The sequence below is a fragment of the Euleptes europaea genome, chromosome 4 (assembly GCF_029931775.1).
Source record: "Euleptes europaea isolate rEulEur1 chromosome 4, rEulEur1.hap1, whole genome shotgun sequence".
In the NCBI taxonomy this organism is placed as follows: Eukaryota; Metazoa; Chordata; class Lepidosauria; order Squamata; family Sphaerodactylidae; genus Euleptes; species Euleptes europaea.
Window position 1 is genome coordinate 29,671,518 of NC_079315.1, and position 144,179 is coordinate 29,815,696.

The following is a 144,179-nucleotide window of genomic DNA, read 5'->3' on the forward strand; positions in this document are numbered from 1 at the left end:
GCGGAGCAGCCTAGAGGGCGCATAAAATTTGGTAACTTTGTGAAACTTTGTATTTCATCTGAAGGTCTGCATTTGAGTTTGTATCCAACATTATGTTTTTAGAGTAATATATGCTTTTCAGAGTATTATATGCTTGTTAGAGTATTATTGACTTGATTGTATTTAGAGATTAGAAATTTATTATTATTGTTTTTCCATCTTGAAGGAGCTTTGACTCCAACTTGAATAGAGAGCTGATGAAGCTGTCCACGTGGTAGTGAAAACGCGAAGCATCCGGACGGCGTTCCTCCATTTCTTGCCAGTCTTCTTCTTCCTGCGCCTGTGGGATTTATAAGCATATGAACTGTACACAAGTCCTAAGGGATTACAAGTGATTGAATGAGATAAGAACTGAATCCTTGCCTGTTGTACATAGTTGTATCGAGTTTGTACTCTTAGCATTTTGTAAGTTTCCTTTGTTAATTTTTGTAGTTTTCACTTTGGCACTAAATTCACTTTTTCATTGAATACTTGTTTGTGTACATTTTTTAGAGCCATTACTGCTCTTTTCCTTTAGCTTGACTATTGTAGTATATGTGCAATTTCTGCTCCAGCCGAAACAGGAACCATGGCTATTGTCCCAAGAGTTTTGCCAATGCTAATATTTGCTGCCACTCACGACCACTTGTCAATGAATTTGATAAAATCATGTGGTACTATGCAACCAATAAAGGGGAGGTAATCTTGACAAATCTCAACAAACATTTTAGAGGGAAGGTGTGTGAGCAGAAACAACTCTGAGTGGATTCTGTAAACCTTCTTGTACATTGATGGCACTGTATAAATTAAGGAATAATAATTGTTGTAAATGAGGATATCACAGGGGTCAGGGGGAGGGAAAACAAGAGATGGAGGACCCTACCTCCCTTGCCTTGAGAGCCAGCATGATGTAGTGGTTAAGAGTGGTAGTTTGGCACAGAAAAAGATAGACTTCAAAATAGCAGCAAGGGAAGTATATTGTGTAAAAGACAACATAGGTAAACAAAGATAGACAAAGAAAGCCAGAAAGTACATCACGGAAGTCACACAGGGGTGAAGGAGGGGGAGACACATGGGTAAGGAAAAGGGAACTTTATTTTCTTTCTTTTTTTCCCTTTTTTCTGGGGGGGTCTTGATTTGATTGATATGGTTATTTGTTTTTGTTGTGTTTGTAGTTAGTATTCTGTAAATATTTGAAAAAATAAAAAATGCACTAAAAAGAGTGGTAGTTTGGAGCGGTGGACTCTAATCTGGTGAGCTGGTTTGGTTTCCCCACTCCTACACATGAAGCCAGCTAGGTGACCTTGGGCTAGTCACAGTTCTCTCAGCCCCACCTACCTCACAGGGTGTCTGTTGTGGAGAAGGGAAGGTGATTGGAAGCCAGTTTGATTCTTCCTTAAGTGTTAGCGAAAGTTGGCATATAAAAACCAACTCTTCTTTTTCTTCTTGCCCCTCTGAAGCTGTCTGGCTGTTGCTTGCCCTGACACAATCGCCCGCTATGCTCTATGGGTAGCTGCCACCATCCCTGTCACTTTAAGATCTTAGGCTGAATATGACGGGCCCATTTTTGCCTCTCTCTCTGTCACGCACACACATCCCTTCTCCAGCGCAACAAAGAGCTGCTGGCATACATATAACCTAGTTGTTTTGCATGCAAGCAATCTGTGGATGACCCAGGCTTTCTTAAACAGATTAACTTTATTTGGAAAAGAGAGGAAGGGAGAAGCTGCATATAATTATTTGCATGAAAAAGGGCGTTGGGGTAAGATTTCAGTCACATGGGAGAATGCAAAACAGATAACAGTAAGCTAATGCAACCTGACTAAACCTAGCTTAATAGCATACAGTTCTTCATAGATCTTAAGCCATGTCGGCCTGACCTGGGGCTATCCTACAAGAGTCTCCTCTTCCCTTGCTTGCTCCTGGAAAAGGCAATGCCAGATGTTCAAGATGGATTCAGAAAAGGAAGAGGCACTAGAGATCATATTGCAAATTTACATTGGTTACTGGAGCAGATGAGATAGTTTCAGAAGAAAATCAGCTTGTGTTTCATAGATTACAGCAAAGATTTTGACTGTGTAGATCATGAAAAGCTATGGCTGGTTTTAAAGGAAATGGAAGTGCTGTAGCATCTGATTATTTTGATGCACAACCTGTACTCCAGACAAGCAGCTACTGTTAGGACAGAATATTGAGAAACAGAATGGTTTCCCTTTGGCAAAGGTGTCAGACAAGATTGTATTTTATCTCCCTATCTCTTCAATCTATATGCATAACATATCATAAGGAAGCTGGATTAGATTTAGATGAAGGCAGAGTGAAAATTGGTGAAAGGAACATTAATAATCTGAGATATGCTGATGACACCACATTACGGGCAGAAAATAGTGAAGAGTTGAAATGACTCCTTCTGAAGGTTAAAGCAGAAAGTGCCAAAGCAGGATTACAGCTGAACATCAAGAAGACAAAAGTAATGACTACAGGGGAATTACACAACTTTAAGGTTGATGGTGAGGAAATTGTTCAAGACTTTCTATTCCTTGGCTCCATCATTAACCAAAAGGGAGACTGCTTCCAAGAAATCAGAAAGAGATTGAGACTGGGAAAGGCAACCATGAAGGAGCCAGGAAAGATTCTTAAGTGTAAGGATGTGTCACTGGCAACCAAGATTGGGTTAATTCATGCCATTTTATTCCCTATTACTATGTATGGGTGTGAAAATTGGACAATGAAGAAAGCTGATAGGAAGAAAGTAGATTCCTTTGAAATGTGGTGTTGGAGGAGAGTTTTACAGATACCATGGACTGTAGCAGTCCATGCTACAGCAAAAAGACAAATCAGTGGGCTCTAGATCAAATCAAGCCTGAATTCTCCCTATAAGCTAAAATGACTAAACTGAGGCTATTGTACTTTGGTCACATTGTGAGAAGAAAAGGGTCACTGAAAAAGACAATAATACTAGGAAAGGTTGAGGGCAGCAGGAAAAGGGGAAGACCCAGCAAAAGGGGAAGACCCAGAGATGGGTTGACTCTATAAAGAAAGCCACGGCCCTCAGTTTGCAAGACCTGAGCATGTTAACGAAAGGATGTTTTGGAGGACATTGATTCATAGGGTCGCCATGAGTTGGAAGCAACTTGACAGCACTTAACACACACAACTCTTCCCTCAGCCTTTTATCAGTTCTGTAATAATCACTCCCCTTGCATGGATAGGTGCTCTGTTCTCACTCTGGCTGATGCTCAGCCAATCAGTTGATTTCTTTTGAAGGAGAACCCCTATCCTTCTCTCTGGGGCTTTATAATTCACTGTAGCATTCCCACTCTGACTAGAGACACTGGGGCATTTTTCACGGTAGATTTTGCTTCTGTTTTGCCACGGACTAAAAAAACACACACGATTTAAATGTTTTTTTCATGGCCGTGATTTATCCCTGTCAATCTCGATGTTTTTTTGGTTTTTCATGGGAACAAAGCACGCTGTATTTGACAACGGTTTGGTCTGTCCCTTTTGCAGGAGGCCTCCCCTTCCAACAGGCTCATTGTTTATGCCTGCCCCCAACTCCGCCCCAACTCCGCCCAGCAGATTACCTTGTGCGGTTCACCAGCCCCAGCGCAAAAAACAAGCACCAGTCCCTCTGGTCTCCTCCATTTTTCTTCCACCCTCGCTCTGTTCTTCTTTTGGAACAGTCAGATTCCAAATTGGGGGGGGGGGGCAAGGCAGCGCTTTCCTCAAAGCTTCCCTCTATTTTCTATAGGTGTGGAACCCATTGCCCTTTAATGATAGACAGGATTGGGGGGGCAGGGAATCCATGTTCCCAGAGAAGTGTTTAGCTGAAAGTGGGAATGGCGGGGGGGGGGGGGAGGAAAGAAGGCCCCTGGATTGCGCGCCGGCCATGATCCGGCCACATTGCATCGTGAGAGACAGGAGGGCTCCTAGCTTGCGCACCAGCCCCAATCCAGCCAGTGGGCATGGCGGGGGTGGGGAGAGGAAAGAAGGCCCCTGGATTGCATGCCGGCCATGATCCAGCCACATTGCATCATGAGAGACAGGAGGGCTCCTAGCTTGCGTGCCAGCCCTGATCCAGCCAGTGTGCATGGCGGGGGGGGGGGAGAGGAAAGAAGGCCCCTGGATTGCGCGCCGGCCATGATCCGGCCACAGTGCATCGAGAGAGAGGAGGGAGATAAGAGCAGGCTGGCCGCCACTCTTCAGAAGAGTGATGGGAGGGAGTTTTGCCTTGGGTTTTCCGCTCTCAGGATGCACATTTTTCCCATCTGATTTCTCAAAAATCCCCCCTCCCCGCTGGGGTAGAGGGGCCAACAGCCCCTTCCCTTGAAGATCCCCCCCCACGGGTCCAGCTGCCCTAAACTGAGCTGCCACCACCACCACCCCCAAGCGCGCGAGGAGCACATGGCGTGGCCCCGACGGTCTCCCCCTGGAGCTGTCCGTCCGACGTCCCCCTGGGCTTGGAGGTGTGGGCCCAGCTCCAAGGCCCATCCCGGGCAAGGGGCGGGGAAGGTGTGCGGGAGCAGAGGGAGAGAAGTGCCAGGATTCTAGGCAGGCAGGCACGCAGCCAAAGTGGCGGTATTCTTGTCCGAGCGCGAAACTCCCCCAGCCAATCACCGTTCTTGGGGGAGGAGAAAGGAGACGTCCCGGGGAGTGAAGCAAACATTTTTTTCATGGGCATCCGAGCAACAAAATACGCATCTACAGGAAAGATCGTCTCAAAAGTGGTTTGGATTGCCTCTCTTTTAATGCGGCTTATTTTGCTCAGTGGGGGAAAATACGGATCTCCAATGAATAACCAAAATTTGACTCCGACACAAATCAGCGTCGAAACAGCAGCAAATCTCTGTGAAGAATACCCCACTGCCTGAAGGCATAGCCTAGTTTTGGAGCTTAATTAGAAACAGAAAAATCATGGGGGCCAGGATGGGGCTTCTGCCAGGATTACTGTCTGCTCAGCCTAATTTTAACCAAGCATTCCTGTCTCTCCATTTTCACCCAGTCTCCAGCTAAGTACTGCAAGTTCTTCAAAGTGAGTTTTGAAAATAAGGGAAAGAGCCCAGTGAAATCAACACTTTTTTCCTGGCAGAGGCTCTGCATCTTTAACTGCTGAATGACAGGCAAAAGTTCAACAGTGACAGCTTTCCCTCCCATTTCTTTGCCTGTCTGTCATGCACGTGATTTGTTAAAGGCATGGATCTATGTCAGAAAACTAAGGACATCCATAATGCACCAAGGACCAGAAAATTGCTAACATGTCCTTTCCCCCAGATGAGAAAGGATTTTTTTTTTTAATTAACTACGCACCCATGAGCCATGTGAGAATGTGCATAGATGAATTATGGCTGACCTGAACAGTTACACCTGCCGTTTCAACAAATGAACATTGGTCGTGCAGGCAGGATGAACTAAGAATTCACTGTGTCGAGACAAATTCATAATTGTGCATACATCAAATACGTGGTGAGGCAGCAGACTGCATATGTTTGGTGTGTGCATGTTGGAGCGATGCTCTGTTTGTCATATATATATCCTGTGGAGATGAAGTGTGGATGGGAGCTGAACAGGCTAGCAGATTCATTGTCCCATGCATTTGATGCAACCACAATGTGTCCCTTAGTTCTAAGAAATGGGCATATTACGGAGGATAAAAGAGATGAGAGGGGATGAATTCTTTTCTGTGATGATTGCAGTCAACTGGTTTTTAATCTTGACATTTGAGAAACCATTTGCTGAAGGCCCTGCTACACTTGACTATTCTATTTTCATCCAGCCTGTGAGATTGTTTATTTCTTCCAAGGGCTTGCTGGGTGAAAGATCAAAGAGCAGATTTGGAATCTGCACTTTTGCTTGTGTGATAGATGCTTCTCCATCCAAGAAAGAAGTGGTCCCTGGGCTGGGCCTTCTCCTGAGATGCCCATCCTTGCTCATCAACTTGACCTGCTTTTCCAAGGGGGGGTCAGCTTCTGGGAATGGAATTTAGAAAATTCCCAAGTCATTCATGCTTGCCTAGCAAAACATAAGCCCCAAACATTCTTCCACGCTCATTCACCCTGGTAAACAAGTGATGGGAAGAACATTCTTTGTGGTTGCTCAACCTGTGCTTTTAACTTCTCTGTGTTTGCAACATGGTAAAAGGATGTCTGGCACATGACCAAGTGAGAAGACGAGCAAATGTGGCTCCTGACAGCTGAGCAAACTCTAGCAAAAATCCAGCAGCTCATAAAAGGGCATAAGAAGAAAGCAGAATAGCACATGCCGCATGGCCCCCACAGACTAGAACAGTTGTCTTGCACTAGGGAAAATTTAATCCTAACATCTTATCTCTGTGAACAGTAAAGGGCATGTATGTAAACAAAGAGAGAGAGAGAGAGAGAGAGAGAGAGAGAGAGAGAGAGAGAGAGAGAGAGAGAGAGAGAGAGACCCCAGTATGATACTCCCCTGAGTTTCAAAGATCCTTTGGATTAAATGGGAGCCCATGTGGCATAGGAGCTAGGGTGGCAGACCAGGACCTGAGAGACCCAGATTCATATCTTGACTTTGCCATGGAATCTTGCTGGTTGACCTTGGAACGGTCTCTCTCTCTCTCTCTCTCTCTCTCTCTCTCTCTCTCTCTCTCTCTCTCTCTCTCTCTCTCTCTCTCTCTCTCTCTCTCTCTCTCTCTCACAATCTAGCCTACTTCATAGGGTTCTTTGTCATGATGATAAAACAGGAGGAAAGAATGATAGTGTAAGCTGCTTTTGGTCCCTATTGGAGAGAAAAGTGGGGATTAATTAAATTAGTGGATGTTGAGAGAGACAGAGAGGCAAGGAGATCAGGGGTATGCTCCTTTAAGGGCCAAGAGTGCTAGAGAACACACCAAAGCTAGGAGTATGGCTTGCAAGCAGAGTGTATGGAAATATATGGCTTTCCAAAAATACGGTTCTAGCTGCCAGCCACGCCCTGGGGAAGACGCTGGAGGTTTTGGGGGCAGCTTTCTGAAAACAGGGTGGGATTGCTGCCCTAGCTAACTGAAAACAAGAACTAGCAGGGTATCTGAAGTGAAGGGGAGGAGGCCTAGTTAAAGCTTTGGCACAAACCTCAGGGCAAGCATCTTCTCTGAATCTTCAGAAAGCCAGCATGTACCCTGCTACTCCTGCCCTGACCCAATCAGGTGGCAATCCTAATAGCAGAGCTGGATTAATGCACAAACTAAGGAAACTACAGTTCTATGCTTTTTGAAGTGCCTGTATATAAGGCAGGGAATCACTAAATTTCATAAATAATTGATTAAAACACACTTTTTTTGGTAATGCTATGGGGCTTTTTCAAGGGAGGGAAAGCAGCATGGCAGAGCCCGATCTCATCAGATCTTGGAAGCTAAGCAAGGCCAATACTTGGAAGGGAGACCACCCAGGGAGATTCTGCAGAAGAAGGCAATGGCAAATCACCTCTGCTTTTCACTTGCCTTGAAAGCCCCTTGCTGGGGTCTCCATATGTCAGCTGCGACTTGATGGCACTTTACACACACGGGGGCATTTTTCATGGTAGATTTTGCTTCTGTTTTGCCACGGATTAAAAAAAACACACTATTTAAATGTTTTTTTCATGGCTGCGATTTATCCCTGTCAATCTCGATGTAGTTTTGGTTTTTTATGGGAACAAAGCATGCTGTATTTGACAACGGTTTAGTCTGTCCCTTTTGCAGGAGGCCTCCCCTTCCAACAGGCTCATTGTTTATGCCTGCCCCCAGCTCCGCCCCAACTCCGCCCAGCAGATTACCTCGTGCGGTTCACCAGCCCCAGCGCAAAAAACAAGCCCCAGTCCCTCTGGTCTCCTCCATTTTTCTTCCACCCTCGCTCTGTTCTGCTTTGGGAACAGTCAGATTCCAAATTGGGGGGGGGGGGGCAAGGCAGCGCTTTCCTCAAAGCTTCCCTCTATTTTCTATAGGTGTGGAACCCATTGCCCTTTAATGATAGACAGGATTGGGGGGGGGGGCAGGAATTGCATCTTTGTGCCCAGAGAAGTGTTTAGCTGAAAGTGGGAATGGTGGGGGGGGGGAGAGGAAAGAAGGCCCCTGGATTGAGCGCCGGCCATGATCCGGCCACATTGCATCGTGAGAGATAGGAGGGCTCCTAGCTTGCGCGCCAGCCCCAATCCAGCCAGTGTGCATGGCGGGGGGGGGGAGAGGAAAGAAGGCCCCTGGATTGCGCGCCGGCCATGATCCGGCCACAGTGCATCGAGAGAGAGGGAGATAAGAGCAGGCTGGCCGCCACTCTTCAGAAGAGTGATGGGAGGGAGTTTTGCCTTGGGTTTTCCGCTCTCAGGATGCACATTTTTCCCATCCGATTTCTCAAAAATCCCCCCTGCCACCACCACCACCCCCAGCGCGAGAGAAGCACATGGCGTGGCCCAGCCGGTCTCCCCCTGGAGCCGCCCGTCCAACGTCCCCCTGGGCTTGGAGGTGTGGGCCCAGCTCCAAGGCCCATCCCGGGCAAGGGGCGGGGAAGGCGTGCCTCCTGCCCGCCCGCCAGCCTCCGGGACGGAGGGAGAGAAGTGCCAGGACTCTAGGCAGGCAGGCAGGCAGGCAGCAAAAGGGGTGATATTTTTGTCCGCGTGCGAAACTCCCCAGCCAATCACCGTCCTTGGGGGAGGAGAAAGGAGACGTCCCGGGGAGCGAAGCAAACATTTTTTCATGGCATCCGAGCAAGAAAACGCACTTCTACTAGAAAGTATGGCTCAGAAGTGGTTTGGTTTGCCGCTGACATAACGCGGCTTTTATACCTCTATCAGGGAAAAGCCAGATCTGCAGTGAATAACCAAAATTTGACTCCGACGCAAATCAGCGTCAAAACAGCAGCAAATCTCCATGAAAAATTCCCCATGGTGTTTCTGCAACTTGACACAGCTTAGGCCCTCAGTATCCTTCCTGACAGCTATATATTGGCTCACCAACTATTTTTTCTAGCATTGTTTCTGTACATTCAAAAAGTTTACTGCACCTATTCAGAGGGCAAAGCTTTCCCCACCCCTGCAACTGCAGATTAGAAAATCTGTTGAATATCTATAGAAGTTCAAAACACACACACAACCTAATCTATATAGGCAATCCCAGCAGAGACTCAGAACCACTGCTGAGAATTTATAATACATGCCATCAACGTAATTTGAAGCACTTTTCATGCTCTGATTTAAAACAAAACAACAGCACTCTGTTTTAATGTTGAAATTCACTGTAACTAGCCCTTGCAACATTACTATACTTTTAGCCTCTACCAGCCTGCTCTAAGGTCAGCACCATCTTTGGAAATAACACAAGCAGCAATAAGCAGAACAGCAGCCTTCTCCCTAGCATTTTAGGCAGACTGAGCTCTGGCTGAGCTGTGTCAGGTGAACCCTCACCACCCAACCTGCAAAAGCTGCACCAGTGTCAATCTATGTCAGCTGGGGTTGGCTGGCCCCAAACAGAGGGACTCGATCAATTACCCTTTGCAGTGTCAACTCCTTATGTTATCTTACACAGGGGATGGCTGGGAAAGTTAGAAGGACACTCTCCTCGGTCATAACTGCATCATGCAATTCAGGCTGCCAGATCTGCATTACACAAATACTGTTGTCGATTAACTTTGCATCTGCTGATTGACCAGAAGAGATGCCTCAGCTGTATGATCTAAGCACTTTAGGGGAGACAGACTTTTTAAAAGGGATGCCATGGAAGAAGCTGATTTTATACATGTGTGTTTGTTTGCAAGGGTCTCTATCACAATCCACCACCACCCATCCCCTGTGTGTGCTGAGGGAGAGAGAGAGACTGCTTGTTTGCCAGAATGTTGTATTGGGAGTTTTGATTTATCTCCTTAGTCCCCTTTACTTATTTTACCTCAGAAGAAATGAGACACCAGAGGCTTTTTCAAGTTAACAACCAAGAAACAGAGATTTATTAAACACTGTGCAAGGGATGGATATGGAGGGGAAACAGTGGTTAGGAAAAGCATAGAACCAGAGCTATTTTATAAGTTTCACTTCAGAGAAGGCATAGATTTTAGATGGCTTGTTTGGTACAGAATTACAATTCTTAACTTTAGTTCACAAATTCAGTTCAGTTCCCAGAACTTCTTATAGATGTTTCTATTCAGATTCTGCTGCCTAGCTATCAGGGAAGTGGGAGATTATACAATCTCCCCCCCCCCCCCCCCCGCCCAAGAAACACAGAAGTATGGAGATCTCTCCTCAAATCTCTCTTCCAGTTCTCACTATAGATATACCCCAATTTTGTGGCAGTGATCCCTTAACAACACCCTGTATCTGGAATATCTCCTTCCCAGAGCCTATTCCCTTTTAGTGACCTGAGAAAGGGTCCCTTTCCTCCCAATCTCTGCCTGTCACTCCACAGGATTTATTTCACATTAGCTTAGGTAAAACTGAACCCTCAGGTTCCCAGAGTCAAACACAGCTACTGAACATGCAGGTTACCAAAATCAGAATCAATTCCTTTCTTCAGAACAGAGAGATCTAGTTCCTTAGCTCAGCCCACTCCCTTTCTCTGAGCTTTTCTCAAAGATTAACTCTTTATTTGTCACAGCCTCCTATTCCAGGGACTGATCATAACCATACAGGTGTCAAAGAATTTCTGAAATTTTGCTGGTATGACTTAAACTTTGATGTGTTGCAGCTGTTGAATGTGTTCAACTTATAGGCAAGTTTTTACCTAAAAAGTAGACAATAATATTGATGTTTAGGGTTTGTGGATTTAGCAGTTTTTCTTCTAACCTGACCTCTGCTGGCTGATCACTCTCTTGTTATGCCAATGACCCAAGAATCATTGGCTACATTATAGAATGGTTGTAAATTAGGAGATAAGTGCATTAGGGTGTAGGTTTCTGGAGCAGGTCCTTGAAGAGGTGGCAAATAATTTTCTAAACAAATTTTAAAAATGTATTAAATAGTTTGGAAATACTGGGTTTAAAGGAAAGAACATTGCAATCAGCCTGGATTTTTCCGACCTTCTACATTATTTGTTTGCATCTGCAAACTTTGTAATGTCTCCTGATGCATAGACTGAATTAGCAATCAATTGGAAAAAATATTAAATACTAAAAAGGGCAGGCATAAAACAAATTGAAAAGGGGTCAGGCATGTTTTGGTCAATAAAAATTCATTGAAGCAGCCAAAGTTGTGTTGGTTTTTTTAAGGCAGGGTGAATTTGGACCTCTTGAACATAAACAAATCCTAAAAGAACCCAACATTTAGAGGTTTGTGCACTCCTAATGCATATTGGTTTCGCTTTAGAATTGTTGCTGCACCAGGTGCTTCCAGGACATTCCCCAGAGTTGAGGCGTAATGTTTGATCTGAGAGTTGCACATATCATGACTGTAGAGGACAGTCTCAGCAACAGAGCACTTGTCACCCCAATTCATTCTTGGGCAACTTCAGTTAAGTGATCAGGGGATGGGTAGGACCCATTTGAGTTCAAGACCATGGAGAGCCTCTGCTAGTCAGAGTAGGTGATATTGGGGCTGAAGGGAATGATGGCCTGACTCAGGGAGAGAAAGCTTCATATGATAGCTTGTCATCCAGGACAGAAGAATACTTTCCTATTCTAGATGACTATTAAAGGTATGAGTACCTTTTGCCTTTCGTCACAAGCTGAGGTTTTTTGCAATGTAGAACCCACATCTTGGATACAGCCACTGCATGTGTGTGCATGCCCCAGAATGTGCTACAGGGCATTGATGTCAATGGGCTTTCCAACTTCCAAGGACAAAAGGGATTTCTGACCAGAGCATGACTTCCTGGCCTCCTTTTTCCTGCTGCACTCCAATATGACCCCTCCCCCTGGGATATGCTACTCCTGGGGAAATGGGAACCCCTGGGAACAACACAATGGGCAAATAGGAGTTCTGTATCAGTTTTGAGCAATGTGAGAAAATCACCCACCCTTCCTTCTAAATGGGTCAGTTCTAGCAACGCTATCCTGCCATCTTTGAAGGAAAGGAAGAATTCCCTTAAAATGTGATATTGTGACCCACCTCCCCACAAAAATCCTATTAACTGCAGTATTAGAGGTGAAATTATATAGAAGAAAAAGAAATTACAAGGAAGTCCTGATGTATCTTTTCCCTCTCTCTCTCTCAGGAATTCCTGGTATTCTAAGGAAGGAAAAAGCTCTTCCGTTTTGGAAAAGAGAGTGTCTTAGGGAGATGCTGCGGCTCACCTTGACAGCCTCCCTTTTAGTAACTACTGCATTCCTAGGACAACATCGTTTCTGGAATGGAATAGCCATTTTCCTAGAATTATAAACAGCTGGTCTTCCCAATCTCCAATGGAAAACCGTCAGCTGTACCAATACCAAGATGTTTAGCATTCCTGGAGACGCCGAACCACATTTACTGAATATTTATGAGAAAAAGTTTATATGATATTGGAGAGGAAGAGAGAGAAAAAAAATGGGGGAAGGGGAATTTGGAACAAGTTAACATGAAGCCATTAACATTCACATCTGGGAGGTGCACTAAATTTCTGAAACAGTGTTCTGACTTCCATTCATTGTCAACATTCGCCTCTAGAGAAAGAGCAGAGGAAAGTTTAGAAACTGAGCTTTTGATCAAATGAAAGGCACCTAATATCACCTTGTAGTAGCCATGGTGGGGGGAGCTGTGGAAGACGCTCCATGGAGAAAAGAGCATGATTCTGCCTTAAAGAAACAGTGAATATGCTGAGTCCGTGGAAGTAGAAAACGAGGAACCTCAACAGGGTGCAGGAAAAGAGGAGGGGACACCCCTCTTTCTCTGACATCACTTTGTGGATCTCTCTGTTCCCTACAGGGAGGGTGGCTACCCTTTTAAACAGGAAGGAGGCTGTGTCTTTAAAAACTGCACAAAAGGCAAATGTCTTACTAGACTGCTTTTGTGGCTCTAAGACAGGGTTACCTGATGCAAAGAGGGATGAGCCTCTTTAGGTGTGCTAAAAGGGGAATTTTAGCTAATGCAGGTTGTCAGGGAGCAGGGAGGAAATCCGCACCAGGTGAACCTACCTTTTATACAACTGGTTAAAGACACAGGAGCCCACCTTACCATCTGGCCTCCCTATTTTAACAGCATCCGAACCAGCACAAATTAAACAGATTAATTTCATCCTGGCATATAGTAACAAAGGAAGTGCTTTACCTGTTCGATTTCTAATGAACCGGCTGCTGCTAAAGGCACAGGAGCAGAAATACTGTATTGATTCAAAGACACAAAAAGAAGCCATTTCAAGTATAAAATAGAATCTGAAAAAATCTCTCTTGCTCTGAAAGACTCCATCTAATGCATACTTGACCAAACAAAGTTTCTATATTTGGAGATGGCAGGTCCAAGCCCTGGAAGAGACCCTGAACTTTTAACGGTTGTATCCAAGCAAAATCTCAGCTGCTTCAACTTTCCCTGTCATTGCAGCCCTGAAAAGTCCCCCCTTCCAGTTACATTGTCAGTTCAGTCCCAAGCTGCTCTTGTGGTACAGGGCTCCTTCTCAGCTCTACAACTGGAAGGACTATTTTGAGGATATACTTAGGCTTGAACTTTTTTATGCCTCTGGAGGAACCGGAAGCCTCTTCATAGGCTGTTATTTTTTTGCAATTGCTAAATTAAGGCAATTACAGACAGGCTGATCTTCAGCAATCTCCACTGGATCAAGGAAGAGCCATTTCTTGGAGAGATGGTGTTATCCTCTCAGTTTACAACTGTGTAGCAAATCTGCAGGAAAAAGACTAGCAAATCACATTGTTTGAAGTGTTCTACCTTAGTTCTTTACTAGGTGTTGGTTCAGATTAGCCTGGCATCTATTCTATAAATCCTGAGGTCTCCATTAGGCTTGATTTGGAAGAGTCCTAAGGTAGAAGGCTAGGCTGTACAGCTCCAAATACCACTTTTGAATGTTCCTCCCACATAATAAACTCTTTGCAAGCAGAAATCAAGCTTGTCTGAGAGGGGGAAAAAACTCTCCTAGCTCTTTGTGTGCTGTGTTGGCTTTCTGCTTTCAGGGAATTTTAAAACACAAAGGAGCGTTCAGAAATGGGCAGACCTACACACCCTATAAGGTTCATTCTACCAATTCAGCATTCTTTCAATCTGCTGTAGGTGCAAAACAGGCCCTGTTCTAAAACGGCCAAAGCTCTGGAACTTGATTGAACTGTGCCTCCAAATGAGCATCTGCTTTCTCTAAATTCGTATTTGCAGCCTACAATTCACAAGCACTGCATGGCTGCAGGCATTGTTTGCTTAGTATTAACGGAGTACAGAATAAATAATTGAACTTGCACAGCAAATGGTGGCTCAGGTTTTAAGGAAACCCCAAAAGTATCACAATACATTTTTATGAGGTGTGATTTATATAGGAACTGTATATTTTGGCTTCCTCGTTTTTATGTCAAGGCAGCTTAGCTTTATGGTGCCATTTGTGTACCAAATCTGGCATGTTTCGGTTTATGAATAAATCTTTGATGTTGACTTAGAAAACATATGCCCTTGATTCCTTGTTTTAAATGGAATATCTACAAAAAGCTGGAAATAATTGTATTCTCTTTTTGCTGAGGGACAGTCTGTAGTTATCAAAATAATAATAAGCTAGAAGAGTAATTCCTTAGTTCTTGTAGGTTATCCGGGCTGTGTAACCGTGGTCTTGGAATTTTCTTTCCTGACGTTTCGCCAGCAACTGTGGCAGGCATCTTCAGAGTAGTAACACTGAAGGACAGTGTCTCTCAGTGTCAAGGGTGTAGGAAGAGTAATATATAGTCAGAAAGGGGTTGGGTTTGAGCTGAGTATTGTCCTGCAAAAGTATTGTCCTTTATTGCAGGACAATACTCAGCTCAAACCCAACCCCTTTCTGACTATATATTACTCTTCCTACACCCTTGACACTGAGAGACACTGTCCTTCAGTGTTACTACTCTGAAGATGCCTGCCACAGTTGCTGGCGAAACGTCAGGAAAGAAAATTCCAAGACCACGGTTACACAGCCCGGATAACCTACAAGAACCAATGAACTCTGACCGTGAAAGCCTTCGACAGTAATTCCTTAGTTTCCCCAACTTTATACATGCTGACAAGCTTCAGACACTGCCCCTCTCTATTTTCAACAGCCTTTCTTTTCTGTGTGTGTGTGTGAAGAAACATAATTTCAGCATACAATAATTGGTGTATTATTGGGATTGCTTTGAATTCATTGGTGGTACTCCTACATTTTACATTAGATGCACCACTGATTTCTTGCTGTGCTGGGGTCCTTAATTTCAGACCCCTTACACTTTAAATGATATGATTCTTTATCAAAACGTGTATACGTGACAGCAAGTCATAGACAATCCCAGCATCCTGGTTCATGGCATGCTTTTGTGTCTTAAATGTACTATTAAACATGCAATGCTTGTTTGTATGCACCTTTTGTTTTTAATTTTTATTTTTTATGCACCTCTTTTTTGATGTCTACGTATTTCAAAAGCGTGCTCAGTGGCTCTTTACTCACAAGTTGACTTCAGCTATTTGTTTGCAGTTCTTTCACTCACATTCTGTCCCAAAATAGTTTCTTTGCTATAACAGTAGTCAGTTATGTTTGTCCAGAATTATACACACATTGTACAGGAGCAGACTCTGTAAACTCACGCAAAAGAATCTCAAACATATTGCTTGAATTTTTGCAGTATTTGGTGGAGCGGTTTTGGGGTGGGGTGGGGTGGTAATGTGCAGGGTGAAGGGAAATAAAATTTGTCCAGTAGCACATTAAAGACTACCGACATTTATTTCATTATACACTTTCATGAGACACAGGTCACTGGAGCTGTGACTCGTGAGAGCTCATCATGAAATAAATGTTGTTAATCTTTAAGGTGCTTCTGGACTTTTATTTTGCTATAACAGACTAATATGACTACCCCTTTGCATTCATCATGAAGAAGGGAAGACAGAGGGAGAATGCAATAGACAGCTGGGAGCACAGGAAACCCAGCAGACTTCAGCGTTTTAGGTTTCTTTCTCCAGTCAAGAGTAGACACATACACATGTGCCAAAACTAGCAACTATCTGCAGCAAATGAATTAGGCTACTGTTTATTCTGGATTGGGCAAATCCTAACTTGCCTGGTAGGAGAGAGATTTCCATTCACCGAGAAACTGTGGAATAGATCAGGAAGAAGGAAGGACGTTGTGAGGCTCAAAATACACAACGTGCAGCACTACCCACTACTGTGGGTGATGTTTAGAATGGTGCAGATATGGTGTAGTGCCAGCATGATGCAGTGGTTAAGAGCGGTGGACTCTAATCTGGAAAACCAGGTTTGATTCCCCACTCCTCCAAATGATCGGTGGACTCTAATCTAGTGAACTGGGGGCGTTACTGCACTTTGTATTCCCAGCGATGTATTAAGAGTTTGAAAACGTTATAAAAAACATCACTTTAAAAGTGTTTTTGGATACCACGGCTTATAAATGGTTGGAAGATGTCTTCACAGCTAAAGGGGCCAAACAAAGTGCAAACAGTATTTTTTATAACGTTTTCAAACTCTTAATACATCACTGGGAATACAAGTGCGGTAACCCCCTGGGTTGGTTTCCCCACTCCTCCACATGAAGCCAGCTGGGTGACCTTGGGCTAGTCACAGTTTTCTTAGAGTTCTCTCAGCCTCACCTACTTCACAAGGTGTCTGTTGTGAGGAGAGGAAGGGGAAAAGATTGTAAGCCAGTTTGATTCTCCTTAAAAGGTAGAGAAAAGTGGTTAAGAGTGGTGGTTTGGAGTGGTGGAGTCTGATCTGGAGAGCCGGGTTTGATTCCCCACTCCTCCGCATGAAGCCAGCTGGGTGACCTTGGGCAAGTTTCAGCTCTGTTAGAGCTCTCTCAGCCCCACCTACCTCACAGGGTGTCTATTGTGGGGAGGGGAGGGGAAGGTGATTGTAAGCCGGTTTGAGTCTCCCTTAAGTGGTAGAGGAAGTCGGCATATAAAAACCAACTCTTCTTCCTCCTCTTCTTCCTGCTCCTCTTCTTCGCTGGCAGGCACAGATACACCGAACTTAAAATACTCATTGAGAAAACTTTATTAGTGGCTTAGCACATAGGGTACTTTTTAAAAAGTTCTAACAGCCTGAATTCAGTTTCATTAGGCAAGTTACACAAGTTAAAAAAACAAAACAACAACAACAACGGGTTCACTGCTTTCAGTTTCAGTAACGAATTCCTACAATATTTGTTACCCAGAAAAGTGAACAAAAATATTAACCTTGGGTTAACTGGCAGGTGGTCCCCTGGATATGTTCTTCAACGATCAGCCACACTTCTCTTTACTTTCATTTATACGGTTGCCAGCTCCAGGTTGGGAAATACCTGGAGACTTTGGGGGTGGAGCCTGATGAGGGCATGTTTTGGGGAGGGACTTCAATGGGGTATAATGCCATACAGTCCACCTTTCAATCGGCTGTTTTCTCCAGGTGAACTGGGTTCTCTCACCTGGAGATCAGTTGTAATAGTGGGAAATCTCCAGGCACCACCTGGTGGTTGGCAACTCTATTCATTGTTCGCTTTTGCATATCACTAAATATCCTATCTTTATACATACCCTTTACCTTTTGACATTGCTATATACGGTTCTTAGAAATCTACATACACTACCCACATAAACATGGTACTATCTCAGATCTTTTCCAGAGTGGTAGAATGGCAGGACAATTTCAAGCATGTGTCTTGTCACTATAGGCAGATTCCCAGCATAGGACTGTCACAAATTTGTTGTTGACGTGGCACACTACACACTTATTACAATGGTCCCAAGATCTGGAAAAAAAAATTATCCTCTGTATTCAGTACAGAGGTCTTTATAGAGTTACAAAGAGAAAAAGCTTCACTTTACAGCAGCCGCTTATTCTAAATTTTCAGTCTGTAGGAATGACATTTTTAATTGTAGTGATTTTTCATGAGATTGCCTGTAAAAAAAAAAAGTAATTGTGACAAGGAAATAGCTGAATTATGTTGAAATGAAGGGAAAGCATTTTATTTTAAAGAAAATCTCTCCCACTCAGTGCAAAACAGTGGACAAGAGTCTATTAAAAAAATCTTTTTAAAGTTTGTTTTTTCTTAAAAAAGCACACTTTCCAAAAAAGCAACATCCCTTTGGCATTCCACAATTAAGCATGAGACTCAACACCACAAACACATTCCGAATCACACATATTATTGTGCTTCACAATAACCAGTTTGAAAGTGGCTCTTTCAGAGCCTTGAAAATAGATTTCCCTTGTGAACAGCCAGCGGTGACGACCTCTGAAGTCCCACTGAGTCCAATATAAACAGTTAAGCACATCTGCATACATGCAACATGCATGTATCTGGATACTGGTAAACCAAGGCAAAGACAGTCATTTCTCACCTATATTTGGACACCTGTGCTACTAAAAAAATCTCTTTTTTTTCATTGTTACTGGCAGTGTAAATAAAAATGAAGGCTAAGCACGGTTCCCCCCCCCCCCCATGCCCGGAAAATGTCCATCACAAAGCATGCTGATGAGGATAATTATTAAATGAAATGTATTGTTTTTAAAAAAACAAAACAAATGAGGAACAAGCCTAAATATCTAAATGAAAAGGCAGTGAAGCGGTTATGAGGCTTAATTAATTGGAGATGATTTCAGTTAGGTGTCATCTGATGAAGGCTTGTTAGAATAGCTTTAAAACGGCTTCCCAAAAAGTATTTCATCTTTCCAATGTGAGCAGCTCATTCTCTACTTTCATCAGAAGAAGAAACAAAGTGAGGATTCTAGCCTGGATAGTCGTGGAGGCAGGGGTACTTACTGGTGCTTAAGTACTATCATCCATTAGTGATTAAGAAAGAGTTCATAAGTCGGTTATTTTCTGTTTTGGAGATCCCCCCAATCAATAGTTTCCTAACTAGTTATAGTTTGCCCAACATTAAATTCTTGTGTGTGTGTGTTTTCTTTCTATTAAAAACAAAACACATTGTCCAGTTCCTTTTCAAACCACAGAATGATCATTACTGTGAACTCCGGCCAAGATGGTGTGATTGAGCGAAGAGGCGGACCGGTCAGAGCCTTCCGTTGGGCCATTGGCATTCTCGCTGCGCTGACAGCAAAGAATCTGTTTGAAGGTGGCGCTCATTTCCTTGTCCCGGTAGGAGTAGATTATGGGGTTCATGGCAGAGTTGAATTCCGCAAGTAACAAGAAGAATTTTTCATACGCCAGGACGTTACACTGTGGGCAGCAAACATCAAGGAGAAGCAAGACTAAGCCTGGAGTCCAGCAGATTATAAAAGCACCTGGAAAGAGAGAGCATATTTATTTACTTTACAGTTTGAACCATCATTTTTCCTACTGTCAACCAGTAATTCCCCACTGTATCCCTAGCTTGGTTAGGGATCTCTTCCTTCCTGTCCCAAACCACTTTAACATATTCTGATCCCTTTTTGGGCAATCTCTTCTCTCTGGGTTGGTTTGCTCTGGGCTAGACATGTGAGAGGAACATTATTTGGAATAAGTGAGCATTTGGTTAGAAGTAACGCAACTATACATTGGATTGGACAAACATGAACGGTTGTTACTGGATCGTCCTTTGTGAACTGCCACAGCTCTATTAACAATTTAGTTTCACTGTCTTGTTATTTTGTTGAGATTTCCCTCTTTCTGCTCTGTATCTTGGATAGTAGTTACTTTCTGGTTAAGTACTGCCCCCTTCTATCCTTTCCTCATCAAGGATTTAGTGTGCCAAACTGGGACCTGTGTATACATCAGACTAAAAGGTCCCTTTTTGCCCCAGGGCTCGTGTTCTAGTACTTCACATGTAGGGCACTCTATATGTGGCAGGCCTGACATGAGGGGTGATTTGGGTAATACTTTCTCCATTTGATCCTCACAGCAAACCTTTTAGGAAGATTAGGCTGAGAGAGAATGACTGGTCCAGTCATAAGTTTCATGGCGAGCAGGGATTTGAACCCAGGCCTCCTTGGTCCTACTTCAGCACAGCACTAACCACTGTACAACATGATCTCTTCTTTAACACATTTTTAGTATTTCCATTATAAATAGTAATCACTGTATTACCTTATCAGAACAAACTGTCGCCCCCTCCCCAGACTTTTCAGCAATATATTAATAAAAACAAAATACAGGAATTTCACGTGTTAGTGTAGTAAAATGACATTCTATAGCTGCCTTTCTTGAAAGTTCTCTTGAATCATAATTGAGAGGCTCTTTGAATCTGCATACACAAAAAGGCAGTATAGTCCCAATTCAAATGCATAACGTCTGCCTCCTCACTTGTAAAGTGGTGGGTTACGATTTAAATCAGATGCTGACATGAAATTATGCTTTTTAAAAGTAATATTTTGGCACCAATATTCCTCTTCATAGAAAGTCTTGCACATAAATAAAAGGAAATTAAGATATTTTCTGTGAATGGGACATACTTAATTTTCTCTGTGCTCAGATGCTGTAGTCTTTTGCTGTTCAACAGTACGTTTTTATTTGTTGTGTTCATAGATTGCTTATATACTTAAAGATAAACACTTCCTTTTCTGAAACTGGAATTATTTGTAACCTCAAGAAAAAGCCTCATGCTTTGGCTCATGCTTATCAAGGTCTAAGAAAGAGGCAGGAAGAGCCTGCCTAGTTGAGAATATCTCTGACAAGTGATATTTCATGAATCTGAATCTGAATAGAGCCGGAGTCCCCAACATTTTTGAGCCAGTGGTCACATTTGGAATTTGGAAATGACCTGTTGGGTGCAGCAACAAAATGGCTGCTGCAGGAGGTGGAGCCAGCCACCAAATGATTGTCAGAGCTTAACCAGTGTCGATTCTTGTGGTGTGGTGGCAGCTGCTACCAAAGCAATATTTTTTTAAAAAAAAAATCTGCACAGCCTGGGGAACCCTAGAATAGAGTCTGACTGCAGACTGCAATTCTGTTAGTGGCAGGCTGTAGCAGTGGAGCAAAATATAGATGTGTGTGAGAAGTGCCGTCAAGTTGCAGCTGACTTGTGGCAACCCCAGCAAGGGGCATTCAAGGCAAGTGAGAAGCAGAGGTGGTTTGCCCTTGCCTTCCTCTGCAGAGTCTTCCTTGGTGGTCTCCCTTCCCAAGTACTGAACCTGCTTAGCCTCTGAGATCTGACATGATTGGGCTATACCATGCCACCTTCCTTCCCACAAGTTATAGATATATAAGATACATTAAGTAAATAAAATAAACAAAACAAATAAAAAGATTGTTTGGGGATAAAGGAATGTGTCTGCTTCTTCCAAATCATACTACTCTGGTGAGTCTACTATTCTAAGCTTCTCTACGTTCCAGAATATTTCCTCCCATCCTTCTGGACATGAAAAGAGGACCGGCACTTTTCATGAATAAGGACAGGAAATATTTGTTTCGCTTGGACAAGGAATCAATGAGGCAAAGCTAGAAGGAATGAAGAGAGGGTGCCAAGGTAATACAAATCTAAAGGTGAGCATAGCAGAAGGAAAGGGAAGGCATTTCAAGGCTTTGATAAGAGACGAAGCATTCGGAAGCCCTCATTTATTGCTGAAGTTTATTTTGTAAACAAAAATCCACAAAAATCCACTAACCCAAAGTAGTGTAGTAGTACTACATTTAGTGATATTTGGATTAGTGGATTTTTGTTTGTATTATTTACAGTCCCGTTTTTTCAGATAGATGTTCATCCGTTGCATTTATGAATTCCCGATAGACAAAGCTTCTGCTAAATGGGATTTGCACTGGGTTCCCATTTCGGGGATTACAGCCTGGATCATGAGGATACCATGGTCTAACCCGATTCTCCAGTTGCGCGAGATCGGGCGTTTTCTTTAGAACCACCAGCTTGGGTAGATGCTGCTCACCCGGAGCATCTGAACATACGTCCTATGCTTCGTTTTCTGCTACTGTGTAAGCACTTGTCCCGTGGTAGTCCCACAAACAGCATCCACAGACAAGGAGTCCAAAAGAACAGGAATTCAGCAGTTAGCAAGTTTGACCTTGAGAGGCACCTGGTGGAATCGAAATTAAAACAGCCACAGTCTGACAGGCTGCTGAGAGCAAAGGAGAGCAGGCCTGACATCCTGCCCCCCTTTAGACCCCCTCCCCACCGTTCCCCACTGGACCATTCGGAGGCGCAGGCCTATCAGGGTAGGCAGTGTGGAACTGGCGGATCAGACGGGGTGCAGACACGTCACGTGCACGTACCCACTCATCGTGGGCGGGTCCGAAATGCTTCCAACGACTAGGTAGTGGAGAGACCCATGATGGATGAGTGAGTCCAGGATCTTTGCAACCTCAAAATGTTCCTGTTCCATGCGCTGTTATGTTAACTATTATCAGGATGATTGGGTTGAATTGAGCTTGTTGTAAACGTTCATTTTCTCAAAGCAATTGTTCCATTTGGTCCTGCAGACAGGCCACATGATCATTCAAGTCCCGGTTTTGGCCCCACAAGAGACGCATCTCGTCCCCAGTTCCCCCATGCGTTGGGACTGGCTGACCCGGAGATCAGTAGCCCAGTGGGGTCCCTCATCATACAGGTCTTCCTCATCCGAGAAGTCCGGCTCAGTGAAGCGGCCTGCACGCCGACGTGTGCGTTGTGCATCGCGAGATGGACCAAAACTTGGGGAAAATGAGGGGATAAATCCGAATCCGGTGCTGTCTCTGGAACGCACGTCCGTGAGCGCGCGGGCTCGAGTGGCTGCCAAACGTTGCTCCTCTTCTTGCGCAGCCCGCGCCCGAGCCGCCGCCGCATCCACAGCCCGCAATTGTTCCTCGGCTCACTGCCGGTCTGCGAGTACTTGGTCGGCCTCGAGCTTGGCGGCAATCGCCGTAGTGACGATCGGGAGGGCTTCGTTCTCCAAAAGCAGAAGGAGTTCAGCGGAATCTGTTATGTCCAATAATGGTTGAACCCGAACTGCCAGAGCAGCAGCGTCTGCTCCAAACTCAGGGGTTAAAAGTTTCGTGAGTTCAGCCACCGTGGCTGTGGTCGAGGTCAGTCCCACAAACAGTAAGGCTGTCTGGGCTGCTACATCCCACGCTTCCTTCAAGCACAAGTTGGGATCAGGAGCGGTTGGGGCCAGAGTGTCCGCCGTCCGTGATCCCGCCATGGATAGGGGCGGAACGGGGCGGATTGGGACCCCTACCGGTTCTTGTTGTTCCTCACGTACAGTCAACCCCGCTAACAAACGGGTCAAGGTTGCTAAATCCTCCTGCGCCAGTCGAACTTCCTCCACCAAACCGTCCAGTATGCGGAGTTTGTGCTGGGCACTTTGATCTGCGTCGGGGTTCGTCCAGGGGGTCGTATCAGCCAGGCGATGCCACTGAACTCGAATGAGTACAATCAGGCGATTGATTTCCGCATCCGTCCGCAGCGCCTCAGCAAGAATGTCATCTAGCAAGGAAGAGTCATCGGGGTACTCGTCCGACAGTTCCAACGGAGGGTACCAAGGTTCAGGACCCTCCAGGGTTGAAACCCTCCACCCGGGGAGCATTGCCTCTACTCCAACCCGGGGCCTAGGCGAACCCTCAGGGGCTCCAGCCACAGGCAATTCACTCGGAGAGCACGTCCTCTGCTCCAATCCGAGGCCCCGGCGAACCCTCCAGGGCTCCAGCCAGGCAGGAAAAAATGGAGGAGGGATTCGTGCCAAAATGTAAGCACTTGTCCCGTGGTAGTCCCACAAACAGCATCCACAGACAAGGAGTCCAAAAGAGAGCTGATTTATTGGAAAACATACAGGTATGCAGAGCTTACAGGTACATTGGCATGAATGGCAATTGGGAGCACAGTGCAGGCCTATAAGGGAAAGTATTAATCACAACAGGTCAAGGCGGCCCCCCCCTCTACCGAGGAGCCGTTCCCACGGGAGATAGCGCTGGAACAGGAATTCAGCAGTTAGCAAGTTCGACCTTGAGAGGCACCTGGTGGAATCGAAACTAAAACAGCCACAGTCTGACAGGCTGCTGAGAGCAAAGGAGAGCAGGCCTGACATACTGTTCAGAACTTTGGAAATTACACTGAATATTTATTCAGGACTTTTCTAGAATTTGCACAATTTGTCTTATATCGTTTGATATTGCCTGTTGTAAGGATATTTAATATATCACCAGTTAGCTATCAGTGCTGGTTTTGTGTTTTGGATAACTACCTGGAGGATGGCAACCCTATGAAGCAGTGTGGTGTACTGGGGCTACACTGAACAAGGACGGAGGATAGCCAGATTCAAATCTCCACTTAGCCATGATGCTAAACATTTGGTCTTGGTTAAGTCTCTTTCTTTCAGCCACACTGCATTCCTCAGAGGAAGGGTGAAATTATTAAATACAGGTGACACCAATAAAATATATCTTGTGATTCCTTCACCACATGGTCGGGGTTGCCTGTCAACTGGGTATGCCTCAATGTGAGCTAACTGGTGATCTGAGCATGTGGTGAAGCAATCAGAGATGTCCTTCCTCCAACAAATGCAGTTTATACTGGGCTGGACCCAAAGCTCAACAGAAAGGAATGTGAACTGACCCCTAACGCTCAGTCATGTGGGAGAAAAAGTGCCAGAAGTTCTTCCAGGAATCTCATTTGGAGTTTCTGCATGTCGCAAACCATTATTTATTTATTTATTTTACATCCTTTGCTACTGGTGAATGAAGCCTCTTAGCGTGTGTAACAGAAGAAGAGATAAGGAAAGGCCAAGAACCTACCAAATGGGGAGGAAGGTCAGTGTGCAAAGTATGTATCACACAGAGCGTTGCAAAAATGCCTCCTACTATGCCACAGTGCTCAGCACAGACCACATCCCGTTCTTCCCTAAGGTCCTCACTGTGGCTTAAACAACACTATGCAAGTCTGACATATTGTATCAAGCCTCGCACATTCCTTCAACAATTAACCGTCACTAGTGCCTGTGCCTTTCTTGATTCTGATGGATGAGATGGCATTAATGTCATTGCAAAATGACAGAAAAACCATTCCTCAAGGGTGCAGCAGAGAATGGACATTTTTATTTATTTGCAACTGGGGAAAAGGAAATAATTTACCTCAAACTCAAGGGCTGCATTTCTCTGTGACTTAAGTCAAAATCAAGTTTCTTTCATTACGTTAGCAAACTGAATCAAGTTTCATTTCTTACAATAACAAACTGAATTGCTTAAACACAGAGTTTTAGCAATAACAGGAAAGTCTTTAGATGAGAACTGTTAGGATTTTCAGTGGTATCTAAAACAAGAGAGAAATGTGAAATTAATGTTATGAATGAATGAATCCCAGCTGTTGCCAAGGCAATTTGAAATATTTATCCCCTAACAAAAGATATGATATAGTCCCTACGGACTCTTACCCTTTCCAATGGCCAGACACAAACCGGAAGTGTTTGTGTCTTTATCGTATTGTATCAATTATACAATGACTTTGCTACTTGAGTTCAGAAAAGAGTCTATTAAAAATGCAAGGGATTTGGCACTGAACTATCGAAGTAATTTGGCCAGTGTCGGGTGCCTAAAAAGGAACTGGAAAATCATGCAGACCACAGTATAACGCAATAAGTTTCAATTTGATACTTCAGGGGTAGTCTGCCGAGGTTACTTAGGAACTATTCTCTTTTGTTGTTTTGTTTTCCCTTCTGATTGAGTTATTATCATGTACTTTAAATGCTTCAAAAAGGAAGATACAGTAAAGGCGGTGTTGTCCTGATATTCTGCTTAGATAATGGCATTTACTGTAGTGCCCTTTTCAAAGCATTTTAAAAGAGTTCAGTTGAGAGAACAGGAAAAAGTGAATGTCACCAATGTCTTCCCATCCCCAATAATGCTCCTTAGAAAATATCCCCCAAAATGGGGAGGAAATATTTTGGGCTGTTGCCAAGACAACTGGGCCATTGTCCCTGACCTCCTGTGTTTCATTTATGCTTTGCCTGCTAGTGCAGCATGGAAAGACTGTAAGAGTCAGTGAGCTTGCTGAGGCAATGGGCACAGTTCATTTCCTTTTCCACCTTTGATTCAGAGAGTGGGCAGATGAAACCTTCATTCTGAATGCAAAGGCAGCGGAAGAGGAAATGAGACTGCTGGTTACTGAAACAATCAGGCCAACACATCCCTTCTTTCTCCTCTACTCAGAGTGCTTCATTTACCCACAGTAACACTGCCACACAGCCAGACCTGATTGGCTACATGGTACTATGATGTCACAATATTCACAATGTGATCCCTGATTGGCTAGGATTGTTTTGGAACTTGTGGTGTAGGGAGGGGTGGAGAGGGAGAATACAGTGCCTGCGAACAGCAATGAAAGGACTGAATTTTGACATGTCTAAGAAGTTGGTCTCACTGGACTCTAGTGTTTTCTTCTGGGTAACATGTTTAAGAGTTGACAATAACTGCTGCATGAAATGTTTTAATCCATTGGCTCAGTTCCGGCTTTCTGGAAGGGGGAAATTACTTTGTCTGCCCAACCTTACCCTATCCCGAGTTTTGTTTTTTTAAGCAAGGAAAAAGATGTTGCAGGTCAGGGTAGTTGGCTAGTCTAGGGTTTTCTTTTGCCACCAAAGATAAGTTAGATGTGTATGCATTTTAATAACACTATTCTGAGCCTTTCAAGATGATCTCTTAAGTCCTAGTCTTGTGGCAAATGGATAGTCTTGGCTGGTTTGCATAGGTGGTATCTTGAGAGCAAGAGGTACCCAGTATGATCATCAAATGCTACCATTCTTAGATGCCACTATCTGAAAAGGGCAGTTGATGAAAATACCAACATAAGAAGATCTGTACAGCACTTTGTGTCATTGGCATGAACCAAACAACATACTGTCACTGAGCAGGCATCAAACAGAATAAAGACAGGCTAATTAAAGGATTCAGATTAAAGAAAGACAGGGAACAGAATGAATTTAGGGCCTATTCAGTCCCTCCCAGTTTAAGATTCAAGGATGAATTAAGCTCATTATTTGCAAATAGCTGAATGAAGCAGGTTGATTTTCAATGGCTCCCACACTCTGGACATTATTTTGGGAAGTGCCATGTCTGTGCAAAAGAGCACAATATCTTATAATTTGCCATCTAAAGCAATTCCTTAACACACTGACAGAGCTAAGACTTCCCCACAGCAAACAATGACTGTGTAAAGAGGCTTGTTATTTTAGAAAATACTGAGCAACAGTTCTTTGAGAACATGCCCTCTTTAAGAAGTACACAGATGGGAAAACGCTAATGTAGGCAAATTGCCTACACTGAAAAACTCAAACGTAGCCAAATTGCAAGTCACCTTTTAAGATCTTGCCCAAATATGTTCAAACTAAAAAAAAGCTTGCCAAATTGGCTTTTAAAACAAAGTTAATTCACTGAATGTCTGTTAACACCTAAATGTATTTTGAAAACAAGGACAGAGCTGAAAGAAATCATTTGGCAATAAAGCTCACACAATTTTCCCTTTAACTATGGAACATCAACTCAAGAAGGTTTATGTAAACTATTGGATTCACCACTAGAGGTCACCTGAAGCATGAAGTGGACAGCAGGGACACATCGAAAGCAACTACTCTGCTCATGACTGATTTCCCAGTGGATGTTTACTTAACAGCTTTCTATTTTTTTTTTTTTACCATGATAGCAAAAAATCCTTCCATATTCCAAAGTGAATTTGGGGCACGCACACATACAGTTTACCTTTTAAAGACAGATGGAAGTCCGTTCCCTAGGGACAGAGAAAGCCGAACCTATGAATGTAGCCTTCAAATATATGTATGTGAAAGTGAACAATTGAGAATTCTTGCACGGAAAACCCAAATTAGGTTGCCTCATTATGACTTAAAAAACACACACCATCCTTCAGTTGATTAGCGGGAATTATAGACAACACAATTCTCTCCCTGCACCGTGGGCTTTGCTCCATGAAGGCCCTAGTTTTGTGTTTTCTTCGCTATCTATGTGATAGCAGCAGAATCACATTCAGTTCTGAGCTTCTGCATGTCTTCCCTCCCTCTGCAGTTTTCTGCACCAGTTTCTTAATTTGATTGGGTTTTCTGTGCGAGGGTACTGTTGACACCAGCGGTGGCACAGCATCACCCGTTCTTTCTTTTAAAAAAATGCGTATTCACAGTACTGATATATCGACCTACCTCTAGAAGAGGAGCAAAGCATGCGTATGCATGAGAATTGCCCTATTGTGAAGAAATGCCCCCCTTCCTTTCCTTTTATTCCCTTAGAAGTTCATTGATTTACAAATCTTGAGCAGCAGAAAAAAAATGTGTTCTTCATTTTTGGGACGCAAGGGATAAAAGACAACTTTTGCTACCACCAAAGTAATCTTAGGATCATTATCTCTAAGCATATAAAACAGAGATTCCAAAGTATAGGGAGGTGTCTGGTCTATAATAATTGGCTTAATATAGTAATCCCTAATATCCTAAATCAAAGGCATTCAAGCAGAACATGAAACCATGTGTCAATCTTATTAAGGCCACAAGGGCAAACTCCCTCAGAATAAGGCCTGTTCAAAAAATGTCCTTGTAAAACCATAGAGGGTAAAAAATTGAATCTTGCTAATAGAAAAGCTCTAAAGTAGCACAAAGTTGCTAAATAACATATATAAGTGGGTAAAGATCTCAGGAAAGAAATAACGAAGGACAAGGGTGAACAAACTCGCCAAACTCTGAATAGCAAACTTCCATAAGTAATTCCTAAAACTCATCTTTTAATCTTAAGAAAAGCTTTTTTTTAAAAACCTATGTCAGTAATAAGAATAGTCATCATACCAACTAGTTGCAGTTTCTCATCGATAGCTTTCATCCAATCTGAAGGTGTCCCATTTCAGGGCAGCTAATAAACCATCCTCAGCAAAAAACAGTTTTAATCTCAGATTAAATGCATAAAGCCATGATCTTGTTTCCAAGGATATTTGACCAAATTCCACTCTTAGTACAACATTTGAGACTTAACATGGTACATTCAACAGTTTTCTTAAAAATTGAGCGAGAGGTTCATCGATATTATCTTAGATAGCTTTCATCCAAATAGCTGAGTCATAAAGAATAAGGGGAACCACTTTCAATGTAAAGGTTCACACAGCTCTGGGATTGTACTCCACCCCCTTATTACAAAAGAACCTGATTATAGCATTAGCACAGGGTTTTGCTTTATTAACCACCATTAATATTCCAGGATTAATATTCCACCATTAATATTCCAGGATAAGTCTGTCAAAAACAGGATCTCCCCAAAGAGAAGGTCTGAACTTGCTCAATATCAAGCCCACTGACCATTATGATGGGCTCAATCTCCTGTTTTTGGTGAAGATTAAAATCTTAGATTTCTGACAGATAATCACCAAACTTTCTCACAGGCAATAGCTGGAAAAGATTCACAAGGCCCTTTGAAGACCAACTTTAGTACAGGACAAAATGATGGCATCATCCATATAGAGCAAAAGTAGAACACTAGTCTCAGCTAATTCCAGTGCATGGCAGCTGTCATCAAAATTTGATGCTAAATCATTTAAAATATGAATTAAATAAAGAAGGAGCTAGTAAACATTCCTGTCTTATCCCCTTTTCCAAGTTGAATGAGTTTGTTAAATGTCCTTCATACCCACAATGTGCTTGGGCAGTTGAACCCAGATAGGACTGTTGTATGCATCCTAAAAGCCTTTTATAAATAGTAGTGTGTCTAAGTTTACTTCACAATTTGAGGAGATTTATAGAACTAAAGGCTCCTTTGAGGACAATGAGGCCCACGTATAACTGCCCCCTTTAACAGATGAGTATTTGTCAGCCAAGTGGTAGAGGACTAAACAATGGTCAAAGATTGAAGAGCCCCACTTGAAACCAATCTGCTCATGACCCAAAACAACTTCCCATTTCATCCTTCCCAGAAGCTTCTTAATTAGGTAAGATGAGTATAGCTTTCTTAATGAAGACAGAAGGCTAATTGGTTTGTAACTGCTCGTTCCAATCTGGACCCATTTTTGAATATTGGAACTATTAAACTGAGTGGCTCCATGAATCAGGCATCTGTTCAGATGAAATCATTATGGTAAAAACTGGGGCCAGACCTGTAGCCAACCACTGTGGGTCAGCCTTGAATAGCTCATTTGGAATTAAATCAGAGCAAGGGGTCTTTCCCAAATCTTAGCCCCTTAATGAGACACATAACCTCCATGATTGACACCTCGGGCCAAACAGCTGCTAAATCAAGAGGGATGATAGTCAAAGATGAACTAGATACATTGATATCGGAGAATGTCATCTTGAAATAACTTTCCCACATCTGAGGAGCAATACAACAGGGAATTTTTAAATTGGCTAATAGCAGAGTTGGTGATGAGGCATTCTCATTATTATTAATAGCTGAGTGGAGGGTATTTCTGATACCTTATCTCGGCTGTCATTAATAATGATACTAAGGCCTCTTCACCAACTCTGCTATCAGCAAATTTTAAAATTCTCTGGAGTATTGCTCCCCAGATGTGGGAAAGTTATTTCGAGGTGACATTCTCCGATGTCAATGTACCTAGTTCATTTTTAACTATCATCCCTTTTGATTTAGCAGCTCGTTGGCCAAAGGTATCAAACACGGAAGGTATGTGTCATCAAGGGGTTAAGATTGGGAAAGACTTTTGGCTCTGATTTAATTCCGAATTAGCTATTCAAGCCACTGTTTAATATATTTTAGTTTTCGTGTTTTAATTGTGTTATGTTTTATTTCACTGTCAGGGACTTTGAACAAATATTTTGAAAAGCAGAACAATAAAAATAAATAAATAATCAAGCCTCTACAATGAAAAGAAAATCTTACTTATCTTACTAGGGTTTCTTGGCAGGCAAGTTAATGTGAAAAGCATACCTTGATTGTTTCCTGTGCTTTAGGGAACCATCAATGCCTTTGGAAACAGTAGCTATTAAACTAATCCTTATTCTCATCTCAAAACTATCTACATGCACAGCAAACAAGTCAGGTCACAGTAAAAAAAGGGGCAATGACTGGCCTGGAAATGAAGGGTCAAAAATTAATGTGGGTATACATGGCTACTATATACACATTCCCAAGATTTGCAGACATCTCTCTAGCACAGAGTGTTAAGTTGCAGTACTGCAGTCAAAAGCTCTGCTCACGACCTGAGTTCGATCCTGACGGAAGTCGGTTTCAGGTAGCCGGCTCAAGGTTGACTCAGCCTTCCATCCTTCCGATGTCGGTGAAATGAGTACCCAGCTTGCTGGGGGTAAAGGGAAGATGACTGGGGAAGGCACTGGAAAACCACCCCGCAAACAAAGTCTGCCTTGGAAACGTCGGGATGTGACGTCACCCCCTTATTGGGGGATCGGGGCCCCAGTTCCTGTAAAGGGAACCCCGATCTTTAATTTATCTGCTACCAAATCAGAGGGAATGGATCGTTCCTCTTGAACTATGAGAATTGAGATCACACACACGCACAAAAGAGGCAAGACGCATTTGTCTTGAAGTAAAACAATCTTTTACTCTAACTCAGGGTAGGGAAAAAGTCACTGGGATACAAAACAAATAATATCTGTCTACATTCTATGTTTCCTATACTTGCCAAAAGCCTTTGGCAAGGCACTAAGCTTACTTACGAGTAGGCACCCTTAGCAAAAGGAGAGCCTCTCTCCATCCTGCCTGTTCAGCAGTCAAGCAAAAAGAAAGTGTGATCAACTACTTTCTCTTCTAACAAAGAAATCGAAAGCAGTTGAACATGCAAAGTAGTTGTATACGTGACCCTCGGGCACGACTGCAATGGTCACTACATTGACCAAATGGTCAGTTACAATATTAACCCTTTAACTGTCTGACATGTAACAAAGCTCGCTCTCTAATACCCAACAATCCCCTTTTCGAGGTTTAGTTACATTCAGACATATAAACACAATGCATCACGTAAGTATTCAAACTGTTGTCTAGGCAGTGGCTTCGTCAGGATGTCGGCCACCATCTCTTTACTTTCACAGTACTTCACTACTACGAGACCTCTTTCTTGTTTGTCTTTTACTGAGTCCATTTTGAGTCGAAGAAGTCTCTTCCCTTTCTTAGAGTTCTCGCCATTCAGTAGTGCTATACACGATTGATTGTCCTCAAACATTGTAGCAGGTGTCAGTTCATCTAATCCAAAGTCGCGTAGCAGTTCAATTATCTCTTCCAGCTCCGTACATGCACACTTGGCTGCTATGCATTCTGCTTCAGTTGAAGATGTTGACACAACTTGCTGTTTCTGGCTGGTCCAGGAGATTAGGTTTTCTCCAAAGTAGAACAGATATCCACTTGTAGATTTGCTGTCTGTTCTAGTACCACCCAGACTAGCGTCCATGTATCCTATCAGTTTCAGCTCAGTATTTGGAGTTATCTTCAACTTCAAATCAATAGTTTTCTTTAAGTATTGTGTGAGGTGTTTGATTGCATTCCAATCATGTTCTGCAGGTGTGCTGGTCCTTCTACTTAGGATTCCAACTGCTGCACTTATATCCGGTCTACTAACGTTGCTTAAGTATAGAAGTTTTCCAATAGCTTCTCTGTATTTGTGATTGTTAGGCAATAGTTCACCTCCGTCTAGATCCATATATGAAGGGTCAAGTGGAGTGTTCCTGGTCTTGCACTCCTTCATATTCATGAATTGTAGAAATTCCAGTATCTTGTTCCTTTGATTGATTGAAAATCCATTGTCTTGGTTTCTTTCAATCTCCATTCCAAGATAGTTCTTTACTTCTCCAAGTAGTTTCACTTCTACTGATTCATTCAGTTTGTTTGCAATTTCTTTTGCAGCTTCTTCAGTGTCAGAACAAATCAGAAGATCATCTACAAAGGCCAAAACAAAGTCCCATCCATCATCCTTCTTCCTTCTGAATAAGCATTTCTCTATATTTCCTTGTTCAAAGCCTTGAGCTTTCAATAATGAGGTTAGTTTGTGGTTCCATGCTCTTGCTGACTGTTTGAGCCCATATAAAGTCTTTTCAAGTTTACAAACTTGATTTTTAGTATTACAGTCCTTTAATCCTGGTGGAAGTTCCATGTATATTTCTTCTGATAAGTCTCCATTCAGGAAAGCTGTTTTGACGTCGAGTTGCAGTACCACTTTATTCCTGGAGGCGGCTATACTCAGCAAAGTCCTTATAGCCGTGTGACTAATCACAGGTGCGTAGGTTTCTGTGTAGTCAGTTCCATACTTCTGGGTAAATCCTTTTGCAACTAGTCTTGCTTTGTATTTGTCAACAGTTCCATCCGAATTCTTCTTGACCTTGAACACCCACTTACATCCCACAGTCCTTTTGTTTGGTGGGAGTTTGGTTAGTTTCCAGGTATTATTCTTCTGCAGTGAGTCTAATTCTTCTTGAATTGCCTTCAGCCATCTCGACCGCTCCCCATCGGGCAACTTTTGCAGTTCGTCCCAACTTGAGGGTTCCACGTGGCTGTCAATTCTAGTGAAAAGACTCAGTTTCTCTGCTGGTATTTCTTTTGTAGTCCTTGTAGATCTCCTTAAGGTCTGAGAGGGTTCCGCTGTTCCATCAGCACCGGGATCAACCCCTTTTGAATCTGCAGTCTCTTGCTGTTCCGCAGGAGCAGGTGGATTGCAATCCCATGCTGTAAATGGAATCTCTATGGTTTCCTCTTCACAAACCTCTGGATCATCAAAGTTATTAATTTGTTGATTATTAATAACATTTCTTTCATCTATATATACTGCATTCAATATTTGTAAATTGTAAGTCTTAATGTCCATTATCCTGTACCCTTTTGAGAAAGGATGGTATCCCACAAGAATTCCAAGTTCTGTAGTAGGATCCATTTTTCCCCTTTTCTCCTTTGGGATGTATGCAAACACACGAGATCCAAATGCTTTCAAGTGTTTCAGACTAGGCTTCCTGCCATTCCATCTTTCATATGGAGTCATGTTGATAGCACTTGAAATTGTCCTGTTGTAAAGGTAAGCTGCTGTATTTACACATTCTCCCCAGCAGGGGTAAGGCAAGCCTGCCTGTAGCATTAAACATCTTGCACTTTCCATCAGAGTTCTGTTAAACCTTTCTGACAACCCATTGTTCCTAGGGGTATATGCAACTGAGGTTGCATGCTCTATTCCTTCAGATTCAAGAATTTCTTTCATTTCTTTATTAATGTACTCACTTCCATTGTCAGTGAACAATAACTTTATTCCTCTGCCATGTTTATTCTTCATCAGGGCAACATAAGCTTTAAACTTTTCAGCTACTTCAGTCTTTGATTTCAACAAATACACATATGCAAATCTTGAAGCGCTGTCTATGAAATGCAGAACATATTTTGCCCCTCCTGCTGAAGCCTTGAGTGGGCCAATCAAGTCTGAGTGCACTTCTTCCAAAATCTCTGCCTTAACACTGCTTGGCCTCTGCACGTGCTTAGGCGCTGTTCCCTTTCCTCTGAGACACACTTCACAACGTTCTTTGTCCTTAAAGCATTCCTTAACTGGCATTCCACAATCAATCAGCAGTTGCTTCACTGACTTAAAGTTTTTATGAGCTAGTTTCACGTGCCATTGGTACAAACAGTCCTTGTGGTTACAATCTGCAGCCTTCTGCTCTGTCAATCCTTTATTAAAAGCAACTAGGCACTTTGATTCTTCCTCAACATTATCCTCATTTCCATCAAAATCACTTTCATCAGAATCAACATTGCTCTCAAAATCACTACAAGCATATTCCTCCAATTGACTTGCAACATTCTCCAGGCAATAGTGCGAGCCTACTGATAGCACTGGGTATTCTCTTCCTTTAGAATCAAATAAGCGACATTTGTCTCTTTTTATAGACACTTCAAAGTCTGCATCCACTAATTTATTCACGGACAGTAAATTTTCATCTGAATTAGGCATTAGGAATACGTCTTGTAAGGTCAAATGCATTACATTTCCACAATAGCTTTGAATTGCAATAGAAACTTCTCCTTTCTGAGTGCATAGAAATCTTTCTCCACAAGCCATAACTAATGTTTCATCACAAGGCTCTAGAAAGTCAAAAGCTGATCTCAAGCCAGACACATGTACATCTGCACCACTGTCCAGAACAAATGTATTTACACGCCTTAAATAATCTTTGGTTGAAGCTGTACTCGAGACTAGATAAGCCTTTGGGTGACTGTGCCATCTGGGCTTCCCTTGGCTTGTACTTGGGCTCCCTCTTGTGGACGATTGGGGCTGTTGCCTCCCATTTCCATCCCTCTCCCTTTGTGAGGATTTGGCGGGCTTTTCTTCCCGGCGAGAGGGGGGGGGGATTTCTCCCTTTGTTTCACGTCTCTCACATTGAAACGACCGGTGACCATGCCTTCCACACAAGAAGCATCTGATTGTGGATTTGTCATTTACACGCAGTACAGACACTCCACGAGACAATTCCCTCTCTTGGCTCCTGTCTGCTTCAAACTGTTTAAGTGCAGTCACCAGCTTAGTAAGGGTTAAGTCCTCCCTACCCAAAAGATTCCTTTTTTCAGCGTTATATTTAAAATGCAAACTTCCCAGAAATAGTACAAGAAACTCTTCTTCACCGATTTCCCCTCCTACAGCCTTTAACTCTGATTCCATATCTTGCATTTTCTTAAGGTGTTGCAAGAGGGTCATATCTCCAGACATTTTGTTTGCATACAGTCTAGTTTTTAAAATCATTTTCTGGGTTTTTGACACAGTTCCAAATTTCTCATTGAGTGCATTTAGCATTTTCCTGGCGCTATCATTATTCAAAATTATTGCAGTTTCTTCGGGATTAATCGCATTGGAAATCAAATTCATTGCCTGGGCATCTGCAATCTTAAATTTCTTAAGGGCTTCTCTATCTGTGTCAGCTGGCGGGTCTTCATTCAAAACGTGATTCACCCCAATTGCTGTTAAAGCATTTTCCACCATTCTCTTCCATACTGGAAAGGAGGCTTGGGTGATATGGGGAACAGAAACGGATTGGGGTTTTGAATTCATACTTCCCTTATCGTTGCTCATTCCAGCGGCTCAGGGCTGCTTTCTTCCTTACAGGATCCAAGCGCGGCGCGCGGGGTTAAGTTTCCTGCCGTCCTTTGCAGACCAGGCTGCTGGCTCCGTCACAGGAAAAATTCCCTCTGGGCGTTTGTAAATCCTTTCGTCTCCAGTGAAGATCCCAAAAGCAAAAAAAAAAAGGTGCGGTGTGATCCTATCTCAATAGCCAAAATAAAAACCAACCGTACTCTGCTACCACTTATTGGGGGATCGGGGCCCCAGTTCCTGTAAAGGGAACCCCGATCTTTAATTTATCTGCTACCAAATCAGAGGGAATCGATCGTTCCTCTTGAACTATGAGAATTGAGATCACACACACGCACAAAAGAGGCAAGACGCATTTGTCTTGAAGTAAAACAATCTTTTACTCTAACTCAGGGTAGGGAAAAAGTCACTGGGATACAAAACAAATAATATCTGTCTACATTCTATGTTTCCTATACTTGCCAAAAGCCTTTGGCAAGGCACTAAGCTTACTTACGAGTAGGCACCCTTAGCAAAAGGAGAGCCTCTCTCCATCCTGCCTGTTCAGCAGTCAAGCAAAAAGAAAGTGTGATCAACTACTTTCTCTTCTAACAAAGAAATCGAAAGCAGTTGAACATGCAAAGTAGTTGTATACGTGACCCTCGGGCACGACTGCAATGGTCACTACATTGACCAAATGGTCAGTTACAATATTAACCCTTTAACTGTCTGACATGTAACAAAGCTCGCTCTCTAATACCCAACAAAAGGGAAGATGACTGGGGAAGGCACTGGAAAACCACCCCGCAAACAAAGTCTGCCTTGGAAACGTCGGGATGTGACGTCACCCCATGGGTCAGGAATGACCCGGTGCTTGCACAGGGGATCTTTACCTTTACCATATACTCTCATTATAAGCTACTTCACATGGTTGATGCGAAGTCAAAATGGAAGAGCGGAGAATATTGTAAACCACTTCGGGTCCCCATTGGGTAGAAGAGGGTAGTATAAATGAAGTAAATACACATATAAATCAGTTAAGACCACACACAAATTACCTACAAACAACTTTCCTCATTTAACAGAGCATGGGGGTTAAGGGGGCAGCTCTACCTCGCCAGACTCCTCTGATACAGGAAGAAGAGGGGAGAAGAGGAAGATGTGGGAAGGCAGAGCAGGGATGGGTGCATCTTGGAAAGTAGAAGCCTCATTGTGGAATCAATGGCAAATGGCCAGTAGCCTTGAGAAGATGAGAAGGATCTTCACAAGCAAATAAGGACCTGTTCACAGGCAAGGCAAGCATAAAGTAGACATGAATGATGCTGAATGTATACAAATTGCACATAGTGCACTAATTTCTCCGTTGAACAGTTATGCCAAAGGAGTTAACAGTTATCTTCAGGAGTAATCATAAACACTGTACAAGGGAAACACTGTATCCTCTCCTCCCATTATGTCCCCCAACGAGCTCTTTGCTCTGCAGGAGAAAATCTGCTGGTGATCCCTAGCCTGAATGATGTCCGGCTGAATCCTCTCCTCCCATTATGTCCCCCAACGAGCTCTTTGCTCTGCAGGAGAAAATCTGCTGGTGATCCCTAGCCTGAATGATGTCCTCAACCAGGGCCAGGGCCATTTCGTCTCTGGTCCCAACTTGGTGGAACCTTCTCTCTAGTGAGATCTGGGCCCTGCAGGATTTAAATCAATTCTGCAGGGCCTGCAAAATGGAGTTGTTCCACCGAGCGTACGGTTGAGGGCAGCAACGGTTGCTATCCTGCTGGCCTCCCTTCTCTTCCTTCCCTCTCTTCTTCCTTGATTGTTTGAATGCTATAAATGAAGGGCCCTGTTGATTTTAATGAATATTTTAGCTTAACTTTTACACCATACTGGTTTTAATTGTATAATAATGTCGTATGCCGCTCTGAGCCTGACTTGCCGGGATAGAGCAGCATAAAAACCTCCTTTCGTACTTCGCATCCAGCTTGATGAAGAATTCTGGGGAATTCGAAAACTTGCACACTATTTTGTAACATTTGAATTGGTCCTAATAAAAAGTTATTACGCAACATCTATTTCAGATATTTTTCTATAAAGTACGCAATCAGCTTTTAAAGAATAGAAGGGCAGAGAGTGAGATACAGAGACAGACAGAATGGCCTAGGTTTGCCATCCTCCAGGTGGGACCTAGGGTTCTCCCAGAATCACAGCTGATATCCAGACTACAGAGATGAGTTGCCCTGGACAAAATGGGAGCTTCAGAAGGCAGATTCTATGGCATCCCTTCCCTGCTGAGCTCCCTGCCCTCCCCAAATTCTGCCCTTTCCAGGCTCAGCTTCATATCTCCAGGAATTTTCCAACATGGAGCTGGAAACCGTAACCTGGGTCAGGTAACAGTCCCCTGTGCAAGCACTGGGTCATTCCTGACCCATGGGGTGACGTCACATCCCAAAGTTTTCTAGGCAGACTTTGTTTTATGGGGTGGTTTGCCAGTGCCTTCCCCAGTCATCTTCCCTTTACCCCCAGCAAGCCGGGTACTCATTTTACCGACCTCGGAAGGATGGAAGGCTGAGTCAAACTTGAGCCGGCTACCTGAAACCAACTTCCGTTGGGATCAAACTCAGGTCATGAGCAGAGTTTGGACTGCAGTACTGCAGCTTACCACTGCGCCACGGGGCTCCTTTGGGTCAGAATACACAAGGGAATAACAAAGTACAAAGAGAGATCTTGCAACTTCTGGACTAACGGCAGGAAGGGTCTCCCTTCCCTTTTGAATGAAGTAGGAACAGTGACCAGATCACAGGAAAAGGTGTTGACTGCACTAGTCTTTTGCTTGACTCTGTGACCGATCATGTGAAAATGAACTAGTGCGAACACTCAAAGATTATCGGATCGCTTCATTGGCCTTTTGGTTTTATTTTGTTTCAGGGCTTGTCGCCACATCCTATTTCCTTCCAAAAAGGTTGACCCTGCACAGCCCTTCATCACCGCAGCAGGGATACTTGGCCTTTCTGCGGCTGAGATTAGCACTCAGTGTTATCACTGGTTTTAAAGCTGACACAGCCCCATGCTGTCAGATAGCAGATCACGCTTATGACCTAATTCCCAGTTTAACAAGCACTTTGACAATCTTGCTGGGAAGTTAAAACGTTCGGCAATAAAATGCTGAGGGGAAGACAAACAAAAAACTAGAGATGTAAAATTTCTGAAAATGTTGAACACATAGGGAGAAGGCAGGTTTTAAAAAAAAGAAATGAGGGGGGAGACATATTGAAATAGACAATATGTTATTTCCTATCAAACCTAAACACAATTTACCGAATTTATAACTTAAAATGCATCCTTTATAACTTAGCATATAAAATTGCACTATTTGGCATGTTTATGGAATTTATGCAATTTAAAAGTTTATTTTTGGGGGGTTTCTATAAAATTAATTGTAAATGTATTGTAATGGTTATATAAACACCCCCTACCAGTGCTTGTTGGGTTAACTTGGACCAGTCATTCTGTCTCAACCTACTCTATTTCACAGAGTTGTTGTGAGGGTAATAAGAAACAGAGGAAATTTATGCAAGCTGCTTTGAGGTGGGGTATACATGAAGTAAATCAATAAAGCAGAGGACAGGGGGCAGATAAAATAAAGATTGGTTGCTGAGTGGGAAAGAGAGATGGAAGAAGGGAAAGGGGAGAAGATCTGGGGGCTGCTAGGAGGAAAGAGAGAGAGTGGACATACTTGTTCCCCACTTGTTGTATCTAATTCTCAACATGATTCCAGATGCAGACTATTAAATCCACAGATTTGGGCCATTTTACCTTTCTACAAACTTGGGGAAATACTCAGGATTGCAGAGAACTCTTTTTTTTAAAAAAAGGGTAAAGATACAAGAAGATAAAAGAACAGAGAAGTGGTGTCTATAGTTGAACAGGTAATGGACATGAAGCAGCTCTTGGGACTCTGCACAGGCAGGAGCAAAGGAGGCTGATGGTAGAGGAGAAGAAACCATACAGACCTAGAATATTGGCAAGAAAGGTGGACAGAAGGAAAGAAATAAAGAAGGTGGATTACTGCTGATGGTGTCAAGACCATGGCCAAGCAGAAACAATGCTTATGGCCAACACAGCAGTAGTAGTGGCCAGAAGCAGAGCAGTTTTCTTCTTCAGTCCCCAGCTGCCAGCCAGCCACGGAGAGAAGGCAAAAAAGCAGCAGTGGATGGGAGGAAGGGGAGGAGAAGGAGGAAGTCCTGCTGCTGTTGTGTTTTCATTCATTTCTCTGGGCACCTCCTCCCATACAGGAGATGAAGTGAGCAAGCAGTGGAGGCTATGAGGATGTAGTGTCAGTAGCTCCCCACCCCGAGTTCCTTGTGGACCCCTGCCTGTCATTATCTAATGCTGCAGATAATTACATAAAATGACTTAAAAATTTTCATACTACACATTTTAAAACCTTTAAAAAGCATTTTGCTCACACTAAAGGGGAAAAAATATTTCCAGTGCCCCCCAAAGCACCAATTTTTCCATGAGAAAAATTGAAAAAAAGTCCTCAAAAAAAGCAGGGGGAAATTTTTTTGTCCTATTTTTTCCATTTTTCTCTAGCCCTTCACTTCTCTTGGAGAACTCAACTTCCAGTCATGTTCAAGCTATAACTCCCCCTTAAATAAGACGTAACTTTTAATTAAAAAAAAATCCATATTTGGGGTGGTGATAAATGTTAAACAGATGAACTGGGGTATAACAGTACACTGAGAAAGGTGTAGGGCAGGTGAATTTAACGTAAGATTTTTTCCCTACTTCGGTTACATATAATGAACTAAGCCTTCCTCCTCAGGTCTACTCAATGTGGCTTTCTCCTAGGAAAGTGCCGGTAGGATTGCACTGTAAGGGACCTGAGTTCAAGATAGGACAGGGCAGAGGGTAGAACAAGGGGGTAAAAAGCTCGAACAAATGCACATTCCTTGAAAGAAGGGGATGAACTGTAAATCCAAATAAAAGGAGCAGAATCTAGAGAACTAGGGCAGGGGTAGGCAAACTGCGGCTCGAGAGCTGCATGCGGCTCTTTGGCCCCTTGAGTGCGGCTCTGGGCTGCAGGATCGTGGCCGCCCACCTGAGAGAAGCCACCTTCCCCGGGCGTGGAGGGGGGGGGCTGGCTTCCTTCGGCAGAGGATCGGGGCTGCACGTCACGGCGGAGGAGAGCCTGGCATCCCTTCCCTGCCCCGGCCAGGCTCTGCGCGCATGCAGAAGTCCCACAAAAGTTCTCCGCCTTTCCGCCAGCCAAGAGCTGCCGCCGCGCCTAGGGAGGGCGGATCTTTGCAACGTGCTGGCCCCAGCACCGGGGAGAAGGAGGGAGGCCCCGATCCAGCACACACACACACCCTCCCCCGCCTTCCTCACCTGCAAGCTCCAGCGCATCCCCCTCGTGGCCTGCCCTTCCCTTCCGCCACTGGAGAACGCCAGCGAGAGGGGAGGGGGAGGACACCCCTCCACCTTCCTCCTCCTTGGAGGCCGAGGCGCTGAGTAGGGGTGGACGGGCGGACTCCAGGCCAGCCGGGGAGGGAAGGAAGGAAAGAGCCCAGGCGGCGGCAAGGAGGAGGCCGAGAGGCGAGCGCGGGAGGCCGAGGCGACCGGGATGCGCCAGGGCGGCCGCCGAGAGGTCAGTGGGGGTCGGGGAGATGCAAGGCCATTGTTCACATTGTTTGTCAGTCATTGTCATGATTTAGTTTTATGGATACCTTACTTACAATTTAATTTTTATCAATAAATGAGATCATTATTACATATGATATCAAGTTTTATTCAGTGTACCTATAGTTTAATTAAGACTTAAAACTTTAATTAAAGTTTATTAAGTTAATAAACAGTGTACCTACCTATATAGTTCTTCACACAACACGTGGTTAAATGGTGGGACTCCCTGCCCCAGGAGGTGGTGATGGCTGCCAACTTGGAGGGCTTTAAGAGGGGAGTGGACCTGTTCATGGAGGAGAAGGCTATCCATGGCTACTAATCAAAATGGATACTAGTCATGATGCACGCCTATGCTCTCCAGGATCAGAGGAGCAGGCCTATTATATCAGGTGCTATGGAACGCAGGCAGGATAATGATGCTGCACTGGTCTTGCTGGTGGGCTTCCTGGAGGCACCTGGTTGGCCACTGTGGGAGCAGACTGCTGGACTTGAAGGGCCTTGGTCTGATCCAGCACGGCCTTTCTTATGTTCTCATGTGTTTACTGCATCTGTGAATCTAGAGAAAAGTTTGCTCACATTGTTCACATTAAGTGTTTGTCAGTCATTGTCATGCTTTAATTTTATGGATACCTTACTTACTTTTTCCCCTCCTCAGAGGCCTTGTCTACCCACTGGCTTTCTTGGCGGTAGACCTGAACTCCGAGGAGGGGAAAAAGTCCCCCTTAAGAGGCCAGGTCTACCAATTGGCTTCTATGGGCCTCCGGAGGCCAGGTTTACTGCCAAGAAAGCCAATGGGTAGACCTGGCCTCCCAATGGGACTCAGCCGGAGGCCAGGTCTACCAATAGGCTTTTATGGCGGTAGACCAGGCCTCCAGACGAGGACTCCGGACGGGGAGGGGGAAATGGCAGGGACTTACAATTTAATTTTTATCAATAAATAAGATCACTATTAAGTATGATATCAAGTTTTATTCAGTGTACCTATAGTTTAATTAAGACTTAAAACTTTAATTAAAGTTTATTAAGTTAAGAAACAGTGTACCTACCTATATAGTTTTAAGTTTAAGAAATTTGGCTCTCAAAAGAATTCTCAATCGTTGTACTGTTGATATTTGGCTCTTCTGACTAATGAGTTTGCCAACCCCTGAACTAGGGCATGGCATCATTCATGTAGGAGGGCTTTCTGGCCTCCTCTTTCCTGTCCTAGCCCTCTTTGACACTTCACAGCTCTTTCTCTCTCAGGAATGTCATGCAGGGGGCTGCAGTTTAAGGAGAAAACCCATGGAAATTACTGGCTCTTCCAGCATGAGGTGACTTTCACTTGCACAAGTAGTAAAGCTTTTAAAAAGAAAGAAAAAAAGAAAGAAATTCAAACACAAGCTGTTTTTGCACAACAAGAAACAGCTCCCTCACCAACATCCAAGGACAAAACCAGAATGCCTAGGTATTTAATACACAATTTGCAGTGATGAGGATAATACAAAAGTTGGATGTACAAAGGTTTGGTTCTCTCAGTGGGGATAAATCAAACATTTGCTTAAAAAAAAAACCCCAAAAAGCACTTTCAGGGAAAATTAAACCCAATTAAATGTGCAGGCTACCTGGCTTATAAATTTGGCATCACAATATATAATGCAGAGACTCCCAGTTCTCTACCATACACAAGGGTCAGTTGAAATCAATATCACAGTTTCAGAACAAGTTGTATTTGTATTACACTATGGCAAACAGATGTAACTGCTGCTATATTGCTAGCTGTAGATTAAACAAGCTCACAAGCCAATTCTTCTGACAAAATATTCTATTTCCGCACTGTGGTTCTAAGGGTCTGTTATTAACATTGATAGAAATGAGACACTTTCCAAAAAGAAACACCTCTACTGATGAATGACAAGACAATTCTTAAAAAGGTTAAAACAGTGGTTGTTAATAATTAATCCACTTCTGTCCCACAAATTAGCAACATTATCACTGAAGGCCCCTATAGCTGGAGATCTCCCGCTATTACAACTGATCTCCAGCTGATAGAGATCAGTTCACCTGGAGAAAATGGCCGCTTTGGCAACTGGACTCTATGGCATTGAAGTCCCTCCCCTCTCCAAACCCTGCCCTCCTCAGGCTCCACCCCAAAACCCTCCTGCTGGTGACGAAGAGGAACCCGGCAACCCTACATCTCAGGCATGTATATTTAGTGAGAACATTGTGTCTGATGGCCTTCAGGGAACTCTACTGCTTCCTATTTCCTCTGTGCTACTTCTTTATGATCCTGGAAGGGCTGCCAGGCTTCCTCCTATATTGGGAGGCCTCCAGCTGGCAGTCCTCTTTATCCCCCATTCTTTCAAGCGGTGGTGGAAGGGGAAAACAAACAAAACCAATGTCAGCGTTGTCTGGAAGTGATGTAGAGTAGCTCTAGGAATCGCCAGAAAGAGTTTCTGGCAATTCCTAGAACTACCCTATGTTACTTACAGGTTTTCCCTGGAAGTGACGTACCAGTACACGTGATATCACAGCCTCCCCATGTCCCTGCCCCCAAGCCTCCTGCCAGTTGCTGGTCATGGCCTGGCGATTGGCCTTCCTAACTTTGTGGGAGGTGAGCAGAACACCACTCCTCTCTCCAGGGTCTGCCTAAAAACCTAAAACCCCACTTTCACCCAATGAATGATCTCCTAAGATTTGTAGCCTGCCTCTGGATAAGGGGGTATCATATATCCCGTTAAGAATCAATGAGTTAAAAAAAAAAGTAGATAAATACAAACAGTTTACAACATTTACAAGCTACTTTCCTAAGAATTTAAAGGCAAGTTGGTCATTGCTGGTGTCGTCACCCACCTTGCAGTATTTCTTATTGAATACATGGCTGCCAGATTAGCTAGCTGCCCTTGAACTGTCCTATTATAAATTCAACAGTGAAATTAGATTTGTAAATACTGTTTTGAGGCATGTACAATCTGGTTTTAATTAACAAAGACCTGAGATACTAGGAGTTCAATATTGGCATAAAAAACTGGATATTGTTATAAAATTATGATAACGGATGAACACCATGCTGGAATACTGTGGATTTGTTCCAGAAGGCGGGGGTACATTTCTTCACAAATCAAAAGAAACTTGGATGAGGGACTTACACTGCAATCCTAAACAGAGTTACACCCTTCTAAGTCTGTGGAGGTCAATGGGCTTAGATGGGTGTAACTCAGTTTAGGAATGCGCTGCAAATCTATTGGCAAGGTAAAGAGGAACAGAACAGTCTGCGAATGTGTGCAAGAGCCATAAGATAATCACTGCTGAGAAACCAAACTTCTTCTCAAAGTACACTGATTTTCAGAAATCCATATGTACTTAAACAGTAGTGTAGGACAGCTAAGACTGAAATACAGATTATGGACTCCTTTGCAACAGCAGTCTTTTCGTTGGGAGGAGGCGGCACCGAGCCCTGGGTGCTCCTCCTGGGTGCTCCTCCCAGCATTGCTCTAGGACAGTGGTTCCCAACCTTTTTTTGACCAGGGACCACTAGGACTTTTTTGTTCGGTGCAGGGACCCCAAGGTTCAAAATAAAAATTCAGAGAATTTGAAAATAAACTTTAATCATAGCTGTTAGTTAAACATTAAACTTAGAATAATATTTGAATATATATTTTTATAATAGAGAACTTTTAATTGAAAATATTAATTTATTATGGTTTTATAACTTTGTTTCGCGGACCTTAATTTAGTTCTTGCGGACCCCTGGGGGTCCATGGACCCCTGGTTGGGAACCAGTGCTCTAGGAGGAGGTGGAGCTGAGCCTTATGTGTCTGAGAGCCAGCATGGTATAGTGGTTAACAGCAGCGGTCTCTAATCTAGAGAACCGGGTTCGATTCCCCACTCCTCCACATGAAGCCTGCTGGGTCACCTTGGGCTAGTCACAGTTCTCTCAGAACTCTCTCAGCCCCACTTACCTCACAAGGTGCCTGTTGTGGGGCGGGGGAGGTGACTGTAAACCGCTTTGAGATTCCTTAGGGTAGAGAAAAAAAACCTTCCCTTCTTCCAGTATTAAAAAAATATCTAGTCACCCTAATCACCCTATAATTCTATATTTCACAAAGCAATTTCATTTCCAGCCCACAAAACAATTTCATTTCTGTACCAGAAACAGTATCATACTATTTTCTTGCCCAATTACATTACGAATTAAAAAAAATCCAATTGTGCTATCTACAGAGCTGTCTCTGGAGGGAAAAAAGTAGTCCATGTTCAAACAATGTTCAATTAATTGGGAAGCCTTTTCAAATGTACAGACAATTTGTAATTAGCTGAACATCAAAGGAGAGCAGATGCAAGGAGATAAAAGCTAGCAGTGGAATCCTAAACACAGTAAGAACCTTTTGAATCCATTGATTTAACTGGGATTAGAAACGTTTAGGATTGCACAATAAGTAGGAGATTCCTGGAATTACAACCAACCTCTGGACTACAGAGATCAGTTCCCCAGGGCCATTTATGCTTGGTAATTAGCAGTGCGTTCCAGGCTGAATTGCCCTGCATATTTTTTTGTTTTTGTTTTTCATGGTGAACCGTCATTCAGGAAGTGACTGCGGAGCCAGCACATACCGTATATACTCGCGTATAAGTCAAGTTTTTCAGCCCAAAAAAAGGGCTGAAAAAGCCGGCCTCGGCTTATACGCGGGTCAATACGGTAGAGGGGGGAGGGAGGGGGGAGGAGGGAGGGAGGAGGGAACTTACCGCCGCCGCTGGGCCCGCGTCGTTTCCTGCCGCCGGGAGCGGCCTCCTGCAGCTGCGCGGAGGCTGCCCCGGCCCCCGCCCGGCCGCACCGCCGCTTCCTGGGGCCAGGAGCGGCCTCCTGCGGCGGCACAGAGGCTGCCCCGGCTCCCGCCCGGCCGTGCCGCCGCTTCCTGGGGCGGCCTCCTGCGGCTGCGCAGAGGCTGCCCCGGCCCCCGCCTGGCCGCCGCTTCCTGGGGCCGGGAGCGGCCTCCTGCGGCGGCGCAGAGGCTGCCCCGGCTCCCGCCCGGCCGCGCCGCCACTTCCTGGGGCGGCCTTCTGCGGCTGCGCAGAGGCTGCCCGGCCCCCGCCCGGCCGCGCCGCCGCTTCCTGGGGCCGGGAGCGGCCTCCTGCGGCGGCGCAGAGGCTGTCCCGGCCCCCGCCCGGCCACGCCGCCGCTTCCTGGGGCCGGGAGCGGCCTCCTGCGGCGGCGCAGAGGCTGCCCGGCCCCCACCCAGCCGCGCCGCCGCTTCCTGGGGCCGGGAGCGGCCTCCTGCAACTGCAGGGAGGCTGCCCCAGCCCCTGCTGGGTGCACCACCGCAGCCACCAGGGCCGCACCGCTTGCTCCCGGGAGCCCGTCAGGTAAGTCTGCGGGGGGGGGAGGGGTTATAAGCCGACCCTCGGCTTATACGCGGGTGCCTAATTTTCCCCCATTTTTGGGGAGAAATTAGGCACCTCGGTTTATACGCGGGTCGGCTTATACACGGGTATATACGGTACCTGCTTCACATTACTTAAGAGCCCCTTTAACGCGACCTTTTGTGTTCGCTACGTTGCTGCTGTGAAGAATCCCAAGGAAACATGCAAAATCACAGCTGCGCATTAGCTATGCAACCGGTGATTGCTAATGGCAATCGAACAAGGATATGCAAACAAGGAGCAGGGGAGTGGGGTGTGTGTGGAATTTCTCCTTTTGCATCGAGATTGAGAATAGTCATTTTAAAGGTCGCATTTTTTTAAAAAGAGCTTTGAGCGAGATTCAAAATTGACCCTGCATAAATGGCCCAAGAGATACTGGCTGCTTTGAAGGGTGGACTCTGAGGCTTTATACCCATCTGAGGTCCCCTCCCCAGGAATTCCCACTGAGGAATGACTTTCATTTTATGTGGTCATATGTATGATCACGAGTTCTTGTACACTGTGAGGGAAAAAATCACACAAAAAAGAATCTTGATATAAAGTTTATCCTATCATATAAATTACTTTCTTTCATTTGATTGATACAAACGTGCACATTGGGGTAGAGGCAAGGACAGGAAGAAACAGAAGTGAAAGCTTTGCAAGTTGTATTCACAATGCACTGTACAAAATGTGGGATTTTTTTTAAAAAATGCAACAGCATTCCTAACGCTTCAATTTCAGTTAGGAAATAAAGGCAACGTGATTTTGAACTCCCCAATCTGGAGAAAATTACTGAAGCATCTGTAGGCCTGTGACATTGTCCATAAGCACTGAACGAAGGATTTGCAACACCTATAAAATGCACTACCTGGGGAATAACTTTGTTTTTCTAGGTTTAAAATAAAATGCCTTCAGCAAAACCCTAGAGCTGCCAACCTCCAGGTGGGGACTGGAAAGGGTTGCCAACCTCCAGGTACTAGCTGGAGATCTCCTGCTTTTACAACTGATCTCCAGCCGATAGAGATCAGTTCACCTGGAAAAAATGGCCGCTTTGGCAATCGGACTCTATGGCATTGAAGTCCCTCCCCTCCCCAAACCCTGCCCTCCTCAGGCTCCGCCCCAAAAACTCCTGCTGGTGGTGAAGTGGGACCTGGCAACCCTAGGACTGGAGTTCTCCTAGAATTACAACTGATCTCCAGATTACAGAGATCAGTTTCCCTGGAGAAAACTGCAATTTTCCAACAGCAAACTGTATGCTACAGTTTATATTCTAGGTGAAACCCCTTCCTAAATTCTCCCCTCCATATACACCACCCCCAAATCCCCAGGAATTTCTCAAACTAGATTTGGCAACCCTACCTTTAACAGAAAAGTCTTCAAGAAATTAGGCCTGGACTGTACATGACAAACAAGCCAAAGCTGCATATTTGTTGTATTCAGTCAGATCTGTGCAATTCCAGGACCTGTGAAATTCCGATATATCTAGGGTCTGGCTGATTTACATAAGTTCAGCATCTGCTATAAGCACATACATGCATAATCTTCATTAACATGACAAGTTTCTATGTTATGATATGTTGACCTTTTGGCAATATTAACTGTTAGAAAAAATAGAAAAACTGTTAGAAAAAATAGCCCTTAACCTTTAGGCTTCTTAATTATGCTTGTTTTAGGGTTTATGGTTCTGGTTTGTCATTGTAAGTTCAGATCCAGTCACAAGGACTAGAATTTTGACACTTTAAAATGACAGCTGGGAATTTAATTCTATCAGCAACTCTACACAAAACTTGGGTGGCTGGCTGCATGTGGATTATCTGCTACATGCTGCTCCTTCCAGCTTGCTGGTCCCCTTTAGATGAACTTTGAAGGCATCAGGTTTCGAGGTTTGTTTGCTTGTTTCTTTGTTTGCTCACCATTTTTTCCTTAGAACTATTTAATTGCAATTTTCTTAGCATCATCTTCACCATATTCAGTAAAAGATTTGGGAGGGGGGAGGGGATATAATATTTTCTATAAGAAAGCATGAAGATCCTTCAGCTGGATAAAAGACATTTTTGGGTGAGTGGTAGCTGAATGACAAGAACAGCTTGCTCAAAACTATTTCATTTCCTTTTAGCTGGGTTTTTCATCATCAGTGCTTGTTATTTCAACTCAGCCTAGCATTAAGGGCCTCTATTGCTTTTCCACATGCACTGCTACTTGTATGCTTGAATTCCTTTCTCTTTAGGAGAAAACATTCATGCTAAGTCCCTGCATTTGCTCCCTTTGGGAGTAATGGATCCCAAAGTATGTACTTTGCCTACTTTAAACTCCTTTAAACACAAAAAGTTAACCTTCCTCCCCCACAAAAAAAACCTTGTTTTAACCTGAGAGGAATACTTTCAAGGTTCTTTTCAAAATAAATGCTGAAGAAGGAATTTAACACAAGGAAAATTATTCCAGGTTCATCATTCATTCTATGCATTCTCAATTATTTTGCTTTAACATATTCCTTCTTACAGAACACATTAATTAATTAAGGGTGAGTACTAAGTGACATTCGTCATAGAGGAGTTGATGTTCTACTCATTGTATTCAGCGTCCCTCCTCCCCACACTATCAACTTCAGATAGGCTACCCCCCCAAGTGTCTTGCAAGTTTATCCAATTAAATGCCTGGCACTTAAAAACATCAGTTTAAAAAATAATGGGAAAACGTAGGGAGAGGAACAGATGCTGCACGACCGTCACAAGCCAATCGGCACTTTGCACAGCTCTTTTGTCTAAACAGGATTTCCCTGAAGCCAGCGCATAGGGGGCTTTATGTAAGGTCTGGGTCCACCTGTCGAATCCCAAACAAGAGAACATCCAAACAGAGTTGTCTAAGAAGCCATTTATTTGGAAAGCATAAGGTGGAAAGCAGCAACTTACAGGAAAGAGAGGCAAGGACTCAAGTGGGGAAACGGCGGGAAGGTTGAATACATATACTTCAGAAAGGCACCGTTAGAAAGTAGGCTGACTCTGGTTACCAGAGTCTCTGTAGAGATTACAGCTATCGGCCGGGGTGCAGATCGTCATAACATAAGAAAAGCTACTTATCCTTGACTCCAGCTGCGCTCCCAGCCGGACCTCACACTTTATGTCTTACCAAAAAGGCCCATACATAATTTAAGCATGTATATATAGTTAGAATAAAACGTGACAAAAATGCCTTTGGTCTATGTAGCAGTGTGGCCCTCTTGAGTATGAATGAAAGCATAAAAATGACGCTCAGAATTACTTATTGTGCACATCTGCTCTCTATTGAAAAGTGCTGTAGAAACTCAATGATAAAAGATGACCAAATTCAATGATAAAAAATGACCAATTTAGTGGGGCCTAGATTAGTAACCCATCTTTACTCAAGCACTGATTAAAGTTGACAGTCTATGCATTTTAAAAATATAGTTATCTTTAAAAAACACCAGAAGACTAAAATACTGCACTTCTTGTTTGCAAACAGAAAGTCATTGATGGAGACGCTCACACTGCAGATGCCAATTCGTTTACAGCCTTGTTTTCCCCGTCAAAACTGAATCAATACACAAACATCATTACTGTTACTCAGGGGTCAGGCAGGGTTGGCAAAATATGAGAAGGCGCTGCACATGAAGATGCCGTGGTGTTTTCCAGTCACTGAAGTGTCGCATCATGAACCTTCTCACTGTATTTTCAGACTGAGTCACTGAACTGATTTCCATGAACTCAGACCTGTTCTATCAAAAAAAATAAAAACAAAGTAGTACCTTCCACATGTATCTTCAATCGCCACTAAAGTTAGGAAGTTGTAACACTCCTCTCTGAAACCAAAATAAAACAGATCATAAAATCTGTTGTTCTTTATGTCTGCAGGGACAGGATGAAAAGCAGAATCCCTGGGGCTCCAAACTGCAGGATATCCCTACCTCCCCGGTCCCGAAGCATCTTTTAACTGATGTGTCACTGGATCATTAAAAATAAAGCTATTAGCAGAGGAGGTCTGCCAAAGTTTAAGAAAGCTACAAACAAGCTATGTCCATGCCTCATGCCAGTCATTTCATCAAAAGCTGCTGAAATGCAGCTATTTGAAATGTAAGCATCCTTATGCTACACTAAGATGGTTTGAAAACTTTGCACTGAACCAATAAATAAACAAACCGAATAAAAGCTGAGAATCCAGAAGCTACAGATACAGGTAAAAATGCAGGTTTTGTGCAAAGAACCCCCTCCCCCCCCCCACACACACAGCGAGAGCGAGAGAAAAGTACTTGGTCATACCTATTCTAAGAGGCCATTTTAGCAGCAGCTGTGCAAACAGAGGTCTGCTCCGCTGGCCATTAAAAGCCCCTTAAAACCAGCTCTTTCAAAAAAAGAAAAAAAAAACCTCAAGGTGCATCAACTTTGGTGGCCAGGGATTTTCTGAGGGTCCTCAGTAGTTTAACAGGCTCTCAGCAACTTCCCTTGCCTTGGTCCTGAGCATTGTGCAGCTAGTGGTGACAGTGACGATTTCATGATGCCACACAGAGAGTATTTGGGGTCTCATAAGCCAAACATAAAATCATGTCATAATACACAAGGGGACAGCATTAACAGTGATGCTATTCCACTCACTGCCTTCTTTACTGTTACTAAATAGAGAGGAAATTAGGACTAGGATTTATGTATGTTGTATGTCATTAGGCATCTAGATATCTAATTTTGAACCTGGCTCCAGAATGCAGATCAAAATATCTTCACAGTGGGGCCAGGGACAGATAGGGGAGACGTTTTTGCAAACTTGGGGGAATTCCCATGTTTGTAGAAACATCTGGAAGTATTACAAGAAGCTGGAGGGGGGGGGGTAAATCCCTCAACAGAGAATGCTGACCAAGATCTCATGAGATCACAGTTGACAGTGCAGTTGCCTAGCAATAAGGCATTGTTTTTTTAAAAAAAGCATAGAGGAAAGGAAAAAGTGCTAAGGAGAGGCTTGAGGAAGGGAAAGTGGCAACAGGAGGGGTGGAGAAAGTAGAAATGAGGTGGATAACAAGAGGGGAGAAAGTGATGGGGATGGGATTTCTCTCCACTGCAAGTTTTGCAGGTGCCCTGCTTAGGAGAACACTGGCAGTGCAGTTCCAAACAATTCTAAACAGAGTTACTCATGAGCTTAGACTAGAGTAACGGAGAAGAAGAGTTGGTTTCTATATGACGACTTTCTCTACCACTTAAGGGAGAATCAAACTGTCTTACAATCATCTTCCCTTCCCCCTCCCTCATGACACCCTATGAGGTAGGTGGGGCTGAGAGAGTGTGACTAGGCCAAGGCCACCCAGCCGGCTTCATGTGTAGGAGTGGGGAAACAAATCTAGTTCACCCGATTAGTCTCTGCCATTTATGTGGAGGAGCGGGGAATCAAACCCAGTTCTCCAGATCAGAGTCCACCACTCCAAACCACTGCTCTTAACCACTATACCACTCTGGCTCAGGTTGCACTGTTTGACTGCAATCCCATGTCTACTTAACAGAAAGTTAAATTCCACTGAACAGAGTGGGACTGACTTCTAAATTCACCTGCACAGGATTAGGCTGCACAGATGGCACTCAAAATTAAAGGGTACAATCCATGAATTGATTAAATCAATGGTATATGAGACAGAAAGGCCACTGCTGCATGAAACACAAAATAGCTCTTCCATTTCACATCAGAAACTGTGGCATACAAACAGGAATTCAATAATGTCATAGGGTGGGTACCATATTAATGACAATGGCCACCAACCAGCCAAAATGAAGCATTTTTTATTATTTCCCTAACATGTACCTAATTATTTCCCAATGACTGGATTTGGTGTACACAGGCTTGCTGTACATGGCTAAGTGCAATCCTTTGCAGTTACTCCAGTCTAAGCCAACTGAAATAAATGGATTTAGACTGGAGTGACCACATAATGAGAGCTAGCCTGGTGTTGTGGTTAAGAGTGGCGGGACTCTAATCTGGAGAACTGGGCTCGATTCCCCACTCCTCCACATGAAGGCTACTGGGTGACCTTGGGCCAATCACAGTTCTCTTGGAACTCTCTCAGCCCATATGGAGGCATGCAATGGCAAACCACCTCTGAAAGTCTCTTGCCTTGAAAACCCCAAGGGGTCACCGGAGGTCAGCTGCAACTTGATGGCACTTTACACACACACCACCACATAACATTGCACACATTAATCTAGTATTTCAACCATGCATATAAGATTTAAATCAGCCGATGCAGCCGTAAATGGATGTCCACTAGTGTAGTAGGTGGGGCTGCCACACTGGCTAAGTGGGTAGGTGTACTCCCCACCATGTACAGGGTGAGTGTATCATCCAAGCCAGCCCAGTAGTGACACAGCCTCAAGATCTCTCTTCCACAAGCTAAAAATTCAACAAGACAATTCTACCTCAGTGATATGGAAGCTACTTCTTTACCGTCAGTCCCATACCAACCAATATATGAAAAAATCACCTGGGGCAGTAACGATGATATGGTTATTTCACACACCATGGTGGCATGGGACAGGGCCATGCATAAGTGGGCTCCGGTTCTGCATAGGAAGTATGAATTTGGCTTAATTCATCTAGGAAATTCCACAATACATGCTGGCAGAATCTGACATTAAAATATTAATCCTAAATATACTTACTTAGAAGGATTTCAGAGAGAATTCTCTCCACAAAAGCTAAAAGCCCGAGTATGCTACACCAACTATGTTCCCATGAAATCTCTCTTCTACAGGCTACTTCAAATATATAAATACATATATGTATATGTAATATTTGTATGTTATATATATATAATATAAGTCCTAATATATTATAATATAATATAAGTCCAAAGAGGAGTTTAGGCATTTTAATAAAGGGAGTAAAATTATAGGAAATCTAAATAGAAATGAAAGGGTGTAGAGGGGGTTGATTGTTTAAATTTATATTGTTGACCAGTTTCTAACCATTTTAAAGAGAGTATTATTTTGTATGGTGTTTTAACCAAAATGTATTGTTTTATACTGCCGGTTGGGTAAGGCAATGTAACTGCAAATATTTTATGTTTGGTCTAAGAACCGTAACTGTATATTACATATAATATATTGTATTTACATTGTATATTATATGTATATTATAATATGAACCACTGCCTGATCTAAGTCCATTTGCATGCCCATGTATGCTTTATAAATCAATTCTCTGTAAGCCCCAGAGCAAAAAAGGAATGCTATGGAGAAAGTGTTTCATGTTCCTTATTACTTTAAAATTTCAAAAGCAGCCTTGTTAAAAAGAGAAAGGGCTCCATCTATGAAATCATTTCCTTCTGTTTAAATTGTTTTACTCAGAGGGGGTAAAAAACAAAAGAGCATGAAAAGAGGGGGGGATATCTTTTCTGACTCTGCCTTAAGATTCAACATTTCAGCAATTCTGTGGGATGATGCAGTGTGCCAGCTCCCGACTGCTCCAGCCAGAGGTTCAAGTCCTCTTAGTCATGTCAAAACAATGAACCCTTTTGTGAAACTCGACTGGATCCCACATCACTCATGCCATCAGAAGGAGATTTTTCCCCTCTCTGGAGAAAGGGTAGCTATCCTATTGGAGCAAATCAAGGCTGTAAGGAGATTGCAGACACAATGTTGGCCATTTATTGTGACATACAAACAAGATTCTGTTTGGCTTTGTACAAATGAAAAGGGGATGGATGAAAATACTTTTCTGTTCGTTGGAAAGATTCCCACACACACACTAGGAAGGCTACAACTTCAGAGGGAGAGGTGGGTTGCTTCAATTATGATGTGCCTTTAAATGGACTTGCAAGCCTTTTGATGATGGCTCTCTGATTTTAAACACATTAATATAGTTTATAGCTCTGTGAATGAAAGGAAGTTATCTCTATACATATTTACCTTCTTTTCTGAGAAACTGTTTAAGGTAAAGGTCCCCTGTGCAAGCACTGGGTCATTCCTGACCTATGGGGTGATGTCACATCCCGACGTTTTCTAGGCAGACTTTGCCAGTGCCTTCCCCAGTCATCTTCCCTTTACCCCCAGAAAGCTGGGTACTCATTTTACCGACCTTGGAAAGATGGAAGGCTGAGGGCGAAAACACACGGTTGCTTTATCCTCCTTTAATCCCTGTTTTAGCCAGGATCGAACACACATTAGGCGAAACGCATGTGTTCGATCCTGGCTGAATCCTGGTTGAAACAAGGATTAAAGGAGGATAAAGCGACAGTGCATTTTCGCCGAGTCAACCTTGAGCCGGCTATCTGTAACCGACTTCCGTTGGGAACTTAGGTCGTGAGCAGAGCTTGGACTGCAGTACTGCAGCTTACCACTCTGTGCCACGGGGCTCCTTGAGAAACTGTTTAGAGTCACCATATTTTGTACCAGTAAATCCAGCACGTATACTGCAAGCATGTTCCTGGCTGTCAATGGATCTCTTTCCCTCCCTTGATCTGTTGAAGTATGTGAAAGGGTGGCTGTAGCATTTTTACTTGAAATTCTTGGCTGTACAAAGTGAGAACTGAGTCACATGTATAGGGTGGTTTGATGAAATGCTGGTCACTACTCTGGGACAGACTTTGGCACATGTTCATGAAACAGAAATGTTCATAAGTTAATAAAAATGTCCCATGTAAACTTTTCCAACACTCAGAATACCACTGATTATTTGAGCTTTCTGTTGTTAGAAGCATCTTATAGCGCAATCCTAAAATTATTTTCCTGAATAAAATGGGGCTTAGTTCTGAGTAGACCTGCTTAGGGTTGCTCTCTTAATTTTTCTACCACTCATTAAGTCAATGAATGAATCAGTGATGTCTAACACTTTTAAACACAGGATTTCAGACCTCCTCAGACTCTTCCTACGTCTTGTAATTTAGTTCTCAGAGGTGAAAGAATTAGAGCACCTAAAACTTTGCTGTTGAGCTAGCTGAAGGAACTTTTCTTTCAAAAAGAATGCAAATATTTTCTTTCCTTTTCCCTTTGAAGTGAGAGACTTTATTTTGTCTCAAATGCCGATGCAATAACTTGGTGCTAGGCCACTAGAGAAGCCTGTGTGCTCCTTTTCCACATGGCGTTGGGTACAAGTTTTACCGATGCACAAAGCCAAAAGTTTAGTTGGAAAATCCATGCAACATGCAGATAAACATTCAGTAATCTTTTCCACATACATGTCTGAGAACATATATTAGCTTTTCCAAGATCAAGAAATACAGTCTTGGCAGAGATAGATTGCTAGCGTTGCCATTCATGCTGTATAGAAATAAATGCCTGAGGTAGAATGCTGAATTTACCATTCATTTGCTCTTTTAAAACAAGGTTCAATGTCAGCCCTCTAAATCTTAAGGATAATTGGAGGTTAAGCTTCTATTTGGGGAACCCTATTAACAACTACATCTGAAAGAACTGCAAACTGTAGTAGAGTTGAGCTGCTGAAGGTCTAAATTTGAAAGTTCAGACAGGACTGTATCCAGTTCGTTAAGTCTGCCACTCTGAGGATCATACATTCAGACTCCTGATACTAAATAAGTATTCTGGAGATACCAGAGGCAAAATAAATATAAGAAATGCGACTCCAATGGAATAAGTCCAAAGAGGAGTTTAGACATTTTAATAAAGGGAGTAAAATTATAGGAAATATAAACAGAAATGAAAAGTTGTTGGGGGGTTGTTTAGATTTATATTGTTGACCAGTGTTTAACCGTTTTAAAGAGAGTAATATTTTGTATAGTGTTTTAACCAAAATGTACTGTTTTATACTGCCGGTTGGGTAAGGCAATGTATCTGCAAATATTTTATGTTTGGTCTAAGGACTGTAATAATAACAAATAAAGGGAGTACCGTATATACTCGCGTACAAGCCGAGTTTTTCAGCCCAAAAAAAGGGCTGAGAAAGCCCAACTCGGCTTATACGCGAGTCAATACGGTATTTAGAAGGGAGGGGGGACTTACCGCCGCCGCCTGCCCGCGCGCCTTCCCTGCGGCCTGCGGGGCCTCCTGCGCGCAGGGAGGGGGCCACCGCTGCCTGCCCGCGCGCCTTCCCTGCGGCCTGCGGGGCCTCCTGTGCGCAGGGAGGGGGCTGCCGCCACCGCCTGCCTGCGCGCCTGGAGCCCGGTCAGGTAAGACTGCGGGGGGGAGGGGGTGCATTTCCCCCTCGGCTTATACGCGGGTGCCTAATTTCCCCCCATTTTTGGGGTGAAATTAGGCATCTCGGCTTATACTCGGGTCGGCTTATACCAGAGTATATACAGTAAGTAGGTAATATAGCACAGTTGTTCTTAAGCGCACTGTTTATAAAGGGAATAGGGTTGTAGTCTCAATGTTCTGTGAAAATTTCAAGCAGTTTTGTTTGTGTGAGTATACACCTTGTATATTGGATATATAATCTAAGAACATTCCTGAAGAGTTTAAAGACCATATAAAGAATAGATTTGCATTACTAAGTTAAAGTGAACATGAACCAGAAGAACTACGGGTTGAAATTAGAGCTATTATCAAGTAAGAATGCACAAAGACTATTCCTGTAGCCAAAAGAAATGAAAAGCTTTGATGGATAATTGAGGAAACTTTTAAAATTGCTGAAGACAGATGAGAAGCAAAAGTGAAAGGTGACAGAAAAAGAATCAAAAGTCTAAATGCAGTGTTACACTGACTGGCACACAGAGACAAAGAGAACTGTTATAAGAATCAGTGTAAAGAAATACAGGAGACAACAAAAAAGGAAGAACAAGAGATCTGTTCTACAAGATCCAAGAAATCAAAGGGAAATTTCAGGTACAGTTAGGCATGCTGAAAGATCAACAGAAATACATTAACTGAAAAGGACAAAATAAACAAAAGATGGGAACAATACACTGAAGAAGTATACAAAAGAGGCAAAAGGATGACAGATTCCTTCCAAGAAGAACCTACAGTTTTAGAAAATGAAATTAAAGTGAAATGCACTGAGAGCAATCGGGAGGGGAAAAAATCATCAGGAGCAGATGAAATATCAATACAAGCTAGTCCGAGCCACAGAAATGGATTCCATCAAAATCTTAACAAGAATATGTCAACAATATGGGAATAAAACATGCATTTAACAACTCAGTAATATAACTGAATATTATATATTACAGATTCCCCAGAAGAAGCCTCTTGAGTGAAATGTGTAGGGAATTTTTATCTGAGTAATAAAATATATTTTTACATATTTTGCACCATCGGCCTTGGCCTTATTTTTTATCTCATGTGACTGATGCTGTCCTTTCATTTCTCCTTGCCTCAGTTTGCAAGACCTGAGCATGACTGTTAATGACAGGATGTTTTAGAGGACATTAATTCATAGGGTCACCATAAGTTGGAAGCGACTTGACAGCGCTTAAACACACAACACACACATGCACAGTTTTAATGTATTGCTCTCATTTTATTGCTTTGTATATATTTGCTGAAGGGTTTTTTGCATTGTTTTCTAATTTTGTTATATGCCCTGAGTCTAATTGAGAAAAGTGAATTATAAATGAAGTCAGTAAATAAACAAACAAATAAATAAACAGAACTACCGCTCTTGGTTGACCATAGCATTTAGATGTGCTTGTCTTAAATAAGAATTAAAAGTAGCTAACACTTTTGGAAACTAGGCAACCTGTTGACAAACTAGCTAAACAAAATTTAGGGTCCAATAGGTTTTTAAAACATATTTTCCTCTTAAAATACATCCTTGCTGATGACAGTAAAACCCCAAATCCCTGCGCTATGTTCATGATCAATACCTTGGGGTGCTATATGCCCCGATGGGGTAAACATGGCAACTTCAATCTGAATCACAATCCCCTGTGGCCACTATTTAGTAATAAGGATGGGAGGTCCCTTCACAGATCTCTCAACTATGTCAAATTGGGTCCTGAGCCACAAAGAAAATGTCTAGTAAAGCATTGTGGATAAGAAATAAATTATTTATTCAGTAGACCTATTTATGGACTTGTTCAGTGGAGTTACATAAAGTGGACTTCTTGCCACGCTGCTGGAAATGGGTAGTACATACAAAATAGCCCAAATTTTGATGAAGAAGTCAAGTTTAGAATCACTGGGTTGGATCCAACCAGCTTTTTCACTCAATATCATGTTTCCCCCTCCTTACTACAGTTCCACTCCCACGTGGCTTTTGTCCATGCAAGTCCTGTGATCAAAGGCATAGTTTTTTGGGGGTGGCCAAATGAGCCCGGTCCTCCCCTTTTCATCAGTGGAAAAGTTGGTTGGATCCAACCCACAGTGTGCAATCCTTCCAAGGCCATTTTATGCTGACAAGTCAGTGTAGCACAAGATTTTGGAAACCGCTACCTAGAATATCTGATATTAGATATCACAAGATAACATACAACGCACCTACAAGTGGATTTAATCCTATAATATGCTGCAAATAATTTATTTCCTATATGTAGGATAACCCTTTGATCCATAAACAGGTGACTACTGCATTCTGGCCAGTGTGCTTAACTTCTGTTCCTTATCCATGTAAGTAGCAAACCTTAATAAATTGCAATTTGAGTTCTACATATGCAATGCAAAGATACTTCCTTTTATTCTGTATAGAAACAAAGCAATAATGTTACAAGAGAGGTTACTAATGAATGGAATTAAAATAAATTTCTCTATATACATTTTTCATGCATTAGATAGAGTGTATGTATAATGAGAACTGATACTGTTGAGAGCTATGAGCATGTTAAAATATTTAGAAAGGCACAGCACGTGCTAGCCGCAGTCTGAACAATCATTATAAAAACAAGTCAAGGCTGTTATCTAGTGAGGTTCACAATGACGTTAGGTGTGACTAACGCTAGTCAATATGCATGGCCCTTTGTCCCATTTTCAACAAAGTGCTGGAGAAAAAAAATTTCCTCCTTAATTGTCAGACTATAGATACATATCTTTTATGGAACCTCCTCAAAAAAAGAGAAGGGTGTTGAGTAATAGCTAGCAAACAGCAGTCACACTTTGCCCAAACCAGGCATTAACTACCAAGCAAAATGTGGTCCATGTGTCTTGCTTTATTAAAACAAACAACTCCCACAATACATTTCAAATAGCTATTATGTAGGAAGCATATGAAGGAAATACCAGTCCCTATGTCTGAATACTTCTAAGAGCCTCTTAGCACATTCTCTCGGGGGCAAGACAGCCACTGAAGAGTGTGCGGAATCTGAAGTCATGTGAAAGGAATACAGGTTGAGTGACCCATATCCAAAAATCCAAAATGCTCCAAAATCTGAAAGTTTTTGAGCTGACATGACGCCACACTTCAAAACTCAGGCATTATTCATAGGGCCTGGCCCTCAAGCAGCGCAACAAGTCTCCTGCATCTGCAATGCCCTGCCCACCTCAGCAGCAACTGCGTAAGTTTGCTGGCAGCAGTGAGTCTTCCCACTCCCTTCGCACAGGCTAAAAATTCTAGCATAGGATAATCAAACCCCGCCCCTTCCAAGCCACAGGTCACAGCTGCTGGCTAGAAGCTGCCAGAAGCTGTGCCTTAAAGGTGCCGGCTGCAAGCTCTCATGGCACTTCGCTCTTTGCCTCATGCTGGGGTACAGTTCAAGGTAGGAAGGAACCAGACCTATGTGCATTATTCCAAAATCTGAAAAAATCTGAAAGACCTCTGGTCCCAAACATTTCAGGTAAGGGATAGTCAACCTGTACTTGATATGTCTCCTTCACATAATAGCATCATCTCTTCCACAAGCTGGGGCAATGCTAGAATGGAAAGAGATGCATTAGATTCCTCCCCCATGACCTTGGGCTGCTGTTATACTGCAGTGGCTTCCACACCTCTGGGGTAATGTTGGGAGGCTCAAAAGGTGTTTCTAAAATTGCTTCCTCTGAATGGTTAGAAAGGAAAGAATGCAGTGAATACAGAACAGGGCTAACTTGGCAACAGGAACAGAATGGGGGTGAGGGGGAATTCACATTATTTTGAACCCTGATGCTGAGTTTTGACCAAGGTAGTATTCTATAAACTAGAAAGCAAACTAGTCAATTTTATGCCAATAAAGGTTTGAATGAATGAATGAAAAAAGTTATTCTTTTCAGATGACAACACTTGGGAGATTTAGTTCTGTCATTGAAGAGGGTGCTATTTAGTTCTGTCATCGAAGAAGGGAAATATTTCTTGATAGATGATCATCTGCACGTCCCTAGAAAAGTAACTTACAGTGTACACTAATTTTAACATGCACTATGAAATGCAACACTGCTAGAGAACTGGGAGAGGGGGGGACACTCAATGTTCTGTCTTCCTGGACAGAATTCAATGGTGTTCCACTGGGGCAGTTGTGATAAAAATTTGGCTAAAGAGACTTACCAAGCACAATGACCACAGTCTTCAGAAGACTCATCATGGTGTCCCGATTTCTACGTGGTCCAGAACTATGTCTAGACATTCTCATAGTCCTCTGGCGGACATAGCCAAAGATATGAGCATATAAGACCACCATGACTACAAAGGTGACCAGGTTGAAAATAGCCCAGAAGACCAAGTAAGAGTCACTGTAGAGCGGTGCCATGTTGGAACAGTGAGTGAGGTCACAGATACAGTTCCAGCCCACACTTGGTATAGCTCCCATGATGATGGCCATAGTCCAGATGACAACAATTACCACCACGACTCGCCGGTTACTCATCCGAGTATGCAACTGCATGCGGAACACTGTGATGTGCCTCTCTATAGCAATTGCCAGCAAGTTGGCAACAGAGGCTGTCAGGCTAGTATCAATGAGACCCTGACGAAGGAGCCAGGTGCTGACAGTCAATCTTCTAGTGTTGGGTCCCGTGTTAAACATTAGGTAGAAGTATGCCAGTCCTGCAAAGAAGTCTGCAGCAGCTAAGTTAGCCATTAGGTAATAAATAGGAAAGTGAAATCGCCGGTTGACATAGATAGCCACCATAACTAAGAGGTTGGCTAGCATGATGAAGACACATACTGTAATCCCAAGCCCCATCACAAGCTTGCTCACAGTGTTCCATTCAGTGGCTAGAGGTTTCCCACTTCGGTTGTAAAAGAAGGCAATGGTTTCATTGTAGTAACACTGAGGTTCCTGGAAAAGAAGAACATAAAGCAGAATTACAAGTTAGAACTGGAAGTATTGTGCTGTCTGAAAATGTTGACTAGGAGAGAAAACTAAGGAAAAGTTCTGGAGGTCTCCAATTATGTAAATATACCTTAGGACTGAATTAAAACTATAGCTGTTAAACGAACCCTTGGAAAATGGCAATGCAGCCATTCTACGTGGGTGGTGGAAGTGGAAGGCTTATTTTGTTCCATTTACAGCAATTCAACACAACTCTTCTACAGGGGCCATCTTGGTGGAAGGCTTATTGTGTCCAATGTATGGCTGTCCAATTTCAGACAATGCAGCCCTTCTACATGGTTCCTTTTGGTAGAAGGCTTATATTGTCTGAAGTAAAAATAGTTTGTGTCAAATTCTTCATTACTGTCATCCATTTAAACATTTGTTCTACATTATATATTTTTCTATAACAAGTTTGTGTAATGAATGTACTAGACGGTATCTGTAAAAGAACAATTAAGATACAAAACCCTTTCAAGGTTAGCAATTTTCCGTTTTGGAAGTTAAACAGCAGCTGAACAGATTTTATATGCTTTGCAAGACACAGTAAGAGACAATGTATTCAGTGGGGGATTCACATCTATAACTCAATCTCTGTTTATTAAAAACAGTCTTAGACCAGCACAGACCTGTGAGTCCCTTCCTCCAGAAAAACGTTGCTTTGTAATTGGCTGTGGTGTATTTTTTTGAAATATACCACCAGTCCTCCAGCCCCACAGTGCGATTCTTTCATTTCATCTGTCCTGAGTGGCCATTTTACAGCCAATGCAGAGAAGGGTCCGGACCCCCCCCCCCAATTCTTTTCTGCGTAACTCAATGCAGGGGTCATAAGAACATAAAACCACTCACACGGTCATTTGTAACATTCATCATCCCATCAGTAGTCTTGCACTCACAAACAAAAAGAAAGGCTTTCATGTCTATAAGAGGTCGAGTATAAGGGGAGGGCGGCAAATCAGTCTGGCTCTGTTCCATCCTGCCCAGAACTGAAAATGACCCACACTCACTGTGAAACTGACCCAAAGCAGCCAGATTAGCCCAACAAATATATATACAAAAACTAAGAATTTTAAAACAAACTAGTGATGCTGTACCTGTAAGAACAGGATGGCAAGGTACATAATATTTGGTAGCCCAAAAATTCATTGTAAAGATTTTATAAGCAGCATACTCTCCAATGATAACCAACCATTTATATTCAGGAGATTGAAGGGTGACAAGGTTTTATATATGTTTAATCTCAAATACTTAACTTTTCTTCACCAAGTTTCAAGTATTTTAAAGCAAATTATGAATACAAAGAATGCAAAAAATAAAGGTTTTAAACAAACAACGTGTAAGCCAAACCAGCTTCCTTCACCCTTGAGTCGTGTGATCCAGCCAAGACTACTGTACTCCATCTGGTGAGGTGGATCTCTGGGCATTTTCAAACACTATCGTTATATTCACTTTCTTAGAAAAAGCAAACAAACCATTACAGTTTGATAAACACACTGGTTTGACCATCTCACTGTTTGTCTGAGTCAGTCTGGCAGTTCCCTGTAAGCATTTTAATTTCAACAAGTAGACGACAATTGTCCAAACCTTCCAGGACCAAAATAAAGATTCAAGAAAATCCTACTATCTATTTCCTCAGTTTGCATTTCAGTTGAAAACCTGAGACTGTTACACGTACCAACTGTTAGAGAAAGTGATCTGAGCCAGACAGCTTGTATGACAAGGGAGATTTCTGAAAAGGGTGTTACCAAAAAAAGGATCTTCAGCAACTGGGAGGTAGTGGAAACAACTGTATGTTAGAAAGGTCAAAGACCTTGTTGGAAGCTATGATTACAAACAGTCAGATACCCTGTTGGAAGCTATGATTACAAACCTCCACCAACTGCCGGTAAAAAACAAAACAAAAACCTAAGAGGGTGTTGACCTTCCCTACTATGTATTCATTGTGAAGTTATTGCAAAGAAATGACAAAATGAAGAATAGCTTTTGGGGGAGGGGGGGATGACCTAGACTATGCACAAGGAAGTCGTGCTGTCCTTAGCTCTCAAGAGAATTTCGTCAAGAAGTACCAAATAAAAACTCTAAATTTAAATGTCAAATTCTCAAAGGACTACTCCCTTTTGTCACCGGAGTTCATATAAACCATATGGTATGCCCTTTCAAAGGATATGTGTTTAAATAGAACCCAATGACAACATTCAAAAATAGTTGTGGGGAAGACAATACACCCATGTAGAAAGCCAGTGTAGTGGTTAAGAGTGTGGGACTAGTATGTGGGAAACCCTGATTTGAATCCCAACTTGTGCCATGGAGGTTCGCTGGATGCCCTTGGGCTAGTCATCTTCTCTCAGGCTACCCTATCTTACAGGGTGTTGTGAGGATAATGTGGAGGAGAAGAGAAAGATGTAAACTGCTTTGGATGCCCATTGGGAGAAAGGCGGAGTACAAATGAATTACGTAAAAATAATAAATACCCCTCAAAGCACTTTGTGTGGTCCATGGATTCAGTGGAGTCACCTGTGTCCATCCAGATTGCTCTCCCAACACCTTACTATACACTATCCTTTCTTCTCTGCAGTGATATAATTCCCCCCCCCCGCCCCCAGCTCTTCAAGCCTTGACAACCATGAAAACTGCAATGTACTATGATGGTGTCTTTATATATGCTGTCCTCTCCTTTATCTCCTTATATCAAGACAAGTCAAGTTTACTGAATAAGGCCGTAGGTCATTACAATCTATCTCCTTATATAATCAACCACAATTGCTAATTAATATCTGGTCAACCGCCTACTAATGTTAAATAAATCACCTCAGCCATTCTAACTAGGGTTAATTCCAAACAGAATAGTAAAAACCATGTCCCTTGAGAAAATGTATAATGTTCCAAGATGTTTTACAATTATCCTGTTTTACTGTGTAAAGGATTTATTTAATTTATGCATGCAGTCGCCAATTTCCTTGTGTTTTAGTCTGCAGAATATAAGGTTTATATACAAACACTTTGGAAATAAAATAAAAGGTAAAATAATTTGTTGCTTGCACCAATTAAAGTTTTATGTGGACGAGGTCACCTTATTGGTTATTTTTTAAAAAGGAGCTATCAGTCCTCAATTATGTCTTTTTTTAAAAAAAATCACCCAGTTACTTATGAGAGGTCCTTATTTCAGAGGCATGAAATTTAGCAGTATGTACTTCATGTCTCAGATTCACTTCTTGTTGTTTTATTAGTATACATATTTTTAATGCTGAAATGCATATACCTCACTTTGCTCAGGATGGAATGCTATAAGGCTGTCTTAAACAATAATGGGAATTCAATCAAAGAAATTCATGTGGAAACGAAGAACCTTACCAATAAACAATGCTGACTCAGTAGTAGAATGGATTTTTCTTTGAACAGGGGAGGGGGGAAAGGTTTTAATGAACCTAATAAAACTACTCAACTTTTTCACTCCATGGGAGCATACAGATGCCATTGACCCAAGGCACTGGTATCACGCCATGGCTTATGGAGAGACACAACTGCAGTGACTATCAACCAGCATGACTACTGTGTTCCGTGTTCATCCCCCTATCAAACACACACGTCCCATAATGTAAGTCTTCTTTTTTTATATATTTTTTTATTTTTAGAACATAAAATAAAAATAAACAAACATAATAATAATAATACAAAACATTAAAAAAATACAAAAGGGTATCTATATAAACTTATCAATACATTTACAATTACAGAGTATATAAAATTGGAAAAACTAAGATACCCCTTTGACCCTCTACCCACCTTAAAAAAGTGACCCATCACCCGACTTCCGTAGAAGTGTCTTAACAGTATTGAAGATATTAACTATAAAATATAAATTTATTAAATCTAATTTCTATAACTCTCTAAGTAAAATAGTAAAATCCATTTTTGCCAGTTTATCCCAATATGTGGCAGCCTTACCCCAAGTTTTTTTTAAATTCTTCCAAATCCTTTCCATGTAGGAATTCCGTTAATTTGGCCATCCTCATATAAATCCATAATTTCTCTCTCCAGTCCCAAATTGAAGGTTTATTTACTTGCTTCCATACTCTAGCTATTACTATTCTTGCAGCGGCAAAACTGTATTGACAAATAACCCTGTCATATTTACCTATGCTGGTTTGTGGAATTCCTAACAAACAAAATGAGGGTTCTCTTTTTACTCTCACATTAATCAAATTGTTAGTTTCCCTAATAACTTTTTTCCAAAAGCTTTTAATTTTTTTACATATCCACCATACATGCATAAAAGTGCCTCTTTCGTTTCCACATTTCCAACATAAATCCCCCTCTTCTTTTTTCATTTTAAATATCATCACAGGCGTTATATGCCACCTATAAAACATTTTTTATAGATTTTCTCTAATTTTGTTAGTTGTTGTAAATTTAAATTCTCTCGTCCATAGGTTTTCCCATATTTCCAGGTCAATATTAGATCCTAACTCCTTCATCCATTTTATCATTACCGGTTTAATTCTTTCTTGTTCTAAATTAATTTTAATTAATAATTTATATATTCTTCCTATCAATCCTTTATTTACCTTTACTAATATATTCTCAAATTCAGATTTAGTTTTATTAAATTGTTGCATAAGCAGAGTTGACTCTGTAGGCTGTTATGATCATTCCTTCCACAATTGCTTCTTCCTCCTGGAGAAATTCAGTCAGCAGCAGTTTCAGATAATGTTTTAAGTCCTTTCCCTCCAGTTTTTCTTTGATGCCACTTATGCGAATCCAGCTCTCCTTTATTTTTAATTCTAACATTGCTGTGTGGTTGTCTCGTTTTTGTTCTCTCTCTTGACTCGCCTCCGAGTTTGTTCAGTCTGCAATCATTTGGCAGTTATTCAAACCCCCTCCGATTTTTAACTTTGTTTAAACAGTTAATTCAGCTGGCAGAGGTGAATTTCCAGTGCGCCACAGCTGGCAAAAGGCCAAGTTTCGATTTGGATTTGTTAGAGAGTCTTAGAAAAAGTTCCTGTATGCTTTTTTATTCTTTAAAAACACTGCCAGACACCTCCGAGGTAGCTGTTTTTAATAAGCTTTAGAAAATGAGAAAAAAAACCTTGTTTGTGAGATCTGGGTCTCCTCGCCGCTTTCCCCCGGCTGCTCAGACTTTAATGGCACTGCCTCCCTCGCTCACTCGTCCAAACGTCCGCCGCCGCTTCTGAGGCAGCGGGCGCTCCTAGGACAGGAAGCTTGGCAGTGCCGCAGTCAGCATCCCCTCTCTTTCAAGGGGTGCCGTGTGCCAGGTGTTGGGGGGGGGGCGGATTCCCTGCCCCCGGGCCGCTTTGAGCACAGAGGACGATTGTTCGCGCTTTCACGGCGTTCCCCCCGGATCCGGAAGCCGATAATGTAAGTCTTCTAAGGTTCAACTTGCTTTGATGGACCATAGCATGAAAAATATGTAAGCAAAATATACAATGGTATAAATTGTGTATCTGTAAACTGTATATCTACTCTGCTGATCTTTAACAGGAATGCCAGGAGTGAATTCCAGAGAAGTAGTTCTCATAGTAAGTTGCTGCATGAGAACTTCTTTGGAGTTGCCTGAACATTTGTTGCTTTCATGTGATAAGCCAAAAGAGAGTATACTCTGTGAACTAATTATCACAAACTCTCACCAGGAATGTCTGAGAGTAGTATGGAGATAGGCTAAACAATTTAGACAGTCCCCAGTGAATGACTCTCTTCTCCGGAACAGCATATGGAAACAAGTTAGAATGGCCTCCGTGAGCAAGTCATATTATGAGAAACCAATTTCTGCTAGAGAGAACAGTGAATTTCAGATGTATGGAAACACATGATTGCATTAACAACTACCAGCCTGGAACTTTTAACTGAGGTGCAATTTAAAATAGTAAGAATTAAGTGCTAGATCAGCAACACAGCATGCTAGATAATAGGAGCCCTAATCTAGATAAACCATATACTACAAAGTGTGGAAACTAATCTGGCCCAAATTGGTAAGGCAAAACAACCTCATCCATTGAAATTACAGCTTAATTTTACTTTGCAGATTTAAGGATAAAAGTTTTCATAGTTTGGAGTTTCACTGCTATTGATATTAACCATATACAACATTTAACACAATAGAAACAGATACATTTTGGGAAGAAATCAAAGCTATTACCCAGTTTCTAAGTCATTGGGGTATGACCATAAAACCATTTAATTAAATACCCTCATGGAAGGGTGCATCCATTCTGAGGGCTGCTAGTCTTCTAGTTGAGGTGATGGCTACTAAGAAAGCTACATTAAAGGATAACAGTGCCAAAGCACAGGTAGCTAGGGGTTCGAAAGGGGGGGGGGCAAGAATCTTAGAGATCTAATGAGAGTAACCACTGAGAGACTAATGTAGGTATTGGTGGGAATATATTGAGGAATATATTGAGGAGACAAACTTTTCAGAAAAAGCTTTGATAAACAATGGTACCATTGACCAAATCATGGTAAGATGACATGGCCACTAGGTGTACATTAATTGATGTAATCAAGAAACCCCTCTGGGTCAGGGATAATAAGTAATCCAGGACGAGGGTAAGGAGGCAGACAAAAGGGGAGATGCCTTGGTTCCTGGACCAATCCTCGAAAAGTTCCCACTTTCTGGCATATGAATATCTAGTAGAGGGTTTCCTGGATTGCAGGAGAACCTTGTGAACCTGGGTAGAGAGACCTAGGGTTTTGGACGTAGCCACCATGTCATTAAATGTAAATGGCCTACATTGTGGTGTAGTAGGTTGCCTCACTTTACTAAATCCAGTTCCAATGGGAGAGAAACAAAATCTAGGCTCGCTAACCTGTTGAGCTCTGAGAACCATATTTAGTGAGGCCAGAAGGGAGCCAACAGGGTGCAGTCTGCCTGGTCTGCCACGATCTTGCCCAGTACCCTTGAGAGGAGGGGAATGATAGGGAAAGTGAAAAAGAGGTGTCCCTGCCACTGAATCTGGAATGCATCTCATAGAGACAAGGGGTTGTCCCCTGCTAGGGTACAGAACCTCTCCACCTCTCTGTTGGCCCTCATAGCTACAGGTACGTGTTCTAAATAGACCATTTGTGGTTTGATGAAATGTGCTTAAGTGGTCTGCTAGAGTGTTTCAAATGCCTGCTATATGGATAGCCCTCAAAGAGATGTTTTTAATTAGGGCCACCTCACAGACCTTCAGGGCCTCCTTGCAAAGAGGCAACGATCCTGTGCCACCCTGTTTGTTAAGTAGTAAACTGCTGACTTGTTGTCCTATTGCATCAGCACCTTTGAGTCTCAAAGCATATCTGAGAATGATGTAAGGGCGTATCTGACAGCACGAAGCTCGAGTAGGTTAATCTGTAAATGTATCAGATCAACCTCCCAAATGCTCTGTACAGAAAAACCACAGTAATGGGCTCCCCAACCCTGAAGGGAGGCATCTGTCATAACTATGGCATCTGGACTCCAATGCCTGAAAGCGGTCACAGGAGTAGGTTAGAATCTTTAAGCCACCAAGATAATGACCTTATAATAGGTCGGGGGACTGAGAGATGATGGTGTTGTGAGCAAGTCAATGGGTTGAAGTGTCGAATGAACCAATTCTGTAAGTCTCGTATATGCAGTCTGGCATGTGCGGTCCTGGCAGTGGTTGAAGCCATAAGGTCTAATAGCCGTTGGATGGCCACTGTAGGTTGCCATCTGGATGTTTCACATGAGGGAACCAAAGCTTTAATGGTAGAAGCCCTTTCTACTGGGAGGAAGGCTCTACCTTTGACAGAGTTCAGTGTAGCTCCCACAAGCTGAATGTGTTGTGAAGGGACTAATTTTGATTTATCCCAATTGATTAAAAGGCCTAACTGAAGGCAGGTAGGAACCACCAGGTCAACCTGGGTATTCAAGTTGTCTCTAGACTGAGCTGTGATGAGCCCGTCATCAAGGTAAGGGAAGATAGAAGAGCCTTGAGATCTGAGGTGTGCAACCACAACTGCCATGCATTTGGTGAAGACCTGAGAGGCCGTGGCTAGGCTGAATGGGATCACAGCGTATTGGAATATATCAGGGCCATACCTGAACCTGAGGAATTTATGGTGGAAGGGGTGAACGGAGATATGGAAGTACACATCTATCAGGTCTAGGACCACAAACCATGTGTTTAAGCGGAGTAACTCTATCACAGCAGGAAGGGAGACCATCCTGAATTTAGAAACCAACAAATATTTATTCAACTCCCTAAGATCAATAATCAGTAAGTGACCACCATCCCTTTTATCAACAGTAAAAATTCTAAATTAAATTCCCCAACAATGAAACTCTGAAGAAACATGCTGCACAGCACCTTTAGTGTGGAGCTCTTGCAGCTGGTCAGCCAATTTGGCAAATGGGTTATCCCGGGCTGAGGAGGGCCCTCCCCAATAACTCAAAGGACCCAGTTGTCATGACAAATTCTGAGCCATTCATCAAAATATTGGGCCAACCTATTTGGGAAGGGAATACCTTCCTGTCTGGCCACATGGCCTAGTCGGAACCTATGTTGAGGTTGCTGATGTTACATGTCCTGGTGAAGGCTAGGAGCCGACCAAGGTCTACTGGAAGACTTACATTTGCCCATCTGGTCCTGCTGGAAATGGAGCTGCTGATATTGTCGCGGTTGAGGATACTGCTGTTGGTATCTGTTGTATCATTGGTTCTTGTAGAATGGGGTGGCTAACCCCTGTTGATGCAGTGTAAAGTGGTCTCTCAGCAGTTGGCTGTACGGCAACACTCCCAGGGACTTGACGGTTTGTCTGTCCTTTTTGATGTTGGTCAGGAATTCTGTAGTGTTAGAAGCAAACAAGGTGTTTCCTTGAAGGATAGGCCTTCTACCTGTGATCTAGTGTCTACAGGTAGTGCTGTGTTGCAGAGCCATGAGTGGCGTCTAAGAGTGATGGCAGAAGCAATGACCCTGCCAGCAATTTTGGCAGAATGCTTTGACAGGCGTATAGCCCCAGCTTGGATGAGGTTAACTAAAGTCTTAGTCTCCTCTAGGAGAGCATCCAGATGGGCAGAGAGTTTCTCCCAGAGGAAGAGAGTTGGTATCTGCCCATTATTGTCTGGAAGTTTGCTATACAAAAATTTAGGGCTGCAGAGGTGTAAATCTTTCTGCCCAAAGAGACCAGCCTTCTCCTTTCCCTGTCAGCAAGCGTGGAATGTTGACTTGGGCACTGCCTTGTCTGCATCTTGCCAGCAACAATAAAGGATGGTGGCAGGTGGATGGTAAGAAATTCAGCTGTATCCTGCTTAATTCAACAGAGATTCTCTATCTTCCTGGTAGAAGGAGGAGCAGAGGCAGGCGTGGTGTGAGAGCCAGCATGGTATAGTGGTTAAGAGCGTTGGACTCTAATCTGGATAATCGGGTTTGATTCCCCACTCCTCTACATGAGCGGTAGACTCTAATCTGGTGAATCAGGTTGGTTTCCCCACTCTTCCACATGAAGCCAGCTGGGTGACCATGGGCTTGTCACAGTTCTTTTCGAGCTCTCTCAACCTCCCCCACCTCACAAGGTGTCTGTTGTGGGGAGAGGAAAGAAAGGAGATTGTAAGCCAGTTTAATTCTCCTTAAAAGGTAGAGAAAATCGACGTATAAAAACCAACTCTTCTTCCACATTGTAGAAGTGAGGTTCGATAGACCCTCCAGTACCGGGAAGGCCTCAATACCTGGTGCAACGGAATAGAGCTTACTGAGTATCTTATCACAAGGCATATTACCCCAAGTTGTCAATCTTGAGTGCCTGTGCCATATGAAGCATTTGCTCCCCGTGTAAGTGAAGATCTTCACTGGGCGAAACCAGGTTGGTGTCACCCACTCACTCATCAGGAAATGTTTCAGGCCAACCCTCCGAGCTGTCAACCGAAGCCTTGGGCTCATACTCTTCCGGCTCCGAATCACCATATGGTGATACCTGGGCAAATATGGGCTGGGAGATTGATGCCGATGGAACCGTAGCGGGTTGGAGTGGTCTACCCACGAGGTTCAGTTTTCTGAGCCAGCAGAAGTCGACCCAGTCTTGGACCTGGCTTGGTAATAGGAATGGTGGCTGAACCCGAACGCACTGATGCCAGGTTGAAGATCTCGGTTATGATAGGGCCTAAGCTAGGTTGGAATTGCCTTCAATAGGCAGGTCCAGTTCCAGGTCCAAGAAAGAATGAAGTGGAGATTTGGAGTGTATCGATGGAGTCTTGGGGATACCAAAATGACATCAGGTTTGGGCGTTAGAACTGGTTGTTCTGAACACTTACGTGTCCTCGGTTCCTTAAACTTCTTCTTATGTTTGGTCTTCTGCCCATGTTTCTTGGCAGGAGATTCTGAGCTAGCTTGACTTGAGTGCTTAGACGTATGCTTCGGATCCAGATGATGGGTCGATTTCATAACAGATGACCTGGGAACCAACCAAAACGAGGCCGTTGTCAAGGTGGGTCTTTTAGGATGAAGCTGTCAGAACCAACTGGGCCAAGGTAGGCCTCTTGGGGGTCCTGGAACTGCTCTCAGGTGGAGGGGAGACCTGTGCTTTTTGCCACAGTGAAGCCTTGAGTCTTGCTGCTCTATTCAAACTCGCTTTGGGGTTGAATTTCATACAGATCTTGCAGGCCTGTACATTATGGGCCTCACCAAGACAGATCAGAAAAGTCTCACGTTTGTCTGAGTGGGTCATTTTGGTCCGACATTGAAGGCCTTGGAAGCCATAACTGCTTTTGTAAGTCCAATGCTGAGACTCCTCCGAGCCACAAAAGGGGGACTGAGAGGTCCGATTTCCTGGTGACAGGGGAGTATGGAGGGGCTAGACCAGCAAGAGCTGTCTCAATCCACTTACAATCAATGAAAAAGAGCAACAGTCGAAGCTCTTACTCAAAGAGGTAGACAACATTAGAACACGTCCTCTCACAGCGGCACAGAGAAGGAACTGAAGGGAAGAGAAGCACGAGCCGGTTTCAACAGGATCCCATCCCGCTCACTCCAGAAGGGAGAGGCGCCCCCTCTGTAGACCTTAAACTAGTTCTCCGGCAGCAGGACTGCACACAGGCACAGTCCCAATCAATGCATCTTTTAGATTTCAGTATTCTTGAGCAATGCATTTTGCAATGCTGTTCAACTGGATTATTGATGTTCCTTCATATATGGTTCCAATCTTGCAGTCTCTGAAATATTTTCAATAGGATAATCCCTCTCCTCCCATCCATTCTATACATTTACTTGTTGTTCCAACAACTCTGCTGCATAATATTTGGCCATGCTTGCTGCATAATATTTGGCCATACTTGCTGCCTTGATAAATGGTTTCTAATTTCTGAAAGTCGAGCTGTATTGTGGGTAAGCAGTCTTGCAGCTTCTAGCTCTATGGCCACCTGAGCAATTTGACGTTGCATTCCCTGAAAATCAAATACACTTTTTCCAAATTGGGTTCTGTCCTTTGTATATGGAATACTGTGATCAAAGCATCCCTGTGCCGGCCCCAACATCTGAGCAGTTAACCCTATTCTGCCAGTATTGAGCATCCCAATGGCATACTTATACCCTTTTCAAACCTGCCCCAGGAAATTGGTCTCAAGCACCTTAATCCACATCATTCATTTATTCATTCACTCATTTATTTAGATTTATAATCTGCTCTCTTCCCAGCCAAGACCGGGCTCAGAGCGGCTAACCATTATGGTCAAGTCATTGTCATTATATAAAATTTCAGTACAACATAATACAGTTAAAAAAACCAATAAAATTTAACAGTAAACCAACAAAAATCAATTGAACCAATTGGTCCACTGATGATATAATAGTTGCCTTTCTTGTCAGTTTAAGTCTTCAAGGAAAATACATCATCGCTAGATCCAATCTCTGAAAGGCAGAAGCTGCCCATCAATATTTTTCCCAGCCTAGGCAAATAATTTCTCATTTGTTCTTCTGTGCCATTTCCTGTAAACAGTTTATTAGCTTAGTACATGTGATGCTCCATTCCAAACACATAGGCATGTTTACTGGAGTACATTGGATAAAAAGAATAGAGATACTCTACTACTGCAAAACAGTCATGGGCCTGTTTTTGATGCCATGTTATCTCTACATATGGCATGGCAGAAAGCCATGCCATCTCTACATACATTAGCAGAAAGTTCCCTATACATGTGGAAAGGAGAGTTCCCTATACATGTGCATACCTGGCATTTAGCATGGCGCATAAACGTCTAACTACAAAAGCTCAGAAACCTAAGCATGATATCTTCCAAAGTTGCTTTAAGCTCTGTCGTTGAACTGTTTCAACTTACCTCAATTAATTCCGTTTGAGTCACCACAGAATAGGGTACCTCTGCTGAAGGGTCTGCCATGGTTACACAACAGAGTTAGTGGTGTATTAAATCTCTTCTACTTTCCACACTTCAAATGTTTAGGTTAATCTTGGGATTCTGGATCAGTTACCAATCATGGTGACATTTAGGCCTAGAAAGAAAAGAAGTGTTTTAGAACCTTTTAAAAAAATCAAAAAACATTTCCTAACTCAACTAAAAGACAGTTTATATGAAAGTCTAAGAAACAATGGGTTGGATTCAACAATCTGCTGAAGCAAGGATTGCAGATTTTTACACAAGGGTTGTGGCTCTTTCCAGCCCTCCTCAACGATTTCCAACTTCAGGAAAGTTGAGTAACTGATGTGAGTTGATGGATTGTAGTGAGTTGGTGGACTTAAGTGAGAAAAGACAAGGGAGCAAAACTGTCCCTCTTCTTTCAGCAGAGCTCTGCTCACAGAAGAGGATGAAGTGGCAAAAAGCACAATTTCCCCTCCTTGCGGTGGCCCACTGACCCATGTGGCTATTACTCTATGCACGCCCCACAACCCCAGGAATCAACTTTCCCAGGGTCAGAAATGGCTGTTGGGAATACACATATGAAATCATTTTACAATGTGAGAACATTGGTCTATCAAGGTCTGTATTATCTCCTCTGACTAGCAATGGCTCTCCAGTGTCTCAAGGAAAGGTCTTCCACATTACTTATACCTGGTCCTTTTAACTGGAGATGACAGGGATTGAACCTGGGATCTCCTGTATGCAAAGCAGATGCTCTGCCATTAAGCCATAGTTTTGCCCAACCTCAGTCCCACAGTTCTCGCAAGAGGGAAAGCAGAGAAGATCTGTGACCATCTGCATCTTTCCCTGATGTATCACTGGACTGAACCCATTATTTAACCCATTTGTATAGATAATCACTGAATCTAAACCAAAATGAAAAAAAAGAAGTTCAGGTACATTTTTGTACACCAAAATATGAAACTTTGGCATAAAATAATAGTAGTTTCAAAAGCTATTTAAATCTCACCAAGCAACATATTACATTTTTCTGTTCCACACAAACAAAATATGGATTAGAAAATGCCAACCTCTGATTGCTCAATCATATCTATAACAGCCTGTTCAGATATGCCTGCTAAACTGTTTCATGTTGTGAAAACTGTATCTAAATGTCCCGCACCATTTTATAGTGTATGGTAGCTTCACAGTTACCAAATACAGAGCTTTAGAACAGTCAGTCCCTTTTTCAGTTGAGATTATCTTTGGGTTACAGAGTCCACCAAATGAATGGCAATAAAGCAATAAAATGAAACAAATTAAAAACGAAACACGTTTAACTCTAGCTAGAACAGCACTTTAGAAAAGACTGCAAAAGAGACTCACTTGTCAACTATAAAATGTTCACAGATACCAACACATGGAATTTTATCCCATAACAGCTGACAAATGATACAGCACTGAATGGAATACCCCCAGAATCTGAAACCAGCTTTAACTATGTAATAGCAATAGCAACTGTGTGCATCTTGCTAGTCTTTCTATGACCTAAAGTCAGTTTTAAAACCAAAATGTGCTTTAACAAACATATGAGCTGTGTTGCATTTGGAAAAGGAGAATTGTATACTTATGCAAATGTTATCGGGTGTCAAGATTCAATTTCTAGCACTTAGTTATTAATGCTCAGGCGATGTTGGCTCGTTACCTAGCATGCTTCTTCCTGGAAATAAAAATGCTGAGAACATCTCTTACTGAACAAATATAAACATTAGCCCATTAAATAAATAACTCGAATTTGTCATGGCATTGCTAATAATTCAGAATGTTGACTAGTCCTTCTAGCATTACTCATCATGTCAAGTGAAAGCAGCCCTTTTTGAGTTAGTGATGCTTTCCTTAAAGGCAACATCAAATTTGCACGTCAAGATGGAAACTACTTCTCCTACTCTAAAACACAGTCATTACAAAACATTTGCTTCAATATCCAAAATACCTCTTACTTATTTCACTCTTTGATCTCCTCCACATTGCTGCCTCTCCCTTATTTTCCAAAACTGAAGAACAACTCACACCCACCCTTAGTGTACAGTTACTCATTTCTGTTTCTTGGTTTATTCTCACAACGCATTTCAAAACCAGCTCATTTACATATATAGTAGCACATTCTCTATCCGCCTCACAAATTTACTGAAACAATTCAAGTCTGTACAACTTGGGATCCATCAAACCAAAAAACAGTCCACAAACTATTCTGGCAGCTTAAAAGGAGCTCAATAAACCTGTTTTTGCAACTTGCCTCAACTGCAAAAGGAAGTGGTTAAGCACTTGGCCACTTACGCCATCCAGGGTGACATGGATGCCAGAAGGGGGACCTGGACGCCATTCTCCTAACGCCGACGCAGCAGTGCCGCCCAATAACGCTGGCTGGGCCTTCCACCGGCATCCCACCGGTGCAAAGCCCCGTGCCAGAGTGCCGGGGTGCATTCCCAGGGTATGCTGGGGGCGGAGCTGCCAGTAGGCACCTTCCTGACCCCTTTCACCCTGGTTAGCCGACAGCGAGAACAGAACTGCTGTGCCAGCTTTTTGCTGGCGCAGCCTCGCTGTTTTCAGTGGGCCAAAATGCCCCATTTAAAAATTAAAAACCTTTTAAAGGTCTTTTTAAAGCCTTTCAGTGGCCGGGGAATGGTTTTGGAGGTGCCTCGGCCATGCTATCCCCGACCACCGAAGGCTCAGGAATGGGCTGCCTGCCCCAATCCACTCCTTGACATGCCACCAGTTCTATGCCAGTCCTGGAGTTGTAGATATACGGTGTTTGAACAGCTTAGCATTGGTATATCTCCAGACATACTACCATATCTCACAATTATTTCAGTCTATCTATGATATGAGAAGTTGAATGATTTTAAAGATGCACTGGCATAGGGCTTAGTCACCATCCTAAACCCTTCAGAGAAAAAGTTTAGGTCTGCATTGCCAGATGCAGTAATAATCTAGTCTGTTCTGTTGCATAGTTTGGAATAAATATTGCTTAAAAGTAAAGCCACACACTCTTCATCTTGATTTAGATTTGGAACTGAATATTTTATCTAAAAATCCCAAAACCCAAGATGAAAATTATGCAGATGATTCTTGTCATTGTGAAGGGCAGTATAATCAGTTTAGATATCAGAATATGAGTTCTGCAAAAAAAAGACTTTGGTTTGTAATACTCTTAGCAAAATATCATAAATAATTTTTTTGAACAAAGATTTTCCTGAAACTCATGTGTTGTTTCCCTTTCGAATACAAAAGATCCCCCCCTACTTTTCTTTGATTAAAGTCTCAAATGCTGGGAAATGAGTGGGAGAATGGGCGAAAATGTAGCCAGCTACAAAAAGACATTATATTCACCCTCAGAAGTAAAAAAAAAAAAAAAAAAAAAAAAAAAAAAAAAAAATTCTATGAAAAGTGGGAAATGAATGAATGAAAGCAGAGATCCCCTTCCTAACTGAATAGCATTCTACACTGTTCTTATAAGCAATCAAACGAATGACACTTCTGTTCTGACTAGAGTTGCTACTGAACTTGCTTTTAACAATCACTTCTTTAGGCATTAGCTTACCTACTTCCTTCCCTCAGTTCTAACGGTGCTATCTCAAGCAGAGCTTCACCTTCAAAGTCTTTGGGAAAGCCAAAGCCTCTCAGCCTAAGCATGGGATGTTTCAAATAATATCAGGGCTATGCATGTAGATGATCATGTCTTCAGTCTGTTGTTCTGTACAGGACAGGAGAAAGGTGGCTGAGGGTATAGGAAACACAGAATCATAGAGGAACCACCAGGGTCATCTAGTCCAACCCACTGCACAATGCAGGAAACTCACAACTACCTCCCCCACACACCCCAGTGCCCAGAAGATGGCCAAGATGTCCCCCCCTCCCATGAACTGCCCAAGTTCATAGAATCAGCATTGCTGACAGATGGCCATCTAGCCTCTGCTTAAAAACCTCCAGGGAAGGAGAGCTTACCACATCCCAAGGAAGCCTGTTCCACTGAGGAACAGCTCTAACTGTTAGAAAATTCTTCCGATTTAATTTCAACCCGTTGGTTCTGGTCCAACCTTCTGGGGCAACAGAAAACAACTCAGCACCATCTTCTATATGACAGCCCTTCAAGTACTTGAAGATGGTTATCATATCCCCTCTCAGTCTTCTCCTTTTCAGGATAGAGAGTTTAAAATAATTTTGTTGTCATGAACACATTGCTATTTGGTTTAATTTAGACTTGTGGACCTCTAGGGATATGGCAGCCCAGTTACAAGGAAACAGAGGAGAAGGGTGCCTCTCACCAGTGGAGACAAGGCTTGGATCCAACATAGTGTTTCCATAGGCGGAAGAATTTACAACAACAGAGTGTGATTTCTTTGCCTTCCCCCTCCAGCTGCAGCCCCAGGTACCCCCAAATGTTGCTCCACAATTTCCTTTTAAAAAAATAACATTACTCTCATTTGTTTTCACTAAGCCACTTGTGCTCTATATATGACCTCAGTCAAATCTTGAATAGCTGCTTTGTTGACAGGCCAGGAAAAGGCCATTGTTATGGTCCAAGTCAGTAACACCAAGTACTACCAAAATGCTTCAAACCTCCTCTGCTGTCTAAAATATACTTAAAGAGCCATCTAAACTGAAAACATCACAAAGCATCACAGAGAAGAACTACACAACAGGAAAAGATGAAAACCCAAAGGACAGAGGAGACAAGTTTACTGATTCAGATATGTAAATCCCAAAGTGTTTCATCACTGGACTGTCATGAAGAACAAACAATAATTTAAAACACACTTGAAAAATAAAAATAAAAATTCCATCCTTGCATTAAAAACTCAAAAACCTTACCATATATTTCCGGGAACATCTTCCCACATCATGGCACTGGGAGTGATGGGTTGGGAACTCATTACTGATCAGTGGGAAGGGTCTGAAACTGCCTTGTCTCTTTGGTCAGCAAGCTCCACCGACAGAAGAGAGAACAGAGGGCGATTTTCCCCTTTCTCCCTCCATACTGCAGTTTCCCAGACTACATGGATATTAGACATCATGGGTCCGACAACCCCAGGAATAAACTTTGCAGGGGCAGAGGAGTGCTGGTGGAAGGGGAATGTGGGAAAGATCCATGATCCTTGAACCTAAGGATGCAACCCAATGTTCATTCTGATACACCTTTGAACAAGGAATTATTCACAGCTTGCTTTTGTGAAAGGTTCCCCACCCACTCCAGTAACTATGGCGATGTGTGTGTGTTTTTTTCACCCTGAATTACTGCTTACTAGTAAATCATCAAAACAAACCAAGTATTCTAAACATGTTGAAATTTGACTGATAGTAAAACTGAGTCATCCCATCACATTCCTATGACACACAATGCTCTTCTGCTCCTTGCACTGGAGTAACGCACCGCCATTAGTGATAGGTTACAGCCCACTGTTTGAACCACAGATAAATATTTGTAGCAAAATTGCATCCACCACCACCCCAAATCCACAGGAAAGATATATATCAAATTATATAGCCTTGTAGTCTTGACAGCATTTTTAAATTATCTTATTCACATAGAATATATTCAAAATGCTTATACTTACTGTGGCAGCGGAAATAGTTGTAGTATTGTGAACTGTAAGTCTCTGCAGAACATTTATCTAGTAAGATAAATGGTCAGGGACTACAGCAGAGACTGGCGCCAGGCAGGGGACAGGGCCGACGTTAGTCGGCCTCCTGAGCCATTTCGGTTCGGGAACACCCCCTTTTGTTTTAGCAAAGATACGCCAGTTTTTTGCTGACATATCTCCCATGCAACCCTATGAGGGCTGCATGGGTTTTAGGCGCCGGGTAGAGGTTTAGGTGGAGCCGAAACGCCGCTGGGTTGCCTCCTAAAACCGGCGCAGGCATTCCTTTCAGGAATGCGCTGTAAGAAGCCCATACACTCAATAGTAAAAATTTAAATCTAGATAACACATTTCCTGAAACGTGATGTATACATTAAAGATATTTACCTGTCAGTGTATTTTACCATCAGATGGGCAGCTCTTATTCAAAGGTGCTTTCCTCAATCAAGTTACATGACTGAGAAGATAATCTAAAGTGAAACAAAAATATTCTGACTTCAGATATTGAATAGATACTGAATAAGCTTCAAAACTACTATAGTGACTACACTGGAGCCATTAGAATTAAGAAAACAGTTTCATTTCATAATCCATTCATGTTCTTCTCCAATTCAATTGCCAACAAAGATAACCAGATCCTAAACACATTTGAACAAAATTCATTGATTTCAACAGAGCTTACTTTTTAAATATATTTAGTTAGGTCTGCAGGTTTGAGTTACTGGAGAGTGGAAACAGATGAACTTAAATATGAAATCCATTTGTGAATGTTGAACACGTTCTTATAGCTATTAAGAAAAAAATATTTGAATTGCAATTTGTCTTGTTTATTTGGTCAGTTAGAAAACAAAAAAATCATTTTATGTCTGCTAACAAAACGTCAATGATGATCTTATGATCCCACTGAAACTGTGCAAGAAATGACACAAATAGTCATGATTTTTAGACCATGGATCTTCGTCAAGTCTTTAAAAGGTAACTTCAGGTGCTCAAATGCAATTTGGATCAGGAACAAACAGGGATGGAAAAGAGGATTTAACCCTTTAACCCCTGCTCAGTCTCACTACTCAAAACCAAACTCCCAACAAAACCAAACAGTTATTAGCATTTAAAAGAGGAGAATGGTGGGGTTTTTAAGGATCCTTTTTTCCCTTTCAATGCTAATAACAGCATGGGAAGTCGGATTGCAATTAGCGGAATGAAGCAAGTATTGAAGGGGTAAATCTTCTCTCCCTTTCCCATGCAGCCCTATCCAAATTGGGGCTGTGTGTGCATGAAATTTACTTTTTTACAGACTGATGGAAATCCATGACCTTTTGTGCACTACAATATGAAACAGTTTCTAGCATTTTCATGCTGTATAGTGATACCTGTTGATAAATCTAAACTAATCTCAACTCAGCAGTGCTATTTCAACTACTCATGTCTGTTTACGAGTTCAGACTTTGCAAAATATGGACAGGCAAAATGAAAGCTTATAGAGCACTGCAAATACCAGCCATATTTCTTTTCTGCTTAGTCTTTATAAGGATCTAACTACATATTATATGCAAACACATTTAACTGGATCCTGGGGGACCATTTCCCTGCAAGAAATCTTGCTTTGAAGATTGGAGCATTTGGAGTATGGAAGTAGCAGGAGGAAAGGACTTAATATAGTGAACTTCAAAGTGATGCCCATAGGCACCATCGTGTCTGCTTATGTTTTCTTGTACTCTCATGCACCAGAGCTCAGCTGACCTGTCCTTCCCCATATATTTGCTCCCCCACTGCTCAGTGTCTGCACCTTTTAAACTCAGTCTTCTACTTTGCCCATTTTTTCCCAAGAAAATCCACAAAAGTCTTTAGATTCTCATTTTGCAGCAAGGCTATTTTTTCCTAATTCCTTTCTAGGAAATTAACAGTGCGATCCTATAAAGTTATTCCAGTCTAAACCAATTGATTTCAGTGGGCCTAGACTGCAGTGTATCTGCGTAGGATTGCTTTGTAAATTCTGTTGGTTTAACATTTCCAGAAGAACCAGCTTCAACCAGATGAGATAATTCTGTTTTCTGTGTGCAGAGGTGGGATGGGGTGAAAGCAACCAGCGTGAAGAAACAGGACAGGGCACAATATTTGGTGGAGAACTTGTAAAGAGAGGGAGAGGGAAGGGAAATCAACTGATCAATCATTATTGCAAACAAGGCAATTTAGATTAAGCATTTGTATTTTAATACTCTGTAAAATGTCTAATTTTTAAAATTATTTTACTATTTTTTAAATTTTATTTTGGTGGAATTTCTACCTTATTCTTTATTGTTGCAATGGCTTTTTTTGCTAATATAATAAATGGTTGATTGATTGATTAAGCATTAAAAAAATGTGCATCCCTCAGAACAATTGGTTGGGAGGTTTAAACAAGACAGATCTTCTTGAGGTTCTGGGAAACATTTTTCTTTTCTACACCTTTTCTGCCAGAGGGGATATTTAGGGGGGGAACCCTCCTCTTGAGAGGAGCCTGATATCATGGATGCTTATTCAGAGTAAATGCCATTGTGATCAATGAGACTTCTCACTCTCAAAGTAATGTATAAGAATCTGCTGAGGAAACTTATTAGTTTTTTTAAAAAGTTGGTTCTTACAGTACTTACGCAGCAGTAAGCCCCACTTAATTCAGCAGGACTATTTATTCCCAAATAAAGGGACTATATGATATGCATGCCTGAGCAGAAAATCCAGAATGACTAAGTTTTAAAATCTAATTCAAGTGATGACATTCCTTGGAATCTGGTTGATCCATAAAAGTTTCCTTAATTTTAAAAACAGTGTATCAAAGATACTTTGGACAAACCAATTTCTGAGTCACTCTTCTTTACAGTACAAACCTCATCCACTATTGCCTCACATTTTCAGGATCATTAAAGGTCTCTTATAAACTGACACTGAGATCCACTTCATAGTTTCCACTATTTGCTTTTTAGTTAATTTTGTTCCGTGATTAATTACATGCCTTCAGATTCCAGATTTTGAACAGTTTAAAATGTGCACTTACGTTGACTTCTTCCTTTCAATAATGGATAGAAGACCATTTTAATATTCATTTTGGCATGAAAGATGCTGATTCTTGCCTCACATGGAGACTTAAAGAACTGTCATGGAAAAATATGACCTGAACACAGATGATGGACTAGAAAGTTTAGTATTTTGTCTTTATGAAATTACATATTGACTCACGAAGGAGATGTAACACTGAAAGTCAGTGTGGTATAGTGGTTAAGAGCAGAGGACTCTAATCTGGAGAACAGGGTTCAATTTCCCACTCCTCCACATGAAGCCTGTTGGTTGACCTTGGGCTAGTCACAGTTCTCTCAGAACTCTCTCAGCCCCACCTACCTTGCAAGGTTCCTGTTGGGGGGGAGGCGATTGCAAACTGTTTTGAGATGCCTTATAGTAAAGAGGGTATAAAAACCAACTCTTCTGAAATGCACCAATATGCAGATGACACCCAGCTCTACTTCTCCGTAACAGCTGAGTCAGGGGGATCTGTAGAAGTCTTGAGACAGTAATGGGATGAATGAGTGAGGGCCAATACACTGAAGCTCAATCCACAGACGGCTAAGGAGCTGCTGGTCAATGATGAAAGTGCTCAAGAACTGGGGTCAGCCTGTCCTAGAGGGGGTTGTACTCCCTTTGAAGACACAGGTTCATAGCTTGGGGGTACTGCTGGATCATGGCCTACAGCTGGAGGACTAGATCTCCTCTGTGGTACATCAGCTTTGGTTGTTATGCCAGCTATGTCTGTTCCTCAAAAAGCATGATCTGCCACAGTGCTTCATGCTCTGATTACATCCAGGTTAGATTACTGTAATGCACTTTACATGGGCCAGAAGCTCATCTAAAATGCAGCAGCCAGGCTATTATCACGTGGAAGTTACTAGAATGTCCTGTATCTAGTTCAAATCCCATAATTCCCATACCTGTCTGTGCAAGCACTGGATTATTCCTGACCCATGGGCTGATGTCACATCCCGACGTTTACTAGGCAGACTTTGTTTATTGGGTGGTTTACCATTGCCTTCCCCAGTCATCTACACTTTACCCCCAGCAAGCTGGGTACTCATTTTACCGACCTCGGAAGGATGGAAGGCTGAGTCAACCTTGAGCCGGCTACCTGAACCCGACCTTCTGTCGGGATCGAACTCAGGTAGTGAGCAGAGCTTTTGACTGCAATGCTGCAGCTTACCACTCAGCGCCATGGGGCTCTGTGTGGAAGTAAGGGATACAAGAGACTGTAATGGACTATCTGCAGCAAGGACTTTTAAACACCATTGTTTAATAATGAATTAGCTGAGCAAAATAGGCATTTGAATTAAATCTCCAAGTTGGCATTCTGTTTGTAAATTAATTTCTAATATGTTGAATGTTTTGGTATCTGAATGAAAATTGGTGTGTTCGTTGAGAACTCAATTCAACAGTACAAATTCAAGCCACACAGTTCTCCGCTTGGGCGGAGAGGGATATAAGTAAAACATATAAACAAACAAATAAATAAAAAGATAAGATAAGGTTGCCAACTCCTGGTTAGAAAATTCCTGATGATTTGGGAGTGGAGCCTGGGAACTGCAGCATTTGGGAAGGGGGGACCTCAGTGGGGTATAATGCCATAAAGGCCACCTTCTAAAGCAGCCATTTTCTCCAGGGGAACAGATCTTTGTCATCTGAAGATCAACTGTAATTCTGGGAGATCTCCATGCCTCACCTGGAGAATGGCAACTTTAGATGTATAATATTCCACTAAACTCCTTGAGATGTACAATACGCCGTTAAGACAGAGACATCACTGTGAAACTTGTATGAATATTTATTTGCAGCACAATTCTCAGTCTGAAGTTCAAATACTAGCTTGCACCCATTTTAGGAGGGAGAGAAGAGATGCAGAATATACAGCATTACAATATCTGATGAAAGCAGCTTTTCGACATTATTTAACTGAAACATCTTAACTTGTTACATCATTAGGAATCTTATCTGCCAAATGTCAATGGAATTAAGATTTAATGTTTTATTACTGAGCCTCATTCTATCTCCATGGTAAATTCTTTTCAACCTGTCATCCAAAATCCTCTATAATCTAGTAATTATGTGAAATACGTCCAAGTAAACTAGACAATAATCTATGTACAAAGGTTAAAACAGTAGAAAACATTGCCTCAGGCTAAGGAGCCAAATTGGAAGTTACATCCTGCATTAGTGTTTTCATTACCACATCAAAGCAATAGTTTTCCATTCAATACAGCTTCCCTCAGTTACGTACATATTTGTAAAGCAACCACACCACCTATGCAATCACTCACTCACAGAAAACATACCTGCCTTGCAGCATTTGTAGGAAACAGACTAGCATGGCAACAGTTCTGGAATTTGGGAAAAATCACATAATTTCAAAAACCAAGAAACAGCAGGAGGGCCTTTGTCTGTCATGCTGCCAAGTTATCTCTTCCTTTACACCTTCACTTTTTTCATAGCTTAAAGAGTCTGACCTGCTAATAAAAGGGAATACTTTTCATAAAAGGGAATACCTTTCATTAAGACCAACTGAGATAACAACAATGTGCAAACTTTTGAGTTCTCCAAAGCTCTTTCTCAGACTGGATGTTAAACGGGCGAGAAGGGGAAATATTTTAGAACATCTCTGTAGTCTGAAGATCAGTTGTAATTCAAGGACAACTCAAGGCCCCACCTGCAAGTTGGCAACCCTACTAGAATCTGACACAAGAGGGGAATGGAAGTAGTTCTCAAGCGCACAGGTCACTCCCAGTCTCCTGCCCTTGGTTAGATCAGACCGCAGAAGAAGGGGGCTGGTCCAGGATACAGAAAAGTGAGATCCAGAGAAAATGAACGTTTTCAATGTCCCATCATTAAATCACATTAAAAATACCCATATCAGGAGTGCCAGGTCCCCCCGGTCACTGGTGTGGGGGGGTAGGGTTGCCAACTCCAGGTTGGGAAACTCCTTGTTATTTGGGGGTGGAGCCTAGGGAGGGCTGGGACCTCAGTGGGGTACAATGCCATAGAGTCTACACTCCAAAGCATTCATTTTGTAGTCTGAAAATGAGGTGTAATTCCAGGGGATCCCCAGGTCCCATCTGGAAGCAGGCATCCTAAATCCATTTTCAGAAGAGTGATTTAGAACAATCTATTTTTTTTTAAAAAAAACTTTTCTTAACAGTTCAAAGTATTTCACATACTAGTAATCCATACAACAGCTCTGTAAAGTTGGCTAGTATTATTACTCCCATGTTGCAGAGGAGAGGCTGAGCAAAAAAGAATGAGGGGTTGCCCAAGGCCATCTAATACATTTGTGGCTCAGATGAAATGTGAACTAGGGATTTCCTGACTCATCATCTTAATCACTACACGGCATGAATTCGGTTTCCATTTCCATGCTCTAGTTCAAAGATAGAGTAACGGTAGGATTAAACACATTGTGTAAAAGCTATGATAATTTAACATAATTCTTCAACCAAACAAGTCACTTATTTGTGGTCCAAAACTATTATTATTTAAGCAGCTTATCCTTTTTAACATAGGGATAAGGACGAAAGAAAAATGCAAAACATCAGGGCAGATGTACTTGATAGTTCACGTAGTACCATTTTTTAAAAAAGGAACCTATGACCTGTTTCCAGTGCTCATGTTTGTTTGTTTTCATAAAACCCTGAAACAGTGCAAATGAACTGGCAGTCTTTCTTCTTCTTTTAACACAGCTATACCATAAAGGTAAACCAAGAAAAATAAAACCTAAAATCCTTAGAAACAGGAACAGCAATTATTTTTCAAGAAGTACTCTACGTTCACAGTCTCAGTCAATACTGAACTTCATCCAAATCTTCTTGAGTCATAGTTTGCTGAATCATAGCACTTGAAGCAACCTTAGTCCTGACCTGGTTAGCCCTGGATAGCCTGATCTTGTCAGATCTCAGAACTAAGCAAGGTCGACCCTTATAAGAATTTGGATGGGAGGCCTGCAAGGAATACCAGGGTCAAGACGCAGAGGCAGGCAATGGCAAAACATTTAGAGTTGAACGTCTCTTGCCTTAAAAACCCCAGCAGGGGTCGCCATAAGTCAGATGTGACTTGATAGCTAAAAAAGTGGGTTTCTGTGGATTTCAACTTCATCTTTTTGCTTGCAGACTGATACAATTAAAGGTAAGAGCGCAAAACTGCACCCTTGTCTGCTGCCACAATTCTGATCCCCACTCAATGCACTGACTGTACCTAGATGTTAGTCATCTGTATAAACTTCATGTCTCATGGCTGAATTAGACATTTTAAAGCCATTAAATATGATCCTATTTTGCAAATGTTAGCGGAAAGTGACATACTGTAGTTAGTTTCATAATTCTGAACATATGCACTGATCCGAAGCCTATTTTCTTAGAAGGAAATCTTGCTGACTTTACTGGGACTTATTTGTACTTTCAGAGTGACATAAGCCATCTAACCAAGCAGGATTCCAGTCTGAGCGCCTTCTACTTTCAGAACAGCAGTGGAGCACACCTAATAATCAGTTCTTAGGTAAAAACTTTTATCTTAAAGTGATTATTGAATCATATATTATGGGCAGAACCCTCTCAAATTGCAAACCCCCCCTTCTTCTGGGTCGGAGACGAACGGCGGCGGCAAGCTCGGTTAGCGCTCCAGTGGAGGGCTAAGGGGGGGAAGCCCACTTCCCCCCCCCCGCTTCAGGCAGCACCCCTCGGTGGAAGAGGGGGTGCGGAGAAGGCGGCTGCAGGCGCGCCGTCCTAGCAGCTGTCCTTACCGAGAAATCGGTGGGGATAGCTCGGACAAGCTGCAGCTGAGCAGCGGACGCCATACTTTCCCTTTCGGATAGCCGGGATGAGCCGCAGGGATTCTCTGATTGCAACACAAGCGCAAGTAACCCTACTACTCTTTTTTTATGGATATTCACAACTGAGGTGTCTAACAGGATTGGCTCTGAATAAACTTTCTACAACTTTGGCTACAACTTTATTAACGCCTTTTGAATTGATCTTGGCTTTTTGCCAGTTGGATTGCGCAGTTTAAATTCCAAGTGCCATCTACAGGAATTTTTTTTTATATAAATTTTTATTGGTTTTTTAAAACTATAAATTCTTCATAATTTTAACAACAATGTAAAAATAATATCACAATCACAATTACATTAATTGTTGTCTTGATTACCATTAAACATAAAAAATAAATCGACTTCCCCATCACCTCCATCTACCTCTTAATGAAGTGTTATTATCCTTCGTTAACATATTCTGATCCTAGTATTAATCTCATTCTAAAGTTTCATGTTATATAAAATTTTACATTCTGGATCAGAGTAAAAAGTAACCTTCCATTTTTCCCAGATCTTATACATTATCACAATGATTCCTTCAATTCTCCCCTTTTCCCTAGTTTCTCCAACTCCACCAGTTCTAACATTTAAATGATTTAATCCCTTTATTCTGAAACCTTTGTCCCTTTCCATTTGGCTGCATAAGATTGCAGCCAGTGTAACATAAATTTAATCATATTAAACAACATCCTCTCCAATATTTTAGGGATATTTCCTGTTTAATCGATCTTATTTCAGTGTAAATCATATCCCAAATCCATATCACAAGTCCACCTCTTATAAAAAAAGGAGAAAAAACCAATATACTTAGTACATTCCAACATTTTCCTTAAAGTAATAATCACACATTCCAGTATACTTTTATATCAATTGATAGTCTATATAAGGAGGACTTGTTTACATAATCCCAAAATGATGTCTAAATTTTAATTCAACTACATAGTTAATAGCCATTCCACCCATCCACACTGTCAAAGCCTTCCAATCCAGCAATCATATTTAAATCAGTCCTTTAACCATGGTCTAATACTTCCTTCTGCAACTGAAATAAGTCAGTCAGGTATGGGAACAGGATTTCTTTATTCTCTCTCATTTCCTCAGACAGGGTGCGTGTCCAAAAATAATTCTTTCTGGGCTTCATTTCCATCATGGCTTCAATCTGTGTTCCTTGACCTGCTCTCTTCTTCCTTATATCCACACGTCCTTCCATGACTTTTTTAGATGAAAAGTCCATTTCTTGTATGTCTGATCTCTTTGTCACCAGCTGGTTACCTTCTTGGACTTCTGTCTTCTTCTTTGTATCCTTGTATTCTTCCATGACTTTTTGGACAGAAGAATCCATTACTTGTATGTCTGTATTTGTGGCCATCATTTGAATTTTCATGACTTTTATGTCTTCTGTAACCAGATCCAACTTCTGATTACATACCTGTGTTGATTGGTCAAGAGTCATCATCATTGAAATCAGTTGAGCCATCTGTGTTGATATCTGTTTTATTTGTTTAATTGTCGCCTCAGAATGTTTAGCAAGCATGTCCTGCACTTTTTTTCCCATGGTTAAATTCTGTAAAGTTTCCTTTAATTTCATAAGGGCAGGGCTATGAATTTAGCCAGATCAGGGAGAGGTTCCAGACATTTACATATGTAACTTAGTTAAAAAATTGATGGTCATCTAGCAGGAGTCCATTACATGTAGTTGATAGAGAATATTTCATTGACCAGCTTCATATCTTTTTCGGGTTGAAGAAGTGAGTATTTAAGCTTAAAATAACTTTTTAAAGTTGAAAATACCAACGAGTTTTACCAGACGCTCTAGATCGGCAAAACCAGGAAGTATTCCAGGAGTTGCCTCATCGCGGACCTTCTATCATCTCTTCTCTATGGTTGTTACCTTCAGGAATGGTTTTGGTGTAACACGAGTAAGACGAATTTCTGGTCCTACGACCTTCTTCCTGTTAATTTGCTTGTAGAACAATAGAGAGGGATATTGAATGAAGCACAGAGTCTTCTGGTCAAGAAATCCTCTTTGTTGTAAAACGTGGCTGGAGGACCTTTTTTACCCCGAGCAAATTCTCAAAGGTTTCTCCCTCCCCTTCCTTTAAGAACGCGTCGGATTGGCAGATCTTACGTCAATCATTCAAGCTCGTTGTTTTAGTTTAAGTTGATCAGTTTGATAAGGCTCCTGCTGCTTTGTCTGATGGATCTCATTTAGCAAGATCATCCAGTTCAATTAAGGGAAGGAAACGGTTACCAGGAATGTTTTCTTCAACCCCGTTATTCGATAACGCCAGTGAAAAGCGAAGGATTCTTATCTACTCACTTGGGCATCTGGAGGTAAGGTTTTAATCTTGATGTAGTCCTTATGATGTTTATAAGGTGCTGGAGGGTAGATTCTAAAGCCGAAGTTGCGCGCTGGCGATTTCAATCCCTTCGTGCCCACGGGATCAAACGTCTGAAACTCCGGGGGACTTAATAAAGCTTCCTCGGAGTATTCAGGAGATCAAACCGCATATATGGCTGCAAGGAATTCCTGCTTCTCAGCCCACTTGCAAGGGCTGGATTGGGGTGCGGTAAAACACCCCAAATTACACGCAAACTTGGATTCTCCCCAGGAACCCCTGGGAGGACGTGGCAATCAGCCCAGTGTCAGCACCGGAAGTCCCCCATCTACAGGAATTTAACAGTACACGGAGGGGGAAACAGAAGTGGAAGAGAATGAAAGTTTAATAAATGCAACAATCCTGAAACTAACTATTCTTTAAGGTCTGGATACTACAAGGGGAGATTCCATTTGTTGTTGGGAATATTGACATTGATGCTGATTAATTAGCTCAGTAGAGCCCATCCACCCCCCTTTCTCTTTTTCTGTGGAGTACAAATACAACAGCTCAGACTGTTACTAATGGGGGACAAAAAAGATAAGCATCCTCAAGCCATCATTAAACAGCATAACTTTCAGCAGGTTTCACAAACAAGGATAACCTCGGTGTCTAACATATCTGTGACGTCAACAGCTCCATCTCCTCCAGCAGCACCTTCAGGCTTAGCTAAGTTGGCACCCAAACCAAAACTTCCCGAAGATACTCTTAATTCACTGCATGAGATGATGACTAAGTCCTTACAAGAAAGTGCTGCCATTAAGGAAGCAGTCACCCAAAATGCAGTTGCTATTTCTGCCTTAAAGGATTCAATTACTTCTTTAACCTTAAGACAAGACAAAGTGGAAGCCAAAATGCAGAAGTGTACTCAAGAGACTAAAGAAGTTAAGAAAAAGGTGATCAACTTGGAACTTTCAGTGGAGAATATGCAGGAGCGAAAAGAAAAGAGAGAGGACCACATTGCTATGTTAGAACTTAAAGTCAAAGAAAATTTTATTCGTATACGTGGTTTAAAAGAATCAGTGGAAGGTGCGGATTTAAAAGGTTTTTTTAAGGTACATTTGGCAGAATTTCTTCAAGAAGACCAAGATATCACTAAGGGAATGATTGTGACAGCTTATAGAGTTAATTCGGCTTACGCCAGAAATAACAAGGTGCCAAGAGACTGTTTGATCCAGCTTTTTTCTAGAAGTCACCGAGATCTCATTTTGAATCAACACTACAAGAGTCCACTAACAATAGATGGTGTTCCTTTAAGAATCATGAAGGCGATTCCTACCAGGCTTTTAAGGAAAAGAAAAGACTTTGCTGAGATTGTGGAAAGGTTGAAGCTTAATGGTATTCAACATAGATGGGAGTATCCTCAAGGTATTTCTTTCTTTTTCAAAACAAGAAGATACAAAATTACTGACATTCTTAAAGCAGAACAATTTTTAAGAAGATATGACAAAGATCTCCCAAAATCTTCGCGGCCTGTTCCAAAGGACACATCAGAAGAGGACAAGTCTGACCTGGCAACTGGAGGTGGACAACCTGTAGAAACACCAGAAGGGGAGTCTATCTCAGAAGATAATGATGCCTGAGCTGTTTTTCTTTCCAAAATGGGGGGAGGGTGGGTGGGATCATATAATGTATTAAAAATGGGGACAAATGGGGATGGGAAGGATTATAAATTGAAATGTTAAAAATATTGTCATGGAATATTAATGGTTTGAATTCTCCCAATAAGAGGAGAAAGGTGTTTCATCATTTACAAAAATCTAAAACTAATATTTTTTGCCTACAGGAAACACATATGTTACCCAAGGGTGAAATGAGATTAGAGAATCTGAAATTAGGGAAAATATTTACTTCTTGCAATGAAAAGAAAAAAGTTAATGGATTGGCTATGTATGTTCCTTTGATATTGGAACCAAAGTTAATTTATAAGGATACTGAAGGTAGAATTCTATTAATAGATATTACATCTGGATATCAGAAAACATTATTGGTTGGTATTTATGCTCCTAGTATGAAACAAAAGAACTTTTTTCTTAATGAATTAGCTCCAATACTGGCTGAGTATGGTAGCGAGAACATGATTTGGATGGGGGATTTCAATGGGGTAATAGAACCAAAATTAGATAGATCTGGGAAGAAAAAGAAAGTGAAATGTGAGGGTAGGCTGCCTGGTATTTTTTCTAATATGACAAATCATTGGGAAATGTGATATTTGGAGATTTATAAATGGAAGTAAGAGGGGTTATACATATTTTTCACACAGACACCTAACCCCTTCAAGAATAGATATGATATGGCTTTCTAAAACTTTAATGAACATTGCAGATAGCCCGGAGATTTTGCCTAGGGTATTATCTGATCATAATGCCATTATGATAAATATTAGGACAGAAGATAAGAATTACAGAGTACGGTCAGTAAATGATTACTTATTAAAAAATAAAAAAATTGTAGAACAATTAAAAATAAATATTCAAAATTATTTTATTGAAAATACTGTTAAGGGGGTTTCAGAGGGGATGGTATGGGATGCTGGTAAAGCAGTAATTAGAAGTTTTCTGATTCAACAAAATACGAGGTGATTTAAGATGAAGGAAAAACAAAAGAAAATAATATTAGAGAAAATTAAGGTAGAAGAAATACAAATGAAAAGATCTCAAGATAAATTAGATAAGCAAGAGAGGGCTAACAACTTGAAACAACTACAACAACAATATGAATTATTAATAACAGCAGAAATAGAAAATAAAATTATGTTTAATAGGCAAAGATTTTTTGAACATGCTAATAATCCTGGCAAGTTGCTAGCCAGGCAAATAAAACAAAGGGAAAAAAAGACACCAATTGTTAAAATAAGGAAAGAAGGTAAAATAACAACAGACAAACAGAAAATAATGGAGACATTTGTAGATTATTATAAAAATTTATATCGGGAGCAACCAACCTCAGACAAAGAAATAGATGCATATCTGAAACAATTCAACTGGAAATGTATATTACAAGAACAGAAGGATTTTTTAGATTCTATTATAACCCCTGAGGAATTAAAAATAGCAAATGGTAAAAGTAAACTAAATAAATCACCGGGACCAGATGGATTTACGGCATTTTATTATAAAACTTTTGAAGAACAGATATCTCCACACTTATTGAAAGTAATGAATTTATGTTTACAAAATGGTTCTATTCCACAAACCTGGAAACAAGCAAACATAGTATTAATACCAAAACTGGATACAGATTTATTGGCAGTTAAGAACTATAGGCCTATTTCATTATTGAATAATGATTATAAATTATTTGTTGATATCTTAGCCATAAGGTTAAAAAAGGTACTAAATGAATATATACATGAAGATCAAACTAGTTTTCTACCTGGAAGAGTGATTAGGCAAAATGTTAGAACGGTGATAGATTTATTAGAGTATTCAGAGTTCACTCCAACTCCAATGGCTATGATTTTTTTAGATACAGAGAAAGCTTTTGATAATGTAATTTGGAAATTTATGGAAAAAATATTGGAATATATGGGATTGGGTATTGGCTTTAAAAAAGCAATTGAGAGTATATATACCCAACAAACAGCTAGACTTATGGTTAATGGAGTACTATCATCATCATTAGAAATTCAAAAGGGCACCAGACAAGGTTGCCCTATTTCACCTTTGTTGTTTATTTTAGTTTTAGAAGTATTATTGAATAAGTTTAGACAAGATGATAATATTGTAGGTATAAAAATTGGGAGGAATCATTATAAGGTAAAATCATATGCGGATGATTTAGTATGTGTATTGACCTACCCTAATTGTCAAATGGAAAAATGGAATAACATTGTAGAAGTCTATGGAAAGCTTGCAGGATTTAAAATAAATAGAAGTAAAACCAAGATTTTGGTAAAGAATATGACTCTATCACAACAAGCAGATTTAATTAGCAAAACAGGTTTTATTATTGAGTCTAAAGTTAGATATTTAGGAATTTGGTTAACTTCAAATAATCTTAATTTATTCCAGAATAATTATTTAAAAATTTGGCATCAAATTGTTAAAGATTTTAAACATTGGGAGAAAATACCATTATCTTTATGGGGATGGATCTCAGTCATTAAAATGGTGGTATTACCTAAGATGATTTTTTTATTTCAGAATTTGCCGATTATAAAAGGAGTAAAGATTTTTAAAGTTTGGAAGAAGGATATTTTGAATTTCCTATGGGGAAAAGAAAGGCATAGGATAGCTTATAATAATTTAATTGAATTAAAAGAAACTGGAGGATTGGGTCTTCCAGACTTAAGAACATATTATGAAGCAGCTTGTTTTGGTTGGTTAAGGAATTGAATATTATTGGAGAATCCTAGATTATTAGAATTGGATTTAATATAAGATTTGGTTGGCATGCATACTTGTGGTATGACAAAGATAAAATAAATAAATATTTTAATTCTCATGTTATTAGGAATAGTTTATTACAAATTTGGAAAAGATACGAAAGATGTTGGGAAGTTAAAACACGAGGATGGATTAATCCTATAGAAGCATATATGAAAAGGGGAATGCAGCTTAATTTAGATATAGGTAACTATAGGGATATTATTGAGGATTGTGGGGATACTTGGATTCTTAAAACAAGAGAAGAACTTAAGATTGGAGATTGGTTTATGCATTATAAGTTAAAGGATATATTTAATAAAGATAAATTATTAGGGTTTAATAGAAATAAATCTAAATTGGAAGTAATATTAAATTTGGGTAATAAAGGTCAAATAACAAGGATGTATAAATTTATAATAGAAACAAATTTAGAGCAAGAGAGGATTAAACCAGTCATGATAAAATGGATGAGAGACTTGGGATATAATATTAATCTTGTTTGGGAAAGATTATGGAAATCAGAATTTAAATTTACAATTACTAATGAAATAAGAGAGAATATGTACAAGTGGTTTTATAGATGGTATATCACACCAGTGATGGTAAGTAAATTTAAGATGGGAAATTCTGATTTATGTTGGAAATACGGAACGGAAAAAGGAAATGCATGCTTGGTGGGTTTGTAAAAAAATTAAAAAATTCTGGAGAAAAGTAGTGAGGGAGACAAACAATTTGATTAATAGCAAAGTAAATATGGACCCAGTTTTGCTGCAGCTAGGATGGTTATTGCTAAATCTTGGAAGCTTGTAAATAGACCTCTAATTAAGGACTGGAGGGAAAAACTATGGTTATATATGCGGATGGCTAAATTAACAGATTTCCTGCACAGGAAGGATATGGAAGATTTTAAAAATATATGGTCCAAAGCATTCGCATACTGGGATAAACTGTCAAAAATGAATTTTATGTGTATAGTGAATAAGCTGTAGATTCAGTTTTGTAATTTCAATTAATTATAAAACGATTTATTAACAAACTGTTTAGACACTTCTCCGGAAGTTCAACACAGTGGTGGGAGGGTTTAAGGGTACACTGGTGGAGGGAGGTGAGAATATAATGGATAAGATAATTGTAATAAGAATGTAATAACTGTATGTTTGGTTAGTTTTTGTGAATTTTTTTATAGATATATCATTCTTATTATGTAGCTATATATACTGTTACATTTTTCTTTCTTTTTTATTTTCTTTGCTGTTTGTATTTTGTATTTTCTTTCTGTTTGAAAATTTATTAAAAATCTTTAATAAAAAAAATTGCCAACCCCCTACAAATAAAGTAAGTATAAATCCACAGCAAGACCAACAATAAGACAATCATTTGGGGAGGTGGAATGGGGCTTCTTCCACTTCCTTATTAAAGTGGTCCTCAGGCAAAATTAGTTGACTCCTAAGTATAGTTACCAACAGGCCTGGAGAAAAATGCCCTGTCTCTTTAATAGAGATTTGATGGGATGTTATTTACCAGGTGATGTAATTTACCTCTATGCCACAAAAAGCTTCAACTATCCATATCCACACACAACATTTTTCCCCAGGCCTGTTGGCAACCCTGCTCCCAATGCTGTAAATGTATGCAGAAAAAGAAGTTGCTATATTATGTGGACAAAATCCATGACAGTAAAATATGGCAAGAAATCCCATCTCCTGCCTTCACTACTGGCAGTATAGTACCACATATTATGTTTTCACAGCGGTCACAGCATCCCACCCTAAATTCATTTTTGATGATCCACTGGGGCATGGGATAAGCTTTAAATCTTTTTGTACAGAGGGCTGTGAACATAAGAAGAGCCACACTGGATCAGACCAAATGTCCATCACGTTCAGCATTCTAGAAAGCCCACAATCAGGATGACTGCAACAGCATCCTCTCCCACCAGGCCCCCCAGGAACTGATATAAAGAGGCATACTGCCTCTGGTACTAGAGGGAGTAGAGAAGAGTCTGGTTAGAAATTAGTGTTGTTAATTTTAAACTGAGTCAAATGTGTGTGGTTGATATTGTAAGACGATGGTTTATTTATTAATTAAAATATTTATATCCCACCTTTCCTTATGTTCCAATACTAAAAGCAAAGATTTTCTATAAGGTGTGTATTCATGTTATTAAGGAAATAATCAGATTTACAGTATCGTTTGATCTAGCTGTAGATTTATTGGGTTATTTGCAGAACATTAGTCACCAATCCCAGGTAGATGTGGTACTTTGTTTTAATTTCAGCTGTCAAGAGTCTTGTTGATATTCATTTTTAAATACTTTGGTATCCAGCACTCAAGGGGAATAGGGGTTGCTGGTACTTAAGCTTATTCCTCTGCCTTGACTCCTACCCAGAGGAAACCACAGCAACCAAACCCCACCCCACTGGAAATACCATGGCATCTCACCTGTCCTTTTCTGTTGCTGTCTTCCACCAGTGGGTGAAGACTTTTTTTTTGTTTCATCTGGCATTCCCCCAGGGACCCCTCCTTCCTGCCCTGTTTCAGTTGTTGTTTTTATGTTTTTGTATGTATGCTTTGGGACATGGAATGGTATGGTATACCTCGATCTCATCAGATCTCAGAGGCTAAGCCGGGTCAGTAGTTGGATGGGAGACCACCAAGGCAGACTTATCAGAGGAAGGCAATGGCAAACCACCTCTGCTTAATCACTTGCCTTGAAAATCCTATGGGGTCACCCTAAGTTGGCTATGACTTGACAGCACTTTACACATACACATGTGTATTTTAGCTCAGTTTTGATGATGTGTTTTTATTTTGTTTTTAAGATGTGTTTTTATTATATATGTTTTTAATGTTAGCAATCTCGGCTGCCCTGATGTGGGCAGAAAGGCAAGGTATAAATTGTGTAAGTAAATATATAAATAAATGGCAACAGCTCCCTTGCCTGGCAGGACCCTTTCTCTTCCCACCTGCTCAGCAGAGAGACAAGCAGGCCAGCTAGCTCCAAACAGCTTGAAGCCGGTTGAGGGGGACGGAAGCATCCTAGGATGCGATCAGCTTGCAGTGCCATTTGCCAGTAGCCCAATAAAGGAGGGAGGCATCAAGCTGGCCACCTGGAGAGATGGAAGTGGGGTACACACAAGCCTGAAGACACAGGGAATTGGTGGCTGAGGGGGAGGAACTTGCCTACCAGGCGGTGCCAGTTAACTGAGCATTCTGGATATCAACTGTCTGGTAACAAAGCAGAGCCAGCATGGTGTTGTGATTAAGACTGGTGGTTTGGAGCGGTGGACTCTGATCTGGAGAACCCGGTTTGATTCTCCACTCCTCCACATGAGTGGCGGAGGCTAATCTGGTGAACTGGGTGTGAGCTACAGGCAGCTGGCCTTCAAGGTTCTGTTTCTGAGAAGTTTGTTATGACTGCTTTCTCTCCGTTTGTGTGATAACTGTAATCTACCATGGGAACCAGGCTCGGCTTGGTAACCAACTGTGCCTTTGGTTTTCTGTACATGTTCCAACCTGTCTGTATTCCCCCCAGTAGAGTCCTCGTACCTTCCCCTGTAAGTTCCTGCTACTCACTTTATGCTTCCCAAATAAACCAGCCTCTTAGAATACCCTGCCTGGACGTTTGGTGATTGGGATTCAACAGGTGAACTCAGACCTTATACCGGGTTGGTTTCCCCACTTTTACAAATGAAGCCAGCTGGGTGACTTGGGCTAGTCACAGCTCTCTCAGCCCCACCTATCTCATAGGGTGACTGTTGTGGAGAAGGGAAGATCTTTTACACAAAAGACACCTTGTGAGGGAGGTGGGGTTGAGAGTCCTGAGAGAACTGTGACTAGCCCAAGGTCACCCAGCTGGCTTCATGCAGGAGTGGGGAAACAAATCTGGTTCATCAGATTAGAGTCCACCGTTCATGTGGAGGAGCGGGGAATCAAACCCGGTTCTCCAGATTACAGACCGCCACTCTTAACCTCTAAACTGAATTACACATTTTGGATTATTGGACTAAACAGAAAAACCTTCTTTGTTTTTAATCTGTGCAAAGCAAAACTGTAATAATTTAAACTATAACAGTGTCAGAAAATGGATTAACTGTTGTTATCTTGAAAATGAAAAACAAAACAAAAACTAATGCTATTGAAAAGCTCTGTAAAATATGTGTGTGTGTCAAGTGCTGTCAAGTCACAGCCGACTTATGGCGACCCCTTTTTGGGGTTTTCATGGCAAGAGACTAACAGAGGTGGTTTGCCAGTGCCTTCCTCTGCACAGCAACCCTGGACTTCCTTGGTGGTCTCCCATCCAAATACTAACCAGGGCTGACCCTGATTAGCTTTTGAGATCTGACGAGATCAGGCTAGCCTGGGCCATCCAGGTCAGGGCCTGTAAAAGATGAGGGAACAGTAGAAGGCAACACTAATTCTGCAGGGGGGATATGGATGTCAACTCTACGAAGGCCTTGTTTGTGCACAGCAAAGTCTTTAACAAATGTTAATGCTCAATAGCAAATCCCACTATATTTTTCAACCTGTTTCCAGTTACTGAAAAAATGTATGTAGACAAATACTACAGTGTAGGAATGCCAAGTGCCCACTTCAGGTAGGCATTCACCCACTGATGGGCCCCCACCCTCACCTCTGACGCCAGTAGAAAAACGCTGAGGAAGTCATGCTACGTGCTGATCTCATATCTGGGTGAAAACCTGGATGTGACATCGGACAGCACTCTAGAAACTCTATGGTAATACCACAGAGTTTCCAGAGCACCGGCCAACATGCTGACCTCACATCCGAGTTTTCAGTGAGATGTGACATTGGCATGTAGTTTAATATTATGTCTGCCTCTTGTCCTGCTCAGAAAGCACATGGGGGTGCCAGGAAGCAACCTGGCATCTTTACTACAGTGTTAGGCAAGTACTTTAGAATATACATGGTGGGGGTCTGCAAAGAATTATGATAGGGAGAACAATGTCTACATCCCCATCTTATTTCCTCTAGAATGTGCAGGAGGTGGAGGGTCCCGTTTCCCCAGTCTCCTTGGAGCCATTGGCTATTGTTTGCCCCTGAAACAATAGACACACACTGTCACCAGGTAACTGCCACCACCTGTCTAAGACCTGAGGCACAATCTGACAGGCCCACATTTGCCCCCACCCCACTCACACACCCCTCATCCAACTAAACAGAAGGAGCCTGGCTCATTTGAAAGCTGCCCTGCACAAGTCTTTTTACACCTGAGTGATCTGGGGACAACATAGGCTTTCTTAAATAAAAAAGATTAACTTTATTTGGAAAACAGAAGGAAGAAAGTTGCATATACCTATTTGCATGGGAAAAGGGAGCAAGATTTCAGGCACCCAGGGGAATGCAAAATAGAGCGAAAATGACACAGTAAGCTAATGCAACTGGACTAAACCGGTGTCCTAGTTTAATGGCTTACAGTTCACAGATCCTGAGCCACGTCAGCCTGACATGGACTTACCGAGAAAGGGATTCCTCTTACCTTGCTCGCTCCTGAAAAGGGCAAGCATAACTCTCCCCTCAAAGTTTTATCAGTCTAGTTACAATCATACCCATGTGCATCGACACTGATCTTTTCCAGCTCCGGCTGGTGCTAAGCCAATCACTGGACTCCTTTTGGTGAAGAAACCCTGTCCCTCTCTGTGGGGCTTTGTGATTTGCTGTCCGGTTCCCACTCTTACTAGAGAGGCTGCCCAAAGGGACTGACAACTTCCCCAATTCCAAAATATCTCCCTTCATGATTCTCCAAACTCTCAGGGGACTGAGCAGTCTAACTTTCCTTCCACTCCCTTCCCCCCTTTCAATAACTCACCAGTACTCTTAACATTCCAGTTCACATCAAGCTGGTTTCTTTGGGAGGGGGGCTGGGGAACTTTTTTGTTGTTAATTTACACGGTCATATTTTTCTGCATATTTGAAGAGTTCCTGAAGTATGTACAGAACCATACCTTGTATGTGGGTGGTCAGGTTTTGCTGTTGCCATGATTGGCACAGGGGACAGTCATCTTACTATTAGATACAGTTACTAAGGACAAGGACTTTTGTATTTTGATTATCACAGAAGACAAACACTCCTGACAAGATAATTTGAACTGACTTTTGATCCTATTGACAGGAGCTCTGCATCCATGGGCAAAAGATTCCAAAAACCTGAACTGCATGTGCTTGACCTCTTTCCAAAATTTATGGCACCAGCAAGACACAAGCAAACCTACAGGAGCTATAAAAACAAGTTGAGCCAAAATTATACCTACACGGTTGTAAAAACAGCAGCTATGACATTGTTTCTAGGAGCCAAAAACCATATTCTAAAAATGGTTACATGTATATATTTCTCTGTGATAGCAATATAAGAATTTGGGCTTAAAACAATACCAGCAGACTGCAGAGCCCACAATTTCCACTGCCAAGCTGAAATTAGACTCCCCAACCTGGAAAAAAAATGACTCATTTCAAAACAAAAGCACAATGCAGCAAAAATATCTTGGTAGAAATGAATGATTCTTTCTAAAGATATTATTTCTTTACACTGTTTAGTAACTTTGAGGAACCAATTCAGGAGCATCCAGGATTTGAGTACATTTGGGAAACTACTTTCTCCTCTACAGCCTGATTTTATTACCACTAAAGAAAGGGCCATCTTGTTATATAGCAGGTAGCTCTGGCAAGATGTTTTCTGACATCTAATATAAGGAGTTCGAGTTAAGATATTATAGGTTGAGTATCCCTCATCCAAAATGCTTGGGAACAGAAGCATTTTGGAAAGGGGATTTTTTCAGATTTTGGAATATTTAAAAAACACGGTCAGCTTGCCTGTCAGGCTGCCAGCGATAGTCCCTCTCAACCTCGGCTGTTGCCTGCTCCAGCTTGAGCTCTCCTCGGCCTCCTTCCCTGTTCCACCCTCTGTAAGGCTCGCGTGTGGGCCCCGTACACCTGCCTCCCCCTGCCCCCCATCGCGCCTGTCCACTGCCAATCAACTGGGGACTCAGCTGATCGACGGCATGGCCGGCTTTACACAGGACCTCTCCCTTCTCCCAAAGCCCTGGCTTAAAGAGGGGCATTCCGTAGCTGCCGGCCATCCTCGGCTGGGAGGGGGTTGCCTCCTGTTGCTCTTGGTCTCTCCTGTAGCCGGGCAGACTGACGTGGGTGGCTCCCAGTCTCCCCAAGGGGTTGCTGGATTCTTGCCGCACCCCTGAACTGTGGCTTGTCCCAGGGGCAGTCCGGCTCAAAAAACTTTTGGATGTTGGATCATTCCAGATTTTGGATTTCTGGATAAGGGATACTCAACCTGTACAGTAATTAGTTCCATTTCTATCTATCCCACCCCTTCCACAAATGCTTATCATGGGTATATTTATTTACTTCATATATGGTCTGGGTTTCTCACTGAGACTCAAGGTGGTTCACAAATAAAAAAAACAATGCAGTCATAACAGTATAATTCACACAACCAACAATTACTTTGTAGTGTCTGTAAACCAAATTAGAGAAGATTACACCAGATGCATAGTATAATACAGACAATCAGGGTGGGGCTGATTTAAATCAAATCGATTTGAATCACAATTTAAATCACTAGTCAGTAAGACTAGATTTAAACCATGGTCTTCTACATAAACAGCACTTCTCATGATGTTATTTGATTTGGCCACTAGGCCTTGCATTTCTTTGTTGCAGTGTTTGTGTTTTGCATACATCCCTGCCTTAACCATAGGTAGAGGAACTTCATTAAAATAGTCCCAAACTGGGTCTCTTTTTTCTGCCTGCTGCCATTATAGGTATTCTCCTCCAGGGAGAAAATAATGTGATAAACCTCAGGCTATACACACAACGATCCCAAGACTTGTGGAGAATTTTGCTCAAAAGGTTTCACTGTCATTTTTATTGCTTGCCCCTCCAACCTCACACCCAGCTCCTTATGCAGAACTATTCCATTCCAATCACTCTTCTATTCATTGAACTTCTTGAAACTTAGCACTTAAAAGGCAAGGGGTTGGTTCTGTGTACACAGATTTGCAAAGGAGCAATGGGATTAAGGTCTTTTTCTCCACTCTGTATGTTAATTTTATAACTTTTTTTGTTGTGAAGAAGAATCATGTTATCTCTGCAGACAAAAAGTCACAGTTTTGAGAACTGCAAAACCAAGCTTCTGTGATATCTTCTAGAAAAACTGCCCAAAATAATCTTACAGAAACCTCTGGAAGAGCATGACATTGTGAATGGATTAATGGAATTCAATTATCAAAAAATGTAAACATTGCATGACTATACAGCCTCATGCTACATAATTACAAACTTGGATAATTTTTTCCTCAAAAAACATTTTATCAAAAAATCTTTTAAATAAAAAACATCCTATTTAAATTAAAAAATCTGATTGTTAACTTTAAAAAAATAATAATTGGTTTTTATCCACCCTGCAGACAAGAAAAACAGGTGTTCCAAGACTGGAGAAGAATTAACTGAAATGTGGGAGTTGCTATTTTAATTTTTAATTTTTTTTTTTTTAAGGCAGAACACTTTGATTGTCAGAGAGTCGGTCTAGGATTTCGGAAATCCAGGTCCAAATTCATACATTGCAAGAAGCCTACAAGGTGCCTTGGGGCCAGAAGCAACGCCCTCTCAGTGCAACCTACTTCACAGGATTGTGAGGATAAAACAGCGGAAGAAGAATCACGTACACCACCCTGATTTCCTTGGAGAAAGGGTGAGATACAAGTATTCTAGACAGATAAATAAAAACAGAACCCCAGTTTTAAAAGCAAGTTGTAATGAAATCAAAATTATTCCGTGCCTGTTTCAGGCTTCCACTTAATGCCAGCCCGACAGTGACAGTTGTACAGCATTCTAGAATGTATTTAGACATAGATTTTTAAACATTTTTTATTAACTTCTAGGTTAAAATATCCATGGGTAACCTCTGCAAGGTGGCATATACAGCAAGAGCTTCAAGCAGTGCTGTTTCAGACTAGGAAGAATTGGGCAAGGGCAGCCATGTGAAAGGTACACCTGGGTTCCATTGCAACCTGAGCTTCTGGCCATCACTCATAATTACTTTAGTCTTACATAAATTCAACTTCAGTTATATCACATGTTAGCCATTATCATCAGACATGTAAAAGAACTAGAAGTGGGTCTCATCAACATAAAATGACTCCAGACCCCTGTGTAAGACTTCATGTTCACACCATAAGGAGTGTGGACAAGATGGAATTTATATATAGCACTTTTCTCTACAATGGGGACCCAAAGTAGCTTACAATATTCTCTCCTTCTCAATGTTATCCTCACAACACCCCTGTGAAGGAGGTTAAGCTGAGAGTATGTCACTGGCCTAAGTGAGCATCCATGGCAGAGAAGCAATTCTATGACCTTAGGCAGATCATGAGGGAGGGCACCTTGGCCATCTTCTGGGCATGAAGTTTGGGTCACTGGGGGTGGGTGGGAGGGAGGTAGTTCAGAATTTCCTGCATTGTGCTGGACTAGATGACCCTGGTGGTCCCTTCCAACTCTATGATTCTATAAATTCCATCCTGGGTCTCCCAAATCCTAATCTGACCTTCAAACCACTATACCACGCTGGCTCTGCAGGAATACACAGGGGAAAGGAGTTTGTGTATATTTGGTCATCATTGGATTTGGTCATCATTGCCTTATATCCCTTCTTGAACCACACTAGAACAGATGCACTTGACTAAAGGTGATCCCATACCATGCTAGAGAAGCAGCATTTGATGGGACGTGATTCCACATCAGTGACTTCTTGTGCGACTGCCATCTGTCATACACATGGCTATAAAGCTAGTTCCAACGACATCATTAACAATTCATGGTTTTTCCATTCTTTCCCTATCACACTCCTCATTTCCCCAGAATTCAATTTGTTGTGATTTATTTCTATTGCTGGTCAACAGAACCACAACTTCCATGGTGTGGATAGTCTTTGCATTTCTATTTCACAATACGCTTGTGGTGATGACGTCTGTTTTGATGCAACTTGCCATTAAGTAACTGCCCCCATGTTCCAGTGGATCCTTCTTTTTCTTTGCCCCTTTAGCACTTACATCTGATCAGCACAGCAACAGCTGCCAACAATTATTCATTGGCACTGTTGCAATATTAAGAAACAGCAATATTTCTCATCTTACCTACAATCTTGATGAGCTGAAACTGGGATGTAGCCTTGTTGGATGTATAAAATGCTAGATGTGCTTTCACACATGCCAAAGAATACACTTTCAATCCATTTTCAGTGCACCTTGCAGCTGGATTTTACTGTGTGAAACGGCAGAATTCACTTGCAAACTACTGTTAATGTGTATTGAAAGTGGACTGAAAGTGCATTATTCAGGATGTGTGAAAGCGCTGTATGATCTGGCAGACCCAAGTTTGAACCCTCACTCTGCTATGGAAGCTCACTGGGTGACTTTGGGCCAGGCACTATCTCTCAGCCCACAGAGTTGTTATTGTGGAGACAAAGTGGAGAAAGGAGAAACTGTGTTGTTAATAGCTTAGGGTCCCCATTGGGGAGGAACGATGGGATACAAAAATCCAAATAAATAAATAAATGGGGTGGATTCACAAGTTGCTCCCTAGGAACTTAGGCAGATGATGAGAGGGAAGGCATCTTGGCCATCTTCTGGTCACTGGGGGTGTGGGGGAGGTAGTTGTGTGTTTCCTGCACTGTGCAGGGGGTTGGACTAGATGACCCTGGTGGTCCCTTCCACCTCTATGATTCTACGAACTGGATGCCGAATTAGTGGATTTGCTGCTTAATAGCAATGTGGGGATCAGGAATGCAGATAGGTTTCCATATGTAATAGTGCAAATCAGCTCTCCTAAAAAAATTACCAAGATATACCTCCACTGACATTGCTGAACAATGGGAGGGGATCGGAACAGAAGCACCTCTTTTGCAGAAGTGAATAATTTGCATGGCTCAACATCTGCTGGCACGTGAATCCTCTTTCATAATACCACGTGCAGCTAATGGTGGAATGGTATTGACTGGTTTGAGGAGAATGGCCACAGCACGGAAACAACCTGCATGGTGTCAGAAGTTACAAAAAGGTCTAATATGATCAATACCAGGATACAGGCTGTTTTAAATTTGCATATGTTGACAAAAAAACAAAAACAAATCAATTTTCCCCCTTACTGTGTGCGGCTGGTAATCGTAAGATGTTCTGGATGGTCCTATGATAATTTAGTGTAATGTTTAAAAACATGGGTGCTATGATTTGTAGAAAAAGAGGAACGATCCTATCAACATGTGATGGGATAGACTAAGATAGCAAGATGCTACAGAACCACCAGAATATACAATCTCATGTGGACATGTTATTCGAAGTGAGATTCCCAATTTGACACAGTATGGAGATACAGATTGATGTACCATCTGTTCCACTCTGGTTCCACCATGTCTCTTCCTTTCTTCCTTATTTGTATCACCTTGACTTTCATCTGACCTAAACTGAACTCCAACACCTGGTTTTGCTAGCTTAGCATCTTCAAGTCAATGAGCATATGAAAAGCTGAGCACAAGAATGCACTGCCATTGTAGACTCTTCATATTTTTGTACTTCTCTGTACATTTTCTTTCATTAAATGATGTTAGTATAGTTCCTTCTGCATTGAAAAACCGCATATAAAATTAATAAAGGGGGTGAGAGGAAGGACCAAAGGGAAAAAGAAGAAAAACTATATGAAAAGGTCTTTAGTCAGGCTAGAATTTGTTAATATTCAAATTTGCCCATTTAGCCCACACAGGCCTTGTTACTTTGACAATTATACCTGCTATAATGCTTTGTCCACTAAACAAAAGTGTTGATCTAATAGCAACCTATGGATTTGCAGCCAGTGCTTTACACACACACTCCACCAAATTCAGCAAACCAAAAGTCAACATACGAACAATGGATGTAGTCATTATTTAAGATTCGTCTGTATAATAAATTGAAAGGCTGACAAGGACTGGGGAAATTATTTTTAAAAATTACCACATGCCACATATATGAAAATATTCTTATATTTCGTGTTGAAGAAGAATAGTTACCACAAGATGATTAACTCAGAATAGAATTCACAATATCAGGCACGCACTGGAAAGTAAGGGGGAGGAGGGAGCACCAACCATTTTGCGACTCTTTAACTACCCTGATTGCAAGTATAAATAAAAGAACGAAAGTGTGTTCAGTAATTTCTAATTCCCCCCCCCCCCCGTTAGGCACTATTAGATATAGTAACAATGCTTTCAGGATGGTGACATTTAAAGGGTTAAGCCCTGAGCCGGAGTCCTTCGCAAATCCAACACCTCAGTTTAGGATGGAAGTAGTAAGTACAGCGTCTCTTCACGCTTTAAACATGAAAAGACCATATGGCTTCAGCAGAACCCAGACGTTTTCAAGAAACATCCTGCAGAAGAATAAATATCTAAGAATTCAAGGCACGACCTTAAACCAAAACTCCAAACCTCACATTTACTTTTCTTAGCGGTGAAAAGCTACCACAATGACTTAGCAGTCGGCGGAGGAATCTTGTTTACTTTGCAACAAATTTTAACTTGCAATTCAAACAAGGCGATAAGGGAAAATTGCATTCAAGTCCGACCCTATGCAGGCTTTCTTATTAGCCCCCATCTGGCTCAACGGGGCTTACTCCCAAGCAAGCGTGTCTTAAGATTTCAGCTGATCGAGAAAACTGCACCCAAGGATCGCCGCCACCAAGAAGCCCTCTGCATTTAAATTTCCATTAACGTTGCAAGGAGCAGGCAAACGAATCCCACAGATTTAAAAGCCAGAGACGTGCCTGCAACTTAAGACTTGGTGGGAAACAAAAAGTTCCCTTCTCTGCAATCTTTTCACCTTCCAGCCAAACGCCCAACCAAGCAAGTTTAAAAAATAAAAGCAATTCAAGGGAGAAACATCTCTCATATACCAAACTAATTTTACAAAATGACATAGCAAACCATTCCGTGCAACAAACTTTGGGGGTGGGTGGGAATGGGACGTGGATAAGAGTTGGACTTTGTGTGTGCGTGCAATCCAGGATGGATGCCTGGAAAAGTAATTTTGCCTGCTCGCTTAAGGAACGCAGCGTCCAAAGAAGAGGACCTGAGGGCGAATTCGGGGCGGCCAAAGCGCTCGTTAGATGCCCTCTCTCTCCCCCCCATTCATATTCTCAACACTCAACAATCAGCCCCCCGGGCAGAGTTTTGAGAATTCGGGTGGGGAAACCGTGCATCTAGAGAGTGGCAAATCCTTCCATGAATAAATGGCTAAAAAGACAAGAGGAAGAGAAGGCGAACCCCTCCTTTTCACAAATCCCTCCTTCCCAATCCCCATCCCAATTACCTGGCCCAGGAGAAAGTCCCCCCAGGCGGCTGCTGCTGCCGCCACCCCCGCGGAGCTTCTCGCCCGGCAGCCAGCTAGGCTCGACCCACAGGGGCTCCCCGCCCTCGCCGCCGCCGCCCCTTCCAGCCAGCCGCCTGCCGGCACCTCTTCCCGAGCCGAAGGACTCCGGCGGGTTCACTTTGCTGCGGGACGGCCGCGGCGGGGAGGCGGCGGGAGCACCATCCTCTGCCCCGGCGGCGCTTTGGGGAGGGCGGGGGAGGCGGGGAGGCGGCGGCGCTTTCCGGAGGGGACGAGGGGAGGCGGCGGCGGCCTCCTCCGCTGCTGTTGCGCTCATGGACAGGGCGAGAAAGGGGGGGGAGGGAGGGGGGGCGCTGCCGCCGCCGCCAACCGCCGCTGGGCCGGCTCTTGTGTGTGCGCGTGGGTGGGGTGCCTGCCTCGCTCCCAAGCGTCGTTCTTCCCGCTCCCAGGCAGCGAGGCTCTTCGGCTTCTTCTCCCCTCCCGTTGGCGCCTTTTCTCACCTGCCCGCCGTTGCCACACGCGCAACGGTCGCGGCGCGAGCACGCGCCCTCCGGTGGCGCGGGCCCGCTCGGCTTTCGCGCCTTTCGCCTCAGGTTTCCCCCCCTAAGACCACAGGGCCGTTTGTGCCTGGGAGGTTTTGCTTCGGGTTGGCCGCTCTCTAGATCGCGGGTTCCCAACAAAGTTATAAACCCATAATAAATTAATATTTTCAATCAAAGGTTCTCTATTAGAATAATATTTGAATATATTTTTTTATAAGTTTAATGTTTGACTAACAGTTATGATTGAAGTTTATTTTCCAATTCTCCGAATTTTAATTTTGAATCTCGGGGTCCCTGTACCGAACAAAAAAGTCCTAGTGGTCCCTGGTCAAAAAAAAAAAGGTTGGGAACCACTGAAGACCACAGGGCTGTTTATGCCTGGGAGGTTTTGCTTTAGGTTTGCCGCTCTCTAGATCACTGGTTCCCAACAAAGTTATAAACCCATAATAAATTAATATTTTCAATCAATAAAAATATATATATTCAAATATTATTCTAAGTTTAATGTTTAACTAACAGTTATGATTGAAGTTTATTTTCCAATTCTCAGAATTTTAATTTTGAACCTTGGGGTCCCTACACTGAACAAAAAAGTCCTAGTGGTCCCTGGTCAAAAAAAAAAAAAGTTGGGAACCACTGTCCTAAGACCACAGGGCCGTTTATGCCTGGGAGGTTTTGCTTTGGATTTGCCGCTCTCTAGATGCACATTTTCCCCATGCAGAGTTTTGAGAACTTGGATGGGGAAAATGTGCATCTAGAGAGTGGCAAAACCTCCCATGCATAAGTTGCCTAAGAAAGGCCCTGCTGGATCGGACCAAGGCCCATCAAGTCCAGCAGTCTGTTCACACAGTGGCCAACCAGGTGCCTCTAGGAAGCCCTCAAACAAGTTGACTGCAGCAGTATCCTGCCTGTGTTCCACTGCACCTAATATGATAGGCATGCTCCTCTGATCCTGGAGAGGATAGGTATGCATCATATTCATATTCAAACCTTTATTGGCATAGGTATGCATCATGACTAGGGTTGCCAACTGCCAGGTAGTAGCAGGAAATCTCCTGCTAATACAACTGATCTCCAGCTGATAGAGATCAGATCACCTGGAGAAAAATGGCCACTTTGGCAATCAAACTCTATGGCATGGAAGTCCCTCCCCTCTCCAAACCCCGCCCTCCTCAGGCTCCGCCCCAAAAATCTCCTGCCGTTGGCAAAGAGGGACCTGGCAACCCTAATCATGACTAGTGTCCATTATAGAATCATAGAGTTGGAAGAGGTCACCAGGGTCATCTAGTCCAAACCCCTGCACAATGCAGGGAATTCCAAACTATCTCCCCCACCCACACCCCCAATGACCCATACTCCATGCCCAGAAGATGGCCAAGGTGCCCTCCCTCTCATGATCTGCCTAAGGTCATAGAATCAGCATTGCTGATAGATGGCCTCTCCTCCATGAACATGTCCACTCCCCTCTGAAAGCCTTCCAAATTGGAAGCCATCACCACATCCTGGGGCAGGGAGTCCCACAATTTAGCTGTGTGTTGTGTGAAGAAATACTTCCTTTTATCTGCTTTGAATCTGTCACCCTCCAGCATCAGCAGATGACCCCGCGTTCTGGTATTATGAGAGAGGGAGAAAAGCTTCTTCCTGTTCAATGCATCCATGTGTGTGTGTGTTAAGTGCCGTCAAGTCGCTTCCGACTCATGGCGACCCTATGAATGAAAGTCCTCCAAAATGTCCTATCTTTACAGCCCTGCTCAGATCCTGCAAATTGAACGCTGTGGCTTCCTTTATTGAGTCAATCCATCTCTTGTTGGGTCTTCCTCTTTTCCTGCTGCCCTCAACTTTTCCTAGCATGACTTTTCCTAGAATCCATCCATACCATTCATAATTTTATAGACCTCTATGTCTCCCCTTAACCACCTTCTTTACAAGCTAAAGAGCCCTAAGAGTTTTAACCGCTCCTCATAGGGCAGTTGCTCTAGTTCCCTGATCATTTTGGCTGCTCTTTTCTGCACCTTCTCACGCTTAGTAATATCCTTATTTAGGTGTGGTGACCAGGTGTGGTGTCCTCATATGATATTATCTCTGTCTAATTCTGTCTCTCTGAGATAGTTTGTGTTTAAACCCAATGTTTCTTTCCAGGGAGAACCTAAAGAGGCATATAATATCCTTCGCCTCTCCTCACAACAACCTTGCAAGGTACGATAGGCTGAGAATGGGATGGCCCAAGGTCACCCAGTGGGTTTCCATGGCTGAGTGGGGATTTGAATTGTGGTTCCCCAGATCCTAGTCCAACACTGTAACCATTGCCATTGGGCCAGCTATCTGAGATACTGTCATTCTTTCCTTATCATATGTCTGTCTGAGCCTCCTCAACTGATGCTACACATCACACTCCTCCCTATTCCAGACTGCTTGACGTTATTCCTCAGGAGTATCTATGTTTCTAGTTATTATGAGAGTGTGTGGGTGTGGATGATCAAATGCTTTTAAAACACTTCTTTTATTTTGCAATCTCATCTTGTATATGGGTCCCATTTGGATTAAATTCAAGACTGGAGGGTGAGGTTTGGGACTGAGATTTCCAGCTCTGCCTCTAATTTTTGTGCATTTATCTGATTTTGTCGTACTGTGCTAGGGTTACCAGGTTTCCAGGGGTGAAGGTAAGCTAGTATGGGGTACTAGTAAAAAAGCAGCCCAAGTGGTGCTGCTTCAAGCTTTCCTGAGAGAGACTGTACTGGTAAGAATGTGACGTTATTCTCACCCCTGCAGGTCTTCATTTTGTTCCAAGACTTAGGTACCAAGGCTCGTTCTCGGGGCCATGTTGAAATCTCAGGGAGATAAGCTAGCCCACAGACTTGATGACTTCTGAAATCTATCTTCTAGTACATTTTAAAAATGCCGCTGTTCCAAGGAGCTCAGGTAGCATGCATCACTCTCCCTGCCATCATTTTATCCTAACAACAATCCTATGAGGGTTAGGTTGAGAGTGTGTGACTGGCCCCAAGACACAGAGCAGGTTTCGTGGCAGAATGGGGGTTTAAACACAGATCTTCCACATCAGAGTGGTAAGCTGCAGTACTGTAGTCAAAGCTCTGCTCACAAGCTGAGTTCGATCCTGACAGAAGTCGGTTTCAGGTAGCCGGCTCAAGATTAACTCAGCCTTCCATTCTTCCAAGGTCGGTAAAATGAGTACCCAGCTTTCTGGGGGTCAAGTGTAGACAGCTGGAGAAGGCAATGGCAAACCATCCTGTAAACAGTCTGCCTACTAAATGTCATGATGTGACGTCACCCCATGGGTCAGTAATGACCTAGTGCTTGTATAGGGGACTACCTTAACCTTCTACATCCTAGTACAACACATCAAGCACTGTACCACACTGCTAAGATTTCAGTTTGTGCTTGTTTGTGGTAAATACTGCGTATGTTCATTGGAGATGTGAGACAGTAATGTGATTCTAATTAACTACATTTTACATTTGGCATAATTTCTGTCTTTTTTAAAAAATAACATTTTAGTGGTAAATAGTCCATCTCTTCAAAGCCACACTATTGTGAATACTGTATAAACAGTCACAGATATCATTTTGTACAATTCCTAGTAGTATATAGAAGTACTACCATTGCTATACAGTGTGACATCACTGCGCCTCGCCTCATGACATCAAAAGGGCTCACCCAATGATATCATTAGGCTTTGCTCCATGAGTCTGAGTTTGGCATGCTGAGGTAAGCCCAGCCTGAATTCATATGGTGCTGGTGTTCAGTCCTGCCTGCAAAAGAGCATGCATAAGTACATGTATGCATGTAGGCTGTAATCCTGAATATGTTAAAAAGTATGTAACTATATGTTGGTAGAAGGATGCGGCCTTGTATCCACTGGCCCTTCCCCTAGTGTCTGTGTATCCAGCTGAATGTTTGGAGCAAGTCCTCTGCACATACAAGTGTCTGTGTTTAGGCTCTTAGATTGGATCAACAGCGGTTTTTGCAGCTTTCCTAGTCCCATGGAAAAGCCAATGAATGTGCATTTGTATGCATGTACAACTGACTGAATACATTAAGCTGAACACATGGATGTGTTCATGGTGGGAAGTGCAATCCCACTTCCTTCTGTGTACAATGCCAATGTGCCTTTTAACAGTTGCACAACAGCAGGGTTTGTATAAGTAAAAAACAGATCTCCAACTGCACATACACAACCTATGCATGTCATTTGTATGCTGATAGGTTCTTTTACAAGTTGTACTGGATCCAAGTAAGAAGAGGGTTGGATCCAGCAGGTGCACTTCCTTCTCTACATATGCTGACTGTACACTGATGTAACAAGTGTGCATGTTATTTGGTGGCGGGATTCAGATGGAGGGGATACCCTTTCCTCCAATGCTGTTTTCCAAAATCAAATTCCCCCTCATTCTCCACAGGACAAAAGAACAACCAGGCGATTTGAGTTGAGAAAACTACACAGGGAAAGAGTTAAACCTCCCTTCTCCTGCACCATAGCCACTCCCTGTACTTGCTATTTATAACTTTAAGACAGGGTGGAAATTCATTGATGGATTTCTCAGTTATCGCTAGTCTGACGCTGGAAAAGCGCCGTGCATTATTGTCCTAAAATAACCACAGCACCTCATTTTCTATGTTGTGGCATGCATGTTCAATTGGTTGAACAATTCATTACATCCTCTTTCATTGTTAGTGTATTTCTATATCTTACTCAGGCATTAAACTATACCTTGTTCCTTTTTAAAAAATAAAAAGAAACTCAGATCTATCACTGTGATCACGGCACAAGTTTCAATGCCTATTGTTTGTAAATTATTTCTAAAAGAAATCCTTGAATGCTTAATCAAATGGAAAAGGTGGTTTCAATTGATTGCAAAATAAACTGTTATCAGGATGTTGTCTATACTTGATGGAATATATAAGTAATACAATAATGAACCATACATTTTACTTGTTCGATTTTTTTTATATTGCTCTTTCAATCCATTTTCCCCTGTACTTTTCCCTAAAAATAAATCTGGAGCTAGTCCTCTAGATCGCCTGTTTGGTATGCTGAGAATACGTTAACTGTCCTGAATAAACACTCAAAAAGCCTTTTCACAGTGAAATGCCTCACATTTCAATAAGCTATCTAAGTTGTTACTCAAGTATTTACAAGACTGGGTTTGTCGCCAAGAAAACTTGATCTATTAAACAGTATTGGAAAAATAAAAAGTTTGCCCTTTCATTTACATCTTTTAAGTTAAAGAGGTAACATTGGTTTAAGAGTAGGCAATAATGTTTTTTTCCTTTATATCAAGATCACTTTCAGTGCATTCCTGAGAGGAATGCGTGCGCCGGGCTTAGGAGGTTTCAGCACTGTCGAAACCTCCGCCCAACGGCAAAAATCCGTGCAACCCTCATAGGGTCGGCCAAAATGGCTCAGGAGGCCACCTAACGGCGGCCCTGCCCCCTGGCCGGCACCAGAACACCCCGGGAACGCCTCCCGGGACACTGTTACGCCCCGTGGGCTGTCGCCGGACTCCAAAGGGCTTTGGATGCGGCCACCGGTGCAGCTCAGGAATGGGCTGTTTCTTATATATAGTTAAAGCCCATAATGGGGGAGGGGGTAATAAAATGTCTCTGTTTTCACAAACAGGGTTGCTATTCAGCCACCTTGTCAAGCCACCTGATCTTGTGTACCCTCAAAGACATTTCAAGAAAAGACACAGCTGATGCCAGTACATTAAAAAAGATGTGGCAATAGTCTCTTCCCACAATGTTCTAGTTCTGTTTGAACCTGGAAGCTAGCAATAGGTGGGCTGATAACCTACTTATAACCCCTGCAGACATCATGTACTTCTAGTTCCATTGTGTTGGCATTTGGATATCAGAAGTAATTGGTTGACAGAGTTGTCCAATATTATCAAGTACCCACTTTTATAACTTTGTTCTCAGGTGACCCAATTAAAAAGATAGGCCAGCACTTATAAAAAGGCATTATTTGGCTTCATGACAACATATATGACAATATTTGACCATGATCAAATAATAGGCATTCAACTGATAACGTATACCGGATCAATTTTGCCATCCCAACCCTACTGCTGTGTTTTGAAGCATATGAACATTCTTCAGGGGAAATCCCATGTGAAGTGAACTGAATATGAACTACTTACAAGTTTTATAAGAAAAAATGCCTGCAACCTTCTCATCAGGTTAATTTATGAAAACAAGTACTCTTAACTGCTGCTGTCACAAATTGGAAATGCAAGTGCTTGATGTATGCAACAGCGTGAATGACTAGAGGAATCCCAAAAGGGAGTGATGAAACAACTTTCTCCAGGTTATAGGAACAGCTGCGAATTTCAAACTTTTGCACTGAAAATGAAATATTGACTCCAAAATGAAATCAACCACATTTTCTGATATGGCATAGTCGAGTGGTTTTGGAGTAGAAAGAGAACAGTTTTTATTTAAGAGATTAGTCCTTCATAAAACCGAAAACCTGAAAATTCTGTACCTTGTTTTTAAAAATGAAGAAACGATGTAGTTTTAAAAAGGCTTACAGGACAATCCAAAGAACATTTTTCCCTGACCTGGATAGGCCAAGCTAGCCCAATCTTGTCAGATCTCAGAAGCTAAGCAGGGTCAGGCCTGGCTAGTATTTGGATGGGAGACCTCCAAGGAATACCAGGGTTGTGATGCAGAGGCAGGCAATGGCAAACCACCTCTGAATGTCTCTGGCCTTGAATGCCCTATGGGGTTGCCATAAGTCAGCTGTGCCTTAACAGCACTTTCCACCACCAAGCCCCATTGAATAGACCAAATAGGATTCTGAGTAGACCTGCTTAGGATTGCTCTCTAAATAAATTTAACTTCAATTACATCAAGTATATACAGCGCTAAGAAACGAACCGTATTTATGTAATTATATACAGATGCATATTATGTGATTAATTATGGAAGCTTCTTACAACTCCAAGTCTTAGAAATGGGGTGAGTCAAGATTTCAAACTAGCATTTTTTACTATAATTAAATAACTGTACTTAAAAGAAAGCATGCTATTTTCCTATTAATTTGGAAACTTGTTAAAGGCATGCCTTCACTGTTAAGGTTTATTTCTTAATTCTGTTCCATTAACCTTCTTTCCCCCTAAATACCCTGTTTGAATGTCTGATTTATGCTCACAAAAGCCAGGAAGTTCAAAATTAAGATGAAAAGTCTGGTTTCTGCCCACTCAGTTGATGCATGTATAATATTACAAGGTTCTTTTAACTGTGATTTTTACTTATGATTTGAGACTACCTTTAGGCACAAGAAATTTAATTAAGGGAAAGGTTTCAGCTTTTAACTAGGTTCAATCTGTTTTATGTATGTTCAGAAAACTAAAATCCAGATCTCCCAAATATATCTGAGCATAGTTACTTTCCAATATGTTAAAAAACACATTATTTATTAAGCATACATTGTTTCCTTGAATCATATAAATGGCTCTGAAAAAGAAACCACTCTGAACATATTTTAATGATTTCTGTTTACTGTCATTACCACACATTACAGAAAATGTCAGTTATTGGTAATGATGATTCATGCTGCATTTCTGTAAATGTTTTCTTCTGGATGAAATTGGCTCTATAATATTTATTATCAGCAATTACTTCAAAGTACTGAAAGAAATAGTTTTTTGTATGGATATCTCAGCAAGTAATTCTCACTCTGAGGGAAGGGCATCTTGGAAACTGGGTGATTCCCACTGCACACTCAGGGAGGCATTACCAGATCTTCATTTCCAGTCTTCCTAGGTGAGAATCGGCCAGGCTTCAGTTTCCATCCTGCTTCAAGGGGGACAGCAGCTCACAGTGCGCCTCTGCGCTCTCTATATGCTCTTAAGAAATATTTTCAATCACTTCTAGCCTTTCATTACATTCCTTACCTAGCCAATTCTATTGCTACACTACCTTATTCTATTTCTTTACTACCTTAGCCTAAAATCTAAACCTACTTTCTTTCTCTGTTGCCTTCTGTCTTTCTCTGTCCCTCTACCAAGCGAAACTGAAAATGGCGAACGGAAAGAAGAGAATTGACTATTCCCTCTCTGAGGAAGATTCGGACCTGGGGCTGGTTTGATCTGTAGCCCCTTCAGCCATGGAGCCCTCTAACGGCTGCTGTCGTGGTCTCTTAGAGGTGCAAGAGGAGCAGGATGAAGGAGGAGAGCCCAGCAATCCCAATCAGTGATTGGTGGCTGCCAAACAGACACTGAGAAATTCTTATTCAGCAAGCTTCTTGTTTGGATCTTTAAAGCCATTGGCTAACTAAAACTCCATTTTTAAAAAATAATATTTATTTCCCAAAAGAAAAAATGTACAATTAATAATACAATACAATATCAATCACATTATTTTCATTAAAGACAACTCACCTTCAAGAAGGTTTAAAAATGAATTATCATTACAATAGTACAATTGCATCTTTAAAGCTTATTAATATAGCTTTTAAGGAGCCCCATGGTGCAGAGAGGTAAGCTGCAGTACCGCAGTCAAAAGCTCTGCTCACGACCTGAGTTCTATCCCAACGGAAGTCGGTTTCAGGTAGCCAGCTCAAGGTTGACTCAGCCTCTCATCCTTCCGAGGTCGGTAAAATGAGTACCCAGCTTGCTGGGGGTAAAGGGAAGATGACTGGGGAAGGCACTAGCAAACCACCCCATAAACAAAGTCTGCCTAGTAAACGTCGGGATGTGATGTCACCCCATAGGTCAAGAATGACCCGGTGCTTGCACAGGGGACCTTTACCTTTTTAATATAGCTTTTACCCAACTAATCATTCAGTGTGCCTCACATTTATATTAAATAGGATAATGGCACTGAGTAAATAGTTATTTACTCAGTGCCATTATCCTATTTAATATAAATGTGAGGCACAATTGTACAAATCTAATGTTGTAATTAATTCTTTTATCCCACCCAAAATTATTGTAAAATCACTGTCTAGAAAACACTTGCTGAACACTTGATATTTATTTCCTAATTAACAATAATTGCGATAGTAGAAAAGAAGATTATGATCCTTCCTCGAAAGGAGTGTATGAAAGTGTACTTCCAATAGGAACATATTAGAACCCTCCATCCCTCTAGCCTATGTTTGTGTATACTCTACTGTTGCTACTTTGAGGGAGAAGGGTCTAATATTCATATAATCTTAGAATCATAGAGTTGGAAGGGGCCATATACAGGCCATCTAGTCCAACTCCCTGCTCAAGCCAGCGTGGTGTAGTGGTTAAGAGTGGTAGATTCTAATCTGAAGAACCGGGTTTGATTCCCCACTACTCCACATGAGTTGCAGACTCTAATCTGGTGAACCGGGTTGGTTTCCCCACTCCTACACATGAAGCCGGCTAGGTGACCTTGGGCTAGTCATAGTTTTCTCAGAACAGTTCTCTCAGCCCCACCTACCTCACAAGGTGTCTGTTGTGGGGAGAGGAAGGGAAGGAGATTGTAAGCCAGTTTGATTCTCCTTAAAAAGTAGAGAAAGTCAGCATATAAAAACTTCTTCTTTTTCAATGCATGATCAGCCTAAAGCATCACTGACAAGTATTTGTCCAGCCACTGCTTGAAGACTTCCAGTGAGGGGGAGCTCACCTCCTCCCTAGGCAGCTGATTCCATTGCTGAACTACTCTTACTGTAAAAATTTTTTTCCTAATGTCCAGCCGGTACCTTTCCACCCAATATTGCGAGTCCTATCCTCTGCTGCCAACAGAAACTGCCCCCTGTCCTTCTCTAAGTGACAGCCTTCCAAATACTTAAAGAGAGCAAACATGTCCCCCTTCAACCTCCTCTTTTCCAGACCAAAAATTCCCGTCCCTCTGCCTTTACTCATAGGGCTTGGTCTCCAGGCCCCTGATTATCCTCGTTGCTCTCCTCTGCACCTGCATCATTCTGTCCACATCTTTTTTGAAGTGAGGCCTCCAGAACTGCACATACCAGTCCAGATGCTGCTCAATGCTGCGGGACTGTGACCTCTTGCGATTTGGGTATTATCCCTTTGTTGATACACCTCAAGACTGCATTAGCCTTTTTTGCCTCAGCATCACATTGACTGTTCATATTTAGCTTACAGTCCACCTGTACCCCAAGATCTTGTCTATACACACTGCTACCCAGAAGTGTATCCCCCATCCAGTATGCTTGCTTCTCATTTTTTTTACCCAGATGTAGAACTCTGCACTTATCCTTGTTGAATTGCATCTTGTTCACATCCGGCCACTTTCCCAGAGTATTCAGATCTCGTTAAATTCTATCTGTCTTCCAGGATATTTGCTACTCCTCCCAATTCGGTGTCATCTGCCTTGATGTCATACTCCTCTAAGAGGTGCCTTGTGTAGACTCTGTCACATGTTTACTTCACTCTGCCTTGACTGCACAAAGCATTTCATGTATTCTACCCCCATGAGCCTTACAACAAACCCTGTAAAACAGCCTAGAGTGTCATATTGGGGTGGGAAGGACTGAGTATGAAAAACAGGAGCTGCTCTTAGAATTTACAGTAGAGGTGGGATTGTACCAAAGATTTCCCTGCTCCTTTTCTTAACCAGTAGAGTTCATCACACAAGCTCTCTAATAACAAAACAGGACATTCCATGAAAGCACAACATTCCATTGGAATTGGATTTTGGTGTACTGAGAGACAGTTCTGAAATAACACATAGTAGAATGGCTAGCGGGAAAGCTCAAAAGTGGGGAAACTTCTTTCAAATCCCATATAGCCATAGATTCACCAAAATAGCCGTAGGCTACCTGCAATCTCTCAAGGCTCTTTGGAACTGTATGTAGGACTGCTAGCTCCAGGTTGGAAAATACTGAGAGATTTTGGGGGTGGAGCCTGAGGAGGGTGGGGTTTGGGTATGGGAGGGACTTCAATGGAGTATAATGCCATAGAGTCCACCTAAGAGTAGCCATTTTCTCCAGGTGAACTGATCTCTGTCACCTGGAGATCAATTGTAAAAGCAGGAGATCTCCAGCCACCACCTGGAGGTTGGCAACCCTAGCTGTATGTCAAATATGAAAGAGACCTGCATGATCTTTATCCTAGCCTAGCTCCTCTTTCAAATACACCCAAGTGGGTCCAGTTCTAGGAAAGTCTGTGTATGTGTGTGGTAATGTGATTTATGATAATAGCATAAATGTGTTGCAATACTTTGCAATTATTTCACTCAAGTGGTAAACCTACACTAATCTATTATACAGCTTGCACCAGATGAAAATATTGGCAACAGTTCCCTCCCACACTGGAAGAAGCCAGAAAGGTCTAGAATTGCATGAACAATGAACACCATTGGCTGAGGATTTTGTAAGGTGCCTAGTTGGATAAAGAGGTGTTGAGTCATCAGAAGCTCTTGGCTTCCTCCTTCAGCAAGGAAGTCCAGTGGTGACTTTAACTTTTTGTTCCTGTGAGGATTTGTCACTTCCTGCATCACGTTTGATTAGTCCACCTCCTCTCTAAGGAATGTTCATTCTTTTAAATAATCTTCATTAATACAATTATTTGTTTCTGTTTATTTGCTGCAGTGTTTTCCCCAGTTATAGCTATACCTAAGACTGTTGTCTTTAGTGGGATTAAGGCTTTGTTTGTAACTTCTCCAAATGAGCGGAAATGAGAAGAGAAGACACTTGTACTGCCATAATGGGGAACAATGTAGCCTGGGATAACCTAGCAGTGACTATAGGTCCGAGAAAGGAAACCAAACTAAGCTGTTGTTTGCTTCTTAATAATTAACACTTAGGGCTGTTTAGCTTGGGAAGAAGGTTATTAAGGAGAGATATGATAGAGGTCTATAAACATATGCATGGTATGGAGAGAGTGGACAGGGAGAAGCTTTTCTCCCTCTCTCATAATATTAGAACGCGGGGTCATCTGCTGAAGCTGGAGGGTGAGAGATTCAAAACTGATAAAAGGAAGTATTTCTTCACACAACGCATGGTTAAATTGTGGCACTCCCTACTCCAGGATGTGGTGATGGCTGCCGACTTGGAAGGCTTTCAGAGGGGAGTGGACATGTTCATGGAGGAAAGGGGTATTCATGGCTACTAGTCTAAATGAATACTAATCATGATGCATACCTATTCTCTCTAGTATCAGAGAAGCATGCCTTTTATATTAGGTGCTTTAGAACACAGGCAGGATAATGCTGCTGCAGCTGTCTTGTTTGTGGGCTTCCTAGAGGCACTGTGGCCACTGTGCTGGACTTGATGGACCTTGGTCTGATCCAGCATGGCTTTTCTTTTGTTCTTATGTTCTTCTAGATAAAATTTGGTGACCAAACCAGACTGTTATCTGCTTCTCCTAGGTCAGAGTTTGTTTGTTTGTTTAATAGTTCTCCTTTCGCACTGAGACTGAAGGCTGCTTACATAATATGTCAGTACAATCAATAGGATGAGGAGACAACTAATAAATAATGTAATAGCACTAGGATTGTAGGAATCTGCAACAAGGCATAAGTATTAAACATGACATGTTAAACAATGCAAGAAATAGTATTAGATAAGTAGAAATATAATGCAGTGAGAGCATGATAAAAACATTTTATGGGGAGCATTATGGAGAATGCACATGTATGGGCAGCTGTTGTTCTTGCCCATTTAAAAGGTGGCACCTGCAGAAGGCCCTGCTCAGGTGAGTGAAGTTGTCGGGGCAGGACATAGGAGGAGAAGTGATTCTGTAGATATGAGGGTCCGAGGCCATGAAGTGCTTTGTATGTGATGGCCAGTACCATGAATTGAACCCGGTAACTGAAGGGCAGCCGATGGAGTGACTACAGTATGGGTGTAATAAGAGATGGGTTACAGCATACTAAAATGCAGATAAGCAATCAAGGTTAAAACATTGTGTGTATACAGTCTTTGCTCCCAAATTCTCATCTTGGGTTGGGAAAGACAGCTACTAGGCCTGTTTCCTGTAAAACTGAGACATGCCTTTACTATGCTTTGCGTGCAGACATTACAAATGATGGTTATTGAACGATGCTCTGCCAAGATTCCTTATGAAGAACAACTATGCATGTGTCACACAGGTTGTTTTGAAGATCTGCCACACCATTTGTTATTTTGCTTTCTATACACTTGTTGGTAAAAAATGGCTGTCTGTGAGCCTAGACAGGATTATTTTCTGGCTGATCAAGTTAAAGACAGATAACCTGTGTAATAGTCAGAATCTGCCCATTATGGTTAGGATGGCTTCTTTTGTTTACTGAGAAGATAGAGCTGTAAGGGAGTGTAAAAAACATGTGGCCAATTGTTAAAAAGCACATTGTATTTGGCTGTGGATTTTTTATTCTGCTTTATACCTTACCACTTAAGGGCGACTCAAACCGGCTTACAATCACCTTCCCTTCCTCTCCCCACAACAGATACCCTGTGAGGTAGGTGGAGCTGAGAGAGCTCTAACATAGCTGTGACTTGCCCAAGGTCACCCAGCTGGCTTATGTGTAGGAGTGGGGAAACAAATTCAGTTCACCAGATTAGCCTCCACCGCTCATGTGGAGGAGTGGGGAATCAAACGCGGTTCTCCAGATCAGAGTCCACCACTCCAAACCACCTCGCTTAAGCACTACACTACGCTGGCTGGATGTCATTACAGCTTTAGTTGATGTATCTGCCTAGAATTTTGTTTTTCCCAAGAATCACAGGACAGTGTTTGCAGTTCTCATTTCCCATTTTTATCCTCACAACAACGTTGTGTGGTAGGTTAGGCTGAGAGATAGTGACCGGCCCAAGATCAACTAGAAAGCTTCATAGCAGTGTGTGAATTTAAACCCCCCTCCATCCTAGTTCAGCACTCAAACCCCTAAACTACCCTGGCTCTTTATATATTTGTATTCTGTTTGGCATTTTATTACCATGTAATCTCCTCTATCACATTTTTATCCCACTCTTTCTTCAAGGAACTCGGGGTGACTGATATAATTTAAATACTATATAACTAAAGATAAGCAAATAGAAACCTGATGACATGTCTGGCTGTAAATGAATTATACACATGTAAATCTTGGGGGCGGGGGGAGGAACAACTATGAAATCAGTGAGAACCCTCCTACACACGCACACAAACATGTATGTGCATATACACACATATGTACACACTTATATTCCTTGCTTCATTCTAACTGCAGCCTTTAAAGAAAAATCACAAGAGAAATATCAAATATATGTAATGACAGATCTGTAATGAGAAGCTGGGTTTGCATTCGACGTGATAATATTTGTTTTCCACATATAATTTCATGTGTTCAGAGCATGTTTTGTTATCCTGGAAAACAGGATCTTGCCTGGCCCTAGTAAACTGTTTTCTTTCTTTCTTTTCTTTCTTTCTTTCTTTCTTTCTTTCTTTCTTTCTTTCTTTCTTTCTTTCTTTCTTTCTTTCTTTCTTTCTTTCTTTCTTTCTTTCTCCGTCCTTAGGAATTGGATCCTGAAACTACAGGGTATCTTTTGATGTGATGCTTAATGTCTTCCACTGATTGCAGTGGCATTAAAAATGTACAGAAGGGTGAAGGGATGCCTTAAACCTTAAATAGATAAAAACAGTGCAAGGGGGTAGCATGTGGAGGACTGTAATATTAGCCAACTACAAAGTGTTTTGATATATTTTGTTAATGGAAACCCTTGCTCGGAGATATGAGTGGGTCATTTATGCCTGCACAATAACAACCCTGACAAGGAACATATGAATGCCAGATGGCTGGAACTGTTCCATTAACAAACTGATATTTTCACTGTTTTGCATTTGATTTTGTAGAGGAGAGATTTTTATTTCCTTATAATGATTCAGTTGCAACTTTTAAACCCCTTTGATAATTTCCCCTTTATCCTACAATCCTGTTTTCCATTGGCTTTACTGATGTGTATGAGATTTGCAGTCAACCCACACTTTCAAAAGTCATGGCAACATGTACATGTATTTCAATATTTTCAGTATTTCAGGCTGTGGATTTGGACTCCTTGGGTACTGTTAACGGCCTTGTCACTGACTACTGTGTGACCTTGCGCAGATAACTTTATAGTTTATATTTTAATTTTATCCTTTACTAATGTTAAGATTTAACAGCATTTCAGTTCATTCCTGAGGAGAGTTACTCCAGTCTGAGCCCATTGAAATGAATGGGCTTAGACAGGAGTAACTCTCCTTAGGAATGCACTGTGCCTATCAGCAATAAATAAACCTAACTAATTGTATCCTTTATGTTATTTTGTGTGACTTGGGAAGTATGACGTTATGTGCTCAAGAAGGGGCTTGATGGCTATTACATTGGCACATGGGCAGGCCTCCAAATGTATGAAAACCTAATGAGATGGCCCTGCAGGGCCGTCTTAACGCATGGGCACACTGGGCAGTTGCCAGGGCCCCCCACAAGCATAGGGGCCCCATGCTAATCTATTTATGTTGTATAGGGCCCTATGCTAATTATGTATGTTGTGACTTGCTGTCAATAAATGCAGATAATGAACAATATTAATGTTAATTTGGGTTTGGATTAAGAATAAATACTGAAGTATAATGTAAGAAAGGGCTTGTTCATTATGGAAGCACTGATGAATATATCTTTAATTTTATCGACCATTTACATTTTTATTCCTGTGAGTGGTTGTGTAGGTAGGGGCCCTGGTGTACTGCTTTGCCCGGGGGCCTGTAATTCTTTTAAGAAGGCCCTGTAGCCCTGCCATGTTAATTGTAGAAAGATGACTAAACTGTTGGAGAGGATAAATGAAGTGGGGGCAGGGAGAAGTTTCCTCTCTGTCTCACACACTTATAACATGGAATCAGATAATGAACTCATTGGCAGTATTTTCAGAGCTGACAAAAGGAAAACCTTCATAAAACATAAAATTCTCTACCTAGTTTGCTTTTAGAAAGGATTAGACAAAATCATGGCGAACAGTAGTGCAGTCCTAGGCAAGGGTAGTCAGAACCCTACTGAAGTCAACTAAAAGGGGCTTACTCCCAGGAAAGTATTCTTAGGCTTGCACTGCAGATCTGTTACTGGGTTGATAAATGGATCTTCCAAGTACAGAGGTAGTATACCAGTGAACAGTGAATGGTCAGGATAAACAAGAGGGTGTGGCCATTTTTTTTCATGCCCTCCTCAGAGGCATCTGCCTGGCCTGGCCTGAGACCAAATCCTGTGCAAGATGGAACTTAGTCTGATGCAGGAAAGCAGCGGTTCTGTTTTAGTTCTGAGGGTCTCCTTACACAATTTAATGTCTAACCTGGGATTCACCTTAAAAGGCGGGGGGGGGGGAATCAGCTCTGGAGCAGGGTAAAGAGGCAGGATGGGCTTCATCCTTCCCTCCCTTTCACTCTGCAATGCTTTCGACAGAAAAAAAAGGTTGGGGTGGGTGGGGGACGACTGTTTATCCCACTGCCGGTTCCATGTGTCTGTAGCAAGCCATCTCTCGTGTTCTGACTTCTAAGGGTCTCTTTACATAATACATGAAATGTGAGTTAGATTGGGGGGGGGAATCCCCAATCCAATTCACATTTCACATATAATGTAATGAGACTCTGATATTATAAGTATCATTAGCTGGGAAATAATGGCTGATTCTCCCCCAATCTTCCTTCCTTTGCTGTGAAAATGTGAAAGCAAGAAATGCATTACGGCCATTGACATCCTTATGCAATTAAATCTGATTGTTAGCTGTGCATCAGCTAATGCTGGGAGGTTGACCTAAGAGCTGGGAGTGGGGTCTGGAATACATTTGGGTGTGCAATCTGAGGTATGTGGGGCTGGGGGTGGGGAATACAAGCAGCAGTCCAAACAGATTATCTACCAAAGGAAGTATAGCTCAGCAGCATAGAAATCACTGATTTTAAAAGATGTGAGATGTTTGTATGCTGCATTTTAAAAATATTTGCACACTAAAAGTTTGGGGGCGGGGGGAAAATTAGATCTAAAGCCAAAACTACTATTGTTCATTTTCACTTGTCACTTGTGAAAATTGGACTTACTTTTTAAAAGCCTGTTTCTGGTTCCCCTTTTGAAATATTTGTCTATTTTCATTAATGATTTGAATGTTTTGGATCTTCACCGCAGCCTATTGACACCATCACATAACTATATTATGACACTCTGAGCTCAGCACACTCTGATGCAGGGCTGTAGCTGGGGGAGGGGCAAGGAAGGCAGCCGTCCCCCTTCTGGCATGCAGAGAGAGTGGCAGAATGGCCTCTCCTATAGGAAGAGCAGGCAAGGTAGGAGGGGCAGTTCTGCCGCCCTCTCTGCATGTCAGAGGGGCGACGGCTGTCCTCCCACCCCCCCAGTTACGGCCTTGTTCTGATGCACTGCTCTGCCCCACATGGCCTTACGCAGTACCCGTCTCTGAACTAAGCACCTTCTGCATCAGTTCCCAATGGCATGCCTTTTCTTATATGCTGAATGTCCTCGCATGACTATGCTTATGAAAGTGATTGAACGAAATGGTGTGAAGAGCCATGGCAGTAAGCTCTGCAGAAGCAGATGTTCCCAGCATAGGGTTGCCAGGTGTCCGCTGGTGGCGGGCAAACCCCCGGCAATTTACCCCTCTGCCCGCCAACCACCTGAGGGTCAGCAAGCAAACGTGCACGCACGTATGCATACTGCGTGTGTCGCTTCCGGTTTAGAACGGGAAGTGACGCCTCACGAGGGGCCTTAGTTTGAGTGGTAAAGGGCTGCTTTACCACTCAAACTAAGAGGTAAAGGCCCTTTGCGAGGCGTCACTTCCAGTTCTAAACCGGAAGTGATGCGCGTGCTTCGGCGTGCTATCATGCCTTTTATTGCTCAATGAGGATCAAATTTTGGCCCAGAAGCAGTCTAACATTGGATTTTCTATTGTAACAGTGCAGAGAGATGCAGAAAACAGTGGTCCAGTACTTTGCTGAGATTCTCCCACCTACCCTTGGCTTTGTCTTTAGGTTGAGACTTTCTGAGAAGAAAGCCAATGAAGGAATGGAATTGCTGTGGCAAGCTCTGCTCCCAATGTTTGTGCTTTCTCTGGAAGGTAAGTATACAGATAATGTTTAAAAATCAGTGTGCAGAAAGCTGTACATGCATGCACTCTATGCAAGTGTTCCAATGAAGTGCACATGCAGGGGCCTACTGTGATCTGCTCCCTTTCCTATGTGTGTTCATTCTTTTGTTTTCTTTTTTTGTCATCAGGTCACAGCTGACTTATGAAAACTCTGTGGTGTTTTCAAGGCAAGAGACATTCAGAGGTGGTTTGCCATTGCCTGCCTCCATTCTACCTGCTTAGAATGTCTGGAAAGGACTGTTTGAAGAACTGGAGGGGAAAATAATGCCTTAAAGTAAACATATAGATGTATGAATTATACACACATACTCCTTCCCTGAGAAATTATGCTAGTTTTATCAAAACTATTTTGACCTCCTTTGAAATTATTCAGATGATAGGAGGAAACTCCACATTTGCTTTTGGCTGAAATTTTGTGGTGAAATGTTCTATACCCCAGAATTTATGTCAAAGTTATAATAATAGGGTCTGCACTCTGTATATGCTCAGAGAGTGCTAATGAAAGGCTAACAGGTACACAAGGGGAAAGCGGGGTGTGTATGTTTCATCTTCCAATGCAACAGCCATCCAGCATCATAGATATGCAGAAGGCCTAGCCAAGGAAGAGCTGTGTAAGAACACAGGAAGAGCCCTGCTGGATCAGACCAGTGGTCCATCTAGTCCAGCATCCCATCCCACTCAGTGTCCAATCAATTACTCTAGAGGGCCAAAAACAGTGCATAGAGGCTGAGGCCTTCCCCTGATGGTGCCTCCTTGCAATGGTATTCAGAGGTTAACTGACTCTAAATGCAAAGGGTCCCTTTAGTCACCATGGCTAGTTGCCTCTGATAAACCTATCGTCCATGAATCTGTCTTTTAAAGCCATCTGTGCCTGGGGTAACCACTACATCCTCTGGCAGTGAATTTGAAATTTTAATCACTTGTTGTGTAAAGAAGTATTTCCTTTTGTCAGTCTTGAATCTATTGCCCATCAACTACATTGGGTGCCCTTGAGTTCTAGTATTTTGGGAGAGTGAGAAAAAAAGTTCTCTATGGTCATTTTTTTCATGGAGGTTTGGCCCAGTTTCACCATTGTTTTGCCCCGCTGCAAATTTTTGATTTTTCATGAACACTTCGAGTTTTAGCAGAAAAACTGTGTCAACTCCGCGTCTTCTCAAACCTGTGTTGGTCCGTTCTTTGTGGTTGCTACGCTTTCCCCCCCGCTCCATTAAAAACGTTCCTGGGTTCTGTCAGACTCAGAGATTTGTCCTCAGTGAACCTTCAAGCAAAACTTGAAGTCAGGCAAATTAACTGCTTTCACCTTAAGGGCTTTGAAAGTTTCCTCACTGATCAGGGTGCGGGCACAGCCTGAATCAATTAAGGCTTCAACAGTCAGTTGGGGCCCTCCCTTGTAGTTCTGTAAAATAATGTCCACACACACTGTGTCTCCCCAGTCTCTTACCATCGCTGGAGCTCCCTGCTCTTGATTAGGCACGGTCTGCTGCGGAGCCCCGCTTACAGCAGACCAGGGTCGTTTTTTGACGAATGACTCCAAGCCTCCTCCTCACTGGAAGTGGTGGAGGGACTATCAGAACGGGTATTTGTAATCCGTGGCTCCGCTGAGCCAGTTGGAGATGGGAGCTCCTGTGGACTGGGCCGTTGGAGGTTGATAGCGGTGGGGGCCTTCCCTCCTCTGTCTGCAGCCGTGCTCCGATGACGGTCCTTGCCTTCAGGATGTCTGGTCTCCTCCTTCGGTGTTGGTGGGATGAGCGGTGGTCTTTTGGGTCGGGTGGGGCAATTGGCTGCGAAGTGGCCCATCCACCCACACAGCAGGGACGCGCCAATTTGGAAACACTTGGTTCTTTCTGTTGCCAGGGGTTTTCCTGGGGTCGGGTTACCTCTTCCCAGGACAGCTCTCTCTAGCCGTGGTTTTGACTCCCGCATGGTACGCTGCCGAGATAGAATCAGGAGTTGGCGGCGGTTTTCTACGTCTACCGCTAGATGGATCCAACCCTCCAGGTCTTTCCTTGCAGAAAGGCCCAATGCAATAAATCAGTGTTGAGGCCCTCATGGAAATATTGAACCCGGGTGGCCTCACTCCAGTCTAGAATCTTGCTGGCAAGCAACTGAAATTCACTGGCATACTGCCTCACTGATTTTGTCCCCTGGCGCAGCTGTAGAAGGGCCGTCTTTGCCCTCTCGCCCTGATGGGGGTCCTCAAAACGCCATCTGAGGGCTAGCATAAAATCATCAAGATTGCGGAGGGCGCAGGAGCATAACTTGTACTGTTGGACCATCCAGGTCGCCGCCTCATCCTCCAGCAGTGTAGCCACATACTGCACATGACTTTCGTCCAAGGCAAAAGAGGCCCCCTGCTTCTGCATGTAGATATCCACTTGGATCAGGAAATAAGACAGATTTTCGCTTGCCCCATTAAACACCACCTTCAACTCCCTCCGGGGAGGCGGCGGTGGCGGGGGGGGGTTTGAACTGGAGGAGCCGGCTGCCCACCGGGAATCAGTTGTGCTGGAAGCGGATGTCCTCCGGGGGCTGGCTGTCCCGGTACTGGTTGCCCCCCCGGGGCCGGTTGCCCTGGTCCTGGCTTACCTGGTGCCCCCGGTTGCCCGGATGGCTGAGCGGGTGGCTGGGAACAACGTAGCTCATTCACCTCCTGCCACATGTCCTGCACAAATCCTTGCATTGTAGCAAGTTGCTCCTCCAGCTCCTGCTTCTCATGCAGGAGGTGCCGGCATTCCTCTTCCCACTCACGTCTGTGTGAGTCTCCGGGAGGGCTCACCTCGCCTCACAGTTCCTTGGGCAAGCCAGACACAACTGGCCATCGCCGGTGGACCTCTGCGCCTGAGGCCATCCAAGCCCGAGGAGAATCCAACCAGGAACTCAGGCAAAAGCCGGGGCGAAGTCGCTGCTCTCCCAGTGAGCGTTCCTCAGGTTGGCCCCCCGACAAATCGGGCTTCTGTTCCTCTGGTTTCTGCCCGTCAGACGGCTTCTGCTCGCTGGGCACAATGCTGGGATCCCCGTTCCCTGCCATAGCGTACCGCAGCCACAGTCGTGAGAAGGGAACGAAGTGAAGAGATGATTAGTCGCCTAATGTATAACAAGGCAAACTCAGAGATTTGTCCTCAGTGTCCCTTCAAGCAAAACTCGCTCAGGCAAGACTCTGAAACAGGTTAGGCTTTATTAGGGGTCAAGATAGACACAGTCAGTAGTTGACTGCCAGCTTAGCAGAAGAAGGCGACTAATGGCGAACAGGATTACAATACAGTTTCCTAGTTAGTCAGTTGGCAAGGAACAATATAAAACTCACTTTTTTCTGATCAGTTCAAGAACCTTTGGGTTTCATTCCCAAGATTCAGGAAACAAGTGTGTGCCAGAAAACCCATTGATGGGTATTGTGGTGACCATGGTACCACATTAGGAACTACTGCATGAGATACTAACTCAGAAAGTCTCCCTTTCAGAGCTTGATCTGTTGTTCCTGGCTTTATGAAATGTCTTGATTTGGAGATATCTGGAAGATTCTTGTGATTTTACACTTAGGTTTGTCTCATTATGGATAAGTTTGTTTATTTATTTAAAATATCTGATGCCACCTTTCCACCCAACCAGTTCTTCTTTGGCCATTAGAATTCTCCATTCCTGTAAAGGTCCAAATGCTCCTATTCTTTTATCTACAAAGGATATTCTACAAAGCTTTATTAAGTGCTGTGGCAGACTATATCAAAACCACAGGGCAGCATTTGTGACTCTTAAAATGTCACATAGCTTCCTTTGCTTCCCATGAAACAACAACAAATTAAAAGGCTTTCAGGAGAGGAAAACCAGATAATTTTAACTCAATCTTGGAACTTCTCTAGAAAAGTTCTCTAGCTGAATATTTTAAAAAAAGAAAAAGAAAAGTTTTGCATTTTAATTTAATATTTCATAATCCATTGTATTGAAAGTGAGAGTGATTGGCATGGGGGAGACGTGCTGACTTTGAATTTAAGAAAACTATTGTTTCCTGTCTATTTCCCTCTGAACAACAAACTATTAATCCCTCAGACTTCTGTCTCTGCAACAAAAAAGCTGTAGCAAGTGACTTTGGCAGAAATTCCATTAGCAAAAACCCAGTTCGTTTATCTCTTTTACACTAGGAATAAATTAGATACTTGGCTTGTCTCTGAGTCTTGTGCCTAGAGACATTTTTCATTACAAGTGTCATTCAAACACCTAAACACCAGATAAAACAATTCTATTTAATACATAAGCATGGTTTCACACACTGTTTCTAAGAGGCTTATATTTTTTTGTATGTAAGAAAGAGCAAGGCACCCACTCTTCAGGAAAACAATACTTAATAGCTGAACTTTGTGCAGAATTTAAATAAGAAAGCATTTCCCATTAAATGTAGCCTGTCAACCTTGCCCTATCATTTTGTTGTTGAAAGGAAACCAGGATCATGCCATTTGGGTAAGCAGTCCCATAACCAAAGGGCTGTAAATCCCTGTTCCTACAAACTCTTCCTGTCTTTCAGGAAGGATGAGTGTTTTTACAGGAACTCAGGGGAAGAGTGTCACAGCCTGAGACAGCATGAGGGAAATGCAAATATAAACCAGTCAATCACTCTCAGAGCCTATCTTCATTACCCAGCGATGCTAAAGGACACGAGGTGATATGTGGCCCATTAGAGACATCACTAGTGGGCTTCAGGATCACTAAGAATCATAGAATCATAGAGTTGGAAGGGACCACCAGGGTCATCTAGTCCAACCCCCTGCACAATGCAGGAAATTCACAACTACCTCCCCCACCACACCCCCAGTGACCAGAAGATGGCCAAGATGCCCTCCCTCTCATCATCTGCCTAAGGTCACAGAATCAGCATTGCTGACAGATGGCCATCTAACCTCTTCTTAAAAACCTCCAGGGAAGGAGAGCTTACCACCTCCCTAGGAAGCCTGTTCCACTGAGGAACCGCTCTAACTGTTAGAAAATTCTTCCTAATGGCTAGACGGAAACTCTTTTGATTTAATTTCAACTCGTTTCTGGTCCGACCTTCTTGGGCACCAGAAAACAACTCGGCACCATCCTCTATATGACAGCCCCTCAAGTACTTGAACATGGTTATCATATCCCCTCTCTCACACCATGGGGGATGTATGAGTGAAAAGGGCAATCCACATTCAGCCAGATTGAGATGTTTGCAGTTAAGTTAGTCTGTGGTAAGAGGAGGAAGGCAGAGGAACATGAAGGAATACATTCTGGCTTGGCCAATTCCCGGATATTTCGGGGCAGTGCCTTGGTGGGGGGCAGAGTTTGGCGGGAAGACCTTAGCAGGAATGTAATTTCTCTGAAGCTGCCCTTTCCACCAGGGGAACTGTGTAGTCTGGAGATCAGTTGTAATTCCAGGAAAGCATCAGTCCCTACCTAGAAAGAAAAATGAAAAAAGTTGTTGCGCCGACAGTACGTCACTTTCAGGGAAAACCTGGAAGAAATGTCAGTCCTCTCTAGGAATCACTGGAAACTATGGTTTTACCATAGAGTTTCTAGCAAATCCTAGAGAGGTGTGGCATCAGTTCCGGGTTTTCCCAGAAGTGATGGCATACCATCAATGACAGCATACTTTCCCTGGTCTCCCGCTGGTTGCCAACTATGCCTGGCAACCCTCCTAAGTTTTTTTTCTTAAGAGGTTGGAGTTAGTTCTTTGGGGGACCTGGAGGACATCTCCAAACTTCACTGCAACATATATGAGCTTGTGGTCTGTTCCTGAATTGTCCCAGAACAGAATATTGGGGATAAGGTTAACAGCCTCAAGATGGGGACTACTCATGGAATTACAGCTGATCTCCAGACTACAGAGAACATTTCCACTGGAAGAAATGGGAGTTTTGGAAGGCGGACTCTATAGCATCACATTTCCACTAAGCTCCCTCCCCAAACTCCACCATCCCCAGGCAGTGTCCCCAAATTCAGGAATTTCCAAAAACAGAGTTGTATGCTGTATGGGAGGTGCTGCAGGGAAAGCTGGCCAAAGAAGCGCAGCTTAGCCTGGTCCAGAGGTGCTCTGGGACAAAGAAGGAAGTGGCTTGGCTCAACCTGTTGTAGGGTTGCCAGGTCCACCCTCCACCTGCCACCAGCAGGGGATAGGGTGGGGTACGGTTGCCAGATCCAGGCTGGGAAATTCCTTGATATTTGGGGATGGAGCCTGTGCAGGACTGGGACCTCAGTGGGGTACAATGCCATAGAGTCCACCTTTCAAAGCATCCTTTTTCTCCAGGGGAACTAATCTCTATAGTGTCATTCCAGGGGATCCCCAGGCTCCACGTGGAGGCTGGCCTCCCTATACTGTTGATAGCCTTTCCCCTGGTTGGAACAAGGGTCTTGGGCTTCAGATTCCCTAGGCCACATGGAGGATTTTAGCCTCACTCTGTTCCTTCTCCTCCTGTCGGGATCCCCCCCAGTGCTTTTCCTCTTGCCCTTTTTTTCTCTCTGTGAACTTCTAGAAAGGAACAGCCTTGACCACCACCTCCTTGCCCCAAGGCTGTGAGGATTTAAGTAGTCAGCAAGGCTATAGGTAGGGAGCCGGCACCGTTGCTCTTCATGGGAGTGCCTCCACCAACCAGCTGTGCTGTAGGGATGGCTGCCGTCTTGGCCCAACAGCAGGGACCCCCAAGAGGACTCCAGTTGGGGGCCTCAAGATGAGTGGGGGTGGCATTGGCATCAGGGAGAGATGCCCTGCTCAATCCTGGACAAACATCTTCTCAAGTAATCAATATTGGGGTCAATGTTGGTAATTAATGGCATTTACTTCCAAGTCAGTACAGCAGGCTCTATTTGGTATTTGTAAATGCTTTCACTCTCTGTAAATAGCAGAAATAAATTACCAGTCATACTGCTATAGAAAGGGCCCCCAACTACCCTGAAGTCTTTTCTCAGCAGAAACCAGGTGAGAACTGGACTTTAGTTGGTGTTGTAAACATTGAAGACAATATCCGTTCAATCCATTTCAAAGCAGTTTTGTCACTAACGGAAAAAACAAGTCAGCATTTATGCAAGACAAGTACTCTTTTCTACTGGGCAGGCCTTGTACTTGTTAGCTTCCGCAGGGAAGTCCATGCTTGGTGTCTTTCCCCTCTATTAAAACTTGAACAAGATGGGAAAACGCAGTACTGCATGGTGTTTTTTTCAGGACTATACCCACTGAAAATGCCTCCATTTCTTAAGTTGTGAGATCACTGCTGCTTATATAATAGTTACTGAAGGGGAAACCTTTGGACTATACAGCAGTGTAATCAAATTTGAATCAGTTTTCTAAGCGTCTGTTGAGTTTTGAAACTCCATGGCTCGACTTGGAAATGTTGGACTTAAACTCCACCCTTCATTTCTACAAAGGCAGTCTGGAGTTTCAGAAACTGCGTCCTGCAGAAACTGTAAAAGGCCAGGAAACCGTAAAATAAGCACAGCTGTAATCCATAAAGTTTCCCTTCAGTGCTGAGGCCACTGTTCAACCAGCTGAATAGTGAACGTTTTAGCATTTCTTTCTAGGTGAAATGTAATTCCCAAGCGGAAGAATAATATCTGAAGGAGAGGGGGAAAAAATCAGGTCTGTCTCTTGCCTAACTCCAATGATATTACTTTAAGGGCACATTGCCAGCCATTTACGGGCACTCCCTAAAACCAATGGGCTCGAGTGCCAGTTAAGTGCTTAATGTTCACTATAGGAAATTGAACCCAGGTGACTTGTATATTAATTTTCTGAGGCACAATATCCCTTAGGCTCAAAGCAGTTAAGATCCATAGGTATATTACTACAATATATCTATACTGCAATCCTTGTAGTTTATTTAATGGGGGTAACTACATGTTACAAAGCAAACAACTCTGTAATGCTCATATACGTTGGAAGGGGTGTTTTCTGGGGAGAACTGGCAGATTGTTAACCCTTTCCTACTCCCACTGCTTCTTCCCTGCAAATGCCCTGACCCTCCCCACCCCCTCTTTTCTCTGAGATTGGGAATTAGTGGACAGAGGAAGAAACCAGGGGTGAGCTTTGGGAGCAAAATCAGAGGCTATGTGATGGGTGAAACATCTGCTTTTGATTATTAGTTCTCCCCCATACATACTCTCTCCCTCCTCATTGACTTGCATCCTCAGACCTAGATGACTTAAAGAAGGCTGGCAGATGTCTACAGTAGTGTTGGTAACAAAAAACAACAACTTGGATGAAGCTGTGAGAAGCTCAGTACATAGGGTTGCCAACCTCCAGGTACTAGCTGGAGATCTCCTGCTATTACAACTGATATCCAGCAGATAGAGGTTAGTTCATCTGGAGAAATTGGCCACTTTGGCAATTTAACTCTACGGCATTGAAGTCCCTCCCCTCCCCAAACCCTGCCCTCCTCAGGCTCCGCCCCAAAAACCTCCCGCCTGTGGTGGACCTGGCAACCCTACCAGTACACACAATAGCCCCATGCATTCACTGAACACACAGGGAGGAAGAGCAGGTGTGCCCCCCTTACACCATCCCCTAGTCATCTGTGGGGGTGAGACTATGCAAAAGAAATAGCCATGCAAACCCTCCCTCCCTGTTATCAGTAACATCAGAAAAGCATCAGTGCTTATCACAGAGAGGGGATGTATGTATGCCCACTTCCTCCTTGGAGGCGGGGACAGGCCTAGCGTGCTCGCATCTGCCGTTCCTCCCCACACATTATGGTAGTGGTTTTTTTTTTTAATGAGAGAATTGTAAACACTCCTGAAATAGTAGGATCCAGATACAACTTTACTACTCAGTTCTGTTGAATATATGAAGTGGTCTGCAGTCATTACAAATTAATTAGTGCACCATGTAAAAGGTAAAAAACGTATAGCTGATGCAAAACATATTACCTAGGAATTGAAAATGATTTATTAAAAGTTCATTTTAGCAAAGAACATAAGAACATAAGAAAGGCCCTGCTGGATCAGACCAAGGCCCATCAAGTCCAGCAGTGTGTTCACACAGTGGCCAACCAGGTGCCTCTAGGAAGCCCCCAAACAAGATGACTGCAGCAGCACCATCCTGCCTGTGTTCCACGGCACCCAATATAATAGGCATGCTCCTCTGATACTAGAGAGAATAGGTATGCAGCATGACCAGTATTCATTCTAACTAATAACCATGAATACCCCTCTCCTCCATGAATATGTCCACTCCCCTCTTAAAGCCCTCCAAGCTGGCAGCCATCACCACATCCTGGGGCAGGGAATTCCACAACTTAACTATGCGCTGTGTGAAAAAAATACTTCCTTTCCTCTGTCCTGAATCTCTCGCCCTCCAGCTTTAGCAGATGACCCCATGTTCTAGTATTATGGGAGAGGGAGAAAACATCTCCCTGTCCACTCTCTCCAAACCATGCATAATTTTATAGACCTCTATCATGTCTTCCCTTAGCCGCCTTCTTTACAAACTAAACAGCCCTAAGCGTCCTAACCGCTCCCCATAGGACAGTTGCTCTAGTCCCTTAATCATTTTGGTTGCTCTTTTCTGCACCTTCTGAAGCTCTGTAATATCCTTTTTTAGGTGTTAGAACCGCTTTAGTATATTTGGAAAGCTCCATCTAAGAATTACCCACATATATCAAGGGTAAGGGAACAACACACAGGTGGATCTTGTATTCTTAATAACCCAGGAGTGTTTCTTCTACCTGGAATTTGTTATTTGGCAAACCTGCTTTAAAAGAATGTCCTACAGTGATACTCAGAGATTAGGCAGTTCCCTTCACCTGCCATGAAAACAAGATGAAGCCCTTAAGAAAGTTTCATGCAGCCCAATTCAACGTATGCTTCCTTAGAGGTCAGTCCTACTGTGTTCAGTTTGGGTTACTTCCATCTCAGAGAGGATGAGATTACCGCCCAAGGAAGAGAGCAATTCAATGAAATCATCAATGTATCATGGAAATCAAGTGTTAAGCCTTTGTTATCCAAATTTCTAACAACTGGAGCATAATTTTTAAAAAAATTAAAACTGGAAATATGTTTGCATCCAAAAAGGCTTACTTCTTCAGTGTATGAGATGTCTACCCTTAATGCAGTCTTCCTGTTTGGAAAGAATGACTTGTGCAGAGATGCAACAAAGAGCCTCCTCAGAGGATGGGCCATTCTCGTACATCTCTGTCTCAGGAATATGCATGATCCATGCTTGGTGCAAAATTACCTGTGTGTATCATGCAGTGGTTGGAAAGAGGGAAGACCAGAGCAGTGTATCAGGACCACTGCAGGGAGGGAGTTGGGGGACAAAATTTGGTAGAGGGGAGCCTGGCAAGGTGTTCCTGGTATGCAGCTATGAATTCAGTGATGTGTTTACTGATAGGAAGGGAAAGGATAAGTACAAGACCTTGGGTCAGCTACCATCTCTCTGCCTAACCTAACTCACAGGGTTGTTATGAGAATAAGATGGAGGACCCATAAACTCTGCCCTGAGCTTTTTTGGAGGAAGGGTGGGATAGAAATGTGAACAGGAGAAGATATGATGTACATAAACAACCATCTATTTGCCTATGATTCATGCTAGTAGCAAGTCATGTGATGGTTGGGTCGAGTCTGATTGGTGGCTCTTGGCAACCCAAGCTGTGGGCAGCCATACATTGGTTCATGGTAGGGTTGCCAGGTCCCTCTTCGCCACTGGTGGGAAGTTTTTGGGGTGGAGCCTGAGGAGGCTGGGGTCTTGGAGGGACTTCAATGCCATAGAGTCCAATGGCCAAAGCAGCCATTTTCTCCAGGGAAACTGATCTCTGTTGGCTGGAGATCAGTTGTAATAGCAGGAGATCTCCAGCTACTACCTGGAGGTTGCAATACAAAAAAACAAGCACTTCCGTGCTAATACCGTAAGGTTTGGAAACTGGCACGGGAATAAACCAGTACAAAGGTACAAAAGCTATATTGTGTTTCAAACAGTTCAACAAGCACAGTGGACTACAAAAAGTGACAAATTACAAATATATACAAAATATACAAAACATGTTTGATGCAGTCAAAAAATAGTACAATCTTCTTGGTATATATATGTAGGAAAATTCATTTGAGAAGTCCATAAGGTACATGATCACAAAGTCTTCACTATGCAAAGATGGGTGGGGGGCGGCCATTTCAAGGATATTTCTTCAGCCCCATTTCCAAACTTACAAGTTTCCAAGCACAATTAAATTCTGGTTTACAGAATTTAATTGTGCTTGGAAACTTGTAAGTATAAGATACATTAATTAATATAGATTGTATAATGTTTATAGAAATTTCATGTTAGAATACATTATATTTAATATAGGATTGGAAATGGGGCTGAAGAAATATCCTTGAAACGGCCGTCCCCCACCCATCTTTCCATAATGAAGACTTTGTGATCATGTACCTTATGGACTTCTCAAATGAATTTTCCTACATATATATACCAAGAAGATTGTACTATTTTTTGACTGCATCAAACATGTTTTGTATATTTTGTATATATTTGTAATTTGCCACTTTTTGTAGTCCACTGTGCTTGTTGAACTGTTTGAAACACAATATAGCTCCACTACCTGGAGGTTGGCAAGCCTAGTTCATGGATGTGTTTAATCATTTAATTAATTTATCCCTCAGAGCTTGGTAACAACTGTCTTACAATGCTAAGTTGGTGTATTACTGGCTTAAGGTGACTTGTCTTAAGGGAAGCAGACACATTCAAACGTTACACTCTTATTATTTCAGCTGTCCTGCCTCCCAAACACACATAGCCCCCGGTCTCCTTACAACTCCCTTTTTGCCTATGCTCAAGTCCTCCGAGAATGCATGTGCAGGGAGAATGAATACACCAGGCCTGATAAACATCTCTTTCATATTAAACTTTGGCTGGATGCGTTTCTATGCCCTGTAAAAGAGCCCCTCCCCCAATCTCGCCTCAGCTTTGAAAGGTGAGTAGAGGATCAAAGCGGCTGGTTTTGAAGTTGCCAGACAACAGCGTCATCAAATGCAGATGGAAAATACATTATTCCTCCAAAAACAAACAAGCAAGCAAAAAAAAAAAAAAAAAAAAAACAGCCTTGTTTAATGAACTTTGGGGGTGGGTTGGCCTGAATATCAGGAGCTATTTACACATAGCAGCCATGTTGGTTGTTCGGCTGCGGAAGACTGCGCTCGCATGCTGCCAGTTCTGTGCAGTAGTCTGGCTGACTGCTCATGTGGCTCACAGCTGCTTTACAACTTTGCTAGAGGATTTTTCACTGCCTGCTGCACCCCCTACCCTCTTTTCCAGCAAAGGAATGTGGAGATAATTTTGAGGGCCTATGCTAGAGTAACACAGATAAGGGATTAACTGTCTGTTAACTGGACAACCTTTATTTCAGCGCTTTGCTCAGGATATCTGAGGAAACCATTCATCCGAGCAAGTGGAATGTTTGTTCCCGGTTCCAAGACGTCAGCTTAATACCTTGTGTTTACAGCTACCCTTCTTTCAGATTTGGCAAAATTGCTGGACGTTAGGTAATACTCTCGGAATACTACAGTAGTAGATGCAAGCTGGCGGAAGATAAGAATGATGATCCCAGGTCCAGGATTTGTGGGCAGCGTAAATACAGAGCAGAGCTGCAGAACTAGAAGAGTAGGACTTGATTTCATACAGACTCACCAGTCTTTAAATTCAGTCCAAAGCATCACAACGTTTAGGCTCATGCACTCCTGACCCCCAGTCTGAGAATCAGTGTTGAATTGCATTATGTGATCCTAGTGATGTTTATGTTGCTTATAGTTTATGTTGCTTATAGCTAATTGTTATGATAAGTACTGCTTTGAACTCTATACACAATCTCCCCCTTCCAATTATGAATTTTGCTTACCTGAAAGTAGAAATGAGCTTTCCTCCTGAATTTTTAGCATTCCAGAAATTTATTACTCTGTGTGTACATTATTTAATACACTCAAACGTTGGCTTGCAGATAGGAGTTTAGGGTTGCCAACTTTGGGGTGGCAAATTCCTGGAGATTTGGGGGTGGAGTCTGGGGGCGGTGGGTTTTGGGAAGGGGAGGGACTTAAGCAGGGCATAATGCCATAGAGTCCACCTTCCAAAGCAGCCATTTTCTCCAGGTGAACTGATCTCTATGGTCTGGAGATTGGTTTTAATTCCAGGAGATCTCCCTATAGGAGTTAAATAGTAAAGTTGGGTTTAGGAACAATCTTTCGGAGCAACAATAATTCACATGCATCAAATTTTGTAAAAATGCAGAAAATCATGAGCCAGTGTGGTGTAGTGGTTAAGAGTGGTGGACGCTAATTTGGAGAACTGGGTTTGATTCCCTGCTCCTCCACATGAGTGGCAGACTCTAATCTGGTGAATGCGGTTTATTTCCCCATTCCACCACATGAAGCCTTCTGGGTGACCTTGGGCTAGTCACAGCTCTCGCAGAACTCTCTCAGCGTCACCTACCTCATAAGGTGCTTGTTGTGGGAGGATGGAAGGGAAGGTGATTGTAAGCCATCTTGAGACTCCTTACGGTAGAGAAAAGTGGGGTTTAAAAACCAACTCTTCTTTTTTCTTCTTCTATTCCCTAGTTAATTCCTGGTTTCTTCCTGGTGGCTTTTTCTAATGCTGAACTTTTGAAGCTGAAAGATTTGATCTAAATTTCATTTTGGATTGATTTTACACACATCCTCTTGACTACTGCACTGTTTCATTTGACAAGTATGTCTGTGTAATGTTAAGAGAGTACCTGTTTATTTCCATTTATCAATAGAGAGTGAATGCTGTAGTCCTGTGCACAGTTTTAATGGTAGTTATTTCCAAGTAAACATGAATGGATTGGGCTGAACAAATTACACTTTTGCAGAGGGTAGAGTACAGTCTGAGACTTTGCACATTCAATAAGAATATAAATATATACTGTCCCCCCCACTTTCATTATATTAGTTCCCTCCTGTCACATGCCACATAAATTTTAGAAATTGCATTCTAAACAGAACATAATAAATGGCAGAGATTGCAATCTAACACATAATGGCTGCTTCCATCCCACTGAAGCCATTAAATACCACTGAAGTTTAATGGGTTTGAGAATGACAGCCTAAGAAAATACAATTATTTAAATAGCAAATAGAATCTGAGGAGTGAAGCATCCATCTGCAACCATCAGAAACGTCCATGGCCCAATAAAACGTGCAATTGCACGGTGAATGCTATGGAAACCACGCAGTGTCAATATTAGCTGAGGGGCGTAATACATTATCACACAAGCCTACTGCACTTGTGAAAGCAAATTATTGCATACTTACGTGATAAGCGGCTGCATTTGGCATCATACCAGCATCCACCCATAAAAGATGCGACAGGACAAAAGATAAAGGGTTTATCTTCCCAACAGCAGCAAAAGAGCAATTTCAGAGTTGACTGGAGCGTGTTCTTATTATCAGCTAGTAATTTATTTCAAATTCTCCCATATATATTATGTCATTTGTAACAGGCAAATGGGGGGACACCCTGGTGGAGTATTCAGGTTTTAGTATTTATATATCTATTCTTTATTGAGAGCACAATGTGGAACCTGGCAACCCTAGTCTCAAAGTTGACTTCAAGGGGAGACCTTTGTAAAGTATATTACTGTCTAGTCTCAGTGTTCACCAGGTGGCCAGGTCAGGCTAGTCAAGGTAAGGGACCATCTTCCAGGCTAGACTGAGTAGGAAGTAAGCATTTTTTTTTTTTGCAGCTGCCTTAGTTTGCCTCTCCAGCAATAGTGTTAGATCCAGCATATACTTTTTCTCCATCCATTGCTTATTCTGTCTCTGTACCTTTCCTTCAGCTATCTTTTCTTAAGGCACCCTGGAACTCCCATAGCTCCTTGGCCCAGTTCACAATCTTTAGTTTGCCCACAATTCTTTTTCTGCCCATAGGTTCTTTAAATCGATCAAACTACCAACTTTCCAATCCTTCACAGGAGCTGGATGGCAAACAATCTGACAACCTTTTTCCTCTGTGTAGTTAGAAGGTTCTATGCCATCAGATAATATAGCCAGAACAGCATAATCAAAATATATTGATATTTAAATTTTGTACACAAGCCTTGGTTCACTTCAGCTCTGGTTATTCTGATTTGTATTATTTGAGATCAGATTGTGAAACTACAAAAAAAGAGAACTGAGAATACACACCATACTTTCCACTTTGAGTAAGGCAGTAAAAAGGTAAAGGTAAAGGTCCCCTGTGCAAGCACCGGGTCATTTCTGACCCATGGGGTGACGTCACATCCTGACGTTTACTAGGCAGACTTTGTTTATGGAGTGGTTTGCCAGTGCCTTCTCCAGTCATCTTCCCTTTACCCCCAGCAAGCTGGGTACTCATTTTACCGACCTCGGAAGGATGGAAGGCTGAGTCAACCTTGAGCCCTACTTCCATTGGGATCGAACTCAGGTCGTGAGCAGAGCTTGGACTGCAGTACTGCAGCTAACCACTCTGTGCCATGGGGCTCTGTACCTTTCTCTCTGTAGGAGAGAAAACAGACAAGTGCAGGTTCCATAAAACTCCTGAAGCAGAAGAGCTTTAGGTACTCCAAAAGGAACAATCCCTTTATGTCAAGACTGGCTGGTGATTTTTTCCTAAATAGTTTATTTCGGACTTCTGATCTTCCATTGGTTTTACTTTTTTTACAGCATTTTGAGTTCAACTGAAACACTCTCGCCCTCTTCTAATGGATGTGGAATAAAGCATTTAAAAGCAGCAGTTCCTTGAATCTGGAGTTCCCAATGGTAAGTCCTTGCTTCTAATTTCCTTGCTCTATTTATATCCTGTCAAGATGATGACTCAGCAGCAGGGAAGGTGACTGTCATTCATAATTTGCAGCTGTTTGATTTCCGGCCAAAGTGGGGTTCCCGGAGCCTCTTACATTATGGAGTGTCAAGTTTGGCAGCTGTTTCTAGTGGAGTTTTCTAAAGGTCAGGGTGGGAAATACACGTGAGTGGACATATGGATTCCTGCTTGTTATTGTTGGCAGAGAGGATGTGTTTTGGATGCTTGAGTTCATTTATGAGATGGACTAACATTTCACCTAAGAGCACTAAGCCTATTGGGCCTCTGACATTAAACACAATGCTTATAAGGAAGAGCCACCAGAATTCTGGAGACTATAGTAGAATGAAACCATCTGTGAGAAACGAATATATAGCTCTGGCTTTGCTGCAAATGCTGGCTGCATTGTGTTGCTTAGCATTATCTTGAAAGCCATGGTTTGAGTGCCCTCAAGGGCTCACTAGGTAAATTGGAGTGCACTCTAGAAGGCTGTTCCCCATCTCATAGGACTGAGCTGGCTCCACTGGCCTCTGCTTTCCTCCACCCCTTCTTTTTCTTCCCAAGTTCACTGAGCTCCTGGAACTCTTCACTCACCCACCACTGTCTCTGTGGAAATGACTTATTTAGGGTCTGGGTGTGTATTGGGATATCCCTGCATTGGCACTGACAATGCCTTGCCTTCTCTGGCCCAGATTCATATTGTTCCAGCATTGCTGGATGGAGCATGAAATTTCCAGAGGTCCAATGGCACTTCAGTTCCTGACATTTACTTGCTGTGGTGTTCTGAGATACCAGTTTGGGAACACTGTTCTGAAAACGGATTCTGCATTGTGGCTAAGCATGAGATCTGAAAACCAACAGCCAATATGCAGAATGAGAGGGCTGTTTAAAGGGCTGTTCAAAAAAATTAGTACTGAGCAGGAGATAAAGAATCCTGAGACAACTGTTTTATCTTAATACTTTGACAAAAGAATGTTTTTACCTGGCGCCTAAGACTTAACAAGTTTTGTTCTGTTTTTCTTTTTTGACCTTGTTGTGGTTGGTAATAAGGAACAAGGTATTTGTAAGATTGGTTCTGTCCAAGACTGCTGGGTCAGTGGATTGTTAAATAAAGAATAAGGGTTGAGCCAAACGCTTCACAGAAGTGGTGGTTGCTGAAGAAGAGGGAGAGAGAGAGAGGTGGAAATCCTTCATTCATGAGCTGTGGGACAAGCTGAAAGAGGGAAGAGTGCACTTGTTGAAATGGTTGGGAAAGCTGGCGTTAAATTTCTGTTTTCCTTTTAGAGGCTTGGTTGAATAGATGAGTCTCACTAAATACCCCAAGCATTTGGTAGTTGGTTCAATATATATGAAGAGTTGTGAATCTACCAGTACTAATTACTCCCAGTTGCGTGTAAAGCTGTCACACAAAACTTATTGAATTTACCTATAGCACAGCACTTCTGTTTCTTACACGGAAATATGTATCAAGTCATTATTAAGTAGCATGAAAAGTATTCGCAGAGGTGTAATTTGCTAAAGTTCTTACCTTTTGACTTCTCCACAGTTTTATACTTAAGAAATTAAATCAATTGACTTTATCTGTTGAGCTTTGCTTATAATTTCCTGAAATGAATCTTTGATTGTTATAGCCTGGTATTTGAAAAGTAAATTATGAAAAATATCCATAAAGTGACAAATGCCATTATCAAAACGTGAAAATATTGTCCGTTAAGGAGAGTTTCTTTCTTCAAAATGCTTCTTAACAATGAGTATTCATGAATCTGCCTTCCCTACAATACCAGTTC

General features: G+C 42.4%; 1 protein-coding gene across 1 annotated transcript; it reads right to left on the minus strand.

The window, feature by feature from the left end:
- Positions 1 to 18,978: 18,978 nt before the first annotated feature.
- Positions 18,979 to 108,044, minus strand: LPAR1 (lysophosphatidic acid receptor 1). Its single transcript, XM_056848688.1, has 4 exons — positions 108,033 to 108,044; positions 74,388 to 74,559; positions 61,339 to 62,071; positions 18,979 to 19,291 (listed from the first exon to the last, which is right to left on the minus strand). Exons 2-4 carry the CDS (start codon positions 74,445 to 74,447, stop codon positions 18,990 to 18,992), a joined length of 1,095 nt encoding a protein of 364 aa, XP_056704666.1. The 5' UTR covers positions 74,448 to 74,559; positions 108,033 to 108,044; the 3' UTR covers positions 18,979 to 18,989.
- Between the last annotated feature and the right edge of the window lie 36,135 nt (positions 108,045 to 144,179).

Bases quoted from the DNA above. Each gene is read 5' to 3' on its own strand.
- LPAR1 (XM_056848688.1), bottom strand. From the start codon at position 74,447: ATGGCAGACCCTTCAGCAGAGGTACCCTATTCTGTGGTGACTCAAACG. The intron at 62,072-74,387 runs GTAAGTTGAAAC...CTTCTTTTCCAG, and splicing joins CTCAAACGGAATTAATTGAG to GAACCTCAGTGTTACTACAA. The intron at 19,292-61,338 runs GTAAGTCTCTTT...CTCTCTTTCCAG, and splicing joins GACTGTGGTCATTGTGCTTG to GTGCTTTTATAATCTGCTGG.